At 34.1% G+C, this 144,179-nt stretch overlaps 2 protein-coding genes across 6 annotated transcripts; both read left to right on the top strand.

The window, feature by feature from the left end:
* Positions 1-18,077: 18,077 nt before the first annotated feature.
* On the top strand, positions 18,078-83,036 carry Prp40 (pre-mRNA processing factor 40). Of its 5 annotated transcripts, none has more exons than XM_076504503.1 (27): positions 18,090-18,239; positions 22,178-22,249; positions 23,042-23,082; positions 27,906-27,932; positions 30,912-31,065; positions 31,663-31,775; positions 39,895-40,005; positions 45,356-45,476; positions 45,801-45,831; positions 46,161-46,346; positions 47,399-47,507; positions 48,384-48,521; positions 50,617-50,708; positions 52,899-53,007; positions 53,297-53,447; positions 54,806-54,939; positions 55,398-55,512; positions 63,962-64,053; positions 67,809-67,925; positions 68,746-68,802; positions 69,505-69,585; positions 72,116-72,211; positions 74,477-74,566; positions 80,645-80,756; positions 81,823-81,884; positions 82,610-82,729; positions 82,854-83,036. In XM_076504503.1, exons 5-27 carry the CDS (start codon positions 30,912-30,914, stop codon positions 82,941-82,943), a joined length of 2,481 nt encoding a protein of 826 aa, XP_076360618.1. In that variant the 5' UTR covers positions 18,090-18,239; positions 22,178-22,249; positions 23,042-23,082; positions 27,906-27,932; the 3' UTR covers positions 82,944-83,036. The 5 variants fall into 5 exon arrangements, with proteins under 5 accessions (XP_076360616.1, XP_076360615.1, XP_076360617.1 ...); XM_076504504.1 differs by having other exon boundaries at positions 18,105-18,239; positions 27,903-27,932; XM_076504501.1 differs by lacking the exon at positions 23,042-23,082 and having other exon boundaries at positions 18,078-18,239.
* A 16,248-nt stretch (positions 83,037-99,284) lies between these two features.
* On the top strand, positions 99,285-118,527 carry LOC143252420 (invertebrate-type lysozyme 2-like). The gene is made up of 4 exons (XM_076504505.1): positions 99,285-99,439; positions 100,049-100,098; positions 110,259-110,394; positions 117,995-118,527. Exons 1-4 carry the CDS (start codon positions 99,376-99,378, stop codon positions 118,201-118,203), a joined length of 459 nt encoding a protein of 152 aa, XP_076360620.1. The 5' UTR covers positions 99,285-99,375; the 3' UTR covers positions 118,204-118,527.
* Positions 118,528-144,179: the final 25,652 nt, after the last annotated feature.

The following is a 144,179-nucleotide window of genomic DNA, read 5'->3' on the forward strand; positions in this document are numbered from 1 at the left end:
TAGTTGTTCCAATTATTACTTCTAGAATAAATCTATACTAAGAGAGGATCAACCATCCTATCTTTATGATTCACATAACAGCTTGTTTTACAGAATGTCTGCAATCCACATAACAATTTTAGTGTTACAGAATGTCTTTATAATTCACCTTATAGCTTTAGTTTAACAGAATGTATTTGATTCACACAAAAGGTTTAGTTTTACAAAATGGCTTTATTATTCAGAATCAAACGCAACAAAGCTAGACACTGCTATATGTTAAAAAGTAAACAAAGAAGGTTCTCACATTTAGCATTCCAGTATAAAGTGTCCATTAAGCCTAAAACAAATGAGAATACATCATCTCTGAAATGTTAAGTTTTCGTAAAATATTTAAAAAAGATTAATATCTCCCACATAATGTTTATAGCCAGGAAAATGTAAAAAAATTAGAACATCATGCAAATCAATATTTAGGCCTCACCTGGAATGCTGATTATACTTTCAGTTATGTTTGGTCCATGGAACAATAACTTGTTCAAAATAACTCAGAGGAAGGGTAATACTACAATTTCAAAGATGGAAGGGTTATTTTCTCTAGAAAGATTATGACCTATTAATTATTCAAGATTACAAGCTTATCTGGTCAATAGGACAAAGGTTTTCAATTTTTGTTTCTTTTATGTACTGAAAACAACAGAATGGGAAGATACAAGTTTATGATTTGAAAAAAAATATTACAGTTTTATTTTCTAAACAAGAATTTTTCTACATAATTAAGGGTTAGTGCAATGTTAGACTGGTTGGTTGGTTGTTTAGTGATTATTGACACAAAGCACCATGCCCATCTGTGTAAAACAACTAGTAAAAAGGGTCGTTCCAAGTCAAATCATCCAGGGGCATGCAGTGGACCCCACAGAATGCCTTGAAAAAATTCACGTGCTCATTTAACCCATATGATAAAAAATTGCCAAAGATTAGATTAATATCTCTAATAGTTTCTGATTTACAGCCCTGTAAAATTTCATTAATTGTTTTTTATATTTAGCAAATTCATTTTCGGGCAACTTTGGCTGCTAAAAGCTGCAAGATTAATTCAGTCAGTGTGGCAAATTTCAGCCTTCTACCACCATTACTCTTGAAGCTTTAAGCAGCCAAAGTTGCCCAAAAATTAATTTGCCAAATATAAAAGAAAATTAATGAAATTTTACAGGGCTGTAAATCAGAAACTATTAGAGATATTGATCTAATCTTTGACAGTTTTTCATTATATGGGTAGATAAGCATATGTGAATTTTTTCAAGGCATTCTGAGAGGGTCACCTGAAAACATTTCCAACATCTGGATGATTTGACATGGAATGACCCAAAAGTAATAATAAAACTATTAGAACATAAAAGGAAGTATGCTAAAACAAAACAAAGGCCAACTTATGAATTAACAACTTAAACAAAATTAAACAGGCCAATGACAATTAAAAATTTAAAAACACAACTAAGGTGGACAGTCTCACCATTGTCAATGACACTGTTTAATGTCAAGGTAAAAATATGTTTAAAATTGTACCATCACTCTTGATCATAAGGACAGCACAACAGTAACATGTGGGATATTGTGACTTGAGTGTCATATAGACCACACACTGATGCATCAGTCACAGATAAAAAAAAGCAATGACTTAAATACTGTGACCAATGCATAGCCTGGCCAGAACAACTTTCTTCTTCCAATCCTTATGGAAGCAAGATGGCCAAAGAGCAACAGAAGGTTTGATCTGGGAAAGTTTGTTATCATGTTGCTTACTCCAAGTCAGCTGCTAAATGGCATGGAGCCTAGTCTTGAATATAGGGCCAAAGTCCATGCATGGGACAGGCATGGCCATGATAGCACCAGAGCAGACAGGCTTAGTTGCAATGTCAGCGAGCTCAATCCCACAAAAAATGAATAAAAGTAGATAATAGAGAGAAATGGACCAATTGGTTTTGCATATCAACATGAAGAGGGTGAGAACTAGCATGAAGTGATTTCAGGACCAGTAGAGAACTAAGCAAGTCAGTATAAATAGTACAATTTTTGTACTGCACAGTTTCTATGTGGTCCAGAGCAAAAGAAATGGCGTACAGTTCAGCAGTGAACACAGAAGCTGTAGAGGGGATTCTGCGCGCAACCACCAAACCACAACAAACCATAGCAGAGCCCACAGAGTTACCTGATTTCAAATCAACAATCCATACAAATGTGAAAGGAAGGTTGGTTAGTTGGTTGATTTAATGTTTTATGGCACAAAACAGCTAGGCTATCTGTGCCAAATGTCCAGTAAAAAGGTAAAAGAAAATTAAGGTAAAACAAAACAAAGTTAAAAAATAAATAAATAGCATAAAACCAATGTTTACATCTAGTCTACAACGTCAAAAGAAAAACTACAGTAATTCAAGTTGTAAAGGACTTTCTGTAGTGTGACTGTAATATTTAATCATAACTCACCAGGAAGACTAACAGGTAAGTAAAAAACCACTCTCAGTCACCTGAAGTTGACCTTTCCAGTTCTGGTTCTGAGTTATTTGATGTTATGGCCATTTTCAGAAAGTAAAGCAATAAAAGTTTTAAAAGACTTGTAGCAAAATTGTAATAATAACTCACCAGGATACTAACGGGTAGTTCAAACAGCAGTGTTAGTCATCTGAAGTTGGTATTTCCAGTCTTGGTTTCAAGTTATTTGACATTACAGCCATTTTCTAATTTCAAATCGAACTAGATAAACTTTTGATTCTTAAAGGGAATCACATTAAAAAAGGTCTAATATATAAATATAAAAACTTAAATAGCATTAAAATTAGTCTTTAAAGACTAAAAACACTTGGACAGTGTCACCATCACCAATAACACTGTCTAACATTATGGATAAACCTTGTGACAGAACATGTTTACAATGATGCTGTCATTGAGGGTCATAACAATGGCAAGACAGTAAAATGTGGCTTATTGTATCCTGAGTGTTACACAGATGACACATTGGTGCATCAGTCCCAGATAAAAGAAAACAATGAGTTAAAAACTGTGATCAATGCATAGTCTAGTTAGAACAACTTCCTCTTTCTGATCCTTACAGATGCACGATGGCCAAAGTCCAATATAGGGTTTTATTTGGAAAAGCTTGTTTTCATGTTGCTCACTCAAAGTCAACTGCCAACTGACACAGAACCAAGGCTTAAATACAGTACCATAGCTCACGTATGGAACAGGCACAGCAGTGATAGGCCAAAGTAGATAGGTTTAGCTGCGGTGTCAGCAAGCTCGTTCCCACAAATACCAACGTGGCCAGGTATCCCTAAAAACTTAATAGAAATAGATGTTAAAGAGAAATGGGCCAGTCAGTTTTGAAAATCAGTGACAACAGAATGTGAACTAATATGAAGCAATTCCAGGGCCAACAAAGAACCGAGTCAGTATAAAAAGTGCAGTTTAAATACTGCTTAGCTTCTATTTGATCCAGGGCAAGTAAAGTGGCATATAGTTTAGCAGTGAACACAGAAGCTGTAGAAGGGTTTCTGTATCCAACCACCAAACCACAACAAACCATGGCTGAGCCCACACAGTCACCTAACTAACTAACTAACGTGGCAGGGGTTCAGTTTAGAGAGAGAGAAATCAGAAGAGTTCTCTCTCCAACTGGGGTGTTCAGGAACTTTGTAGTTCCTCTTCGTCCCCTTTCGTGGATTGTTATTAAGATTAAGTGGTGTTTTTTTTAATTATTATTTTAATAAATTAATTATCGTTATTATTCTTGACTTTTTGGGTGGAGAATGTCTCACTAAATGTTCTTTTGGGTGGAGGCAAAGGCAGCAGAGGAAAGAAAGGCCGGGACCTGTCCCGAAATGAAAAAGTAAATCAGTCACCTGATTTCAAACCATCTATATAAATAGAAAATGGAAAGATGGTTCGAAAGATGTTCAGCAAATAACAGACAGTATTTCCAATCAGCAGTGTTTGTTCTTCTTAAATGACTCAAAGATAGGTCACATTTGGGAACTGTAAGAAACCATGGTGGGATGGGCTGACCAGTAGATACATTAATGTTATACAAGGACAGAACCAATTGATCCAATTGCACCTGGATACGAAGACCAAAAGGAGCAATGGCAGATTGTTTGTTCTGAAAAGTATGGCCCACTGAAGAAGAAAAACACTACCCCAGGTGGGATGCTTTGGTAATGAAAGAAGTTTCGAAGCATATAGTAAAGACAGTTGCAAATGGCAGAGGTGCAAAGAAGGTTCATCAGACTATGTATAAGTTCTGAACTGGGGAAGAGCAGAAAGCCCCAGTGCAGAGCCAAAGTCCTTGATGATGAATGGGGTCTGGCATATTTAAGGCCAAAGTCCTGGCAGAGTCATAGACCACTGATCCATAGTTGAATTTCAAATGAATAAGACCACAATATATCTTCAGCATAGAATATCGATCTGCTCCCAAAGTGGTGGAAGAGAGGATATGGAGGATGTTCAGTGCTTTTGTACATTTGACCTGTAGCTGCTTGATGTGTGGTATAAAGGTCAGCCTACGGTTAAAGATAAACCCCAAGACCTTGTCTCAGTGACCACAGGCAGCACAACTTCACTGATACGGAGTTCAGGATCAGGGTGAATATCCGTTGGCAGCAAAATTGCATGCAAACAGTTTTAAAGAGAGAGAAGTTAAAGCCATTTGCTGTGGTCCACATACGGGCAGTCTGTAGCTGCTGCTCAATATACCTCATGTTCAATGACTGACATAAGATGTGAAAGTCATCGACATATAGCCCGTTTGCAAGAGTAAGAGGGAGTTATTCAATGATGACATTAATCTTTACACTGAAAAGTGTTACACTCAAAACACAGCCCTAAAGGGCTCCAGGTTCCTGTAAAAAAGAACGGGTAAGTGTTGAACCAATATGAACTTTGAATCTCCTGTCCATTAAAAAATGTTTAATGAAAATGGGCAAATGGCCATATAACCCATGTATATAGAGGTCTAACAAAATGCCATACCTCCATGTTGCATCATGAGCCTTCTCAATGTCAAAGAGTATTGATACAAGATGTTGTCATTTGAGGAGGACTTTTCTAATTGATGTTTCAAGTCAAATCAGGTGGTCGACGGTGGAGCGCTGTCATCAGAACCTACACTGGGTGGGTGAGAGGAAGTTGTATGTTTTGAGAAACTAAAGGAGACAAGCATTAACCATCCTCTCCAAGGTCTAACAGAGATAGCTTGTCAAAGCAATTGGACGGTATTTCGAAGGAATTCTGGGATCCTTCCCAGGCTTAGAGAAAGGTAGGAAAACAGCCTGGCACCAGGCATCAGGAAAAACATTTTCCTGCCAGATCTGGTTAAAACAATCAAAAGAATAGAAAGAGAAGCATGAGATAAATAAAGGAGCATTTCATAGTGTAAATCATCATGTCCAATCAATGTACTGCCAGACCAATCAAGGGCCAGTTTGAGTTCAACCAGCGTAAATGGATGATTATAGTCATAGAGACAATCAGCTCGAAAGGGAAGAGGTGGTCCCTCTTCCCGAGTTTTGATGGCTAAAAAGGTGAAGGAAGAAGCAGAAGTACTAGATACCTGGTAAAAGCTTTCACCTAAAGTATCAGCTACTTCCTGGCCATAAGAAAGCAAGATCAAGAGGGGGACAGAATTATATTGCCCACTGACCTTTCAAATCTTGTCCCATATGACTTTGGAATTGGTGGTAGAAAATTTGCTGGTTGTGAACTTAATCCAAGACTCCTTCTGTCTTTAGCATCTTACCCACCAAGCATGTGCATGGGCCTGCTGGAAAGAAATGCAGTGCGAGAATGTGGGATACCTATGAAAAGTATCCCAGGCCCATTTTTTCAGCTCTCTGTGCCATGTGAAAGGCAGGATTCCACCATGGATGAGGATATCATGGAAAACATGTTGAGGTTTTAGGAATACATTGAGCAGCTGCTTGTGTAGTACAGTCAGTTACTACTGCCACACAGTCTATTCATGGCTTACAGAAGATGGCGAAATAAGTGCAGCAGGGCCAGTTTGCTTGCTCCAGCTTCCACTGGGGCGCATGAGTCAGATGGCATCAACCACAGCAAATTTCTCTCAAAAGTGTAGGAAAATGATCACTACCTCGTTGATTATTGTCAACCCTCCATGAAAAATGGGAGAATGGTAAAGGGGAGCAAATTAATAGATCAATAACAGTAAAGAACTGACTAGGTGCATGAAAATAGGTAGAAGAACTAATACTGAAAAGAGAAAGATTCTGATGAGAGAGCATATGCTCTATGGAGCTACCACTGCTATTAATATCAGCACTTCCCCAGAGAGAATGATGTCCATTAAAGTTCCCCAGGATTAAATAGGTAGATGGCAACTGTTTAATGAGAGCATCAAGGTCTGATTAATCATAGACAACAGGTAGAGAGAACAAACAGTGATGGTATGACCCATGGAAACAAGGATAGCTATAGCCTCCAAGGGTGTGTTGAGTGGCAAAGAAAGGGTGGGCACATGCTGATCAACAAACAGTACCACCCCTCCATGCACTCGTCCCTCATGCAACGTGTCATTTCTGTACACAAAAACTGCCAAAAAGTGACAGTATAGGCAGGTTTGAAAAAGTTTCCTGTAAGGAAAGACATACAGGATGGTAGAAAGCAATCAGAGTTTTGAAGTCATCCAAATTAGAACGTAAACCTCAACAGTTCCATTATATCAAAGTAGCCATTTTTATTTATGTGTAGGTGAATTGGGTGAGAACCCTTATGTTTATGATCACATCTTTTTTCTTTACTGTCTTTATTCAAGGGAGGTCTATCAACCTCCATGGATTCTGCCCTGGGTCGACTGGGCAGGACTTTGCTGTTGAAAGAGAATTCCAGTGACTGAGGGTATGAACAAATGATCATTTTGCATCTTGGGGTGGGAGAAGAAGATGTATCTGAGGAAATGCCTGTACCTGGAACCAAAGGAAGTGGATCTTGAGATTTGTTGGAATGTATGTAAGGAACAGAGACAGGTGTTGAAGTTGATTCATCAATTTTTTAACCATGGAGGAAAAATACTTTACATTTGTTTTGAGAATGATTATTTTGAAGGCACAGAGAGATTCATCTGCACTCCCACTGTAGTAGTGGAATGAAGAGCAGGAGCATACATCTGAGATGAAGTGGTGGTCAACAACTTGTGAGCCTCAGGATAAGTATTGTTATGAATTGTTTTCAAATACTGTATCTCTTTTTCCTCCAACCTTTTAGGGCAAGAACAAAAGTAGGATGGGTGAGAGCCATTGCAATTGAAGCAATGAGGGTCAATTTCACAATCATAGGCATCATAGCCCTTGCCACCCCAATGAGCACACATCAAGGAACCACGACATGATATCTTTGAGTGACTAAACCACTGACACTAGAAACATCTGAGAGGGTTTGGAATGTATGGCCACACCCTGCAATTAAGATAACCTGCCTTGATGATGACAGGTGGACATGGTGATGTAAATGTCAGAATGAGGACCTTAGTCAGAGTCATAATTCCATCTTTGGAAGTGGAGAAACACCTCACTGCAGAAACTCCTTGGGTGGAGAAACCAGCAAGAATTTCTGACTCAGAGATGTTCTTTAAATCCCTCTGAACAATAACTCCTCATGATGAATTTAAAGTAGCATGAGGTGTAACCTCAATAGGTATACCCCAATTGCCTTTGAATGAAAAAGAGTTCACTGTGTTGAGATGTGGATGTTTCCACCAACATGTCACCAGATTGAAGCTTCTTTACTGACTTTGGAGAGCCAGCAAGTCCCTCTAGTCCCTTTTGAATGAAAAAGGGAGACACTTGCCCTTAAAATTTGTCTGAAAGAGAATGTAGTATAAGAAAATGAGGTACAACAGGTGTTACACATCGTGAGGATTGCTGCTCAGAATCTTCAAGACATGGTAATTTACCTATGGACTGTTATTCACTATTTTATTTAAGTTTTTATTTGGAGGATCCATAAAGAAAAATGGAAAAGTATGGTACCCATGTACCCCACCCACCATTAAGCCCTACAAGGGGATGCACTACAATGTCAAACAAGGACACTGCAGCAACGCCAGGGTTTCGTCAGTTCTAAACCAAAACACCAGCATCAGATACCATGTTCACAACAACTGTTGAAAACATCCAACACTGGTACTTGGTTGACCCAAGCCCAGGTTGATCAGCCAATTGACCCAAGGGGAGCCACCCCAAGGCTGCCTGTCTACAGGAATTCAAGGCCAAAGTGGTGTGTTAGGGTTGGACCCCTCAACCACCAGGATCCTCTCCTCCCCTTCACGGGTCACCACACACAGCAAACACACAAGTGGATGTTTAGATCCCAGCAGAGGTAAACTGTAAGAACAGAACCTTCCCTGGGAGGTCTCCTCACTACATACAGGAATCTACACCAAAGGGGTCCAAAAGGAAAGAGGTGATCACTCTGCTCATGTCACAATGGCTAAGAAAGTGGGGGATGTTGCAGAAGTGCTAGATGCATGAAAAAAGCTTTCACCAAGAGTATCAGAGATGCTCTTAGCATCAGCAACTTCCTGGCCATCAGAGATAAAGATTGAAAGGAGGCATAAGTATACTGTCTATGGACCTTTCGACTCTTGTCCCATGTGATTTTAAAATTGGTGGTAGAAAAGATGCTAGAGGTGTATTTATTCCAAGATTCTTTGTGGCTTTGCTGAACATGTGCACAGGCCTGCTGAGAAGGAATGCAGTTTCAAAGTGTGGGATACCTATGAAAGGTATCCCAAGGCCATTTTTGAGCCTTCTGTGCCACATGTCAGGCAAAATTCCACCAATGACAAGGATACTGTGAGAAATGTATTGAGGTTTTAGGAAAACACTGAGCAGCTGCCTGGACAATACAGTCAGTCACTGCTACCACGCAGTCATCTATCGATGGCTTACAGACAATAGCAGGATCAAGTGAGAGAGCAGGGAAAGAGAGCCAGTTGACCTGTTTCAACTTCCATCGAGACATGTGGGTTGGTTGGCAACAACCTCAGCTAGTCTTTCTCAAAATGACAGGAAAATGATCACTGCCCCATGTGTTTCTGTTTTTTTTTTCACATTTGATGGTGAAAAATGGTAAGACTAGGAAACACAAGTATAAATTATGGCAGGACAGGAGTCATCTTCAGCTAAAACAGTTTTAACTTTGTAACAGAGAGGTGAGAATGAATTGACTTCAAATATGGAAGATGCAGTAAATTTTAAGGAAAATTTGATAAATATTTGAAAGATAATTTAATCCTGCATTTTTATTGTCGAATAGTGGTTGGAATGAACCAACAAATCTTTTATTGTCCTTAAACTTTATGTTTATACTGAATATCAATTAAATGACATTAATCTAAAAATGTGAACATTACAGCCTAGGTTTACAAACACTAAACAAAATAAGGACAGCAACAGAGGGCATTACACGCTTGTTTACTTTTACTCAGAAGCTCTTATTAACAATGAAGCTTAAATGAAGAAAGGAAAACAGGTTTCAGGAACTTGCTTTAAAAACTAGCAAAAATGTGCAAGTTTATCAGAAATGTTCATTTTCAGCTGTTGAAAATAAAGTGTAGTATTTGTCTTACGGCAACGGCTTTGTACATAAAGATAAGAAGGTGTGAATAAACCCCAGCAGACACAGTGTATGTGGTTACATAAACACAGCTATATGAAAAAAATGTTCTTCAGGTAAAATAACCTAATAAACAGAATAAGCTATGGATCAATAGCCATGCACTTGATTCTGGAGTCTTCTTAAATAACCCTTTACACAAGGAACTTGGCAGTTTTATAACAATTTTCTATTTGCTGTATTCTATTGTTTATCACTCACAAATATATAGGTGCACCTATATAATATTGTTCACCTGGTTTTTCTAACCACAAGTTGGTTACCTGCTTTGAGACACCAAGCAAAACATGTAATTTGGTACAAAGCCAGTCATACTTAACAAAAAAATTTTTATCAGTCAGCATTAACATTCCTTCTCTCTCTCCAAGAACAAGTTCCTTGTCTTGCAATACTTGTTTGTCAGTTATTCCACTCATCATCAGACATATCCATCACAGTACAGACTAGATGATAACAAAACCACAATCATAGCAACCACTAAACTAGGTAATGTTCTGTATACCTGGACTAACAACACTGTCTTCACTGTAGTAGAGATCAAGTAGTGCGATAATTGATAAAACTTTAACTTAATTTACAAACACATTTAAATTTATGTCCATTCTACACTCTTTCTTTCAAATCAAAGCCCTATTAAAAGTATATTCTGTTTTATTTTGTAAGATGAAAGTTTCTTAATGACCACACATTAGATTTCAAAATAGGACTGCCATCACTGTTAAACATACAGAATAATGATATAATCTGAAAAACTATTTTCTTACAGACAACTCTCCGATATATCTCACCATCATATACCCCTTTAATTCATCCATCAGTCTGAATGGTGTATTTATATGACAATAACTTGGCTATTTCTGAACTCTAAAGAAGGAATTATATTTGTAGAGCAACAGGAATCATGATAAAAAAATTACACTTCTTAAATTCCTTCATTGATAAACTTTTTAAGATGTTTTCAGGTATATACAGTAGTTTCTCATTTGTTCTGTAGAGCAACAACAAAATTGACAGGTTGCTATGGTACAGTTGAAGTACCGTCCTCTACTCCCACCACTCTCATTACTAAATAAGAGAAATGATGTCAAAACACTGTAACCAGTACCAGATTCCTTTCAAAAATTAAACATCTCAGTAAGATAAGATACTGTTTAATTATCCTTTTATCAGAAGAAAATCATTTCAGAGACCTTAGCCTGTCCTTGTAGTTGTATAACAATCTTTTCATCCCAGGTATCACCCTTGCAGCCTTCCTCTGAACCCTTTCCAAAATTACAATGTATAACCTAAGAAAAAAAGCACAAGACTGAGCATTGTACTCCAAATATGACCAAACAGTGAAATTATAATCGCCTGTCTTTAGACTTCAATATTTCTACAGTTGCAAACCTACAATCCTATTTGTCCTACTAATAGCAACTGGATACATCTTGAATGCATTTACTATCAATAAACTAATCAATCAGAACAGCATGTTTTTTTTTTCTTCTATAACACTTAAATTCAACTTGTTCCCATCAAAATAATTTACACTGATAATTCAAATTATGATAATTAACCTATATGCATTAACTTGCATTTATTACAAATATAATTAAAAATTATCTGTTATTCATTTACCTAACTCATCAAATGCTCTAGAAATAGGACAAATTAGAAAACCACATGAACAAGTACCATTGTTACTCATACCTGTAAAACTAAGTGGTATTCTAAAGTCTTACCAAGCATTATATTTAAATACAAGGGATGAATTTTGTAGTTTTGGATCCTGGATGTTGTGTAATGAATGATAACGTACAGCTAGTTTATCATGGACCTATCTACTACTACAACTACTACTTTATTTGTAAATTTTTCAAACTTTTTAAAACAAAAAGTGTTATATTTGAGCTTAAATATTTCTCTAACGTTATAAGTTTAAATGGTTTATACTTTATTTTAATTTATTCTATGCTAAAAACTATTCAATTTATTGAAAACATTTACTACTACTAGTCGCGGTACTAGCAAAGGTTTGTTTGTTGTTTTTGAATTTCGCACTCGAGGGCTATCTGTGCTAGCCGTTCCTAATTTAGCAGTGTAAGACTAGAGGGAAGGCAGCTAGTCATCACCACCCACCGCCAACTCTTTGGCTACTCTTTTACCAACGAATAGTGGGATTGACCGTCACATTATACACCCCCACGGCTGGGAGGGCGAGCATGTTTAGCGCGACGCGGGCGAGAACCCGCGACCCTCGGATTACGAGTCGCACGCCTTACGCGCTTGGCCATGCCAGGCCTCAGTGGCAAAAGTAAGTAAGACCTTGATATTCTACTTTTAATTGTTTTAGCTATAAGTAAGTAGCAAATGGTTAACTAAAGAAATAAAATATACAGTCGAAATAACTACGATTATACGATATTGTTGTTATTGGTTCACATTATCTACACTTCATAGAAAAATCTCAGAACCACTATTGCTCTGTGGGAAACTATACTTTCTTGGATTTAAGTTGCCCCTAGTGACTCAGTAGTAAGTTTTCGGAATTTAATGCTAAATATCGGGGTTTAATATCTGTGACAGACACTGCACGGATAGCACAACAGGTAGCTTTCTGCTCAGCTGCAAACAGACAAATGTATACTCAATTAAGTAAACATATTAATGCGTATATATATATATATATATATATGTATACATCCACTGGTAATAACACTGCAACAGCAGAACAGGCAGAAATTCAAGGAGTTAGTCATACCAAGTTAATAGCTACAATTGTCAGCGTGTTGTGACGATAAGTGACTCTATTGACATTGAATCAATTTTACAATTTTCACAACTATCTGGTATTTATGATCTGCCCTTGAATGTACCAGAAAATCTGACATCGGATCATTCGAACTTCCTGGAATTGACTCAGTGTCATCATTATGGCTGGCAATTCCATGATGCTAAATTGCATCATTGAAAAAGAATATAGCCTATAACACCACGGATTCTTTGTTTGTAAGGCCCACAGTCTTAATACAAGAAATAATAATAATTTAAACTGTCCAACACCATCGAGTCTTTATTGGTGCTTTTTGTTTCTTTTTTCTAAACTCATGGTATACAGACAGGATGTTGTTTCATAATTTGTTGTCACTGAGAAAGCTCTACCTAAGTAGGTGATCAAGTGAATCCACGGACGGTTACATTCTTGATTCTTCTTGAGAAATGGTCTCAACTAAGAACTTGAAGCTCCTTAGCAGATTAAGTTTGTGGTGGCAAGTTCTTTTTCAGAGTTAACCATATGGCCAGTTTCTCATCAACATACATCCAAGGACAATCACGAATGATGTTATTTGGCTTAGATTAATTGCTCTTCTCTATGCTGTAAACCACCTCATTGATTCTTTTCAGTACAGAATAAGGCCCTTCCAAGCCCTCGCTAATTTTGGAGTTTGTCATTTCTTGTGATATGGAGTTTACAAATACACCATGCCACCGTGATAAAATCTAGTCTTATCAACATTTAACATCACAGAGACTTTTTGCTTTACCACTAACTAACTTAAGTCTTTTTCAAGCAAAGTAAACTATAACATTGATGGTATCCATGATCTTTCTATATATTTTGTGAAAATTACTTCTGCATGATTACTTTCTGGACGAGAGAACAGGAGTTCCGATTATAATTTAAATTTTCTTCTGAATATCAATTGTGATGGTGTGTTGCTAGTAGCTACGTGTACTACTACTGTATAATAACTTCTATATCTAGTTATATCCCTCCATAATGCCATCGGAATATGAATGAAACGTTATTGTCGTGGTTGTTTTCATCTTGAGAATCAGACAAATTTTCACAAGCAAGTCTAATTTGAAGTTTTATTTCTGACCTAAATGAAGAATTATGATGTATCTATTCTCTCTTTTACTCTGTGGAAGAGAACTAAGCACAAAGACAGCAAATCTCTCAAGAGGTACTCCGATATAATACTGCTGTAGCGCTCATTTTGTTTCTTTTGTGGACTTTTTATAGTCCACAGCAAAGCTCACATATTTTACAACAATTCTCACAGAGATCCAGTTCCTGAACCCATAGAACAACTCTTCAACTTGTTCCAGTGTTTTCTTAACACCCAAATGCCCAGCCATTGGAATGTTGTAGAAATGTTTCAGAATGTAGACACTTGGGAAGTACCAACTGTAGTCATTGTTTCTGTACACTGACATTTTCCTATTTCTCACATAACAAATATTCTTGTAAGCATAGGGAATCCTATAGTGCTTAATACGTCTTTGTTTTTGGGTTGTATGGAGTGACTGTTTGCCATGAGAGTCTTTATGTACTATTCATAAACCAGCGAACAATTAGTTTTGAACTCACATATTTTGCCAAAGCATTTTTCAGAAAAGTGTTGGACCACATCAATTTCTCATTCTCATTTTTAGATGGTATATCTTGGACCCAATTTTTCTGTACTTTAGACTGGTAGTCTTTTATGTCCTGTATTACCTTCTTCTTATTGGTGTCTTTGGGATAATGCATTAGTATTTCTGTGGTATTGTTTAAGGCTCAGCTATGATGTTAAAATTAAACTCCCAAAGTTTCTGGAGCCATCGTACTATTTGGCTTTCTGGATTGTAAAAATTCACAAGCCACTACAACGCTGCATGTTCTATCTGAAGCATAAACTTTTGCCCGTATAGATGATGATGGAAGTGGCTCAGAGCTCAAACAATACTTAGTAGTCATTTTAAAGTTGTACAGTACTTTTTCCTGCAACATTCACTACCTTGCTATAGAAAGTAATCATGTGTTCTCTTTCATATTATACCTGTTTCAAAACATCTACTACAAAATTACTGACAACTGTATCAAAAACGTAGACCTCCTAGAGTTGTATGTACCAATACAGGAGTAACATAATTACTTCTCTAGTTTGTTGACTGCTTGTTCATAATCAGCACTCCAGAAAAACATATGTAGCTTTTCAAGTAATAACTGTATCGAAGGGAGTCTTCAGAGAATTATTTTACTAAACTATTACAATATACAGGAAATCCTCTAACTTCATTAAAGTTTCTCGTTGTTGGTCAACGGTGAATGAACCTCTAGACACTTTCCTTTTATTGATTGCATCCTTGGAAACTCACTTGTTGGTGAAAAATTTACACTTCTTGGAATTTCTGTTAAGGTTCTTTTTCTTAAATTTATCCAGAACATTCTGTAGTCACGGTAAGCATGATTTGAGGTCTTCTCATGTGTGATTGTGTCATCCAAGTACAAAATATGATGTTCTTGGATTGTTCAGAGATACCACATTCCATTAGTCGTTGAAATATAGCAGGTGAATTGCAAAATTCAAATGATAACATAAAAAATCGCCATATCTATTTCCGGCAGTAAAATTTCTTCTCTCTACTTACTCTGCCAACTTGCATTTGCCAATATCCAGTCTTCAGACTCAATGTTGAAAACTATTTTGGTCCAGATAAAGTCTCAGATGTAATAGCGACTTTCCTCATACTTCTCGGCTGTGGGCAGTAATTATTTTATGTAATTTCATTAACCTCCTGGAAGCCCACATAGAGCTTTGTGAATATATCTTTCTCCTTCACAGGTCTGGTTGATGCTATCCAGGAACTAATACTCGATTTTGTTACTCCTTGTTTCTTCATGACTATTTGAAAATCCAACCTTTTTTTTTTTTTAAATAGAGGTTTTCTAGCTAACTGAAACGTTGAAGTTGCATTTTCATTGTCTGTCTTACGAGATATTTTATTTAACCAGTTCATGTCACGAAGACCACTGGTGAAAGTACATTTATATTCTTTGCGTAAGTGTGTAAATTATGGCATTGATTAACTGCAACACTCATAGTTCTGATCACACAGCTCTTTTAAGAGAGATGATAAGATGTTCGTATTTGGAGATTTGACACAATGTGCCCTATATTTTGCCTTAAAGATAACTACCTCTCATATTTTTTGATCTGCAAAGCTACCTGTACTGCTTATCATTTTACAATGTCCCGTTCAGACTTGACTCGAATTTTATGATTTATTGTATTCACATTCCTAATGATGGCATCTTTATTCTTCGTATGTACAGTAACTCTTCCAAGCAATGAACGTACAGGACATGCTGAAGTGATTGGTTTTACTATGGCCCATTCAATAGATGTATTGTTATTTTTAATTGGTCCTGGTATGAATTTTACTTCTTCATAGTACTATGACAGCTCTCCTTGTTATCAGTTGAAGTTCATCCACTGGTGTAGTAAGTGTTGTGTAGTGCACTGGGTTTTCCTAATCAAAAATTGCGAAGATATTCGAATCTGCCTAAATTAAACTAAACATTATAAAATTGTCAAATCAAATATGAAACTCTTCAAACAATTAATAGGACAACAGTCTATTACAAAATGGAAGAAGTAAACTAGAAGACAATTTGTTTCACATGCAACTTAAAAAGGGAAAATTACCAGGAATTGCAGATAAAAGCAGATAAATTTACTCCTAAAGAATAACAGAAAAAGAATATCGTTGTAAGTATGGAAAAGACGAAAATTACATCTAAAACTGTGATCAATGAATCATTGAGCATAAACTTAAGAGATAAGAACACTTCATATGCCATTTAATATGGGTGTGTATTACTTTAAAGAACTACTCAATGAGCCAATGGATACACTGATGAAAAGCCTTGTAACATTTTTAACAGCTGCCATTGTTCGATCTCATTTCATAATGAAAGTTTAGAAATAACTTTTAGGGTTGAAGTGATAAGAAGAAATGATACAAACAAGAAGTTATCATAAAATTACAGAAGAAGGAGAGTTAGATGTCACAATCACTGTGAGAAAGTTATCAAGATGACATGATATGTGGCTCATGGATGATAACGAAAATATGCATGTTGGGAAATTACTTATTATGGAAATATATATTTGAGTTTATAATTGCTTCGAATAGTTTCACAGTCTAGCACTAAGACGATACTGTACATTCAACAACAATTGCAGTGTATTAAATTCCGGTGAAGCTGATTTGATCAAAGGTAAGTAGGTATGCTGTATTAGTGCTTCCCAAAGTGCAAGCTGCAGGCCTCGTGGAGTGGTGAGGAATTTTCTGGGAGGCCGTCAAAAATGGCCCCAAATTATAGAAGCTGAATTAATTTTAATCTATAATAATAAAAAGGCATATATATATATATATATATATATATATGTGTGACTGCCATAACTCCAAGAAGAAAGAAACTAGAAACCTGAAAGCTTGCATCCATACTAAGTGGACCGTAAGGGTGCGTACTTGGGTATTATTACTTATTTTAACCAAGTGTTTGGGCATCTTTTTCCTGAGGCAAGCTCGCGAAACAAAACACACAAAAAACGTTGTTCCTTATTTAACAATGTATAATACATAGAAAAGCCAATTCATTTGGTAACAATGAGTTTCAATAATGGCTTCTATGTCATTTCGCTAAGCAAAAAAAAAAAAAAAAAATGTCTTAATATTGTTGCTAGTCTATGTACTAAAAGAATAAAATGAAATACATGAGCTATAAAATTAAAAATGTACTTATTGATTTCTTAATCTAGAGCTTCCACTGATAAAATTCAGAGAAAAAATTAAGTTTAAAATTCAATTAATATCTTTTCTTGCATTTTACATTTTATGTACTTGTTTCTGGGGTAGATCACCTCACACTATATCTTTACTTCAGGCTTATTTAATAATTTCTTCAAACACTTACAAGGTTTCACGGCCCCTATATGCAAGATCTTAATAACCAGACATTAAACGAACTATTCTATCTGGATAAATATATTTTGACTTTTATGACTCCTTTTATTTCAAAAAATTAAATGCGGCGTGACACAAAATGTACTGGGTTTTATATAGTTTTGTTAACGCAACGAATGGTGGCTTATAAAACTAACATTCGGGATTCGATTCTACACCCCGCTATACCCACTTTTGTAATCGGAAAGTCCTGTCATATCACAAAAGGAAAATTTGACAGCGAAGACTTCAAGCATTAGTGAAGGCTATGGAGAGCACAGAAATATAACTAATGAATAACTTTGGTTAATTAAATGTTGAAATGTATATATTTGGTTCTTGAATATTAGATCTGGTTGTTACGTTTCTCCTGCAGCTTCCAGCAGCGTGGTGGTAACAACAACAAAATTTTACTCCATTATCTATAAATATTTTTTATTTTATATTTAGATTTATTTCTTGTATAAGAAACAGAAAGGTTAAGATTTTATTTCTGATACGTTTATTTGGAACAACATAATATTTATATATACCAATATGAGGGTAAATAAAATTAATTTTGACATTTTATGCGTACAAGGCAACTTTTGTCACAAGATATATTAAAAATTCTGTCTATATTTTTTTATCAGTTAGATCAATAGAGGGTGTTCAGGGTGCTTAAACTAGCAATCATTTCATACGATAAAGGTAATGCTGTGCTGTTACCGTTAGCCTAACGAAGTGTAATTGGTAGTTTTAAAGAAGTCGATCTTAGATATATAAGAAAGTAAATGAGATAGTGTTTATCCGAAGTGATACAAGTACAAATGGTATGTAATTTTGTCATTTACTATTGTGCTTATTTTATAAAAAAATAAAACGAGTCGCCCTATATTGGTAGGGGTAATAGCGGTGTGTTGTCAGTGTCAGTTCCTTTCCCCATCCGATGGATGATTGAGTAAATTAGTAAATATAGTTTTCCCAAATCTTGCGGGAAAAATAAGAAAAACCCTGATTTTTAAATTTCAAAACTGCTTTCATTTTGCTTCCATTCAGAATGGCGATTTGCGCGGCCAAATTTATCTGTAGTAATAAAGTAATATAAAATCATTGTTGTATGAACTAGTGAAGCATTTGTGGAATGGTCAGGCCTTAGCTACTTCTAGAAGGACCTGGCAGTACGCTCCTAGGAAATTTTTGGAAATATAATTCTATGAGATTAAGATTTAATCTTGAGCCATTTAAACTAAATCACACTGCATACGTGCAGTGTAATATATTTAGGTAAAAAAGGAAATCTTGATATTAAGCTGGTGCTATCATGAAAAAGATGTCTGGTCATAGCGTAACTGGCCGTACTACTTCCTAATCTCTGAGACAGTGTCCAGTGGTTGAACCAAAAACCTATCTTTTTTTTTAATCTGAAAGTAATCTATGAAGGTTGAAATGTTGTTCTCTCCTTATTAATAAGTGTTAATACCCATACCAGCTGTTCTGACATACAAAAAGTTCAACTGTGAGTGTATTCATTAATTTAACATTAGTGTGATAACATGAATCTAATGATGTATAGGCTATTCAATGACTGAAAACACCCCAAATATTTTTTGTGCATTGAAATAGGTGGTTTTGTGAATTTTGAATAATGAAAATTACACAACATTAGATTCCACAGTAAAATAAGTAGATTTTACTGCAATTTGTTTATGTAATAACTATCAAAAAATATTAACAATCATGGTTATAGATTGACTTTTTGTACCAGTGCAAATAACTTTACTTCATTTGGTAATCAGAGGTTTTGTATGAAACTTGTAACAAGGAGAGAGAAAATGTGACCCTAATAAAATGCTTCAATATCTCTTCTCATGAATTTATATTGATAAATGAGATTAAAACTCACCAAGAAATGTTAAAAGTCAAGTGTGAACTTGCATATTTACAGATGCATGTCTGTTATGATGTAAAACAAACCATTATCAAGGTAATTTATCTGCTTGTATTTATGTTCTGTTAATTGGAATTATGTGTGTGTGTGTGTGTATGTATAAAATTATGAATTATCAAGTAAGGACCACCTAACTAATTATACAGGTTTTATTGGTTTGTTTTTTTTATACTAAAGGACCAGTAGGTATATACTAGTGAATTTGTAGTTTTATTTGTATTTTAAATAGAAAATGCTTCTAGATTAAAAAAACAACAACAACAAAAACCCATTAGCAGTGAAGGCCAACTTCAGGTGACTGACAGCGAGTTTGAACTTAATGCTTCAGTCTTCCTGGCAGGTCTTAATTTTACATATTTTTCCCTTGATTTCCATATACCATTATAGTGTACTACATCTTGTTTGGCATAGATAGCCTAGTAGTCTTGTGCCATTAAACATGAAATACCTACCTACCTACCTTAGCAGTGAAGAGCATGAAGAGAGTTATTGTTTGATATATCACTGACTCTTATCAGCCAATCACCCAATACCCTGTTTTGGTACTAGTATGTGTTTGTTGGTTATTATTAAATGGAAGAGGAATGTTTAGCAATCATGGCCATTATATTAGAGTTGATTTACAACTAGTGGGGATGTGGTTGCCTTGAATTGAAATAAACAATACAAACTCAGCATGTAATACTATTTTTATTTTTTTCATTGGTTGTTTGATGTACAGTAACTTAGCTTTTATTATGGGAGATTTATATATATTCTCAACTGTGACTTCACACTTGGAAACTTCAATAGCTGAGAACTGTAATTATAAGGGAATCCCCAGTTGAAGTTAGCTCTTACTAAAAGGTCTAACTAAGCTACCTCAAAATAAAACAGGCCAAAAAAAAAGGCTGAACTTCATGAAAGACATATTTCTATTTTCACAATTATGGCAACATGAAATGTTTTGTATCTCAGTTGGTATTGGAAGGCTCAAGGTTTTGTATATTTGGTGAAAATGGTTTTGGTAGCAGTACTTCTTGCATGCAAAAATATTTATGTATCATCGTGGCTATTAATTGTGAATCTATAAACATAGCTATGGCAGAATTAGTAAAGTGTATAAGGTATATATTCTTTAATATTGTTAGTAGGTGTAAGCTACAGAGAACATAGCAATAACAAAATATCTTTAGTACTTTATAGGACAATGTTATTAAATTTAAATATCTTAATTTGTTTCAAGAGTGGGATTGTTTTGGTGAAAAATAAAATAGTTGTATTCCTTTGTTCTCTTAAGTAACCTGGCTTAAAGTCAGTTCACATAATAAAAAATTAGTTTTCCTCTCTTAACATTTTTATAAACTTGAACATTTAGTTTGTAACTAGTCTAAGTTTAGTGCTTATGTAGATGAGGGTGAGAGTGTAGATTTGGTATATATAAATTTTCAGAAAACATTTAACAAAGTGCCACATAAAATATTTGTAAAAACATCTAGGTATGGAGGATAAGTTAACAAACTAGACAGAAGAGTTGCTAGATGGAAGAAAGAGGGTTGTTACAAATGTAGTTCAATCAAACTGGATTAATGTCACAAGTAGGGTACCTCAGGGCTTAGTCTTAGGACCATTGCTCTTTTTGATTAGATCAATGACTTAAATAAAGGAATGGTCAATAAATTACTTGCATTTGTAGATGATATCAAGGTATTGATTGGGAGCTGCTAGCTGTGAAGAGGATGCTGCTGCTTTACAAAAGGATTTAGATTATTTAGTGAGTTGGGCAAATAAATGGGAGTTGGGTTTTAATATATAATAAATGCAAAATAATGCATATAGGTTATTATAATTTGGATGGGAATAACATTAACAGTGTCATGAAAGAAAGGGATCTTGAAGTAGTTGATCAGTCTGTAAAGCCATCTAATCATAGACTTGTTGGTTAATTAACCCAACAAATATAACCATAAATAAACAGCAGGGAAATACTGCTTAGGAAATAAATATAGATTGTCACTTATAACAAGAGACTATATAACAGCCATTCTATGTAATAACTTCATGTACACTATCTTGTACACTAAACATTCTGTCTGTACATATTGGACCAATTAAATATCCCTTCCTTCCCTGTGATTCATCATAATGGTCTGTTCCAATACAGGGAAAGAACTATACAACATTTTGGTGGTATACATGCTTTATATTTGTTACATACATGTACAGTATTTTGGTGGTTTATATGTTGTCTTTCATGTATGATATTTTTGTTCATTGTTTACTTGTATAAGTAGTTTCATAAATTGTCTAATTTCACTAATGATACATTGATGCCAAGAATGACTGATAGTTTGCATGTCTAACTGGTTTGTGTTTAGAGCATAATCATATAAGATCATCTGCTACATCTACTGTGGAGAGTTGAACCCCCTCAGTGCTATTTCAATGGGGAGCGCATATTTAGAAATATCTTAGTTTAAGCTCTGAAATTGAAATTTTATTGTCTATTTTTAGTTTTTAAAATTGGTTGGGTATTATAATTTTAATTTGTGAAGTGCTTTCCTTGGTGTTAGTACATGTGGCTTGTAAGTTGAAGTTAGGAGTTTTTAATTTTTTTAATCATACATGGATGGTAAAGGTTACATGTAATTTACTTTTGATGATTCTGTTGGTGGTGGTGGAAGAGATGACCTTGATGGATCAATTGTCTCATTATTCCACTAATGCTTGTACAGTTATTACTCTTTGTAACAAAATTAAACACCTGTACATCTAATTAGATTTTGTGTTTCAGGGTTAAGTACAAATGAAAATTAATCCTATATTTTATTTTTGGTGTAGGCATCCAACAGTCCCAAACCTGGGCCAGGAGGAGGACCTCCAATGATGGTACCCACTGTTCCCCCATTTGGAGTGAGTGTATTAGTAATAGTATCTGGTTTGATTGTCTTTTAATAACCTTTAACCCTGAGATGAATAAGTCCCAAAATGTGCATGGTGCAATTGTTTAGAAATACACCTGTTTATATATACAGTTTACAACTGCTAAAATTTAAAAAAAAAACTTGGACTGTTGGTTTATATACCATATTAATTCTGCATTGTGGTTTCTTGTATGTTATTTTAATGATTTAGTTGGTAAACAACTCTAAAGAAATATACTGAATGATATTAGTGACTCTTGTTTTTCCACTAAAATATATATATGTGTATATGTGTGTCTTTATCATAGCTTAAATTATAAAAATACTTTTTGGAAACTTGCAGAAATATAACTTGTATGGCAGTATTGTTTCATAGTTGCTATGCTGGGTTTATGCATATGACATAGTTAACATTTTTGAGGTATTATGCATTATACTTTTCACTGTTTTGAAACATTTTATGAAATATTTTCATCTAATCTTAAGCCCTTTATACAGCCCAACAGTCAGCTGTAACACCCTGGTTGAGAAACACAAGTGTAAGCTATACTGTAGCTTTTATTAATGTGTATATGTGTGTCTTTATCATAGCTTAAATTATAAAAATACTTTTTGGAAACTTACAGAAATATAACTTGTATGGCAGTATTGTTTCATAGTTGCTATGCTGGGTTTATGCATATGACATAGTTAACATTTTTGAGGTATTATGCATTATACTTTTCACTGTTTTGAAACATTTTATGAAATATTTTCATCTAATCTTAAGCCCTTTATACAGCCCAACAGTCAGCTGTAACACCCTGGTTGAGAAACACAAGTGTAAGCTATACTGTAGCTTTTATTAATACTTTGTATTATAAACTGTATGTTAAAGTTTTTTTTTTTGTAAGGATAAATTAATTAGTGCTGAAAAGAATAAACCAGTTATTTTATTTATATTTATTAATTGTAGTATTTTTAATCTGTGGTCTTTCACTAGAGAGTTACAGGTAAGAATAAAGAATTTACACTTTAGGTGAAATTTGAAATGACAGTGTAGATATAAATAAACCCCTCATTAGTCAACAATGTCAAAAATATGAAACTAAAATTGAACACGTGCTACGGGGATGTTAAAACATATTTGAGATCTGAACAATATAACATGATAGAACTAACATCAAAAAACAAAACATGTACAAATTTATTTGTGAAAAGAATCTCGCAAAACATAAATAATCATTCAAAACCAAATGATAAGAAAAAGAGGTCAGAGAAACTTAGTGTGCCGTACTTTGAAATAATATTTTTTTGTTTACTTAACCCTCTCTCTGTTGGCTTGGTCACTTTGTCCTAACTTGTAACTCCAAAATAACTATCAGGGTTTCTATACTATAACTTTTAATATTCCTTGGTTATCTTCCCAAATTTTTGCAAGCTTTTAGTAAACATTATAAATCTTTTGTACACAAAAAATATTGGGCCTTTTAATTGTTTTTAGTAAAACTTTGTGAATATATCAAGTGAGTGTTTGCTGTTCTGAGTGATTTTCATGTTAAGGCTACAAGTTGTTAATCAGTTGACAAATGTGTATCACGTGTTACTGTATAAAGCTATGTGAGCATATCTTATGAAGAATTTTATCATTCTGAATTCATATAATTATCCAACTTTTACATTTTATTTGCTTTTATAATAATAAAGAATATATTTGAGAAACGGAAATATCACGTGACATTTTTCTCTCAGTAGCTGATGAAATTTAAGCCTACCTTTTCATACAAATGGTAATATAACATTAAATTTTATTTACTCAGATAATAGATCTAAGAACAGAGTAATGACAAAAAGTATGCTGTATACTGTAATTCATGTTTTTGGCTCTCTAACATACAACTCTTTAAGTCTTACTTGTTGATGTGAAAACTGTAAAGGAGAATTTCAAACTGAAAATGAAAGACAATTCTCTATTTCAAACAAAATGTAACAAATCTTTTGATATACTAAAACCATGGCTTTCTTGGGAATAAGTAACATTGTATAAAATATCAGAAGTAATGGTAATTTGTGAAAAAAAGGATGTGACAAGTAGGTATAGCAAATGTTTGATATTTTAGTTTATTGCTGTAAACAAATGAGATTTAGGATTAACAAGATTGTTTTCCCTTAGTAATATTTGATTATAATGAATAATTTAAGTTCATACTTTCCAGAGGTGTGGTAAGAGAAGACTAAGAGGACAAATGTTAGTTCTTATGGTTGAAGACTTAAAACTATAATGTTGATTATCTATGTTTGATGCCAAGGTTATTCATATACAATAGTAATAAAGTAACTTAAATACATTTTGAATGTCTTTATCTGATATACAAATTGGTCTGGCTGTAGTAAGAGGGTTAAGATTTTGTGGACCTCTCACCACACTTGTGTATGTTGATTCTATTACACTATGTAACACAAATTTTGTTCCTGGATAGTATGTGTTATTTCTTCATTGCTTATGTTATAAAAGTACAGAAAATGGCCATTATACCCTTCAAACTTTGCTTTTGTGACCTGGATAATGAAATTTAGAAACTAACTTATTTTCTATGTAAAAACAAGCAAATTTTCACTTACATAAGGTCTGAATAAAACAACATATGAATCAAGATTTACTTCAGAAGTGAGTAGTTTTTCGAGATTTGCGACTGTAATATAAATAACTTTCACGTATCAGCCTCCAAATATAGTCTTCCATCATGTTTTCATGATATGCTTCTTTGGTAGCAGTGTTCAAAGATCATTTTATCTTGGTGGAAATGCTCACCTTGCTCCTCTAAGTATGCTCCCAGGTTCTCATGAATTTATCAAGATGACAATCAAGGATATGGACTTTTTAGGACATCCTGCAGCCCATTTTGCTGTAATTCTTCACCAGAGCCTCAACCAGTTCCACATCATTTTCAGCCTTGTGATTGTCCAAGAAGCCCCAAACCACTGCAACAAAGCTGCCCAAAGCTTTCTATGCCTTCCTACTGAGCTTCTTTGGGAATTTTGTGCACTCCAGGATCAGACAGCTTAAGGACGAAGTCTTGAAGGTACTTGAAGGCTGCAGACTTCTCATCAAGTGCTGTGACAAATTGTTTCATAAGACCCCATTTTATATACAATGGTGGGAACAACACCTTTTTGATGTCCACTAGTGGCTCACACTTGACATTGTTCCTCTCCACAGAGAACTTGGTCTGTTGTGGCAAGTGTTTCCTGTTTTAGTGTGCTACATTGTCCCTGCTGTATAATATAAAATCTTGTTATTCAAGCAAGCAAAAATTGTCCGTCTTACCTTCTAGAGTTTTTTTTTTGCAGTGCTTGCACGTAAAATGAAGTGCCTAAGGCTTGTCTTGATCCCCGACAGACATGCCGAAATATGCCTTGTAGGCTTTACACATTTTAGCAGATGCGGTCACAGGTTACTTTTTTGCTCTTGTCTTGATAAATTAGCCACATACGTAGCAGAATGCATTAGTATTTGTCAGACCTCAGTCTTTAGAACTTTAGTTCTGTCTTCAGAAATGTTCCACTGTTCAGAAGTCTGATAAAGATTTCTTTTACCAGCCTTTTTGCTTGTATTTTTATCCGACAAAACTGGTGTCTCTTGCCATCTCTTCTCAGCAAGATGGTCTAGCACAGAGAAAGTGGAATGTAATCTTGTTGGTACATCTTGAATCAACTGGTGCTTTACCACATTCTGTTGCTGCTGTTTTACTTTAAAAGTATTAGTTGCTGGAACACTTCATACAGTTCCTGCAAGCCTTCTTGCAACAACATTTTAGGAGACAGGGTCTATCTGTATTGCCATATTGATACAAAAATGTAACATATGTCCTGCACATCTGACCCCATAGTCTCTTCCCATAACTCCTGTTTGTAATAGTTGAATGCTTAACATGATGTTGGCTTTATTTCTATGAATCACTGCTTGCCATTTTGTGGGAGGGATGCTATAAGTGTAGACCACTTTGTTTAACCTCATGCCAACATTCTTTTGTGTGATGGACACGCAATGCTTGAACTTCTGATCCTTTGTGATCAAGTGAGAGGCTGTTGTTGCATGTGCTTCCATTCTGAGCTATGTTCAGATATATGTTAATCTGTCTGCTATTCATTGCTTGATCAGTTCAAACATTTTGGTCTTTACTGATGTATACTTTAGTGAAATCTTGTCTAAAATGGTTTCTTCACCTTTAATTGTAGGATAACAATAGATAAACTTGCAGCATTATTGGATATTGGTTGTCCCTTCACAGTTAGCATCCAGCTTTTTGTGGGTCATCTCTGCATTTTTCAAAAAACACCCAAGCAACAGACATGTTTTCAATTTCTGCAATGAAATGGCAAACAAAAAATGTACTGCCATTGTATAATATGGAGTGGTGTACACATATGGGGAGTTGGGGAGCAATGCTAAAAATGTACTGCCATCATGTAACATGGAGGGATGTACACACATGGGGGTGGGAATAATGATAAAAATGTACTGCCATCTTGTAACATGGAGGGATGTACACACATGGGGGTGGGAATAATGATAAAAATGTACTGTCATCATGTAACATGGAGGGATGTACACACATGGGGGTGGGAATAATGATAAAAAATGTACTGCCATCTTGTAACATGGAGTGGTGTACACATATGGGGAGTTGGGGAGCAATGCTAAAAATGTACTGCCATCATGTAACATGGAGGGATGTACACACATGGGGGTGGGAATAATGATAAAAATGTACTGTCATCATGTAACATGGAGGGATGTACACATATGGGGAGTTGGGGAGCATTGCTAAAAATGTACTGCCATCTTGTAACATGGAGTGGTGTACACATATGGGGAGTTGGGGAGCAATGCTAAAAATGTACTGCCATCATGTAACATGGAGGGATGTACACACATGGGGGTGGGAATAATGATAAAAATGTACTGCCATCTTGTAACATGGAGTGGTGTACACACATGGGGGTTGGGGAGAAATGCTAAAATTGTACTGCCATCGTGTAGTGTGGAATGATGTACACAAGGTGGTTGGGGGTATTGCTATTTCTTATACCTGAAGTAGTGTTATGTGTAATTACTACTGTTAGCATATATTTTGAGTTGTATCTGTTCTACCATAATGCATCTCTTAGAATGTATTGTACTCTGCAGTTGTTATGATATTAATTTGCCCCCATGTTTACTGTAATGATCTGCCCCAATGCTTTCTTACAGTAACAAAGCATATGTTTCATTGAATAATTGTCATGTATAAGTAAAAGTTATTATAAAATTAAGTATAAAGGTACATTTATGTACCCCAAGACAAACCTTCAGAATTCTAACTGGGGATGAACTTTCAGGAACAACCCTGATGTATTCTAATAGCAGAGAAGAAAAAGTTAGAAAAATGGTACTTTTTTTGTAAAGGTATCTAAACATTGTTATACAATATACATGTAAAACAGTTTATGGGATTTTTTTTTGTATTTTGTGAATATATCTGTTATAATGTAGTTTGTAGGAAGTTTGTTTATGTAGTTTTCAATTTTTATACCTTATTTGTTGGTCACTCAGATCATTGTTACTGTGATTAAGTGCTGATAACATGCAAATGTTAGAGTAATTTCATTTCTTTGTTTAGCAGAGTACTCCTCCAAGAAGTGGAGAAAGGGTATGTTTATTATTCTGGATGTTACCTTCTTAAGTAACATCACTTATAATTAATTGCACTAAGGCTGTCATTGAAGTGGTGATTAATCCAATATTTGTTAAACTCATAGCTGCAACAGCTGGAGTAAAATCAGTACACAAAGATTTTTAAGAAACATTCAAGTAGCCATTATTTTATTTTTTAACAAAGGCAAATGCTTTAAATATAAATACTTTTTTTCGTAAGTGATGTTAGCATGCTTTGTATTTATGATATAAAACTGGAAGAATGTGTTAGTGTCAGATGTTGTATTATATGTGTATTTTAGTTAATGTTGTGTGTTAAATATATTTTTGTTCTTAAACTTCTTACTGTGTAAAAGTTTTGCAATGTTTTTCAGTACAAGACATTAGTATTTATGCTAATCTATTTAAGCAGGAAAAATGTTTTTTCTTTCTTTCATGTTATATGAGAAATGTTGAAGGTAGTTGTAAGTTACCAGAAGTGAAATTAAGGTTTTTCTTTGTATTAAAATTTAAAAAAAAATTGCATATTGTATAGATGTAAGTTGATATTATTTCATTATGATATACTGTGTATTTCAACATTTGTACACAGCCTAAAATTTAAGTGCAATGTTTAGGTTCAGTATAGGGCTTAAGTCACAGAACCTTCACAGCTTATAAACCAGATTGACGATTTTATCCAAAACTGTTAATGTGTTGAATCTGTTTATGATTTATGCTGTTGGGTTAAAACCAGTGACAAAGATTTTTAGTTATTTTCCACATGCTTTAAGTTGTATTTCAGTACATCTACATGTTTACCACATGTATAAAGCCACTGCACCTAGGGTTAATAAGTCAACCATTTCTTTAACCTTTAAAAAAGTTGGATGAATATTTGTGTGAATTCTGTTGATAAATACATAACTGTATACATGACAAAATGTAAACATTTTTCAGATGTTATCACTATATAAGATTATTTGAAGATAACCAGTAGCAAACAACCTAACTAATTACTCATCTACTCTCACTAGATATGAAAGATGTAGTTTTATTAATAATAATTTATATTAATCTTGGGAATATAAAAATGATGGCTTCTTTAATAGTGTAGACTTTTTGTTTAGAATCTTGTTGCAACCTATTAAACTAAAGCTAAGCTAATCTTTTATCACATGCCTGACCTCTGTAGCAGTTTGTCATCAATTTAATATTTTATCACATTATCTGATACATGTAGCAGTTTGTCATCAGTTTAATATTTTATCACATTATCTGACACATGTAGCAGTTTGTCACCAATATAATGTTTTATCACCAAGCTAGTTTTTCACCACCTTGTTTGTAAGTCTTCAGTAAAGTGTTAACTGTAACGGCTTATTCAGTTGAAAGGAATGGAGAAAGTTGTGTGTTAAAGTACTTACTGTGCAGCTTCTGAAAGCTGAGATATTGTACAATGACAACAGTGGATAAGAAACCATGTGCTGTGTTATTACAAGTAAAACTACTGTTCATGTTACTTAGAATCTGTATGTAGGAGGATTCATTGAAAGGTTGTGTCCAAGCTACAAACTTTCTTGCTGTCAATGGTGAGATTACAAAATCTTGAGGAGAAGACTAGTTATCTAATCAAGAAATTCCTTCAGTATTTTGTGAAATATGATGGAACAATTCATTTCATGTAACCATGTCACAGTCAGATTTGTAAATTTTCAGTGGGACTTGCAAGTTTTTGCCCTGTAAGTTACATGACTTCAATCCAGTACTACTGAGCTATGACTTCTAAAAGTATTTTAAGGTTGGACAGATAATGCAGAAAATATGAAGTCTTTTGCATGAAATATTCACAAAGAAAATCCACTTCCTCTCTAATTAAACGTAGGTAATTCTTATATTTTATCACTTGTGTAAGAGCAAAGAAATTAAATCTTAAAAACAAAATAATACCAGGGCCAATTTAGAAGCATGAATGACTCCTTATACATTATCTTTACATCAAATGTCAAAGCTTTATAAGAAGCATCTAGAATCAGTTGTCTAGAAAAGATGTTTCTGGTTGCTCTTCTAGAAAATCATACACTGATATTTATGATGATGATGTATTCTGTGTATAAAAGTCAACAATACTTGGAATACCACCATATCCTCATTTCATTAGAGTGTGGTTCTATCTGTCATTTCCCACTCCAAGTGGAGATTGTTTAGTCAGCTCATTCATTACTTTGTTTCTCAGTATTTCTGTAATTGTTGGCCATTTACAGTTTTCTACATGAAACAATATCTCTGTCCTTCTTTTTGGTTTTTAAACTAATTTTTCCAGCTTTATCTCTTTCCAAATTTTTTGCAACCATGTTGCCATTGATTTCACTGTAGTTTTCTTTTCTTTTTCAACTACGCTATATGGTGGTCTCTGTATGGAAGTGATAGATCTCATTAGGGTCAGTTTTTCTTAACCTTGGTTTTTCTTTCTTTAAATTGCATAAACTTGTTTGATATCATTGTTCTGGGAAAGACTAGAGCTAATATATTTACACATTTTCAGTCAGCAAGAAATAAGGTGCCATGTATTAATCTTGTTTCTGTATACTTTATTTCTACATTGTGTGTCTAAATACAGTAATTGTTTGCTTGAAAAACCATGTAAATGTTTGTGTTGATAATCTTTATTTTTTTCTAACTTAGATTTGATAATCTAATTATTTATTAGTTACAAGTATTTTTTACTATACACATAATAAGACAGGAATGTAGGGCAGAGAAATTGCACACTTTTTGTGACTATAGCAATTTTTTGTGTGCAGTTAATTATAACTAGAATGTATAACACAGCTGTACAGTTTTTGTTGTTGTCCAGTTTATTACCACAAGAATATATAATGCAGCTGCACAGTTTTTGTTGTTTGGTTTACTACCACTAGAATGTATAACATAGCTGCATCGTAAAAGAATTTTTATTTCATTTACCACATCTGACATTTCCTTGGATTTTTAGATGCCCCAGTCAGCAGTGGGTGCTGGATTTATGCCACCAAGAGCTCCACCACCAGCAGATACTACTAGACCACCTCCAATGATGGTACCTTCACATTTCTCACCAGGTGTCCCACCAACAACATATGCTATGGGAGCCTACCCAGGACAACCTAGTAAGATTCCTACTTGGAAATATTGATGCTTTTAGTGTCGATGTTTTTCTTATAGTAATTGAGTTTACTGATACATGTTCATTGTTTTGTTTTTAAAAACAATTTGATAATACACTTGCTGTACACAAATCATTCGCAAAGAAACTTATTATGACCTCACGTCTGTAGGGTTAGTTTTCTCAGTGTTTTATTTTTTTAAAATCACATTTTACTATTTCATTAATTAAAGATAAAAGACTCAAATTATTATTTTTATTATTGGCGTACTTACAGAATAACATATTTTAGTCAGTGAAGGCAAAAGACTGTTATATTTTTTAAAATAATAAATAAGGTTTGAATTTCATGAAGAGATTGTTTACAAATATAAATATTTTAAAAATTATTTAATTGTAGAAAACTATTTACTGAAATCAAATGTAGGTTTCACTGGGGTGATGGTAGTTGTTAGGGTAAATTATAACTTGTGTATACTATATTTATAAGCCAGCAAAGAATGATTTTTATCATTAGAGGTAATAGAAATATCTTAAAATAAATATAATTGTAAGTTATTACTTATTAGTGTTAAAATGGATAATTTTTTTTTAAATCCAGATCCACCAATACCCACTCCTCCAGTCATTTCTGCTCCTCCTACAGTATCGGGTCAACCTGTGCCAAATTCCTCAGCTAATACAAAGTCAGAGAGCTCAAGTCCAGTGAAACAGGTCAGTGTTTGGTGTTTTTCACCTAACTGGTGACTACATACATCTCTCTTTGGTGCCAGGTCAGTTTCTGTGTTTTTGTTAGACAGGTTCATTTGTAACTTATATTACACAGTTGTCAATTTCTTTTCTTAACCTATACATGAAATTTATGAAGAAAAGATTACAAAGAGACCTAATATAAGCTTTGATTAACTACTGCTACTGCAAGAGACTAGTTTCACTGAATTCCCAGCTCACTGCTACTACATGGAAGAACAAAGCAAATACCCCTCATTGTGGATTCCTGTATGTGGTGAGGGAACCTCCCAAGGAATGTTCTGTTCTTTCAGTTTACCTCTCTCCTTCGGTGTGGATGTCTGTACGTGGTGAGGGGATCTCCCAGGGAAGGTTCAGTTCTGTCTGGTTACCTTCTCTGGGATCTAAACATCCACCCACGTGTTTGCTGTGTGTGGCAACCTGTGAAGGGGAGGAGAGGATCCTGGTGGTTGAGTGGTCCAACCCTAACACACCACTTTGGCCTTGAATTCCTGCAGATGGGCAGCCTTTGGGTGGCCCCCCTTGGGTCAGTTGGCTGGTCCACTTGGGCTAGAGTCAACCAAATACCAGTGTTGGAAGTTCTCAATGGGTGTTGTAGACATTGTGCCTTATGCTGGTGTTTGGGTATAGTGCTCATGAAACCCTGGCGTTGCTAAATTGTCTTTGCATGACATTGTAGTGTGTCCCCTCGTAGGGCTCCATGGTTGTTGGGGTCAGTGGGTACCGAAATTTTTCTTTTTCCTATGGATCCTCCTTCAAAAAATTTAAATAAAATAGTGAAAAAACAGTCAATTGGTAAACGACCACGTCTTGAAAACTCTGAGCAGCAATTTTCAACATCTGTAAGACACGTACCTCATTTTCTTATATTACATTCTCTTTCAGAAAAACCTTTAGGGCAAATGTCCCCCTTTTTTATTCAGAAGGGAGTAGAGGGTCTTGCTGGCTCTCCAAAGTCAGTAAAGAAGCTTCGATATGGAGACATATTGGTTGAAACATCCATATCCCAACACAGTGAACTCCTCTTGAATTCAAAGACAATTGGGGATATACCTATTGAGGTTACCCCTCATTCTACCCTGAATTCATCACGAGGAGTTGTTGTTGAGAGGAATTTGAAGAACATTCCCAAGTCAGAGATTCTCACTGGATCGTCCACTCAAGGAATTTCTGCAGTGAGGCGTGTATCCACTCACAAAGATGGAATTATGATGCCGACCAATATCCTTATTCTGATATTGACATCACCACGTCCACCTGTCACCATCAAGGCAGGTTATCTTAATTGCAGGGTGTGGACGTACATTTTAAACCCTCTCCGATGTTTCTAGTGTCAGCGGTTCGGTTACTCAAAGATATCATGTCGTTGTTCCTTGATGCGTGCTCATTGTGGTGACAAGGATCATGATGCCTATGATTGTGAAACAGACCCTTATTGCATCAATTGCAATGGCTTTCACCTGTCCTACTTTCAATCTTGCCCTAACTGGTTGGAGGAAAAAGAGGTACAGCATTTGAAAACAATTTATAACATTACTTATCCTGAGGCTCACAAGTGGCTGACCACCATTTCATTTCGGATGTATGCTTCTGCACTTCGTTCCACTACTACAGTGAGAGTGCATAGAGATCTCTCTGTGCCTTCAAAAGAATCATTCTCAAAACAAATGAAAAGTCTTTTTATCTCCATGGTTAAAAAAGGTGATGAAACTACTTCAACACCCATCTCTGTCCCTTCCATACATTCCAACAAATCTCAAGATCCCCTTCCTTTTTTTGGGTTCTGGTATTTCCTTGGATATATCCTCTTCTCACAGCCCATGATGCAAAACGATCATTTGTTCACATCCTCAGTCCCTAGAATCCTCTTCCAACAGCAAAGACCTGTCCAATCAGCCTAGGGTAGGATCTGTGGAGGTGTAGACCTCCCTCAAATAAAGACAGTAAAGAAAAAAGAGGTGGTCATAAACAGGAGGGTTCTCCACCCAGTTCACCTACACATAAATAAAAATGGCCACCTTGATACAATGGAACTGTTGAGGTTTACATTCTAATCTGGATGACATCAAAACACATTGCTTTCCAGCAGGCCCGAGCACATGCTCAGTGGGTAAGACATCAAAGCCAGAAGGAGTCTTGGATTAAGTTCACAACCAGCATATCTTCTGCTAACAGTTCCAAAGTTATATGGGACTAGGTTTGAAAGATCAGTGGGCTGTATAATTCTGTCCCCCTTTCAATCTTGCTCTCTGATGGCCAAGAAGTAGCTGATACCCGGAGCATTGCTGATATTCTAGGTGAAAGCTTTTGCCGGGTATCTAGCACTTCTGCTTCTTCCTTCACCTCCTTAGCCATCAAGACTCGGGCAGAGCGATCCCCTCTTTCCTTTTGAGTTGATTATCTGTGATTATAATCATCCGTTTACACTGGTGGAACTCAAACTGTTCCTTCATCAGTCGGACCTGATGATGTACACTATGAAATGCTGTGCCATCTACCTCCTTCTTCTCTTCCTATTCTTCTGATTGTTTTTAACTGGATCTGGCAGGAGAATGTATTCCCTGATGCCTGGCACCAGGCTATAGTCCTGCCTTTCTCTATGCCTGAGAAGGATGCTAAAATTCCTTCAAACTACTGTCCAATTGCTCTGAGTTGTCTCTGTAAGACTTTAGAGAGGTTGTTTAATGCTCATCTTGTTTGATTCTTTGAATCAAACAACCTCCTCTCATCCACCCAGTGTGGGTTCTGACGACAGCGTTCCACCATGGACCACCTGAATCGACTTGAAACATCCATCAGAGAAGCCCTTCTTAAATGACAATATTTTGTTTCAGTATTCTTTGACATTGAGAAGGCTTATGATACAACATGGAGGTATGGCATTTTGCGAGATCTCCATATATATGGGTTATGTGACCTTTTGCTTATTTTTATTAATTTTTTAATGGACAGGATATTAATAATTTGTGTGGGTTCGACACTTTTCCGTTCTTTTCTACATGAACTTGGAGTCCCTCAGGGCTGTGTTTTGAGTGTCACACTTTTCAGTATAAAGATTAATACCATCACTGAACAATTCCTTATATCTGTTACAAACGGGCTTCATGTCGACAACTTTCACATCTGTCAGTTGTCAAACGTGAGGTATATTGAGCGGCAGCTACAGACTACCCTCAATCATTTATTGAAGTGGACTATGGCAAGTGGCTTTAACTTCTCTCTGTTTAAAACCGTTTGCATACACTTTTGCTGCCAACGAGATATTCACCCTGATCCTGAGCTCCATATTGGCAAAGTTGTGCTGCCTGGAATCCTTGAGACAAAGTTCTTGGGGCTTATCTTTGACTGTAAGTTCACCTTTATGCCACACATCAAGCAGCTACAGGTCAAATGTACAAGAGCACTGCACATCCTGTGTGTCCTCTTTTTCACCACCTGGGGAGCAGATTGATGTTCTGTGCTAAAGATATATCGTCCTTTTATTCCTTTGAAACTCAACTATGGATCACTGGTCTATGGCTCTGCCAGGACTTTGTCCTTAAATATACTTCGAAACTTGATTCCTTACCTAAGCATCCCACCTTGGTTTGTGTTTCCTTTCCTCGGTGGGCTGTACTTTTTCAGAATAGACAATCTGCCATTGCTCCTTTTGGCCTTCGTATCCAGGCACAGTTGGAAGAATTAGGTCTGTCCTTGGATAACTGCTGTATCCACTGGTCAGCCAATCCCACCATGGCTTCTTACAGTCCCCAAATGTGACCTATTTTTAAGTCATGTTAGAAAAGCAGACACTTGTGATTGGAAATACTGTCTGTTATTTGCTGAACATCTTTTGTACCATTCCTCCATTCCTATTTATACAGATGGTTTGAAATCAGGTGACTGTATTGGCTCTGCCATGGTTTGTTGTGGTTTGGTGGTTGCATGTAGAATCCCCTCTACATCTTCTGTGTTCACTGCTGAACTGTACACCGTTTCTCTTGCCCCGGATCATTTAGAAGTTAAGCAGTACTCAAACTGCACTATTTATACTGACTCACTTAGTTCTATACTGGCCCTGGAATCGCATCTCGCTAGTTCACATCCTTCTTCGGTCATCGTCAGGTTCACAAAGAAAGAGGTAACTGACCGGAAGCTGACCACATGTTTGAAAGGGGTTGTGTAACTGTGTGTCGAAATGTAGAGGGCGGTATTAGATGTTTGAAAATTTAATTTTATTTATTTTATTATATTAATATAGGTATAAAGGCATTCCTTTATATTGGTTTATACTGCCCTCTACATTTCGACACACAGTTACACAACCCCTTTCAAACATGTGGTCAGCTTCCGGTCAGTTACCTCTTTCTTTGTGAACCTGACGATGACAAAAGAAGGTCGAAACGTTGTTCGCTCTTCTATGTAAAATATTTTCTCAACCCAAACGAGCCGTTTTTGCATATAAATTTCTCAACAAGTGGGTTTTCTCGACATCACTGATTATTAGTTCACATCCTGTTTTCACTGATATTCAAAACCAACTGGCCCATTTCTCTTTAACATCTATATCTATCCAGTTTTTTCTGGACACTGGGCCATGTTGGTATTTGTGGGAATGAGCTTCCTGATGCTGCAGCTACATCTATCTGCTCTGGCACTATCACTGCTGTGTTTATTCCATACATGGACTATGGTTCTGTTTTTAAGGCTTGGCTCCATGCTAGCTGGCAGTCAATTTGGAGTGAGCAACGTGAAAACAAGCTTTTCCAAATAAAACCCTGTATTGGACTTTGGCCATCTTGTTCCCATAAGGATTGGAAAAAGGAAGTTGTTATAACTAGACTACACATTAGTCACAGTTAAACTCATCATTTTCTTTCATCTTGAACTGGTGCACCAATGTGTAGTCTGTGATACTGAGGTCACAGTAAACCACATTTTACTTTTTTGCCATCATTATGACTCTCAACGACGGCGCCATTTTAACATATTTTGTCTTAAGGTTTGTCCATAATGTTAGTGTTATTTGACACTGTTCACCTTGGATATGTTTTTAGATTTTTTAAAGGCCATCAATCTTTTTAATGCCATTTAAGTTTTTAATTTATACATTAGACCTTTTTTCATGAGATTCCCTTTTAAGAATCACAGTCCATCTAGTTTGATTTGAAATTAGAAAATGGCCGTAAAGTCAAATAACTCAAAATGAGGACTGGAAAGACCAACTTCAGGTAACTAATGCTGCTGTTCAAACTGCCTGTTAGTTATCCTGGGGAGTTGTTATTAAAATTTTGCTACAAGTCTTTTAAAGCTTTTTTTACTTTACTTTTTGAAAATGGCCATGATGTCAAATAACTCAGAACCAGGACTGGAAAGGCCAACTTCAGGTAACTGATAGTGGTTTTCTTAGTCTTCCTGGCAAGTTATGATAATTACAGTTATGCTACAGAAAGTCCTCTACAAGTCCTTTATAATTTCTCTTTCTGTAGTTTTTCTTTTAACGCTGTAGACTAAATGTAACATTGATTTTATCCTTTTAACTTTGTTTTATTCTACCTTAATGTCCTTTTATAAATTTCCTAATTTTACTTTAATTTTAACTTTTCACTGGATGTTTGGCACAGATAGCCTAGCTGCTTTGTGCCATAAAACACCAAATCAACCAACCAGTACATCAGTATCTTTAGAGACACCTTAGAATCTACTTAGTTCATCCAAATCTGTACATTCACCCTAGGATCTACTCAGTTTACCAGTATCTGCAGAGACACCTTAGAATCTACTTAGTTTACCAGTTTATCAGTAGAGACACCTTAGAATCTACTTAGTTCATCCAAATCTGTACATTCACCCTAGGATCTACTCAGTTAACAGTATCTGTAGAGAAACTGTGGGATCTACTCAGTTTACCAGTATTAGTAGAGACACCTTAGAATCTACTTGGTTCATCAGTATCTGTAGAGACACTTTAGAATCTACTTGGTTCATCAGTATCTGTAGAGACACCTTAGGATCTATTTAGTTCATCAGTATCTGTGTAGACACATTAGAATCTACTCAGTTTACCAGTATCTGTAGAGACACCTTAGAATCTACTCAGTTTACCAGTATCTGTAGAGACACCTTAGAATCTACTCAGTTTACCAGTATCTGTAGAGACACCTTAGAATCTACTCAGTTTACCAGTATCTGTAGAGACACCTTAGAATCTACTCAGTTTACCAGTATCTCTAGAGACACCTTAGAATCTACTCAGTTTACCAGTATCTCTAGAGACACCTTAGAATCTACTCAGTTTACCAGTATCTCTAGAGACACCTTAGAATCTACTCAGTTTACCAGTATCTGTAGAGACACCTTAGAATCTACTCAGTTTACCAGTATCTGTAGAGACACCTTAGAATCTACTCAGTTTACCAGTATCTGTAGAGACACCTTAGAATCTACTCAGTTTACCAGTATCTGTAGAGACACCTTAGGATCTATTTAGTTCATCAGTATCTGTAGAGACACCTTAGAATCTACTCAGTTTACCAGTATCTGTAGAGGCACCTTAGAATCTACTCAGTTTACCAGTATCTGTAGAGACACCTTAGAATCTACTCAGTTTACCAGTATCTGTAGAGACACCTTAGAATCTACTCAGTTTACCAGTATCTCTAGAGACACCTTAGAATCTACTCAGTTTACCAGTATCTCTAGAGACACCTTAGAATCTACTCAGTTTACCAGTATCTCTAGAGACACCTTAGAATCTACTCAGTTTACCAGTATCTGTAGAGACACCTTAGAATCTACTCAGTTTACCAGTATCTGTAGAGACACCTTAGAATCTACTCAGTTTACCAGTATCTGTAGAGACACCTTAGAATCTACTCAGTTTACCAGTATCTGTAGAGACACCTTAGGATCTATTTAGTTCATCAGTATCTGTAGAGACACCTTAGAATCTACTCAGTTTACCAGTATCTGTAGAGGCACCTTAGAATCTACTCAGTTTACCAGTATCTGTAGAGACACCTTAGAATCTACTCAGTTTACCAGTATCTGTAGAGACACCTTAGAATCTACTCAGTTTACCAGTATCAGTAGAGACACCTTAGAATCTACTCAGTTTACCAGTATCTGTAGAGACACCTTAGAATCTACTCAGTTTACCAGTATCTGTAGAGACACCTTAGAATCTACTCAGTTTACCAGTATCTGTAGAGACACCTTAGAATCTACTCAGTTTACCAGTATCTGTAGAGACACCTTAGAATCTACTCAGTTTACCAGTATCTGTAGAGACACCTTAGAATCTACTCAGTTTACCAGTATCTGTAGAGACACCTTAGAATCTACTCAGTTTACCAGTATCTGTAGAGACACCTTAGAATCTACTCAGTTTACCAGTATCTGTAGAGACATCTTAGAATCTACTCAGTTTACCAGTATCTGTAGAGACACCTTAGAATCTACTTAGTTTACCAGTATCTGTAGAGACACCTTAGAATCTACTCATATCAATTTATATCAGTTCATAGTTTCATACTTAGTTGATTAAAACATTGTTCCTTCAAATACTTTTAATTGTTCATCTTTTGTTTTCTAATGTTGTTTGTTATCAAAAAGTCTGTTATAAGTCTGTAGGTATTGTTGAATGTTCAACATTTATTTTATTAAGACAGGCATTACTGAGTAACCATGATGGTTGGCTGCATTTCAAAAGGCTCTGAGTTTGATATGCCACCAAACACACTTCCCATTTTGTGGACTTTATAAATATAACAATCATTTCCACTGTTAAGTTAAAACTGTTATAGGAGTGGTTATTCACCGGTTGTCTTCCATCTGGTCAGCAACTCTGAATTACGGATGCTAAGCCTGAATCTGAAGAGCTCCTGATTTGGATAGTTAGTTTCTATATCATGTTATTGTTTTATTATGAAAATGTGAACTGCTTCTTGTAAGAAACTTGCATGAGATGTGAAGTGTTACAAAATGTTGATGAAAGGTGTGACACTAAAAAAAAAGAAACTCTTGGTTTTAATTTGTATGTATTTGAACTTTACTATTTGTTTTGGATATTGAAGGAATATTTGGTATTCTTCATGAACTACAGAAAAGTAATTGGACTGAGCACAAAGCTCCAGATGGGAGAACTTACTACTATAACCATGTGACTAAGCAGTCCAGCTGGGAGAAACCAGATGAACTTAAGACTCACACAGAGGTAAGGAACTTAGAAGTATATACTGTTTGTATTAGTTATAGAATTTTATATTATGGTGACCCTAAGGACTCAGATGGAAATAAGTTTGTTCTTTCAATAAATTCACTAGATTCATGGATGAAATATGTAGAAAAAAGAAGTCAACTGCCAAATTTGTGTAAGGAACATTAAATCACACCCAAAAGTATATGTTAACAATCTGATTGGAAAGAGATGAAACATAAGTTGAGATGTATTAGTAACAGTTTCCACTTAAATCGACTCAGAAACTTGGAAAAGACCAAAACTTTAACACTGTAGTAAAGCTATTCCAAACAATGTGTTTGTTAAACTACCTAAGCTTGTGTGCATGGCTTGTGATATATATATAAAATCAAAGTTATCAACTGTTCATTGTACCATACATCTCTGATTGAGCAACGTTTTCTGATAGAGGGAAGTAAATACTAGTTACAAAACACTAATATTGAATAAAAATATGTAGGTATTTATTTTGTAGGTAGAAGACTTTTGAAATGTTGTCCTCTCTCCACAACAGGTAGTTGCTGTCCATTCTACAAAGTTTCATCATGAATACTCTCCCTAAACAATCTATCAAAGAATAATTAAGTGTATAGATTTTATACACATTTCAGTCAAGCAAAAGTGCACCAATCCTGAGCTCCAAGTTTTGTAGTCTCAGACATAGGGCTTGTGGCTCTTTACATTCCTTATTATAACTTAATTAATCAGGTGCTGAATACCATAGAAGTGTTAAGATTGAACTATAAACACTTAGTAATTCTGTTCCTGCTGCCTAGTAACTAAACTACTTAGGGTTGTTTTAGCTCAAACTGCTTTAAAATCCTCCAAGTTTTTTTTTCTTTGGGATAGGAATTCTAATATTAAAACTCAAAGGTGTTAACTTAATGGTTTTCGCTTTTGTACATACAAAGATAGACTTTTGTCTGGTCCTGAGTTTCCTAAATCTGTGTATTAAGTGACCTGATAATGTTTGAAAAGCAGTAAAGTCACAAAAATTATAAAACCTGTAATTATTTTTACCTAGAACTGCATCAGTTTGAGTGTACAATGCATGTTGTTGTTTACCATAACTAACAACTTAGGGTTTTTTGTATTCTAAATAGTTGCAGTTTCAGGATAGATGCCTGTTATTTCTATCTCAAACTGAGCTCTCAGTGCTTTAATTACCTTAGTTTTTATTATATTTTGGCCCTTAAAGTTTCATAGAACAGGTGTTTGTCAGCTTATGTGGGTGGTTTTTACTCTCATGACAGGTCAGAGGTTGTGTAATCGTATTTGTTGATTACCATTCAAAAGTTTATTGAATTACTATTTTATGTCCTTAACTTTGGTATCAAATTGTAGATTATAATCTACAAGAACAAACCTAAGTATTAGTTTTTATGTATCATGTGATATGTTGAATGCAGCACTGGTTCATACTAGATACTTATGATGTCAAAATACAAAGTCTAGTTTTGTATGAATTAGGAATTCAAATTACCAATACTGACAAGCTAGAATATAAAATAAAAACTTTTTATCTCCTGTTTGTTGAGAATTGTTGAGGTACTGAATCAAAAACAATGGCCCCCTGCTCACCTCTTTCCATTTTTTAGAAATGGGCTCTTGTATATAACTTGTTAATAATCTGTTGGAAGCTTAGAATATCTCCTTAGTAATTATCTTAGCCATTTTCAAATAAAATGGCATTCTCTCTTTCTCTCCAATCCTTTCTGCTGGTAAATTGAGTTTTATTGTCTTCAAGATTTTATTATTTTGGATACAAATGCAGCTTAGTTACTAAACTTGATATATTATAATGGAATTTTATGGTATTAATGAAGTAATTTACGATTTGTTTGGTTATTCAAATGTTTATATATAAAACCTAAAAATATTTCATTTCACATTCTACTTGTTTGAAATTTCTGAAGGCTTAGCAAGCTTCGGAAGGCAGCATTCGAATACAAAGGTTTTAACTGAAAGAGATAATTGTACACTTTATTTCTTTATTTACTGTTCTGTGTTTTAAGAAAATTAAATTTAAGAACTTGTTTGTGATTAGTACTAATATATTTGCATATACAACTTATTCTAAGTGAAATATGACTGTAGTTTACCAAACACTAGTTCACTATAATACGGTCAAGATGGATAACTTTGTAACAACTAAAGGTTAGTTGTATGTTACTCTATGTGGCAACATGAGTGCACATGAGCCTTGTCATTGTAGCTTCTGTATTGTTAGCCAGGCACAGCTGAAAGGTCATTAGAATACAAGTAATTTGTATAAATACATAATGTTATAAGATTTAAGCTGTTTAGTCTAAACATTCATGTTTTTGTTTTATAATCTGTAGTCATTCTAGATTGAAAAATGCATAATTTACTGAACCCATACAGGGATATGTTGGTGAAAATAAATATAGTTTTTTCCATAAGAAATGTGTGATAAAACTATCTGGACATTGTTTGGATTTCGAAGGTGTAATTCTTGTAATTATCTGCTGCATAAAAGCACATTTAATTTTAAATTGAAAAGTTACTTTTCATGTTTGATAGGCAGCATGCAAAAGTTAAGAAAGGCATGAGAAAAACATTGTTTTAGAAACTGTAATACTTAATAAAAAATAAATGATAATTTGCATATGAAAGCATCATGTTTACTGACAATGTGAAAAATTTTGTGAACATATACTTACTACTTTAAACATAATAGCATAAACTATAACAAGCATAATACAGTTATGAGATCTGTCCCAGGGACTGAGTCCAAGCTGAAAAAGTTAACATAGCTGACCTGTACTCCCAGCAATTCCCATGAGAAGTCACATCTGCTCGTCTGTCAACTTGAGTATATATAATAACAGAGACTGATAGACTCAAAACTTGCTCAAGAAGGTGAATGTCTGTTCAACAAATGATAAAGATGATCTTCACTTCATCAGAAAATGATTCTGATGCAAGAAGTGTTATTGAAGAGACAGCCCTGCATGTGAAAGTGCCATTGCAACCAAAACAGAAGCAGGAAAGTTGATGGTACAAGTAGTAGTCCTGGACGGTCCTCTATAGTGTCAGATGCTTTACCAGTGTCATCTCTGACTGCAGGGGTTAACAGCATTCCATATAGCACAGTACCAACCACACTAACTCCAGCTGCATCATGAGTGCAAGCTGGCATATAGGAGACTGAGAAGGATGGAACATCATGAATTCTAGAGATAAAATGAAAATATTTTGGCAAATTTAAAATTATACACAGTATACAAAATGCATCTGTAGAATCTGCACATAAATGAAAAGCACCAATGGTCAATGCATCTCTTAAATACATCATTGAAGAAGAGATGCACAGACTGCAAAGTGATGATTCCTAGAAAATATCTTTGGAGGAATTGCAAGTATTTATAACACTGGTATATGTTTGTGGGGACTCTTATACAAAAGCATTTAGTTGGAGAATTTTTCATCTGTGTAATGGAGGATTAGTTTTTCTCCACAGATAGCAACAAGGAATTGATTTTCAAAATTCTAGATAATTTTGCATTTTGACTTGAGCAATGAGACATGCCTAACTTCAAACAGATAAATTTTTCCTGACATCAGAAATATGGAATGGCTTTATTTAAATTAGTATTGTGTGCTCCAGCCATAGAAAGAGTGTTACTGTAGATGAGTAGCTGTTTCATACAAAAAGTAGGGGCACATGGCAAACAAACAAAATGAATTTGGAACACAGTTTTAGCTGACAGCAGATGTTGCCTCAAAATATCTTCTGAATGGTTTCTCCTATATGGGAAGATGAAATTTGCCCAACTGGATAGACACTGGCAGGCAGTGCAGAGCTAAGGCTAACAGCTCAATAGTCTGTAGTCATAAGTAGTTCTTTACTTTGCTCGAGTTGGCAAAAAAGTTGCAAGAACACTCACACTTGTTGAAGAAGAGAGCTGTACATCAGCAGTTGGTAGTAGCTGGTCCTTGTTGGTTGCTGTATTTTACAATGTCCTGGATTCGGCAGACATCATTTACATTTAACTCCTGTTTTGCACAAGAAACACACAGAGACAAATATAAGTAAGAGGTCTTCATCTTGAATCTAATCTCAGAGCTCCCACAAAAGTACATTAAAGAAAACATTGCCAAGCAGCTAAATGGAATAAGAACAGTGCTTCAGATATATAAATGTGTCGTGTGGTATATGCACAGATAAAATATAAAAACATCTGACCTGGGTGAAAGATGTGTTTGGTGAATACACAGCAGAAGTTAGTTATTCACCTGAATTGTGTCACACAGTTTATATTGTTTGCATTCACTTTATGTAGGGGACGTTACTTACCCTTCTTTACAATTTCTTTATGAACACGTGCTGTTTGGAATAATTTACCCACTACTTTCTATTTAAATTTTCATATGTGAATATAGCTGTTTATACCTGCTAACTAACTTTTATTTTGATATGTTTTACTTATTATAATATTTATATTACTGAACTGTTGTAGTTTTGTTTTTTATAGTTGTTCATTATAATTATGTCATTCAGTTATAATTACACTTGATGTTCCAAATAAAACTTCTGAGTTGTATCCATTAAATTTAATAATGATATTGTAAAGTGTAGCAGCCAAATTGATGGCAGTATTTTGGTTCTAGGTATGTGTGAGACCCCTGGTGGTTCTAGTGCTACCAGATTTAGCAGATATTGTGGTTGACATGTTTTTATATGTTCTTCTGTACTTTAACCCTTAAGTTTTTAGAATTATACATCTAGAAGCACATATCAATAAAGGTTTATTTCAGCACCAAACACATGTAATTCAAAAAGTTGAAATATGTAACTAAAATTGTTACACTTTCTAACTATATTTACCTCACATTTTATCATTATTGAAATGTCTCATATTTAGGACAAAAGGCATTTTTTATGTGAATAGAAGTGTATTAATTGAAAAGAAATAAGTCTTTGAAGAATTATATTTTACAATTGTTGAGTTGAAAACAGTTTAAGAAAGCCTTTATACTCCAAGTATGCAGATAACTGGAAAGTGGAAACTTTCAATGTTGATGAGCAAAGTAAAAGAAATAAAATTTGTTTTGTGGCTCTCTTCCCATCACTTAATGAAAGTTGCATGTTCTAGTTCTATTGTCTTCTTCTTCTAGTTGTAATGTTTAAGCTCATCCATCTGCTATTTTGATGTGTTTAAGAGAGTTTTAAAGTTAGGTTAACTATTAGGTTATGTAGAAATAAAAATTGTGTATATTTATTTTGTATTTCAACTATCAAATACTCCATATTATTTTAGAAATATTTCTTATTTATCCAGTACTGTCTCATATCTTGCAGCTACTACTTTCTCAGTGTCCATGGAAGGAGTACAAGTCGGATACTGGAAGAGTTTATTACCATAATGTCCAGACAAAAGAGTCCAGATGGACCATTCCTAAAGAACTGGAAGAACTAAAATGTATGTTAAAGGAAGCTGTCAAAGTTATCTTTTAATATAATTTTGCATATTTCTAAATTAAAAATCCTTCCAGGTTAGAAATTGTTATTGCATTTGAATGAAAAAATATTGTTACTGTGGGAAAAGTGTACTAATTGTGTTTTTATAATTCTTTCATGAATGCTATGGAAAGTGGAACATTTACTATTTTTGTATTTAAATAATGAACAAAATGTAAATTTTATGCAGTAGAAATTGAACATCATGTTAAAATTATTTTAGTTTTATAGTTTGTCATGTCATATTATTTCCTCTTGTGTGAACTTTGCTCCTTTTGTCTCACAGCTTTGATTGCTGCGAAAGAAGATGAGGACAAGTAAGTTGATGTTACAAATAGACAGTTTTAAGAAAATGTTGAAACCATTAAATGGAATCTTATGTATAAAAGAGAAGACATGTTTATATATGATAATAATTTATAAATGGTGGCATATTTCTATTTTAAAAAATTTCTCACAGAAAAATCTCAATTACATATTAGAAAAGTTATAAAAATGTTTCTACATCTAACATTTATGACTGCTACAATTTAGAAGAATTTTCAAATTTTACAAAGCTATTCTGGGGCTACAAAATATTATCTTTCACTCTGTGATAAATGAATCACCTAATAATAGAACTCTTCACTTCTACCTGTCTGTGTAGAGCCAAGCCTCAAACAGTAGAAGAGGAACCTTCAAGTCCAGGGGTTACAATAAGCACACCTAATTCTGTAAGAGATTCTCCAACCTTACCAGAGGTGAACTTGGCTAATATCCAGCTTCCTTCTCAAGCTGCTCCTCCTGCTCCTCCAACCAGTGATATTGTTGGAACCCCTGATATAGAGGAGAAGTAAGTAAGAACTGTTGTGTTTCGTTGTGATATTCTTGGAATCCCTGATATAGAGAAGTAAGTGAGAAATGTTGATGTGTTTTGTTGTGATACTTTTGGAACCTCCGATATAGAGGAGAAGTAAGAACTGTTAATGTGTTTGGTTGTGATATTGTTGGAACCCCCATTATAGAGAAGTAAACTGTTGATTTGTTAGTTGTAAACTAGTGTTTGTGATATTGTTGAAACCCTTGATATAGAGAAGTAAGCAAGAACTGTTGATGTGTTAGTTGTAAACATGTGTTTGGTTGTGATGATGTTGGAACATCTGATATAAAGAAGTAAGAACTGTTGATGTGTTAGTTGTAAACGTGTGTTTGGTTGTGATTATGTTGGAACATCTGATATAAAGAAGTAAGAACTGTTGATGTGTTAGTTGTTATACAGGATAATAAGTCAATATTAAAATGTATTGGGTAACAAACACTAATATATTGTTGTTCATATTGTTTGTATTGTTGACCTGAAGAGAGATGAATTTGGTCTTCCTTTGTTTTATTTTGTTTCATACTGATCAAAACTTTTACATAGTTTTGGTTATTGTTATCTTATGTTTTATACATAGATTTTCCCACTTTTCTCGTAATACCTTAGTTTTCTTTATTTCCTAGAATCATTTGTCTCTTTGCCATTAGCTTTAGGCCTAATGAGTGCAATTGAAAGAGGATCAGTGTTTTCACCTGGGAAAGTTAACAATGGAAATCTTGTTTGTCTTACTTATTGGTAAGAAGTTGACACAGTGAAGCTATTTTGTTGTAAGTATCTGTATGAGAAATTAATATCAAATATCCAGTAGACTGCAATGCTGTTCCAAAGTGCTAAAAGTCCATTTGTCAATAAAGGGGTTTATATTTGTCATCTAAGAAGGTTTTCAGTCACCTGAGATGACTGGATAACCAGTAAAATGATCCCTGTTTATTTGATAAACAGATCTGGTGAAATATCTTGTTTAACAGCACTATTTTTAAACAGATCTGTTGAAATATCTTATTTAATAACACATTTTGTAACAGGTCTGTTGACAGTACAGATGATGAAGTCAAGGAAATGATTGCAAAGCCTCTTATCTTCAAAGATAAAAAAGAAGCAATTGAAGCTTTTAAAGAGTTGCTTAGAGAAAAGGTAATTGAATCAAAGTGTATGTAAGCAGTTGTTTTATACCTTGCCCATGAGATTCTTTAAATTGTCAATACATGATGGGTTGTAATGCACTAATAACCTTGTAAATGAAATGTAATAAAATTAACATTTTCACCAGCTGGCATGAAGTATGTAATTTATGAGTCAAGGTACAGAAAATGCTGCAAACCTGTCCACAAATAATTTAAATTTTTTATTAAGAGTGTCGTGTGTAATTATCTTGTGAAATTAACCAACAATAAAAATCTATCTTACAATGTATCAAATATAATAGCACCATAATGTCTGTAACTAGATTTTGTGAAACCTGTCTTAGTGGTCTCTAATGATGTGTCCACAGTAACAAACACAGTGGGGCCACCAAGGTAGATTTCGCATGCCCACAGTAACAAACAGAGCAGAACTACCGACTTTAGAAACCTTCATTAGAATAGCTCTTGTTTTCTTGTAAAGCTGTTTTTGTATTTTTTAATATTTTCTCTGTTTTTTACATTAATTTCCTTTGTTGAAAACTAATGGAAAGAAAATATTTAAGTATGCTTTAATTATAGCCTGAATGTTTTGTTTATTCACTTACAAACAACATTTCAGACTTGTATGTTCCTGGAGGTAATATTTTTAATTATTTGTATATAGATCAACTGTTCTTTAAAGTAATGTAGTTAGCCAATGAGCAAGCAGTGCATGTTAAAATAATGGTAATTTTCTGGAATCTTGTCAAACAAATAGAGGTAGATTACTTCATAAAGCACTTTGATTTAAACATAAGTCTGATTTCATGCATTTAGTTCTATAAGGAGGAATTTAAACAATGCAACTTGGTTTTAAAACTTAAATGAAACTGATTTCTGTCTGTAGAAAGTTCCTAGCAACGCATCATGGGATCAAGCACTAAAGTTGATTGTGAATGATTCTCGATATGGAACTCTTAAAAAACTTAACGAGAAGAAGCAAGCTTTTAATGCCTACAAAACTCAGAAAGCAAAAGAAGAAAAGGTGATATCAGTTTCTTCTTTCTTGGGATAATTAGTTAATGTTTTATTATGATACAAGTTTTTTTATTTAGATATGAGTAACTGTCAAGATAATATTTTTTGTGGATAGAGATAAGGATGGTGTAGTGTGTCAGATATTTCTCTCTGGGTCATTGAATGGTGTAATGTGTAATATATTTGTCACTGGTTAATTTATTGGTGTAGTGTGTCATTCTCACTGGGTAATTTATTGGTGTATTGTGTCATTCTTGCTGGGTCATTAAATGGTGTGTGTGTCATTCTCGCTGGGTCATTAAATGGTGTGGCGTGTCATTCTCGCTGGGTCATTAAATGGTGTGGTGTGTCATTCTCGCTGGGTCATTAAATGGTGTGGTGTGTCATGTATCATTAAATGGTGTGGTGTGTCACGTATTTCTCTCTGTATCATTAAATGGTGTGGTGTGTCACGTATTTCTCTCTCTATCATTAAATGGTGCGGTGTGTCACGTATTTCTCTCTATCATTAAATGGTGCAGTGTGTCACGTATTTCTCTCTGTATCATTAAATGGTGCGGTGTGTCACGTATTTCTCTGTATCATTAAATGGTGCGGTGTGTCACGTATTTCTCTCTGTATCATTAAATGGTGCGGTGTGTCACGTATTTCTCTCTGTATCATTAAATGGTGCGTTTCTCTGTATCATTAAATGGTGCGATTATGTCATTTTTCTCTCTGTATCATTAAATGGTGCGTGTGTCACGTATTTCTCTCTGTATCATTAAATGGTGCGGTGTGTCACGATTTCTCTCTGTATCATTAAATGGTGCGATGTGTGTCATTAAATGGTGCGGTGTCATTTTTCTCTGTATCATTAAATGGTGCGGTGTGTCACATATTTCTCTCTGTATCATTAAATGGTGCGGTGTGTCACATATTTCTCTCTGTATCATTAAATGGTGCGGTGTGTCACATATTTCTCTCTGTATCATTAAATGGTGCGGTGTGTCACGTATTTCTCTCTGTATCATTAAATGGTGCGGTGTGTCACATATTTCTCTCTCTATCATTAAATGGTGCAGCATGCCACATATTTTTCTCTCTATCATTAAATGGTGCAGCATGCCACATATTTTTCTCTGTATCAGAAAATAGTGTATCAGATACATCAGACTGAATGGTGAGAAGCAGAGCTGGGAGATTATTTCAATTAATTGATATAATCAATTTGTCTTAGGTAAAATAACAGGTTTTTTGTAATTATAGTAACATTATTTGATGTTATTAAGTTAGTGTTTTGATTATTCAATCTTAACTAAAGTGAAATATTTCTTTATTCTTCATCTTTAATAAAGTTTGTGTTACGACTCATGAAAATAATCAGATAATCGAAATTAGTACACCCTATTATAATAGTTTTTGATTATTCCAAATACCTAATTCTTTATATAAAAAATATTTGATTAGTTTAGTGTAACTGACTGAAGAGATTTCAGCTCTTTTGTGGATATTAAATATTTTGTAACTGAATATGGAGTATCAAACACCTTCAGAATGAGTAATGGAAGAAATTGTATGTTATTTTTTTACATGAACAGGACCTTACAAATGGGATTCATTATTTGTCATTAAAATTGAAAATGACTGGGTATTTGACTATTAGTTGAGTTGAAACTGATTGAGTATATCATTATTAATTGACTTGAAACCAACTAGATATATTAAATAGTGCTTTCTGATCATCATTAAAGAAAGGAAATTGAAATTGTATATTTTTGAAGGTTGTATTTATTTTTTTCTATTAACATTTGGTCCAGTTTTAAAACTTGAACATTACAACTGAACTTCCGAGAATAGTACATAACAGTAGGATGTAGAACTTGTATTTATTCTTTACTGAGAGGTTTATTACAAGATTTGCAGTGAACAGTAGGAGGTACAACTTGTGAGTATTGTTAACTGAGAGTTTTTTTTAACATGATTTACAGTGAACATTGTGGTGTAGGCCTTGTGTTTAATAGGAGGTTTATTACATGATTTTCACTGATAATGCAGTGGTTGTTAGTGTCTATTAAACAAGAGTTGTTTAATGGTTTTTCTTCCTTTCTTATCAAATGTAGGAAGAACAACGTTTAAAAGCCAAAAAAGCCAAGGAAGATCTTGAACAGTTTCTTCAGACAACTGATAAAATGTTATCAACAGTGAGATACAGGTCTGTAGAATTAATTTAAGTACATTTGAAATTTAATAATGTAATCATATGAATACATCAAGTGTAGTCCTGACTGTTAATAAGGTGTGTTTGAAAATGCCATTCTGACTGTTAATGTTTGAATTCGTGTTACAAAATTTCACATGGAAACTATCTATCTGTATTTTTTAAGTAAATGACATTTGAAATATAAATATATTCAACATATTTTCTTTCTTCTGATTTTAATTTTTATTTGTCTGTATTAATCCTGTAACAAGATTATTTTTATCTAATTAAGTCTGTTATTCTTGTTCTAAAGTTCTCATTTGCACATCTATTGTTTTATTTGTACAATGATTTCACCTATTACTTTCAAAGTCTCTGAGAAAAGATAAACATTTATTCTGTTTTTATGGCCCACCTGCAGTATCATATTTTTGGAAATTTACTTAATCTTTTTATATAAGAAAAAAATAAAAATAAAAGACAAATTAACAATCGAGTGTTTTTGTGAATTTGTTTACTGTACATTGCAACCATTTTGTTAGTTTCAAAAATGGAAAGAGATGAACAGGGTCACTGTGCTTGATTCAGTACATTAACAATATATCAGTAAAATAAAAAGATACAAGTTTTCATTTTGTATTCTACCTTGTCAATATCTGTAATTTGTGTTTCTAATTCACATGAAACTATAGACCTAGTATTTTGACATTTCTGAAATTATTCATGTAAGCTATAATGGTTTTTAATGTATGTGCATTTTAGTGGTTCTGGTATCCCCTTTATTGGTTTAGATTACTTCATCTGCAGTAACTGGTGTTATCACTCATTCCATACAGGAGGTGCCTGTATTGGTCCAGTTTTAAAAACTTGAACATTACAACTGAACTTCCGAGAATAGTACATAACAGTAGGATGTTATATAAAATACGTATAAAATACATTAATACAGACTGAAATGACTACAATAAAGTTGTTTTAAGATTTTGTTAATATATCAAAAATGTCTTCTGGTGGTACAGCTGAAACTCTATAGCCTTGATGCTAGAATCCAGTTTTGTTACAGAAGACACAGTAGTCCAATATAGCTTTGTTTTTAAAACACACTTAATGAAAAGTCATTGTTCTGACATTTATTAACAGGCACATACATATGTACAAGCTGTAGATCCTTAAAATTTGAATAACATTACTAATGCTTAAGTAAAATAATAAATAATACATTTCTTTTTACTGACATAAACATTTTCAATATGTTTAACAATATTATCTGTTGTATTATAACTTACACTTGAATAAAACAAATGCAAGACAGTAAGGTGAAAATATTATACCATTTAGGTTACATAGAAACTCATTTTTATGGTGTGCATGGTGATAACCTCTGTTGGTCACTTGTTATAGTATAAAACATCAGTTACTTTTATTTTAGTACTTCAGTGATTTAAAAATAGCATTTGATATTCATTAGACTTTTATAAACTTTATTTTTATGCTGTGATTCAGATGTTAACGAAAGAGTAAAAGAAGTTAATTTCAAGTAAGTTTATGAGAGTAGACCTAGAATATTATAAATTGATAGCAATCTTAGTTACCTTGAAAAATATCTAGAACCAGGATTTTCTATAAATACAGGTGTGCCAGTTAATAATGTAAGTAAGCTTGTACAGTGAATCAGTTATAGATTTAATCATTCAGAGAGTGTTTTTGTCAGTGTCTTACTTGTTCAGGCATCCATGAAGTTGTAGAAGATTATATGGTATGTTAGTTTTGGTACTTGCATTTGAGTTTCATTTGTAAAATTACTTCAGCCTACAACTTAAATGTTACCAAAGTTAAGACATTTGTAAAGAAAAGTTAGGAAGAAATAGGTTAATCTGTTATTGTTGCATTGACTTGAGTTTGAATTAGATTCAGCAGATCTAGATTTAGTCATAACTGTAAGTGTTCTTTAACCATGTATTGGTAAACATTAGAAGTTTTTATTCATTTTATTGTAACATTTACAATAGTGCAGATCACTTACAATTAAATATATACCAGTTGACTGAAGTACATGTGAGATGATTCTGAAACAAACACAACTTGATATACATCAGTTGACTGACTCAAATCTTTTAGTTTCAAGTTTCCTTATTACATTGAATCATATATTACATTACTTTGATTTTTTCTGTATAGATAACTTACACCTTCTATTAATAGGAAAGCTGAACAACTTTTTGGAGAGCTTGATGTGTGGAAAGCAGTACCTGAGAGGGAAAGGAAAGAACTTTATGATGATGTGTTGTTCTTTTTAGCCAAGAGGGAAAAGGTTTGTTCATAATTGTATTTGAAATCATGAACATTTCACTAGAGAATGTCAAGAGGCTTACAGTAGCTCATAATTGTATTTGAAATCATGAACAAATGATACTGTACTGTACTTAAAATTTTAACAGAAGAAGGTGCTAATAACCAGTTTTGTAAAAACAGTGAAAAACTTAATCAGCTAAAGTTCATAAAAATGTTCACAGTAAACTAAATGTTTATCATATAAGGTAATGTTTGTATTTCAGTTTGTTTTTACTTTCTGCTTGTCTTAATTAGAAGTAATCTTTCAGGAAGAAGCAAAAGCCTTACGTAAGAGAAATATGAGAGTCCTCAGTGATGTTTTAGATTCTATGACCAGTATTACCTACCGTACCACGTGGCAGGAGGCACAACAATTACTGCTAGACAATCCAACCTTCTCTGAAGACGCAGAATTACTTGGTATTGTGTCCACTCTTACATTCAAGATTTATGCTTAGTTATGTATATATTAATTTATTGTTGTTCTTTGGCTCTTTACCTCATTCTCACAATTTACAGAATAAGTGAGACATCTTTTTCCATAATGCTAATAATATTACTTTTTTCCAAACTGTAAGGATAATGATGAAACCTGTATTTTCCACTCCTACAGGGACAGTATTTAACTAAATTGCATATAACTTGACACACACAAAACCTAATGTGAAGTTTCATTTAATGTTTGTATACACTCATGGACTGTGTGAGGGATGATGTTTAGTAAATTAGTATTAATTTGAACATTTAAAATTTGCCTCATTCTCTTTTTATTCATGTATTTTTCTAATGTTCTTCAAAGATTCCATATTATTAGTTTTACTATGTGTGATATGAATCAGTATATTGTTTTATATTCAAGTGGTTCCTTGCTACTGTAAGTTGAACAAACAAGGATATTTACAATATCTATCAAATATTGAAGTGGTTTATTGTTGTGAGGTGGACATAACTATATCACAACAAGGTTTACATTATATATTAGTCTGGTTGTACCATTATTTTTGTGAACAAGATTTTTTGCAAACAATAGTTTGACTCAAGGTGAGTTTCTGTTCAAAAAGTATAGTTTGTTTTATGTAAATAAAAAGTACTTTCAACAGAATATACACACTAACATATTTAACAAAGATTTGTCATCTGTATAGTGTATTGTACTCATTTAACTTTAGTAAGTTACATGATGTTTTCTCATAGAAGAGTATGCCTGAATCTTACAAGTAGAAAAATTAACAAAAGTAATACAAACAGTAAACAGACTAAAATATTTCATGTCCCTAATTAATCATGAAATATTTCAAAACTCCATCTTGGAATTACTTAATACCCTTCATCATGCAGACTCATCTTTGAATGTCTGATTTGTGGGACTTTCATCACATGTCTAAGCTTAATACATCTTGTTCTAAGGGTTATTGGTGTTAGCCTACTTCTGTGGTGGTTAGTGGTCTTAGCTTATTCTTATGTTAGTTATTGCTCTTAGGCTGTATTCCTTTGGTATTATTAGTTTTAGTTTACTTCTGGTGTAGTTATTGACTCTAAGCTCTGTTCCTCTGATGGCTGTTGGCTTTATGATGTACTCCTAATGAGTTGTTTTATTTCTGATAAAGGTGAAGAAAGATGCTCCTTGAAACAACTATATGTAGCATATCTGTGACCCATGTAGATTGTTATTAAATAAAATTATATTAATTTTTATTTACATAACATATAGAAGGTGAAATTCAATGCATCATATCTCTTGTATTGTTGGTAAATCAGTAAGTTTACTTTTACTTAAGGGATGGACAAAGAAGATGCTTTGATTGTATTTGAGGAACATATCCGACAGTTGGAACAAGAGGAGGAGGAAGAGAAAGAACGTGAAAGAAAGAGGACAAAGAGACAACAGCGAAAGAATAGAGAAGCCTTTATTGTATGTTAGCTTGAAAACATTTGTAGGATTTGAAATTTTTATGATTAAGCAGAAATTCTTGTAGCCTTAGTAGAATTATGAATAATTGTATACATCATTAAACATTAATCTTTACCAGATTGAACAAACAGTAGAAGTTCTTGATCATTACATATTTGAATGTAATTTAGGAGTTTTAATAAGTTAAGTTTTACTGGACTATGTAATAGTAAGATGTTGGATATCATCAGTTATCTTTAACTGTAGAATTATAATGAAGTAGTATAGTTTAAGTTTTACTCTACTGTACGTAATAGTGAGATGTTGGATGTCATCAGTTATCTGTAACTGTGGGAGTTATTGTGAAGTATAATGTAAGTTTTAGAGTTTAATATAATATTTTGGGGAAGATTAAGTTATAGAAAAGAAATGAACATTATGTATTGACAGTTCTCTTTTTACATGTGTACTCTTTGTAGGAACTTCTGACAGAGCTACATGAACAAGGAAAGCTCACCTCCATGTCTCTTTGGGTAGAACTGTATTCTGTGATAAGTGCCGATCCTCGTTTTGGATGTATGCTGGGACAACCTGGTAAATCCATTGTTTGGTTTCAACAAGTGTTTACAGAAAAGGTTAATTGGCCTATTTGTAACTCGGTGGTTCCCAACCAGGGGTGCGAGATAACATTTCAGTTGTTTTTTTGTTTATATTAAGGTTACTGTCCTATATATTCAAAAATATATTGCTATCAATAACAAAGTGCCATGCTTTGAGAAACTCCTAAGAAATAAACAGGAACAAAAGCTTTTAATCATTAAATTTAAATTGGCTTATGAACATTTCAAGTTCAAAGAAATTTCATTTCATGCATGGATGAAAATTTATTTTTTTTAGGCCATGTAGGGTTTGTGCAACTTTTAGTTTGTTGTAATATTTTTTTCTTTTCCAAATGTTTCATTTATATATAATTAAAAACTAATTACAAAAATTTGTTTTGGCCACCTTCACCTTTATTCTTAAATATATAATTACTATGAAGGGTGCAAGAACATATTAAATTTTTTTAGGGGCGTGGGGCATAAAAAGGTTGGGAACCACTATTGTAACTGTTCTAGAACCAGTTTACATCTAATTATAAATTCTTGATTATTTAAGTAAGTGCTTTTTGTCTGTGTGTGTATCATTTAGAACTATTATATTCTTAATGTAGTTGGAATGAATCATAGATGAAGGTGACAACAATGTCCATGTAACAAAAACAGAAAACATTGTTTTACAATTTTATTATTGTTACCTATTTCACTTTGTTCTTGTTGAGATATTGAGCTACCTTTGTCAATAGATTGTTTCCTTTATGACCTGCAAATACAGTCGTATGAAATTAAGCTTTAAGCTCTTTTTATGGAAAGGTGAAATGGTAAAATAGGTAGATTAAATACAGTTCCTGGTAAGTTAATCATATTTATTTAGTGTTAGCATATAGGGTGCTCAGAAATGGCTACTACTTTTATATTTATTTCTACGTTACAAAAATATGTATGTTTTTCTAATGTTGTTGGTAGATTCTTCTAAATTATATTATGAAAATGATTCAAAATGTAGTCCACATAGATGATAATGGGTTTGCATAGCTTGTCTTCACTTGTACACTTTTGTGACTTATTCTGTGCCTGCATTTTCAAATGATGTCAACTGCTAAACATTAACATGAAAATAAACATACTTTTTCATTTAAAGCTGAAACGTAAACACGCATGCACTTGCTTCATTTGTCACATATTTTTAACCTCTGAAATCTCCTAGAATTTTCCAGGTGTTCTGAACCTTTATCTTTGTCATCATTATGACCCACAGCTCCCTCTAACAAAGCAATTAATTAATAGTAAAATAGTATAACTAATAACAGAATGTTTTGTCAGGTAAAAGTATATTACTTTCAAAAATTTCAGAAAATTGTTTGTAAAAGTTTCTTACAATTTCAGAAAATTTTTAAAGAACATTTTTGTCTGTATGTAGTACATCATTTCATCATTTAATCCTTTATCTTTTTAATGTTATCAAGATGGTTTTTATTCTAATTTACATGTCTTGTTTATTGTATTTTTACAAATAGGCTGTACTTTATTTTCAAATTTTGTTCCATATAATTTCCGGTACAAGTGTTCCACTTTAATAGTACTTAGAGGATAAATTACTCCTAAACCTTTTACTTCTTTTACAATCTGTGATTTCTCTTAAAATGAGCCATTTTATGTCTTTACATGAAATGCTTACATTTGGTATTGTATTCTAGCATTAATATAATTTTAACATAAACCTTTGCCACCAGATATATAATTGTAAAGCTTATTAAAATAATATCTTAAATGAATATTGACAAGAAAGAATGTTTCAACTCTGGTTTACATATTATCACTGTTTCTTCAGTTCTAATTTCTAAATACCTATTTTCATGTCATATGTTTCAACAAACATGTATTTATGCATGTATGTAGTTCTTAATGGTTCATACACTTGATTGTCATTCTACTAACATAGTTTTCCAGAAGTACGTCTGATTACAGTGTAAGAATTGTTTTGAATGAAAACACTTGTAACACAAAAATTTAGAGTATGGAATTATTTTATGTATTTTTTAATATAGTTAAAGTAATCTTTGAGCAAGAAGATACATTTATTATTTCATAAGAGTGTTATATAAATTAAATTTAGTTAATAATTTCTTACCCCTCTGTGTGGATTCCTGTACGTGGTGAGGGGACCTCCAGGGAAGGTTCTGTTCTTTCAGTTTACCTCCTTTGGGATCTAAGCATCCACCCAAATGTTTGCCATGCATGGTGACCCGTGAAGGGGAGGAGAGGATCCTGGTGGTTGTGCAGTCCAACCCTAACACACCACTTTGGCCTTGAATTCCTGTAGACGGACAGCCTTTGGGTGGCCCCCCTTGGGTCAGTCGGCTGGTCCACTTGGGCTAGAGTCAACCAGCACCAGTGTTGGAAGTTCTCAACGGGTGTTGTGGACATTGTGTTTGATGCTGGTGTTTGATGCAGGGTGCTTACAAAACCCTGGCGTTGCTGCAATGTCCTTGCATGACATTGTAGTGCGTCCTCTCATAGGGCTCCATGGTGGGTGGGGTCAGTGGGTACCAAAATTTTCCTTTTTTTGTATGGATCCTTCAACAACAAATTTAAATAAAATAGTGAAAAAACAGTCAATAGGTAAATGACCACATCTTGAAGACTCTGAACAGCAATCTTCAACATCCGTAACACCTGTACCTCATTTTCTTATATTATGTTCTCTTTCAGAAAACCTTTAGGGCAAATGTCCCCCTTTTTTATACAGAAGGGACTAGAGGGGCTTGCTGGCTCTCCAAAGTCAGTAAAGAAGCTTCGATCTGGAGACATTGGTTGAAACATCTATATCCCAACACAGTGAACTGCTCTTGAATTCAAAGGCAATTGGGTATGTACCTATTGAGGTTACCTATCATGCTACCGTGAATTCGTCATGAGGTGTTATTATTGAGAGGGATTTTAAGAACGTCCCCGAATCGGAGATTCTCGCTGGTCTCTCCACTCAAGGAGTGCAGTGAGGCACATTTCCTCTCGCAAAGATGGAGTTACACTGCCAACAAATATCCTTGTTTTGACATTTACATCACCATGTGCACCTGCCACCATCAAGGCAGGTTATGTAATTTGCAGGGTACGGCCGTACATTCCAAACCCTCTCAGGTGTTTCCAATATCAGAGGTTCGGCCACTCAAAGACGTTATTTCGTGGTTCCCTGACATGTGCTCATTGTGGTGGCAAGGACCACGATGCCTATGAGTGTGACACGGACTCGCATTGTGTCAACTGCAATGTTTCCCACCCTTCCTATTTTCGTTCTTGCCCAAAAGAGGTGCAGCGTTTGAAAATAATCATAACATTAGTTATCCTGGGGCTCGGAAATTGCTCTCCACCACTCCATCTCAGACATATGCTGCTGCAATTCATTCCACACCTACAGTGTGAGTGCAGACAGATCTCTCTGTACCTCCAAGAGAATCATTTTCAAAACAAATGAAAAGCCTTTTGACCTCCATGGTTAAAAAGGTTGATGAATTGACTTCTACACCCATCTCTGTTCCTTCCATATATTCCAATAAACCTCAAGATCCACATCCTTCAGTTTCCAATACAGGCATTTCTTCTGATACATCTTTTTCTCCCACCCCACGATGCAAAACAATCATTCGTTTACGTCCCTCAGTCACTGGAATCCCAACAACAAAGACCTGCCCAATCGACCCAGAGTAGGATCCATGGAGGTTGATAGACATCCTCCGAATAAGGACAATAAGGAAAAAAGATGTGGTCATAAACAGAAGGGTTCTCCAGCCACTTCGCCTACCCGTCATTAAAAATGGCCACTATAATACAATGGAACTGTCGAGGTTTACATTCTAATCTGGATGACATCAAAACACTGATTGCTTCCTACCAAGTGTCTTCCCTTACAAGAAAATATTCTAAAACCTGCTGATACAGTCACCATTTGGCAGTTTTCTCTGAACAGAAATGGCAGGCTGTGTGATGGACGAGTACATGGAGGGGTGGCACTATTGGTTGATCAGCATGTGCCCACCCTGTCTTTGTCACTCAACACACCCTTGGAGACCGTAGCCATCCGTGTTTCCTTGGGTCGTACCATCACTATTTGTTCTCTCTACCTGTCCACTGGAGAGACATGATTAATCAGACCTTGATGCTCTTGTTGAACAGTTGCTGTCTCCTTTCTACTCCTGGGGGACTTTAATGGACATTATCCTCTCTGGGGATGTGCTGTTATTGATGGGAGGGGTGTATGTTCTTTGATCACAACCTTTTTCTTTTCAATACTGGTTCTTTCACTTATTTTCATGCACCTAGTCAGTCCTTTACTGCTATTGATCTCTCAGTTTGCTTCCCTTCATTATTCTCCCATTTTTCATGGAGGGTTGACAATAATCCACTAGGCAGTGATCATTTTCCTGTACTTTTGAGAGACTGGGCATGGTCGATGCCACCCTACCGACGTGCCCCAGTGGAAACTGGATCAGGCACACTGGTCTGCTTTCACTGCTCTCATAGAACTTGATCCTGCCATCATGAATCAGCTATCAATAGATGGCTGTGTGACAGCAGTAACTGACTGTATTATACAAGCAGCTGCTCAGTGTATTCCTAAAACCTCGACATGTTTTCCACGATATCCTCATCCGTGGTAGAATCCTGCTTGGCACGGAAGGCTCAAAAACGGGCTTGGGATACTTTCCGTTGATATCCCACACTTTTGAACCTCATCACTTTCCAACGGGCCTGTGCACATGCTAGGTGTGTAAGACGTCAAAGCTAGATGGAATCTTGGATTAAGTTCTCTGATGGTCAAGAGGAAGCTGATGTCCGGCGCATCGCCAATACTCTCGGTGAAAGCTTTTGCCAGGTATCTAGCACTTCTGCTTATTCCTCCATCTTATTGGTCATCAAGACTGGGGCAGTGCGTTCACCTCTTTCCTTTCGAACTGACTATCTCATTGACTATAATTTTCCTTTTACACTGGTGGAGCTGAAAATGGCCCTTCATTGGTCTTGAAGTACATCTGTTGGACCTGATGATGTACACTATGACATGCTGTGCTATCTCTCTCCTACTTCTCTTGGTATTCTTCTAATTGTTTTTAACCAGATCTGGCAGGAGAATGTTTTTCCTGATGCCTGGCACCAGGCTATTATCTTACCTTTCTCTAAACCTGGGAAAGATCCCAAGATTCCTTAAAACTACTGTCCAATGGTTTTGACGAGCTCTCTCTGTAAGACCTTAGAGAGGATGGTTAATGCTTGTTTTGTTTGGTTCCTCGCATCAAACAATGTTTTCTCGCCCACCCAGTGTGGGTTCTGATGACAGCACTCCACCACGGACCACCTAATTCGACTTGAAATATCAATCAGAGAAGCCTTTCTCAAACGCCAACATCTTGTATCAATATTCTTTGACATTGAGATGGGTTATGACACAACATGCAGGTATGGCATTTTGCAAGACCTATATATATATGGGTTACGCAGCCATTTATCCATGTTTATTAAAAATTTTTTAATGGACAGGAGATTCCAAGTTTGTGTGGGTTCGACACTTTCCCGTTCTTTTGTACTGGAACTTTGGGTCTCTCAGGGCTGTGTTTTAAGTGTCACACTTTTCAGTATAAAGATTAATACCATCACTGAACAATTCCTTATATCTGTTACAAATGGGCTTTATGTCGACGACTTTCACATCTCGTGTCAGTCGTCAAACATGAGATATATTGAGCGGCAACTACAAACTGCTCTCAGTCGTGTACTGAAGTGGACTACAGCGAACGGCTTTAATTTTTCTCTCTCTAAAACTGTTTGTTTGCACTTTTGTTGTCAATGGCGTATTCACCCTGATCCTGAACTTTGTATCGGTGAAGTTTTGCTGCCAGTGGTCTTTGAGACCAAGTTCTTAGGGCTTATCTTTGACTGTAAGCTGACCTTTATACCACACTTAAAGCAGCTACGGGTCAAATGCACAAGAGCCCTGAATATCCTCCGTGTCCTCTCTACTGCCAGTTGGGGACGAGATCGATGTTCTATGTTAAAGATTTTTCGTGCTCTTATTTGTTAAAAACTCGACCATAGATCAATGGTCTATGGCTCTGCCAGACCTTCAAATGCTGGACCCCATTCATCATCAAGGACTTCGACTTTGCACTGGGGCTTTCTGCACCTCTCCAGAGCTTATACGTAGAATCTCATGAACCTTCTCTGTACCTTTGCCATATGCAACTGTCTTTACTATATTCTTCGAAAATTCATTTCCTTACCAAGGCATCCCACCTGGGGATGTGTTTTCCTTCCTCAGTGGGCATTACTTTTTCAGAACAGACTATCTGCCATTGCTCCTTTTGGCCTTTGCATCCAGACGCAATTGGATGAATTGGGTCTGTCCTTGGATAACATTGCAAAATCCACTGGTCAGCCCATCCCCTCCATGGCTTATTACAGCTCCCAAATGTGACCTTTCTTTAAGTCATCTGAAAAAGGCAGATACTCCCAATTGGAAGTACCGTCTTTTATTTACTGAACATCTTTTGAACAATCATTCCATTCCAATTTATACGAATGGTTTCAAATCACGTAATTCTGTGGGCTCTGCCATGGTTTGTTGCAGTTTGGTGGTTGCGTGCAGAATTCCCTCTACAGCTTATTTGTTCACTGCTGAACTGTATGCCATATCTCTTGCCCTGGATCATATTGAAGCTGAGCAGTACTCTGACTGCACTATTTATACTGACTCGCTTAGTTCTCTACTGGCCTTGGAATGACTTCACATTGGCTCACACCCTGTTCTCGCTGATATTCAAAACCGTTTCTCATTAACATCTACTTCTATCCAGTTTTTCTGGATACCAGGCAACATTGGTATTCGTGGGAATGAGCTTGCAGACATGGCAGCTAAATCTATCTGCTCTGGCAATATCACCATTGTGCCTATTCCATACATGGACTATGGTCCTGTATTCATGGCTTGGCTCCATGCCAACTGGCAGTCCACTTGGAGTGAGCAGTGCGACAACAAACTTTTTCAAATACAACCCTATATTGGGCTTTGGCAATCTAGCTTTTGTAAGGTTTGGAAGGAGGAAGTTGTTCTAACTAGACTTCGCATTGGTTACAGTTTTCTTAACTCATCATTTTGTTTTATGTGGAACTGATGCACCGATGTGTATTATGTGTAACACTCAGATCACTATCAGCCACATTTTACTTTCTTGCTATCTTTACGATGGCATTATTTTAAACATGTTCTGTCCCAAGGTTTGTCCATAACATTGGACAGTGTTATTTGTAATGGTAACTGTCCACCTTGATAAAGTTTTTAGTTTATTAATGGCCATTAATCTTTTTAATGTCATTTAAGTGTTTTATATTTCTTCATTGAACCTTTTTTATTGTGGTTCCCTTTTAAGAGTCACAGTCTCTCTAGTTCGATTTGAAATTAGAAAATGGCCATAACATTAAATAACTCAACACCAGGACTGGAAAGGCCACCTTCAGGTGACTTACACTCCTATTTGAACTATCCATTTTAACTACCCGTTAGTCATCCTGGCGAGTTATTATTACTGTTTTGCTGCATGTCTTTTAACACTATTACTTTACCTTTTGGTACTGGCCATAATGATACATAACCCAGAACCAGGACTGGAAAGACCAACTTCAGGTGACTGATGGTGATTCTTGTACTTACCTGTTACTCTTCCTGGCGGGTTATGGTGATTACCATTCTGCTACAGGAACTCCTTTACAACTTTGTAGACTGGATGTCATCATTGGTTTTATGCCATTTTCTGTTTTTAATTGCTGTTTTGTTTTTACCTTTGTTTCCTTTTACGGATTTTACTACATTTACTTTACTTTTACCTTTTTACAGGACATTTGTCTAATTTTTATTACAATTTTAATATATGTCTTTTAACACTTTTATTATTTTACCTTTTGATAATGGCTGTTATGACAACATAACCCGGAACCAGGACTGGAAAGGCCAACTTCGGTGGTTCTTGTACTTACCTGTTAGTCTTCCTGGCGGGTTATGATCATCATCATTTTGCTAGAGAATGTCCTTTACAACTTCTCTTACTCTGCTTTCTCTCTTAACATTGTAGCCTAGGTGTCAACATTGGTTTTATGCTTTTTCTGTTTTTCAATGATGTTTTGTTTTACCTTCATTTCCTTTTATGTATTTTACTACATTTAATTTATTTTTTCCTTTTTACTGGATATTTGGTGCAGATTGCCTAGCTGCTTTGTGCCATAAAACACTAAATCAATCAATCAATAATTTCTTAATGCATCAATGAAACACAAGTTTGTGATAACAATCAACAAGTTTAAAAAAAATGTTTTCTTCCATTTTCCTTGTTTCTGAATTGTTCATCTTTTTTTGTTTTGATAGTTGTGTTATGTTTCAAATTATGTTTTAATTTCAGGTTCAACACCTCTCGATCTTTTCAAGTTTTTTGTAGAAGAATTAAAGGCAAGATTTCACGATGAAAAGAAAATAATTAAAGAAATACTGAAAGTAAGTTCAACATAACAGTATTAAAAGAAAAAAGAGTAAAACATAAAAATATTTACACATGTTTTGACTTATAGAATGTGTGTTCTATAGTATGTTAGTACGTAGTAGGTAAAGTTGAGGTACACGTGCTTGTACTTACTATTTCTGAAGGTGTTTTAAACACACTCAAATATCATTAACATTCTCAACATGGGCTTGGTCAATTTGACCAACCACATGACCTCTTTGTACTCTTTTATTCTTTATAGATTAGGTACTACTAACTTTTAGTATGTGTATCTTAACAAAATTTGGAAGTCTTTCAGTAAACATAAATTTGTTGTATGCAGTAAATATATTGTTTTAGTTCAGTATTTTAAATAAACTAAAAAAATATATCAAGTATTTATTTTTATCACTTCAGTTACGAAGTGGTTTTTATATTAAGATTTAAAATACTTTTCTTCATCTCAAAATGTCATTTGTGTAATCTCTAAAACATCCTCAATACAGCTCGTGTATATTGTCAGTAAAAGTATATATTTTTTGTTATATTCTCTGCCCTAACTGTCTTCAAGGCTGGTCAACTTGACTGACCTCACAACCACCAAAAAAATAAAATAAATAAATCTAAATTCCACTTTATCTTTTTACAATGCTTTCTGATTGTAACATGAATCTACATTTATTTATCCTAAGTAGCTTTAAATGTTTAGAAGTATACATCTGTTTATAATTAAATATTATTTCATTTCCTTTTGAACCAGGACTTGTTTGAAGTCAAACTACATAACCCATGAACTGCTCACATTCGTGCCTCATGAAACATTTTTATTTATTTTATTGAATCTAACCTTAACTAACTTAGAGATCCCAATCGTTACATGTTAGTAACTTTTGTAATAATAATAAAGAATAAACATGAAAAACAAGAAATAAAGGTCCTTAATGAGTTTCATCTTTGCTGTTGATGATATTTAACCATACTTTTTTATAGAAATGATGATAGTGCACTTAATTTGTTTATTTAATTAAATAGTGCATCAAAGAACAAAGAATAATAACATGCAAGAAGCAGACAATTTCCTGTAACTCACCTACTTTTTCTGGTTTTCTAACTATGTAACAAGAGCTGTTACAAATTCATCCAATATATATTCATCTTTATATTTCTTGTGGGAACAAAGCTTATGCTAAAAACGAAATGCACAATTATCAATTCAGAACACAGTGTTATATAATACATCATTTGATAGATAAAAACTTTAACTTTCTACTAATTACAAGTAATATGTGATTAAATATGAGAGAGAACCCTTAACAAATCCTGAAAAAGAAAGTGTGGAAGGTTGCCTGGAGACAATGTTACACTGTAGGTAATTCACGATTTTTTAAAATATTACATTAAAAAATTAATGCACTTGTGTACTATAAAGTATTGACCATCAGCTAAGGTTTTGTTATTATAATAATACACACAAAAAGTATTTTAATGAAAGTTTGAATGTAAGCCATTTAAATCTTGTAACATTCTCAGTAAATGATGCCCAGACAAATAGTTAATAATGTACTTGTATGAGAACTTTTAGAAGTCTACATTTACAAAGATTGCTAGTACTAATAAGACTGACACCTCCACAATTTTAATATCTACACAAGTATTACTATGACTAACACCTCCACAAGTATTTTTTTATAAAAGTTTGCTTCAAAGGTTTTTGAAGTAGAATCTTCAAAAAAAGAAAGGCAAAATTGGAGACAAATTGTTAACAAGTTTATTCCGGGTAGTTCTGTATGACATGTGTGAAACTTTGCACATTCACTGCTGAACATCCAAAGTCTGCAAAGACGAAGTCCACGCTCACTAGTTGAAGTTTAACGTCACTCAACGCCAATAACGAATATTCCCCCTGTGAGCATCAATAACTGCTTGGCATCTCCTGCCCATGGAAGCAATGAGATGACGAATCACATCCTGTGGAATGGCTGTCCACTCAGCCTGCAAAGCTGCTGCAAGCTGAGGTAGAGTCTGCGGTTGAGGTTGTCGTCGTCATAGAAGTCGGTCCAACTCGTCCCAAAGATGTTCGATGGGGTTTAAATCTGATGATCTGGAGGGCCAGGGAAGAGCGTTGATGTGGTGTCTCAAGAAGACAGTGGTGAGTCGGGCTGTGTGAGGACAGGCGTAGTCATGTTGAAAAACATCGTTGATGCTCACCATGATGGGTTGCACATGGGGCCTAAGAATGTCGTTGACGTATCGTTGAGCTGTAAGATTCCCTCGAATGTGCAAAAGGTCTGTTCTGGCATTGTAGGCGATGGCAGCCCACATCATGACGCTGCCACCTCCAAATCTGTCAACTTCCTGCACACAGTTTGCTGCAAAATGTTCACTTCGGCGACTGTAATCACGAGTCCTTCCATCCTGCCTACGAAGCATAAAACGTGATTCATCGCTGAACCAAACATTCCTCCATCATCGATGAAGCCATACCCGATGTGCCTAAGTCCACTGCAGCTGTGCTTGATGATGTTGCTGGGCGCGGATGACGCCTCTGACTGGACGTCGAGGTCGGATTCCTGCATCTTGTAGATGGTTGCATACAGTCTGATTGGAAATCCTACGCAGCCCTGGTATGGTTGAGGCAGTAGACGTCGCAGTGGTGGTCCTATCTCGAAGGTGACGTAACCGGATGTAGCGATCTTGTGCGGGCATGGTCACACGAGGTCTGCCAGATCGTGGACGGTCACGAGTTGATCCATGTTGTTGGTGGCGATTTCATAGCCTTGTGATGGTGCTTGGGTGGACATTCACAGCTCTGGCAACATCTGATCGAGATTCGCCTGCTTCCAAGCAACCAATGGTGTAACTGTATTGCGTGTCGGTGGCTTAACACTGAGCTATGGAAACCGAGAACTTGTCACTTTTATAGGGATTTTGCACATGTTGCACTTTCAGAACATGCAGACCTCTCAAACAAATTTATTGGACACGAATGCGTTTTGGTGAAAAATCCGATGTTTTCCTCCGTTTTCAAAGTGCACAACTTTTGTCATTTTGGTCTGACAATCAGTGCCTTAACACGTGTAACATCACATACTCTGAGATTGTAATATTATTACATATATTTCTCTTTAAAATAAAAATATTCCTTTTGCATTTCTTGTTTTGAAGAGTATATTTCATAATGCATCTCTTGGTGACTGGTCATGATGTGCTTTAAATCTTTTATTCTATTTAATCATAAAGATGATTTGTTGCTAGGATGATGGTAGGAATTTTATTGATGTTGTATTCCTGTAACAATAGATAGATAAACAGAAATAAGCTTTTAATGAGTGAAACATCTAAAGCTAAAAAAGTTGCTTAGGGAACAAACACTAGAAGAGATTCATATGGAGATTTTTAGTGAGATATATATGTCAAAAGTTGAAAAAATTTGATTTTTGGTCAATTATGAAAAGGTTCTTACAAGAATTTTGTGTGGTTTCTGTAAACTTCAGTAAAATCTAATCCCACCTGCTTGTATAAATAATTTTCTAACAATGCACATTTAATATTTTTATTTGTGGATTTAAGCCTTTTTTTTGCTCATTTTTTTAATTGCCATATACAAAGTTAATATTTCATTCTAAAAGGTATTGTTTATTTACGAGCTTCTTAATAGAGCAACAGACTTGTTCTTGGTAAAACTCTAGAGTACACTTATTTTATGATGTAAACTTGTTTGAAAAACAGAAGAAACATGGAGACTGACATGGTTTGATAAATATTCTAGGCCAAAAACTTTGTAGTAGAAATCTCTACCTCATTTGAAGATTTTGCAACGGTGATCAGTGAAGACAAACGTTCAGCCACTTTGGATGCTGGAAATGTAAAACTAACATATAACAGTGTAAGTAATTATCAACTGAACTATTACTGGCTCACAGAAAAATTTGAACACAACATTGAGACTTTAATAGAAAGTATGAAATTTACTTATTGTGTTCATTTATTTATATAAATATTACAACAAATTTCCAAGTTTAACGAACAACAATAGGCGTAGCATCACTTAATGAAATCATAATATTTTTAAAGAAGTTTCTGTACTTCCCTACAGATATTTTACTTTTCTGTTTGGAAGTTGATATTAAGAAGTCATAATATATTTGTGTAGTTTAATATCAAGGTCAACATGTGGAATGTGTGTTTATTTTTGAGTTAGTGTATTTATTAATAAACATTGTTTAGTAATACAGTTTAATAGTAAAGTTGTCAAGTGAAATGTTTATTTCTCTGAGTTAGTTTATTTATTAGTAATAATTAGTTAGTCATACAGTTTAATAGCAAAGTCAGCAGGTGAAATGTGCTTATTTCTCTGAGATAGTGTATTTATTAATTATTTAATTATACAGTATAATAGCAAAGTCATCAGGTGAAATGTGTTTTTCTCTGAGTTGTTGTATTTATTAATTTTTTGATTATAGAATTTAATATCAGTTATCTGATTAAGTTTCTTTATTAATAATTATGTGAGTATATGTAGCTATATGGTAGGCTACAAATGTATATAAATAATCTGTGATAGGAGGTGATGAGAAACAAACTGTGAAGTGACCTTAATAACAAGCGAGTTTACATTTGGATCTACTTGTTCCACAGTTGCTACATTAGCTTTATTTTACTGTCAAAGATATATTTCTAGATCTTCTCTCTCATTTTCTTTGTAGTTGCTAGAAAAGGCTGAGGCCAGGGAAAAGGAAAGACTAAGAGAGGAAGCAAGAAAGGTAAATCTTTTAGTTTCTTTCAAGCCTGCTACAAGTAGCTGAAAAATTATGTAAGTTGACAAGATTATAAACTAGTCTTAGTTGTGATGGTAGGTTACAGTAAACTTGTTTTGTCCTTTTATCAAGAGGTTTCTCCCTTCAGTCTACACATTTGTAAAATGGGTGCCAACTAATAATTGGGGGTGAACATTTGAATGTCAAGTGTGTAAATCGTACCATACATTTCTGCTACAGAAACTGTGTGACCTTAACATGAAGATATACAACTTGTTCTTATTGAATTTCATTTTTTATTTGAATCTCATCCTAAAACAGTTTTAACAATGCTATCTGAGGAATGGGAGGTCAGAAAATAATTCAAAACTTAAATACATTTACAGTGCTTTTAATCTTTTCTGCTTTTCTATACTAATTAGTCAGTTTCATTGTTCAATGTGTATACATTGTTGTCTTTACCATTTGTTATATTACTGCTAACCAATCAGTTTATTGTTTAATGCGTATTGCATTGTTGTCTTTATCTTGTCTGTTATGCTACTGCTAATCAAGTCAGTTTTATTTTTTAATGTGTGTACATTGTTGTATTTATCTTGTATGTTATATCACTCTTGTTGTTAAATGTTCTTCTCTTTAACTTGTATCTGTGTTAATAACTGTGGTAATCACCTTGTGTTGTATATAATCTTTCTTTTTTAATTATAGCAAAGACGTTTAGAGAGTGGATTCCGAAGCATGTTGAAGAATGCTGTTCCCCCAGTAGACAGCAGTTCAGAATGGGAAAAGGTGAAGTACTTTGAATATATTTATTAACACTCCTACGAAACGTGGGGCCTAATAGGCCCCAGAGCAACTTGAAAGGTTATTAATATTAGGCTAATAATTTTGTATTTAAATGAAATTGCCATTTAAATCCATTAATGAATGGATTAACGAGATTCCCACTGTCCCTATCTACTATCTAGCGAAACCACAGCCAGGGGAACGGGCTTGGAGAAATCAGGACTAGAAACGTCTTTTCGTAGGAGTGTTAAATGGGTAACTAGTTCATTATCTGATTAACCCTATAGACATAGATATAAAGTGTATGTAAGTATGGATGTTGTGTTGTTAACCTTCTCTAGTTTGTTGTATTGTTCTTTGTTTTCACCCAAGATAAGAAGGTCATGACCTTGGTGTGAGTGGGGTAATTTTGGTCACCTTGAACAATGGTACTCTACCACTTATCCTAATACTAGACAGATTGTACCATAGGTTCTAACTGAAACCGAGACTTCAGTCAATGAAAGTTCCATATAGCTGTTTCAAAAGCTTGTTCTCCAGTCTTTAGTCTGTCTTTCACGTCTTTTAATGTCATCGAATAACATAGCAATACAAGAATTATATTTCTCTGGCAGTCCTTTGATGCACGTGCTTGATAAATGAGAATTGTTTCATATCATCATATTTCTTACATGTGTCATTTTTAGTCATAAAACCATCTGGATCTCCTGAGGGTAACATGGTGTACAGAATCCTCGATACAGTCATAAAGAACACAAAGTCGATTGTTTTTGTCAAGAGCACTAAAACTTGATACCTTTCATCAAGGTCCTTCATGTGAAAAGTTTATCTCTGTGGATTTGATATCAAAGAATTGTCTGATTGAATATATACTTTTGGTGTATTACAACAACAACTTGCTTTTAAACTTGTTCTTGGATGATCTGTGCTGTTTCTTCCTCAGACCTATTTTTAGACATCACTCTTAAATGGATCAGCATAATCAGTCCTTTATTTTATTTCTTTCTTGGTGTCTTTAATTTGTTCTGCAGCTGTTTTCCACTTGCTCTTTGTGCAGTTTTGACCTCTGAGACTAGACTGTTGAATCCACATTGACATCAAGGTCATTTTCCACAAGTACCACACATGCACACTTTCAGTTACAAACTATTTTCTTCTGTATTGATGTCACTCTATCATTACAAGATCAGTAGACCTACTCATTGTCTGTCAATATCTGTTTTGTGACCAACTGTGGATCCAGTTTTTCACAAAGGATGTGGCAACCTCATGTTTTTGTCCAGTCAGGTTTTGGTAAAAGTGTTCATCAATAAACAAACCATCCTGAATGTCTTGAAAAATTAGGTTGTACATAAATCAGTATGGATGACTCATTAAAGCATTATTAAAAACAAAACAAAAAACAATTTAATATAAACTTGTGTGTGTCACGTTGTACGTCACCTTCATGGTTTGGTCATAGTGCATTTTATGACACCTACAATACAGCATTATAGTTTCTTACAAATTATAAACTCAAATTTCCAATATTGGCAAGTTGGAATATAAAATAGGAACCTATCCTATTTGCTGACATATTTCAATATTTAGAGGATCCAACATATTGGCTCTGCTCAACACTTTACCATATGAAAAGACTTTTATTAAAGTTTTAAAACCTACTGTTGTTATATGTATCTATCTTATGAATAATTTTATAGATATTGCAATTGTACATTTACTGACCATAAGATTACATTAAATTAGATTATTAACCTATAGAGAAGGCAATGCAATATCTCACATTCATATTTATTATATGTAACTTAAATCAGTACTGATAGTAAAAAATGTGATAGCCATTAAAATTGTCAAACTTACTGTGTCCATGGTGCCTAAACTCTCACCAATACAATACAATATAATACACCTCTTGTATTATATTATGTATAAACAGAACATTAAGAAAATTAAATATAACACACCTCTTACAATGTTATGTACGAACACAGCATTAAAGCAATGCAATATAACACACCTCTTACACTGTGTTATGTATGAACACAGCATTAGAACAATGCAATATAACACACCTCTTGTACTCTATTATGTATGAACATGACATTAGAGATTGACACATTAAATAAACTAACCTAATGAAAAAATCTGAATGTTATGTAACTATCATATTAAAAGGAATAACAATTTAGACTTGCTAACTGTAATCTTTTAATAACTGTATAGTTTTCTGTGCCAAAAACAAGTGTAGTTAAAGATGAATATCAAGCCTCTCTGTCCTGTTATTAGTTCATTTAGCTTTAACATATACGTTTGTTCATGAGAATATAAACACTACACATTTCCACTTTCATGTTGAATTATGAAACACTTTTATAGGTGATGTTGGATTAGCTTGGAAAACGTTAATTATCAGTTGTTATTCATTGTAAAAAAATATATTATTAACAGTTCATGGTAGTAGATGGTTAATGATTAGAACCTCAACAGGTTCTTATAGCAGTAACATTGTTTAGCATTTATTGTGTGTTCACAGGTTCGAAAACAGTTTGAGAAAGAACATGCTTTTGAAAACATAACCTTGGAATCTGAACGAGTAAGACTCTTCAAGGAATACCAACAAATCTTAGAGGTGGGTGTTCTTACTGACAAGCATATTGTAGAGGTGGGTGTTTTTCATACATATTTTATACTGCAAAATAAGATCAGAGAATATGCAGAAGAAAGTTTTACACTTTCCTCTGAAGGGAAAGAATAATGGTTGATAAATGGGTATCAGCTGTGCCATGTTTAGACTTGTACGTCTCATTTCTAGTTTAAAACCCCAATTACTGATTAAGAGGCTGGTATTTCTGTATAAATTTGTTTTAATGGTGTCATTGTCTTCTTTATAATAGCATATGTATGTTCAACCTTTTTATTTGTCTGAGAAGAACATTTCCAGTGTTCACAGTTTAAAGTATCCAGTAATATGTGTGTAAACACATGTTGTATATATAACCTACTATACTTCTGTTGAACCCTAGTAGACATTTTTAATTCGTATAATACACTTCAGTATATAGCCTAATTTTCGTTTTTTGTTATATTTTAAACAGCGAAACAGAATCTTTATAACATTATATACAAGTTTAATAACTGTAAAATATAGTTTTTAGTTAACATGAAGTATTTAGTTTTCTGAAGTTTGTAGTGTGATTTTGGTAAGCATTGAATGTGCAGTTTTCTAAAGTTTGTAGTGTAGTTTTATAAGCATTAAATGTGTAGTTTTCTAAAGTTTGTAGTTAGTTTTAGTAAATATTAAATGTACAGTTTTCTAACTTTGTAGTGTGGTTTTGGAAGCATTAAATGTGCAGTTTTCTAATGTTTGTAATGTAGTTTTAGTGAACCTCTAGCTAATATCTTTATAGGTCATTGAATAGTGGAATAGTATTAGAAGATTGGAAGTTAGCCAATGTTAGTCTAGTGTTTAAAGATGGTGACATTATCCAGATAATTATAGTCCAATTAGCCTCGCATCAGTTGTTGGAAAGGTTTTAAAGAGAGTGATTAAATATGTATTACAGAGTCACTTGAAGCAGTTTGATGTGTTGTCAAAGATCCAGCATGGTTTTGCTAAGGAAGAGTCATTCATTGAGGATGTTAGTCCAAGTGTTGATGAAGGAAATACTGTGCATTTGGTTTACCTTGATTTTCAGAAAGCATCTGATGAGATGTCTGACAAAAAATTCATTACAAAAACTAACTGTGGGTGTGGAGGAAATATTAAATTTGATATAAAATTGATTGAAGTGTAAAAAGGAGAGAGCAGTAGTAAATAGAATTAGATTTGACAAGATCACAGTTACAGCTGTGTTCCTCAGAGTTCTCTGCTGGGTCCTCTGTTTGTGACTTATTAGTTATTTTCTCTAGAAACATATTCATGTTTCAATTAAAGTTCACAGATGACATTAAGATTTTTGGGTGTCTAACTATATCAAAGATGCTGGAGATTTAGTTCATTTGATGCATTGGGTCAGTAAATGTTTTAACTATTCAGAATGTAAGATGACACATGTAGGTTTTCACAATTCAAATTTCTATTACAGTTTGAATGGAAACATTAAATACTGTAGCTGAATAAAACGATCTTGGTGTTGTGTTCAAAAAATCACTTGGGTCATCTTAACAGTGTATTGTGGTTGGTGATAAGGCTAATAGGTAACATCTATAAAAATATTGAATGCAAAATAAGGAATATTATTGTTTTACTGTATAAATCACTTGTAAGGCCTAATTTAGAATACTGTGTACAATTTTGGAATACGTTCCTCAAGGACATTGAATTGTTGGAGAAAGTTCAGAGACAAGCCACTAGGACAATACCTGGGATTGTCCTATGAGAAGAGATAATATCTCTAAATTTGTATTCTCTGGACAGGAAAAGGATCAGAGGGAATGTGATTGAGGTTTTCAAGATTATTAAGGATATTGATGATATAGATCCATCGTGTGTTTTTGTGTTTAGCAGTGAAAACAATAGGACAAGGGGCTGTAAGTTCACATTTTGGCAGTATAGGAGTTTCCTACAGTGTAGATAGTTACTTTTTAAACAGGGTGGTTGGCTTTTGGAATGGGTTACCTTCAGGGTTAGTAAAGTCAGGTAGCTTATCAGAGTCCAAGAAAAAAACAGATGAATACATATGAATGATTAGTAAGGAGTGGTTATAGTTGGGAACTGGAAGACATCCCTGATGGGCTAAGAAGCTTCTTTTTGCCCCTTTAAAATTTTATTAATTTTATTTGTTTCATCCTTGAGTATGTGCTTTTCTGATTAAACAAGAGATGGTAGTAATGTAACTTCACTGATCTTGAAGATATATGTGATGAAGATATTAAGGTTATGATAATTCTCTAGGAAGCTTGTGGTCATCGCCATGGCAAAAGCAAGAAACATTCTAAGAAAAATAAGAAACAGAAGAAGAGATCACATTCAAGATCAAAATCAGTAAGTTTTTAAACAGAGCTCTAAGTTAATAACAAGAGGTTTTTGTTTAATCAACAATGTAGTTTTACAAACATGTATAATATTGTTAGGTACACCATAATACAAAAGTGAAGATGTGATCTATCCTATCTTCATAAAAGCACATATTTTAAAAGATGTTTTTAATGTTGTGTTAAGATCACATGCTACATGAAGATTAATCTTGAACCATGTTTTCCCAAGTCTTTTCACTGCTTCATCATATAAGTTTTTTTGTATAAGAGACATTTGTGTATATAATTGTCCTTTGACTCTTCATTACTTAACAATCTTGACTTTGAATATCCTTCTTTATAGAGAACTGCCATGTTTCTTCTCTAGTCACAAATTTCCTAAGGTAACATTACACTGATAAATATTAGAGGATTTGCTTTGAACCAGATATGTCAGTGCAACAGTTCACATGTGCAATGACTCACCACAACATTTTAAGAAAACTTAAGACAACATGAACTCTTCATATAGGGTTTGGTTGATGTGACTGACCTTTTTATCCCAATATAACACTTGGGGTTTCCATACTGTAACATTTAAGGTTTTGTGTATCTTTGTGAAACCTAGCCAATTTTTAGTAAACATTACAAGTGTTTTACACAAATAAATCAGATTTTAAATTATTTGTGTTAAATATTTGTCCATGAATATAAGGAATCAGTCAGTGTTCACTGCTCCAAGTGCAAGGTGATTTTCATGTAAAGATTAAAAATAGTTTTTCATCTGAAAAGTTTCAAATTATATTTATATAACTTCAAAAACTTTCTAATTAAATGTAAAAAAAATTTATGTAAAATTATATCTGTTTTCTTGACCCTTACTCTATTATGACTATATGGACTTAGTCGATTAACCTTGTAAGCATTTTAAATACATGCAAAATAGATGTTAATTATTCTTATTCTGGAATGACAGTAAGTTGTAACAGGAACTACAACTGTTCTAAATGGTGTAAGGCTTAACATTCTACATCTGGTTATACCCAGTTTTGTTTTTTATTGTTCTATAAATTGTGTATAACTAATAATCCCACTACACACGTCATAAATAATTTGATGTTCATAAACAGCTCACATTAGTGTTTTCAACAACAAAATGGACAAGTTGCTAACATGTGTATCTTGTGAGGATATTTAATTCTTTTATTTCATCATTTTACCTTATTTAATTTAATAAGATTATAATACTTACATTGTAGTGTCTTTTGTGACAATACATGAAAAACAAGAAACATAATACTTAGCTTTTAACTTGTAAAAACATTGGTTTCTAATGCAAGTTAAGCCTACTTTTTTCTTAATGATTGTAATAGTACACAAAATAAAGTTTAATTTAAATAATTTACTTCAGAACAAAAAACCCTAATGCACACAAAGCAGGCAATATCCTATAACAGTTGGGGCTTAACTAACTTTTTAACTAAAATAAAAGCTTAAATTAATTCCATTAGTTGCTTGATCTACAAACTGCAAGATAAATTTTTAACCTGAAGACAATGTGATGTAATTATATACAGGAAACAAGAAAAAATTAAACATCATGTAAAAATAGTCAATTATTTTTCTTGATGACTAGAAACCCACTTGAAATAAAAAAATATTCTCAGAATGGCTGGTATGTGTATTAACACTGATAAGGAGAGAACTACATTTTGACCTTCCTAGGTCATCTTCAGGTCATGAAAGAGTTTGAATGTGACCATTGATGGAGGGGCGAGAGTATAAACGGGTACAAGATTGTAGGGGGCGTTACAGTTGGATGCTAGGTTGTTAATTAGTATATGTATAAAGGTGTTCCTTTATATTGGTTTAATTTTGGTTTTAGTTACTGTATAAGTAGGGCTTCTGTGATTTTGTGTTTGTTTATATTTGTTTCCCTACTTACACCTATGTGTTTTCTTTGGTTATGTTGTGTTTATTTAATTTACAGTGTTCAAAAACGTGTGAAGGTGTTTTGTGTTTTTGTTATTTGAATCTAGTTTCCATTTTTCTGCTTGTTTCTCCAACATAAAACTAGTGGCAGTTGTTGCATTGTGTTTTATAAATTACATTGGTGTTGTGTTTGTCAGTGTAGTTTCTACATAGTATGGACTGTAGTTTTGTACCTGGTTTTTGAATAAATTTGGTGTTTACTGGAATGTTGTTTTAAGTTTTTTCCCAATAATGGTGATTTTTTCACCATGCTATGGTATGCAGCAGTATAATGTTTTGTAGTTTGTTGTATCTTGGGATTTATTGTTGTTTGTTGGTGCAGGTGTGTGCATATAATTTTTTCAGAGTTTTTTTGAGAAATTTGTTGATGTTGATGAAGTGTTGTTTTATTTTGTTGATTTCATCATTAATTTTAGCAGGTGAGCAGAGTTTTGTGGGTGTGTTTATTTGGTTTCTTAATATGTTGAATTTTTGTTTTGTTTCATGTTATTGAGTCTCGGAGAATATATAATCCAGTATGGGTGATTTTTCTGTGGATTTCTGTTTTGAATTGTGTATCAGTTGTACTGATTTTCGAGATTAAGAAATACTATAGTTTTTTTTCCTGTTCACATGTGAACTTAATGTTGAGGTGTATCGAGTTAACATAATTGAAAAAACTGTGTGTTCTGTAGATGTGAATCTAGCAATTGTATCATCAGCACTCCTGTACCAGTAAAGTGATGGGTGTAAGGCTGAATTGATCACTTGAGATTCAATATCTATCATAAAAATGTTGGTTAGAACTGGTGACATGGGATTTGTTGGATATTTGTTTGTATCTGATAAGATGTTCATTTTTTCAATGTGTTCATGTTCATTATAACTATAGCATTGCCTTTATCTGCTTTTAGAATTTTGATGTTGTCTTGTTTATAGAATTAATATCTTTTTGTGTGAGGCTGTTTTTTAGATTTCTGTGAAATTGTGTTGATATTTTGTGTGAAAATTCTTTGAAAAAGTTGTTTAAGATACTGTTTTGAGGTTTTTCAGTTCTTTCTGGAAAGATAGGTTGTTCGTTGTCGTTGAAGTTAATGTCGAAGTTGTCTTCTTTCTGGTGGTGGTTTTGTTGGTGTTTTCAATTTGTGTTGGGTGGATCACCAATCTTCTAGCTAGGACTTCCAGGCAGGCTTTCATTTCGATAGGTGGAATATTTTTAGGTGTTGCTGTGAAGTTAAGTTCTTTGTTGAGTAGATGTATTTCTTCATTACTTAATTTTTGGTTGGATCTGTTAATTACGAGGTTTGTTGTGTTGACATCTCTTTTGTTGTTTTGCACCTTAGTTTATCTAGTTTATTGTTGTGGTGGACCTTCTTTTCCTTGTTGTTCTTACTGTTGAGTTAATTGATGTTGCATTCTATGAGTCCATAAATGTCTGGTTGAATGCAGTAGGCCATTTTTTTTATCACGTTAACTCAATACACCCCAGAATTACATTCACTGGTGAACAAGAAAAAACTAACCAAATAGCATTTCTTAACCTCAAAATCATTATAACTGATACAATTCAAAACAGAAATCTACAGAAAAATCATCGATCCTGGATTGTACATTCCCTGGACTCAGCACATGAAACAAAACAAAAATTCAACATATTAAGAAACCAAATAAACACAACCACAAAACTATGCTTACCTGCTAAAATTAATGATGAAATCAACAAAATAAAACCACTTCATCAACATCAACAAATTTCTTCAAAGAAACTGTGAAAAAAATTATATGCCAAGGACAACAACAAATCCCATGATACAACAAACTACAAAACCTTATACTGCTGCATACTTTGGCATAGTATAGCAAAAAAAATAACCAACATTTGGAAAAAGACTTGTATAAAAAACACAACATTCCAGTAAACACCAAATTTTTCCAAAAAACAGGTATAAAACTAAAGTCCATACTAAGAAAAATTACACTGACAAACACAACACCAACATTATTTATAAAACACAATGCAACAACTGCCACAAATTCTATATTGGAGAAACAAGCAGAAAAATGGAAACTAGATTCAAATAACACAAAAAAATACCTTCACACACTTTTGAACATTGTGAATCAAATAAACATGGCATAACCATAGAAAACACCCAAATATTAAGTAGGGAAACAAATACAAACAAACACAAAATCAAAGAAGCCCTACTTATACAACAACTAAAACCAAAATTAAACCAATATAAAGGAACATCTTTATACTAATTAATTATCTAACATCCACCTGCAACGTCCCCTATAATCCTGTACCCATTTATACTCTTGCTTCTAAGGCATGTCCATCAATGGTCACATTCAAACTCTCTCTTTCTTAACCTGAAGATGACCTAGGAAAGTCGAAATGTAGTTCTCTCCTTATCAATAAAAATGTTAATACCCATACCAACTATTCTGAGAATGTTTTTTTCTGATATACAAATTGATAAACAAAATTAGTCAAATTCCAAGAATAGTTAAAAATAAAACTGATTTAATGGAAAATTTGATATATATAAAATAGCTTACATGGGACAAAATAGAAAAAAATTAAAATTTAGGATTAATGAATACAAAATACATGTTAAAAACAATAATATTTCACCTTCAACAGAACACGTTAGTGAAATTAAACAAATAATTCAATAAAACAACTTATCTTAGCACAACCTGGAAATTTAATTAGTATGAATCTATTAAAATAATTAAATGTAAAAACAGTTAATTTGAATTATTGAATAAGGATGATGAAAATGTTGTTAGTTGATGACATGAAATTCTTTAATATGTAAATCAGTTTTCTGATGATTGCATAAATAAGAGTTATCTTACAAAACATTAAAGTTCTGAAGGTAACACATTGGTAAATAGTGTCGTGTTTTGACATGTATCAGTCTCATCAGGTTTATAACTGATTTTAATATTGTGTAGCAAGTTACTGGTATCTTATTGTACTTTTGAGACTGAAAACTGTCATATTTTTAAACTTTTTATTAAATAACTCTTTTTTAAACATTGAACAAGTGTGAAGGAATTTAAAAAATTGACTGTTTCCTTAAAACACATACGTACACTCTTTAATACACATCATAAATGGTGGTCAAACAGGCCAGTTCATAAAGCTGCTTTAATATTGTGTTGATCCACCTTAGAAATAGTTCTGGTGTTCTAATTCAGTATTTCTGTAAGATGAAGATGAGTAGACATCCATTTTATCAGTTTAACCTGCAGTTCTTTCAGGCTTGGTAATAGTAGTAGGCAATAGTTACACTTTGAACATTCTAAACATTCCATAAATTAACAGAGATCCAGTGACTGTGGCAGCCAGGGAAGTTGAAATTTGGTGGCTGTGGCAGCTGGGAAAATTAGGATCTGGGAACTAACCATTCAAGCACACTTCAAGCATGATGGGTGGTAATATTTTCATCCTAGAAGTAGCCATAAACATGGGATAAAATGAAGCATTGGTAACAGAAGATGCAATAAATTCCAATTGAACATTCTCAATTGAAATGGAGTTATTGGGCCACATGCCCTTCTTCCACCCTCCAGTCCTGGTTCACCATGAGAAGCAGGTTCTTCTGGTTTTGGTGGTTTCCAGAGATGAGCATATTTGGCACGTTGTGGTTCCTTGCACAAGATTTGGATGAAAAGGCTTTTCTTGTATTGTTGTCCAGATCTCATAAAGTAACATTGATTTCTAAAATATAGAAGTGACTGTCATAGTTTCTCCTCCTCTGGGATATATCTTATCACATTCACTTACTATGTATAATGGTCACCATGGAAAATCTTGTGATGACCATTGTCTTTGCAGGGGTTACGACATCCTGCCATGTACTACTAATCAAGGATCTCCTGTAGGTACTTTGTACATCTGTATATCATTCCATTTGTATTTAACTGTTTTTGTGGAATGCATGGTTATGTGGTTAAATATTTACACACATGGAAAGACCTATTAAATGACAGGTTTTTTATTATTTGGCCAGTGTGTTTAAAATAACATTTTTATCTAATACTTAACTAAGTTTTTTGTAGTTCTTAGTGCTGCTACTCTAATTTTGTTTTGTACATATATTCAATACTTTTCATCCAGGTTTCTGAATCAGAAGAAGAAACCTATAGACATAGAAGTAAAAAGAAGAAAAGAACCAAGTCAAGGTCAAGGTCAAAGTCTCGTTCAGTAGAATCAGAGAAGTCAGATGAAGGTAAATATCACAAGTAATTTTTACTGTAGCTTAAAATAACTTCCATATTTATTGCTGATTAAATGTTCATATATAGTGATGGGTAGCAGGAAATTTATTGAAATATTTATCCATCTGTTAATTATCATTGAAACATTTGTTTATCCATTAGTCTTCAGTAAGAGGTCAACAACTCTCATCTGTAATGATGGTTAACTGTATTCTGTAATATCTATTCATTATTAATCCTTCAATTTCTATTAAAAATGTTTATGGTAATTAAAGAACTTCACAAACCAAAAAATATAATCTGGATAAAACTTAATCTAGAATTCATTTCCATTAAATCAGTCCAAACTAAACTTTCATTATTTGTTCTGTTTATCTTTGAGAGAACATTGGTTGTCATTTTCTACTGTAATATTATACAATGTTCTGCTATAAAAGTTAAGAAGACAGAAGGTAGATTAAATATTGGATATTGTTGTATAATAAGTGTGATATTATACATTGTTGTGATACAAAAGTTGGGAAGACAGAAGATAGACTAGATATTGGATATTGTTGTGTAATAAAAGTGATAATATACATTGTTGTGATACAAAAACTAGGAAAACAGAAGATAAAATAAATATTGGATATTGTTGTATAATAAGTGATAATATACATTGTTGTGATAAGAAAGTTGGGAATGCAGAAGATAGATTGAATATTGGATAACTTCCATCTTTATTTCATAGAAGAAAGAAAGGAACTTGTCCATTCATCTTCCCTTTCATAACTTTTAACTGTTTAGTTCCTTTTATTTTGGAGTAGTGTACCTTGAGGAATAAAAACAGTGTTGGTACGAAATAACTTTTATATCTGAAAACTGCATGTTGTAGGGTAGATTTTTTTGATTTTTTTCAAAAACACATGGCTAAAGTAAAACTTATAATAATTCAAAAGATAAATCAGTGTTAAAAAAAATGAAAATATAAAGAGAGAGCTGTGTAATAAGGTTCTCACATCTTAAAAATTCAGAATATAACTTCAGTTTTAAAACATTGTTGAAAATACTACAGAGAATCATTTTTGTATTTTTCAGATGACTATTACTCCAAAAAACACAAGAAAAAGGCAAAAAAAAAGAAACACGTGTATCATTCAGTAAGTTAACGTTTGTAATAGTTTTTCTTATTAGTAGGATAAATTAGGATTTTTAATTGTTTTTCATGTCATCTCTCATGTTGATAGTTTCTAAATGATTGGTTTTTATGTAGATGTTAAAAGTAATCCCTATATCTTTAGAAAGCTGTTACCTACAATACACATTACTATATATATAGTTTTCCAATTACAGTTGTCTTCAGTACATTGTATGTAGGTTAGTCACCATGGCTGTCTTCAGTACACTGTATGTAGGTTAGTCACCATGGCTGTCTTCAGTACACTGTATGTAGGTTAGTCACCATGGCTGTCTTCAGTACGCTGTATGTAGGTTAGTCACCATGGCTGTCTTCAGTACGCTGTATGTAGGTTAGTCACCATGGCTGTCTTCAGTACGCTGTATGTAGGTTAGTCACCATGGCTGTCTTCAGTACGCTGTATGTAGGTTAGTCACCATGGCTGTCTTCAGTACACTATGTAGGTTAGTCACCATGGCTGTCTTCAGTACATTGTATGTAGGTTAGTCACCATGGCTGTCTTCAGTACACTGTATGTAGGTTAGTCACCATGGCTGTCTTCTGTGCACTGTATGCAGCATGGCTGTCTTCTGTACACTGTATGTAGTTTAGTCATCTTGGCCATCTTCAGTAAAGCTATAGGCTGTATGTTAGTGTATATTTTCTGTATGTGTCTTGGTGTTACAGGATCTAATATTTTTATTCTAGCCCTCTTCTGGCTCTCAAACAGAATCTGATCATAAATCCAGTCGAAGAAGAAAGAAAAGTTACAGTCGCAGCAGAAGCCATAGTCCAACCAGAGAAGAAGGGGAAGTTGATGATAAAAAAGTGTGTTAACTTGTCACTTGGTTAGAATTACTAAGTTTCCTGTTTCACATTCTTTAAGAATAAATCTAGAATTAACATCTATTCCCTTATTTCGTTTGAGATTAATTTCAAATTGTTGTTTCAGGGTTGGGATAGTTCAGAAAGTGATCTGAGCGAAGGTGAACTGGAGAAGAAGAGAAGAAAGTTGTTACAAGAATTAGCAGCACATTCATGATGTATAAACTAAGAAAAGTCAGTAGGCTTAGTGAAAAGTGAAGTCTGGTTTTCATGTCCTTTTCATTTCACAATAAAAACCATTTTGTTTTCATTATGACCAGAAATGTTTTTCTCTTTGTAGTATATCATGATGCAGGAAGCCAGCTGTGAGCTGAAGGGGATGTTACAGTTAGTTGGAAAAGTTTTAAATCTTTGCTCCTCGTTACGAAGATTAATTACTGATGTGTGAATGTAAATGTTAAAAAAGAACACGTATATAGAGGTTTCACACAGATATAAACTAATTTTTCTCAGACATTGAACTTCAAGGTTGCGTGAAGGTGAATAGTTCTGTATGTTTTGATAGTGAGGGAGAATTCCTGGACTAGCAGACAGTATATGATGACATGCAAGAGCAATAGAAAAACGTATGATTCATTTACCATTAAACCCAGTTTATGAAGTACTTCTAAATCAGAATCCTATTTCATGAATATAGATACAAATACCATTAAAAGTTCTGTTAGAACAACTTACTTATCAGACATACATTACTTCAAGTAGAGGGAAGTTCATGTCTTTAAGAAACTATGATAATAACTTTCAATGTTAAATCTCAACTTTAACAGCTGGTAGATATATTTACATCAATAGTCAAATACAAAGTTAAGTAATAACTTTTTAATTTAATTTCTTATGTAAACCATGATAAATGGACAGAAGTTCTGGTTAGTATAATCTGGCAAAACGTGACATCGTGGTGTAGTTACCATTGTTAAATTTGGTTACTATAACATGATAAATTATGACATAGTGGTATAGTTATGTTAAATTTGGTTATGATAACATAATAAAGCACAACATAGTGGTATAGCTACCATGTTATACTTGGTTATGATAATATGATAAAACATGACATACTGGTGTAGTTACCATATTAAACTTAGTTATAATAACATGACATAGAGGTATAGTTATTATGTTAAACTTGGTTACAATAACATAACATGACATGGTGTAGTTACCATTGGAAAACTTGGTTACGATAACATGATAAAACACAACATAGTGGTGTAGTTATCATGTTAAACTTGGTTGCGATAACATGATAAAATGTGATATTGTTGGCGCTGATTTGGATTTCACGTTAATGTCTAGAGAAGAACGTTAAGTTTTTAAAACAGTCTCATATTATTTGTTTATTTTTTATCTGGTCATAAAGCATCTATTGTTTTGACCTGGAAGACATCCATCCACCTTGATTTAGTAACACTGCTATGGTTCTATGTATAGGACATTTTAATAATCTGGAGGTATGGTAGTGACTTTAGATGAGTTATAAGTTACATTAATACTGCTATGATTCAGAACTGAACCTTTAGCCAAATCTAGAGTATTTCCAGAGATATGTTGTATGGGTTAACACATCTACTTTAAATTAGCTTATTGAAAAGTAATAATTTTATTGTACTTGTCTGTGTTGAGATAACTTGTATACCACTGACAATAATCAATGTGGAACAAGGTGTGCTCACGGATGATACCCTTTAACAGCCTTTGTTTAACAGTTTTTATTTGTAACAGCAGCAGCTAGGTTTCAGAGAGAACATTAGCCTATGGGTAGAGGAAATCCAAGGGAACAACGTAATGTATGTATGGTGACAGCTTTTTAGAATTGAGGTTCGAATCTTAGCTTTTAATATACATTGTAAAATATGTTATATCCAGATAAGAAATAAGTTTGCACTGAATGGTGAAAATTAATATTCTTTTTGTTTTTTTCTTTCTGGTATTAAAGTTGGAATACTTAAACAATTTCGTATTGCAGTCACGATAGAATATGAATTTTCCTTAAATGTTTGTAGTGAATAAGCACGTGTAATTAAAAACATGCCCATTTTTAAACTTAAAAATATTATTGTACTCATAAATCGAGAAAAAGTATTGGTTTCCATCTACAAAAACTACTGTATGGACCATTGTTTTGAAGTTAACCGGACTGAACCACATGCCTTTATTTGTCCACGTGGCAATGACGTCAGTCTGCGAGGTTTGAAGCAGAGAGATCCTGAGTGAGAATGAATGTTTTAGTTGATTTCTGAGAGATTGAACGATTTAAATAAAACTTTCTTGTAAGATATTATGATTAAAGTGAGTCTGATGGATTTGCTACATTAGCAGCCAAGGGAATGGGATAAAATAATCTTATATACTGATGAAACTTTATGCAGAAGGAAATGGATGACCTATATCTCATTTTCTTATATTACATTCTATTCCAGACAAACCTTAGGGCAAATCTTTTTTATTCAGAAGGGAGTAGAGAGGCTTGCTGGTTCTCCAAAGGTCTGGTGATATATTGGTGGAAATATCCACATCTCAACACAGGCGATCGGGGATATACCCATTGAGGTCACTCCCCATGCTACTTTGAATTCATCACAAGGAGTTATTGTTCAGAGGGGTTTGAAGAACATCCTAAAGTTTGAGATTTTCGCCGGTTTATTCACCCATGGAGTTTCTGCAGTGAGGAATATTTTCACTTGCAAAGATGGAATTATGATGCCAACCAGTATTTTCATTTTAACATTTATATCACTGCATCCACCTGCTACTATCAAACAGGTTATCATAATTGTAAGGTATATACTTCAAACCCTTGCCACCAAAATGAGTACACGTTAAGGAACCACATGATGTCTTTGAGTGTAAACACCCTCATTGCGTTAATTGCAACAGTTCTCGCCCATCATACTTTCGTTCTTTCCCTAGGTGGTTGGAAGAAAAAGAAGTGCAGCGTTTGAAAACGATTCAAAACATTACTTACCCTGAGGCTCAAAAATTACTGTCCACTACTTCCCCTCGAACGTATGCTGCTGCACTTTATTTCACTACTGCAGTGGGATTGCAGACGGGATTTCTCCATGCCTCCAAAAGAATCATTCTAAAAACGTGAAAAGTCTTGACCTCCAGGGTTAAGAAAGTTGTTGAATCAACATCAACACCTATCTATGTGCCTAACATTCATTCCAGCAAACCCAAAGATCCACTTTATTTGGTTCAGGGTACTGGCAATTTCTGTAAGTCATCAGTAGATGACTGCATGGCAGCAGTGACTGACTGTATTATACAGGCAGCTGCTCAGTGTATCTCTAAAACCTTGACACGTTTTCCACAATATCCTTGTCCGTGGTGGAATCCCTCCTGCCACATGCCATGGAAGGCTCAAAACGGGCCTGGGATACTTTTCGTACATGTCCCACACTATCGAAGTGCATCACTTTCCAACAGGCCCGTCCACATGTTCAGGAGGTAAGGCGTCAAAACCAGAAGAAATATTGGATTAAGTTCATAACTAGTACCTCTTCTACCACCAGTTCCAAAGTCATATGGGGCATGATTCAAAAGGTCAGTGGGCAGTATAATTCTGTTCTCATTCCGATCTTACTCTCTGATGGCAAGGAAGTAGCTGATACCCAGAGCATGCTGATACTCTTGGTGAAAGCTTTTACAGGGTATCTAGCTCTTCTGCTTCATTCACCATCTTCTTAGCCATCAAGACTTGAGCTGAGAAATCATGTGGTAATTTTACCATTTTTATTAAATATTGTTTAATGGAGAGGCAATTCCAAGTTCGTGTAGGTTCGACACTTCCCAATCTTTTCTACAGCCCTCAAGGCTCTGTTTTTAGTGTCACACTTTTCAGTATAAAAATTACTGACATGCGATGTGAGAGTTGTCAAACATGAGATATATTAAGCGGTAGCTAAAGACTGCCCTAAGTAGTTTACTGAAGTGGGCCACAGCAAATGGTTTTCACTTCTCTCTCTCTCTCTTTCTCTAAATTCATTTGCATACACTTTAGCCACCAACAGGGTGGCTAAAATCCTGAACTCTGTGTCGAAAAAGTTGTGCTACCCGTGGTTCCCGAAACAAAGTTCTTGGGGTTTTGACTGAAAGCTGATCTTTATACCACACATCAGGCAGTTACGAGTCAAATGTACAAGAGCACTGAACATCCTCTGTGTCTTCTTCCACCACTTGGGGAGCAGATCAATGTTCTATGCTAAAAATATAATCTTGCTTTTATTTGGTAGAAACTAGACTATGGATCACTGGTCTGCCAGGACCTCGACCTTAAAGATGCTGGACCCTATTCATCATCAGGGACTTCAGCTCTACCCCAGGCTTTCCACACTTTTTTCAGTGCAGAGCTTGTACATAGTCTCATGAACCTCCTATACACTTTTGCTATTTGCAACTGTCTTTACTTATGCTTCGAAACTTCGATTCTTACCATAGCATCCCACCTGGGGTTGTGTTTCCTTTCTAGGTGGGCCACACTCTTTCAGAACAGATGATCTGTTATTGTTCCTTTTGGCCTTGGTATCCAGGTGCAGTTGGATGAATTCGGTGTGTCCTTGGATAACATTGCTATATCCACTGGTCAGCCCATTCCACCATTGCTTATTACAGTCCCTAAATGTGACATTTCTTTAAGTCGTCTGAGAAGTACCGACTTTTATTTGCTGAACATCTTTCAAACCATCCTTCCATTCCCATTTATACAGATGGTTTGAAATCAGGTGACTGTGTGGGCTCTGCCATGGTTTCTTGTGCTTTGGTGGTTGCGTGCAGAATCACCTCTACAGCTCCTGTGTTCATTGTTGAACTATGCACCATTTCACTTGCCACACTGACTAGCTTAGTTCTCTACTGACCCTGGAATCGCTTCACGTTAGTTCTCACTCTGTTCTCACCAATATTCCAAACCGGCTGGCCCATTTCTCTTTAACATTTACTTCTATCCAGTTTTTCTGGATATCAGGCCACGTTGGTATTCGCGGGAACGAGCTCGCTGATACCGCAGCTAAATCTATCTGCTCTAGCAGTATCACTGCTGTGCCTGTTCCATTCATGGATTATGGTCTTGTATTCAAGGCTCGGCTCCATGCCAGTTGGCAGTCAACTTGGAATGAGCAACGTGAAAACAAGATTTTTCAAATAAAACTCGTTATTGGACTTTGGTCTAACAGCTTCCGCAATGACCGGAAAGAGGAAGTTGTTCTCACTAGACCATGCATTGGTTAGTTTTTTAACTCATTTTCTTTTATCTGGGATTGATGCACTAATGTGCTGTCTGTATGACACTCAAATCACAATGAGCCACATTTAACTGTGTTTCCGTCGTTACGATTCAACGACAGTACCATTTTAGACATGTTTTGTCTCAAGGTTTATCCATAACGTTGGACATTGTTATTGGTGACGGTGACATCTTACAAATGTTTTTAGTTTTTAAAGGCTATTGACCTTTTTAACTCTTGAGTTTTTAATTCAATAAATTACTCTTTTTTAATGATTCCTTTTTGCGAATTAAAGTACAACTAGCTTGATATTAAATTAGAAAATGACTAACATCAAATAAGTCGAAACCAGGACTGGAAAGGTAAACTTCGGGTAACTAACACTGATGTTTGAACTTACCTGTTAAGTCATCCTGGCAAGTTTTAATAATTAAACATGTTTTGACCCAAGGTTTATCTGTAACGTCAGTTTTATTGGTGATGGTGACACTTTTGACCTTACAAATGTGTTTAGTTTTTTTAAAGGCCATTAATCTTTTCAATGCTATTTAAGTTTTTAATTTATAAATTACGTCTTTTCTTAATGTGATTTCCTTTTAAGAATTAAAGTACATGTAGTTTGATTTGAAATTAGTAAATGGCCATAACGTCAATTTACTCGAAACCAGGACTGGAAAGGCCAACTTCAGGTGACTAACTTTGATTTTTGATCTTGTTAATCATCCTGGCAAGTTGTGATAATTACAATTATGCTACAGAAACTCCTTTCCAGCTTGTATTACTGTAGTTTTTCTCTTACTGCTGTAGACTAGATGTAAAAATTGGATTTAATGCTATTTATGTTTTTAATTCAAAAATTAAACTTTGTTTTGTTTTACATTAATTTTGTTTTATGAATTTTATTTTAACTTTTAGATATTTCATTGATGTCATTGGTAACATAGGCCTACCACGGTTTGCGGCAGTGTACAAGTGTTCAAATTATAGAAACGTTAAAGGAGGGAATGAATTAATTTACTGTAATAGCCTTGGCCATGTCATTAAATTATTTTCATCATGTAATAGAACACGCCAACGACAAACAACACAACATATTCACATTTTAAGACATACATGATGATAACTTCACCTCTATGTTTATTATTGATCAATAGACTTCTCGAAGAAGGACTTGTTCTTTTCCCGGTTTTCAATCGTGTACAAGAGACGTATCGCCCATTCTCAAGTGACTTACCGAGACACCAAAGATAAACGAAACAGGTCTGTCGAAGAACCTTTCGATGGTAATACAAAAGTATGTGATTTCTAAAATGGCTACCCTAGTTGTTTTTGATAATATCCAAGTGGGATATAAATAACTTTGAAGTCACCTCCATGTCAAATGACCAACCATTTCATACTAGGTCATGGTTATAATAGCTAATTCGCCGTGTTATAACTGAAATATTAAAAATTCTAATTGTCCCGTTTTTCAGCGCATTGTTTATGTTGCTTTACATAAAACCCACAAAAAATTTCAATGAGTCACAGCATAAAAATAAATTACAATATAAATCGTTATCCTTACTACGATACTTAACATTAGACTAGAAGAAACGAAAAGTTCAGGATAAATATGTGATGAAAACTGAAAGGCTTACAAGTGATTTGACATAAACTTTGTTTATGTATAAGTAAAGCACAACTACCGTGTTTCTCCGAAAATAAGACAGGGCTTATATTAATTTTCACTCCAAAATATGACACTAGGGCTTGTTTTCGGGGGATGTCTTATTTTGATATATTAAAAAACTGAAGTTACAAATTAAAACTATTAAACTAACCATTTAAAATAAACTATTATTAAACTATTAAACTAACTGATTAATACTTAAACAAACTAATTAACTAACTATTAAACTAATTAATAAATTATTATTTTTTATTTCTTTCCTCTTCCTGCCACTCTTAACTAGGGCTTATTTTAAGGGTAGAGCTTATATTAAAACTATCCCCAAAAATCACACTAGGTCTTATTTTATGGGTAGGTCTTATTATCGGAGAAACACGGTATATACTTTACGGCTTATGTTACAACCCACAGTCACAGGAATTTTCCGAAGAGTTGAGAAAAAGTTTTATTTTTAGCCTTGCTTCTTTCTAACTTTAATCTGTGAAACGACTGTTATTTGATATCCCCCCATGTTCATTCAGTAGTTTAGAATCACACCTAACAAATATTTTGTTTCATGTGTGTTTGTTCCCTTTTTTTGTTGATTCCGCCCTCATTTTGAGATTCCCACTCAGAAATAGTTTTAGTTAAATTTCGTTTGTTTGCACAAAACCTGCCAGATTATCTGTTTTGTTTCAAGTTTTCAGAGAAAGGCAAGTTTGTATTCTATAAAGATAGATAAATCTTTTGATTGGATGTTTGTAAATGTCAGAAGTGATGCACGTTCGTGACCCAAATAGCTTGTGACCTTAATATGGTATTAGGAAATAGTGCTTTTGTAACTTATCCACCTAACACTTGTTAGACTTTCAGAAAAGGAACTTATTACATTCAAGAAATTATTTATTAAAATTATGCTGCAAACTGTTTTTATGACAAACTTGAATGTGTAATAAATTGTATGATAAACATCAGACAGAATAATTAGTGTAGAAGAAAATTCATGGTAACTACAATAAAGTTTCCACCCAAACGTGATCTTAGGAGTTTAAACCACAAGAATTTTAAAATTTCTGGAATTATTGCATCACCAAATTATTCTGGGAAAAAGACATGTTCAACTTTCGAAAAATTATTTTTCCCTTTCAGAATGCATGTATGTTTTGAACACTCATGACTAGTTAACTGCTGAGTTTACATTTGTTATTTAGTCATCAAAGGGGTAGGGGGGTGGAACAGGTGATGTCGATTAAATAAAAACATTAATTTCACTAGAAAGAAATTCAAAGTACTTCTTACAATAGCATGAAAAACCTTTCATTTTGGGGTAATTTTTCTTGCGTTTATAAATTGGAATTAGGACAAGGTTACTATTATATGTAACTGAATCAAACAACATTGTTTTGAATTTTGCAGAAAGCTACATGAGGGCTAGCTGTGCTATAAAACATGGTAGGAATAACTAATAATAATTAACATAAAACTGTTTTGTTATAACCTAACGTACTATGTCAACCTTTGTTTGCTATAGAATAAAATCTGATATTGTTGTTAACGTTCTTTTCGGATTATTCGATCAAAAAAGGAATTCCAAGTCCTAATGATAAAAAACAATTTAGTTCTTTAACTTTAAGAACTAATGTTTGGTGACAACTAACTACACATGCTCGTTAAACAATAATTCACTGGCATATTTTATTGTGAGAACTTTGTTCAACTCTGGTATCATAGTACCCAAATCACTGTCTTACAAATTGGTAACTAACCATTACCGTAATCAATCAACTAACAACTCGTTCCGTCTAAATTGATATAGTTCAAATCGTTTCCCAAACATTCTAGAATATTCCACTTCTTAATTTAAAAAAACAACCTCCCTCTAGTCAAAACCAATACAAACATGTAAATTAAAACAAAAACACAGCCTTCAACGTTATGTTATTAAAAACAGTCTCCCAACTTGTAATAAGAAAAGTAATTATTACTCAGCACAATAAACACCTTACAGATATCACGTGCTATACTGACAGGACGGTGGAAGAACCAGTCTGAGGGGGAAAGTCGGTAAAAAAAATTGACTGGAGTTTTGTACTGTTTTTCTACACTGGAATCTTGGTTAACAGTTTAGGTTGATAAAAATACTTTTTGAATGTGTGTCTCTAGGTAGACATAATGACACTCTCCTCACAATTTGAATGTATAGGTTAATATGTCTCTAGGTAGACGTAATGACACTCTCCTCACAATTTGAATGTATAGGTTAATATGTCTAGGTAGACATAATGACACTCTCCTCACAATTTGAATGTATAGGTTAATATGTCTAGGTAGACATAATGACACTCTCCTCACAATTTGAATGTATGGGTTAATATGTCTAGGTAGACATAATGACACTCTCCTCACAATATGAATGTATAGGTTAATATGTCTCTAGGTAGACATAATGACACTCTCCTCACAATTTGAATGTATAGGTTAATATGTCTCTAGGTAGACATAATGACACTCTCCTCACAATTTGAATGTATAGGTTAATATGTCTCTAGGTAGACATAATGACACTCTTCTCACAATTTGAATGTATAGGTTAATATGTCTCTAGGTAGACATAATGACACTCTCACAATTTGAATGTATAGGTTAATATGTCTCTAGGTAGACATAATGACACTCTCCTCACAATTTGAATGTATAGGTTAATATGTCTAGGTAGACATAATGACACTCTTCTCACAATTTGAATGTATAGGTTAATATGTCTAGGTAGACGTAATGACACTCTCCTCACAATTTGAATGTATAGGTTAATATGTCTCTAGGTAGACATAATGACACTCTCCTCACAATTTGAATGTATAGGTTAATATGTCTCTAGGTAGACATAATGACACTCTTCTCACAATTTGAATGTATAGGTTAATATGTCTCTAGGTAGACATAATGACACTCTCCTCACAATTTGAATGTATAGGTTAATATGTCTCTAGGTAGACATAATGACACTCTTCTCACAATTTGAATGTATAGGTTAATATGTCTAGGTAGACATAATGACACTCTTCTCACAATTTGAATGTATAGGTTAATATGTCTCTAGGTAGACATAATGACACTCTCCTCACAATTTGAATGTTATCTATAGTAAAATCTATCGAACTGAGAAAACCTTGTTTTAGAATACCTGCTTCCAGATGTGAAAATGTTTTTAACCATTCTTTTGATTGGGAATAGACCCCAACAGAAAAAAAATACTGACTTTATGTGACATTATAAGCACGATAACCATATATATATATATATATATGCAATACTGTGCAAAAGTATTAGGACAAAAGAATATTTTGTCATTCTTTCCATTTTATGGGTTAATTTTTTCATGTTATTAGAATATGTAAATTTCAACACCACATTAATGACTCACTGATCACTTTTAACAATTAAATTAGCCAGGGTGAGAACACTTATTTTTTAGAATTCCCTATACTTATACCATGGGCCTGTCATAAGGATTCTGTTTGAATGAGCATAGTGATCAAGTTTAGGGTTTGAAATAAATGCTATGGTACTACATGCAAGGCACTCGACTCGTAATCTGAGGGTCGCGGGTTCGAATACCCGTCACATCAAGCATGCTTACCCTTTCATCAATGGGGGCGTTATAATGTGACGGTCAACCCCACTTCGTTGGTAAAAGAGTTTGCGGTGGGTGGTGATGTCTAGCTGTCTTCCCTCTCGTTTTACACTGCTAAATTAGGGACAGCTAACGCAAATAGCCCTCGAGTAGCTTTGGGCGAAATTTAAAACAAGCCAAACCAAACTACATGCGATGTCTTAACCATGTAGAAAGAAGCTAGAACATAGTATTGATATATGCTAGAAGAAATCAATATGATAACAGAAAAATATTGAATAAAATGATGTTTAACACTATATAAAACGTTTGTTGTCATGCCATGGCCAAGAAAGTAGAGAGAATTGTCAGTGGACCAGAAAGTTCGCGTAAAAGCTTCTCGTGACGCTGACTGGACTCTCTTGACAAATTGCTGTAGACTTGAAATGTTTCACAAACACTGTTACGTGCACCATAGATGTTTTACAAACACTCTTATGTACACCATAGATCGTGGAACCGAAACAAGTAAATTTGAAAATAGGAAAGGAAGAGACAGAACACCTAAACTCAATGATACTGATGTTAAATATCTTTGTCTATGACAGAAAAAAGACTACCACTGATTTCAAGAACCAAATACACGACTATGTATCGAATGACAGAAAATATTTTAAGTCTGCAGTATCAAGAAGACTCAGCAAGAATGGAGTATTTGGTCATGAAGCAATTTAAAAACCTTCACTTGGATCTCCAGATATGGTTAAGAGAATGAAGTAAGTTGAAAATTACAAAACTCTACAGTTGATGATTAGAAAAAAAGATGTTATGGACAGGGTGTGTGTGTCTTTTTCTTATAGCAAAGCCACATCGGGCTATCTGCCCGAAACCCTTATTTTAGCGTTGTATATCTGTAGACATGCCGCTGTACTAGTGGGGGTGTGTGTTATGGACGGACGAGTCTAAGTTTGAAATATTTGACTAAAACTGTAAGTTGTATGTTCAAAGGAAGAAAGGTAAAAGATACCTCAATGCATATCATCTACCACGAAATATGAGGGTGTTTTTCTGCTGAGGCAGGAGATATTTATTAAAATAGATGAAATAATGGACAAGCGCAAGTAACGTTAAATACTGATCCATCATGTTATATCCAGTGATTTGCGTACTGTTGGTAAAGGATCCTATTACCAAGAAGATAATGACCCCAAACACTCATCTAACCTATGTACAAGTTATTTAGCTGAGAAAGAAGCTGCTGGAATTACTCAAATGATACAATGCCCCCCACATAGCTCCTATGGACAGATCTGGGAATTAATAGATTAAAAACTTGACAAATCAAAAGTTACTTCCAAAGGAGCTTTATGGGAGTGCATTAGAGACATTTGGAGCAAAAGTTACATATATTGCAACAATGCCAGAAATATTGCCTGCAATTATTAAATAAAAAGGCGGAGACACAAAATATTAACTGTCGAAATATGATTATTTTTAATTACGAGAGTATAATCCATCCAAAATATACCACCACACACACACCATAATGTACCCTAACTTTACATTTCATAGCTGACCGAAATAAATGAATTTTGAGAAATCAATTTGACCAACAAAGAGGAAAAAATATGTATAGTCACACATTCATAAGTTCCTTTCTGAGCCAATTAAATACAGTCACACGTCGGTAAGTTCTTTTGCAAGCCAATTAAAGTTAAGATCATTCATGAAATGAATTTGTAGCGTATTCGTAAAGTAACACTGCACAACAACGTTTTTGCTTCTTGAACACTGTTGGGTGTTCTTTATAGATTTTTGGCTGCTGATCACGAAAATCACATTCAAATTTGCCCATCGCGTACCGTTTCATCGAAATCTTCAGTTTCACCAGAAACTGGAATCCGTTAATGCTTGCTAACTACTGTTGGACACTGCAATGTGATGCACCGGATATTGAATACAAACGAAAATCAAGAGCAAAACACTTTTATGTTGAACGTGATAGCGTATTAGAAACATAAACGCAATTAAATACTTTATTGCCAGTAAACAGTTAACTGTCTATTTCTCAGAGTTCTTACGTGATGAAGCAAAACCAAAACTATATTTGTGCATACCCACCAGGTACCTGTCACAATCAGCAAAAACTTTTCAGGAAGCAAAACTTTTCAAAAAAATTTTTGTGTAGTGTAATTATTGGTAAAAATTAGGTTAACAACTTTAGTACATAAGAAAACCAATGATTTAGTGACACTACCTTCCAAAAATAGCTTTTACATCATGTCGTTTAGAAAAAAAAGTATAACCTGATTGTTAGTTTATGTACTGAAAGTAAAAATTTAAATATATAGGACACAAAACCGAAAATATTTTTCTTGATTTCTCAAAGTAGAGACTCTGTTGTTTTAAAAAAAGATTTTTTTTTGTTAGAAACGTTGTTTACTAACACTATCCCTAAAGTAAGTGTAAATGTAGTTTCAAAACATTTTATATAAGGTCAGGGGTGAGACAGGGTTGTCCTTTATCTCTAGTTTGTATCTTCTCATCTTAGAATGTTTATTAACGAGTGCAAGATGACCTTAAGGGTTTCCTAACACCAGGAAACTATAATGTCCAGCAGAATTGTATGGCACGTGCTGATGGCGTAACCGTAATTCTCACTAGTGAAGAATCTGTCAAATACAGTATGAAAATATTAGAAGAATTTTGTAAATCCAGTGCAGAAAAAAAATTATAAAAAATAAGTCAACTGCCTTTTTCTTTAAGCAAACAAATAACTATAAAGTGCATAATAAATCCTGTAAACATTCCAGCTGTTTAGATTGATCTGTATGATTTAACCAGACATAATGAAAAAGTAAAACATTAATAGTCACAGAAACAAAAATAAATGGGTAGAAATGGAGTTATCGTTATTGACTAAAGTACAAATAACAAAAGTTATTTAGCTAAAATTAAATTGTATCGGATGAGTATCACTCCCAGAAAGAGACGAAATTAAACAAATATAAAATCCTGTATTTCACGCAACAGAGTGATATTACTTCTGAGTTTTTTATTCTCGCCTTCCTACATACTATGTCACTGTCTGAGCCCGTTTAAGACCGTCTACTGTCAATCACGTCACACTATACGTTCACAAAATCGCTGCTTATTTCTTCTCTCGCCAATAATGCAAGTCAGTAAACTTTTCTATCCTTGTCGATTAGTTTTTTCGTTTTTGAACTTCGCGCAAAGGTACACGAGAGCTGTCTGCGATAGCCATCCCTAATTTGGCAGTGAAAGACTAGTGAGAACGCAACTAGTTATTACATGCCAATTCTTGGGCTACTCATAGGGACGGTGAACGTCTCTTATGAATACTAGACAAAGGTTACATAGATTCAAGGTAACTGAGACCAGTGAGTGACCATATTGTCCGAACATTGGGACAGTGAATATCTGTTATTAAGTACTAGAGAAAGGTTACATAGATTCAAGGTAAGTGAGATCAGTGTGTGTCCATATTGTCTGAACATAGAAACAGTAAAATATCTCTTATTTGACTGTCCTGATGTAAAAGGTTATTGGAGAAAAGTTTCAGTTGCCGTTAAGGTTAGCCATTTCAGTTACACATCAGTTTCGTTCCATTAATCTCTGCCTATTACTAAAACATATAAATTTTTATTTATCTTACTTGTGACTGAATAAAAATGTCACATGTATAACAGTGTATGACAATTTCCTAAACAATCAACAACTAGTAATGAGAAGAGTGAAATTAAAGATAAGAATACGAGAAGTTCGATAAAAGAGAAGCCATCTTCATTCAAAGATGGACACGAGGAGAATCATACTTGTTTACCGAAGGAGGTTTCTTGCCGGATTTCAAGTTCTGACCTGTTTATCTGTTAGGATGTCATGTTTGTGTACTTCTTTCTACTGGTATTAATCTGTAAGGATGAGGTAGTTGTATACTTGTTTCAACATATACTCTTCAAAAAAAGAAACGCAAAAGGGATATTTTTTGTTATTTTAAAGAGAAATATATGTAATAACGTTACAAGCTCAGAGCATGTGATGTTACACGTGTTAAGGCACTGATTGTCAGACCAAAATGACAATAAAAGTTGTGCACTTTGCAAACGGAGGAAAACATCGGATTTTTCGCCAAAACGCATGCGTGTCCAATAAATTTGTTTGAGAGATCTGCATGTTCTGCAAGTGCAACATGTGCAAAATCCCTATAAAAGTGACGGGTTCTCGGTTTCCATAGCTCAGTGTTAAGCCACCGACACGCAATACAGTTACGCCAAGACTGACTGAAGCACAACGCAACAACGCCATTGGTCGTTTGGAAGCAGGCGAATCTCGATCAGATGTTGCCAGAGCTGTGAATGTCCACCCAAGAACCATCACAAGGCTATGAAATCGTCACCAACAACATGGATCAACTCGTGACCGTCCACGATCTGGCAGACCTCGTGTGACCACTCCCGCACAAGATCGCAACATCCGGTTACGTCACCTTCGGGATAGGACCACCACTGCGACGTCTACTGCCTCAACTATACCAGGGCTGCGTAGGATTTCCGATCAGACCGTACGCAACTATCTACGAGATTCTTAGGCCCCATGTGCAACCCATCATGGTGAACATCAACGATGCTTTTCAACATGACAACGCCCGTTCTCACACAGCCCAACTCACCACTGTCTTCTTGAGACACCACAACATTAATGTTCTTCCCTGACCCTCCAGATCATCAGATTTAAACCCCATCGAACATCTTTGGGACGAGTTGGACCGACGTCTGCGACGGCGACAACCTCAACCGCAGACTCTACCTCAGCTTGCAGCAGCTTTGCAGGCTGAGTGGACAGCCATTCCACAGGATGTGATTTGTCATCTCATCGCTTCCATGGGCAGGAGATGCCAAGCAGTTATTGATGCTCACGGGGGGCATACTCGTTATTGACGTTGAGTGACGTTAAACTTCACCTAGTGAGCGTGGACTTCGCCTTTGCAGACTTTGGATGTTCAGCAGTGAATGTGCAAAGTTTCACACATGTTATACAGAACTACCCGGAATAAACTTGTTAACAATATGTCTCAAATTTTACCTTTTGCGTTTCTTTTTTTGAAGAGTATATATTAATCTGTTAAGATGTGATGGTTGCGTACTTATTTCTATATACTTTTACCTCTTAGGATGTGATGATTGTATACTTTTTTCTTTCTATAAATATTAATATCTTAGAATTTGATGGTTGTTTTCTTGTTTCTACGTATGTCAATCTGTTAGAATGTGATGGTTGTATACTTGTTTCTGTTGGTGTTAACCTGTTAAGATGTGATGATTGTATACTTGTTTCTATAAATGTTAACCTATTAGGAAGTGTTGGTTGTATTCTTGTTTCTACGCACATTAACGTGTTAGAATGTGGTGGTTGTATTCTTGTTTCTACGCACATTAAACTGTTAGAATTGATGGTTCTATACTTGTTTCTATAAATGCAACTGAACCTGACGATGACCGAAGAAGGTCGAAACGTTGTTCACTCCTCTACGTAAAATTTTTCTCAATCCAAACGAGCCGTTTTTACATTTGTATTTTTCTCTACAAGTGGGTTTTCTCAACATCGCTGATACACTTGTTTCTGTTGGTGTTAACCTGTTAGAATGTCTAGTTATATACTTGCTTCTACATATATTAACCTGTTAGAAATCGGTGGTTGTATTATTGTTTTTACGCACATTAACCTATTAAAATGTGGTGGTTGTATTTTTGTTTCTGTGCACATTATCCTTTTAGAATGTGATGGTTTTATACTTGTTTCTACCTATATTAATCTGTCATTCGACCTGAACTGGCTTGTCGGCTGTTACGTCAACCTGACTGGGAAAGGCCCACCAGCTTGATATTGGCGTTCGAGGGAGCTTGTCTTTGCATCACCTATTTAAGTTTGCTAAAGAGCGAAGGTCATGAAGTGCAAACTCATGCGTATTCCCAGAATTCCCCAGGACTAAATACTTTATATTAGTTTGGAACAGGATGAAAGCATCACTTTTCTATTTAATCAGTGCTGTAATTGTAGCACGCGTAGAAATCTACTCAAGATGGTCAAAATGCAAAAGTTTTTTGTATGCGAAATCCTTGCTGTAGTAGCGGTATTTGTTCAGGGTAAGGCTTAAACACGCATTCATTTATATTATTTCCAAATATTTTGCTAGAACACTACCTCTACTCAGTGAATAATTTATGTTTTAGTTTCATTCAGGTACAATTTAGAAGGTAAAATAATATCAATAAATAAAGCGTATACAGGCTTGTTTGGCAATTTTTGTTTAGATATTCAACGTACTGAAATAGTATTTGTCAGAGTGCTGATTTTATAGTGTCTTAAATTAGATACGTTTTGTTAAAATATTTAATTTATATACTATAAATTTGGTATATACAAGCGACTATTTACTAATAAAAGAATAACGAAATTTACCAGCAAACACCAAAAGATCAGTTTAAGTAAATTAATGGGAGGAAATATTTAATTAGTAAAAACATATCGGTTTGAAATGTTTGCTTAACATACTGTTATGACCAACATTAACAATCCAGATGAAACTTATTAACCACGCTATCAAATCCCAGACGACGTTTGTCAAACCTCACAGTGGTGATTCTTTAACACATTTTGGCTGAATTCTCTTTTTCTTATTCTAAAAAATAATATGGTTTTATTTGTCTAGTTAACCCCAACCTTTTTTTATTTTTATTTGAATTTGTACTTAGCTCAACAAAACCAGCTCGTGAGCAACGACTGTCTTTATTGTTTGTGTCAAGTAAGTTTTTTTGTAGAAAAGCTCCTTTGTTAAAATGTTGTTTTTCGTGGTAAAATAAAAGTAATTCGTACCAGTGACTCAAAATATGTATTACAGATAAGTTTTGTTAGTTTTAAAGGTAAGCAGAAAAAGTTAGTTTTTTGGAGTAAAGCCATTTTGTTGTTGTTTGAGGAACAAGTTAAAAAATTTTAGGCTGTAAGATCTAATATATATGCAACCGTTATGGGAAAATTCAGGCCTAGTTAATTATTGATATCAGTTCCAATGTTTGGTTTTGATGTAGTTAATCTATTAGCTATCTTTATTTTACGTATTGTGAGTGTGATATTCTAAGTTTGTGTTTAGGTTAGGCTTTAGACTGGATTGTGAGTTATGTTTAAATCAGTTCTGTTCTACATTTGTGATTAGCTTACGTGGATACGGACTTGAACACGAAGTTACGTAAATGATATAATTTATTTTAAATTCCATCAGTTTCAACCGATAATATTTATATCTTCCGACAAAATTCTCTGTTGCCATGATCAAAAGAAATCGCATGTTAACAGTAATAGAGAGATTTATGTATCTCGATACACATGTGCACACGAGATGCAAGTTCATACAACAGCGAACAAATTATGTAACTAAACTTTTATTACCTCTAGCACCACCAACAGTATGGGATCGATACTATATATATAGGTATATACAAGATGTTACGTTATTTAAAACAATTTCTGATAATTAATTGAAGTTAATTCATTTAACAGATTTGACATTTTCCCAACAAGTAACCTAAGTTTGCTACATGCCCAACATGCAGTTTTACTCGTTTTTCTATTCCATATAAATTATGCTACAATCAGATGTAATTCTAATAACATCATTTTTACTAAGTTTGTTTTACTCTACTCGTACTACTATATAACTTAAAATAAAGGTAATAATTTAGGCTTTATTTTGTTGATTAGAAAAAAAGTGAAACTTTTTATTCATATTGATTATAAGAAGTAAATACATATCAGTAAACATGTTAAAAATTAGGCCATGTATTATATAAATCGATCTTGTAAACTTGGTGGCGCAAGAGTCAAGGTATTGTAAGATAAATTATGCTGTGTCGTGTTTACAAATGTGTGTATTTTTCTGTTCAATGATATTTTATCTTCGTTTAGCGTTGCTCAATAGTGTTACAGCGGCATGTTTGCGGACTCAAATCGTTAAAAACTGGGTTTCGATACCAGTGGTGAGCAGAGCACAGATAGCCCATTGTGTAGCTTTGTACTTAATTCCAAACAAGATAAAAACCTTAAGCGTTAATTCGTATTTTTTGTGTATTTGTTTTAGTAATAACGAGTTGATACGTTGTTACAAGTTACATCTTTTATTAGATGTTTGTTACAGGAAACTAGTTGTAATAATGATGCAGCCATAATAATTATAACGCCCCCACGGCTGAAAGGGCGATCATGTTTGGCACGACGGGGATGCGAACCCGTGACCTTCAGATTACGAGTCGCATGCCTTAACACGCCTGACCATGTCGGGCCGCAACTTTGAGTAACAACAACAAATAAAACCGTTGAAATTACATACATTTAGTTCAGTTTGGTTGACTGAACTAAACTACAAGTTAAAAACTGCTGTATAAAAGAACAAGGATAACACTGAAAAAATAAAACATCACGTTTTAGACCGTCACGTTTTTCTTCTAGTTTTTATCAGTAGTATTTTATGATACTGTACTCCTTGGTTTTATTGAAGAATGGATTTAATCATATAAACAATGATTCGTATTAGACGTTTGTTTTTTGATGGGCGATTTGATAAACGCTTGAATTAACTAGTTCTGTGAACGGGTGTTGAAACACCTATACACCCGTGTTTAAATAGGCGTGTCGTCACCAGTTTCCTGTGAGGAGTGGTGGTTTTAACAATGACGTAATTAAAGTCATAGTTTTAAAACCTAACGTAATGGGTTACGTATTTAGATCAATAGATGTTAATTATGGTAATATTGTTATTTCAGTTGTACATAACTTGTTTACATCGTGAGAACTATGCTTGGCTTATGTTGTTTTTGTACAACTTTGTTTTGGACGTAGAGATTGCAGTCAGCATAAAGAGAACATAGTTGTGATTTGAATGAATCAACTTTACTCATTTCTTAGAATATTTCTTGTTAAAGTCAGGATATGATTAACCCAAACACGATAGTAGACAGACCATGTTAAAACATGTAGTATGTTCCCATAAACAAGAGGTAATATTGGTAGTACCTGAAGAAGACAGACCATGTTAAAACATGTAGCATGTTCCCATAAACAAAAGGGAATATTGGTAGTGCTTGAAGAAGATAGACTACGTTAAAACATGTAGTGTGCCCCCGTTAAACAACCTTGGTAGTTTCTGAAGATACACATCAATGTTCTATCAGAATACGTAGTATGACCTTCAAACAAGAAGAAATCCTCAATAGCCGCAGCTGTGATTAGATCTCAATTCGGTTAAGAGATGAAGCTATGAGATAAAAGTCGTTGTGTGAGCTGCAATTGAGAAATCACTTCGTTATGTTTATAAATCGTTGGTTACCAAATTATTACTATGTGTCACACTAATATTCATTTATTAAGGCAACCTGCACTTTACAGTGAGCATGTAGATTGGAAACTTCTCGGTGCGTTTATTGGGAACACACTGTTCTTAACGTTTTGCAGTTCAACATGACGACTCTTAGTTGGTGGCCTTGACTCTTAAAGGCGGATGTTATATTAAGATTTTGTTTTTCATCAGTTTCACTGTTTCTTTTTGAAGGCCACCCACTTTAAAGAATAGGGTGTACAAGGACCAGCCACTTGGAAGGGTTTAACATAACTATTTTTTCTTATTTAATAAGACCCCGTCCCATCTGACTTTACCTACGTTTCTGAAAAACGCATAGTTGGTCATAGTTGTGTCAAGGTAAACTCGAATTCTGTAAGCCGACTAGTACACTTAGAGATAACTCTCGAAATCGTTTAAAGTTTCAATTTCAGAATAGTTGTATGATTTCCATATGTTTTTTTACTTTATCGTCAGGTTTAGAACTGTATTCACATATAACATCCAAGATCTTAAATAGTTTACTCGTTTCTGATATACATGCAAAGTTATATGAGCGCCACCTGCACCAGCAGGACCTAGTTTTGGACTGAGAGACTAGAGGGATTGAAACTAGTAAACAGAGCCCACTACCAAGTCTTAGTCTAGTTTAAATAAGATATTATTTGACTGTCACTGTTATAACTCATCCCAAACTGTATGACTAACACTTTTGTGTTGACCTGTATATTAACTATTACATCTCATCCAACCCAAGAACTTAGACAGAACTTTTGCTATTAAGTGACTCTTTTGGTAATTAGTAATTTTTTTACTAATTTACAAACTGTCCTGTCATGGGTAATACATTAATAAACTTAAAGGCTTATCCTTAACAGTATTTGGATGCCCTCGGTGGGCAATCCATTGTGTAGATTTACTCTCTCACAACAGTAAAAACTGTCCTTAAATCAGTGCACGTGTATTAGAATGTTTCTTTTCTTTCCAACTGTACAATCAAACAAGAAATAGTCTGTAAAGCTGTTGGAAAATGTTCAGAGAAGTGCTACTAGAATGGTGCGTGGAATGGATGGGTTTTCACATGAGGAAAACTTGAAATCTTTCATATTGTTTCCTTTTGAAAGAAGTAAGAGTTAGAAAGGATCTAATTGTGGTGTTCAAGATTAGTAGTGTTGATGTATCATCTTGTTTTAACACTTAATAGTGAAAATAGTACGACTAGGAGACACAGATACACATTTTGGCAGTTTAAGAGTCATCTTTACCTAAAACAGTTTTATTTTTTTAACAGAATGGTTGGCCTTTGGAATGTAATATATTCATACCTATGTAAATTTAAGTGAGTTTGAGAACAAGATTGATAAGTATATGAATGATAAGTGTTGGATTTAAGATTTTAGTTTAGAAGGTGGAACAGCCGAGATGGACTAGTAGGTCTTGTGTTGTTCCAAAACGTTATGTGTGTGTTTGTGTTATAACTAGCTAATCATATAAGTACGTTTAAAGAATATGTGTGTGTTTGTGTTATAACTAGCTAATCATATAAGTACTTTTAAAGAATATGTGTGTGTTTGTGTTATAACTAGCTAATCATATAAGTACTTTTAAAGAATATGTGTGTGTTTGTGTTATAACTAGCTAATCATATAAGTACTGTTAAAGAATGTGTGTGTTTGTGTTATAACTAGCTAATCATATAAGTACTGTTAAAGAATGTGTGTGTTTGTGTTATAATTAGCTAATCATATAAGTACTGTTAAAGAATATCGTTATATTTTACAATAAATTATTATTATTATTACAAGGATCTACATAATTCATCGCTACAAGCTAAAACTAGAGTCACGTGACTTGATTTTCCTACTTTTTAAAATTTCCTTCTGGGTTAGTTTTGATATAGTAGAACACGTTTAACCCTCCTGTGTCTAATACATCCGCCAGAACTAGGTCTAATGACAATTATCACTGAACAAACTGACCAGACAACGTATCTATGACCCGGGACAAAGGTCAGTGACACAGGTTATTGTTTCAAATAAAATTATATACTGATAAATAAACTATTTCTTCTAGAAGAACACTGCATTCTTTGCATAGGTTTTACCCAAGTTATATAGTTGTACATCACTATATATATTTATACATATATATACCAGCATGGGTGTTACACAAGTTGTATAATTGTATGTCAGTGTACATATATATATATATATGGGTAACATGGGTGTTACACAAGTTATGTAATTGTATGTCAGTATATATATATACACATACACACATATACCAGCATTCTGTATTATATTTTTCGGACATTACTTATGGGATGATCTGATATATTATAACTATTATAAACTTTTCGAGCTATAAACCAAAACACATTAACATGAGATTAAAATAAAAATTTAAACGCTGCACATTTTTTTTAAAAAAAGGATCCTTCGGTACAAGCTACAAGCTATAAAATGAATCCTAGGTTTTGGAGGTGACTGTGGAAGTAGGACCCACATTATGATGGGGATATACTGTCTATCAGTCTTAACCTCCAATTCGCTAGTCTCACATAAGAAAATTAGAAATTAGGAGAGCGAGATGTGGGTGCTCGAGCCCACAACGTCACACATCTACATCACCCATCACTGCCTGCAAACAGTTGTGGGAAGGTGATTACTCTCCCAAGCTAGAATAAGAAAAAGATATACATAAAAAGTGAAAAATAATAAATTAATTAAAAAATGAAAATAATTTTTATTTAATTTTATACACTGCGAGTATCGAAATCTGAGTTGTAGAGTTGTAAATCTACACATTTATCGCTGAGCCAGCGAGGCAGCGATTTGTGTTGAAGGTTGTTTTTAAGATGGCGGTATTGTCTATACTCGACTCTTGTCCAGGTTGTTTTTAAGATGGCGGTATTGTCTATATTCGACTCTTGTTCAGGTTATTTTTAAGATGGTGGTATTGCCTATACTTGACTCCTATCTAGGTTGTTTTTGGGTTGACGGTATTGTACTCGACTTTTGTCCAGATTAATTTAGTAGTTTTGGTGAAACTAGGTAAGTAACACAATTGAAACTAAATACTTTAATTAAACAAACTTTGGCTAACAGTTACAACAAGTTCTTTGTTTCTAAATATTTTTCGGTTCCCAGAATGTTTCTGGTTTTTATTTTTGTTTCATTTTTTCTGCACGTGATCTGATGTAAACCCAACCAATATCAAATAGTAATAGTCACTAATCGTTTAGTGATGGCATTTAACAAAGAAAGTAACTCGATCCATTAAATTTGATTGTTTGTTAAGCACAAAGCTGCATGGTCTCTCTCTGCCTGGCCCGCAGTCAATATCGAAATCTGCTGTTTTAGTTTTAAGCCCTTAGACCTGCTACTGAACCACAGGGTGGCGAAACATAAGGAAATACTAACTCAGGACGTGCGCAACGTTTGAATACCTCAGGACATGCCGAACGTTTGAATACATCAGGACATATCGAACGTTTGAATACATCAGGACATACCGAACGTTTGAATATATCAGGACATACCCAACTTTTGACTACATCAGAACATACCCAATGTTCTGATTAAATTACCATCCATGACTTACATTGTTTCACAATTTCTTCATTGTAAATCATGTCATATTCTCGGTTAGATATCATTGTTTTGGTTACTATTAAAAAAAGGCCTAGATTAATTTGGAAATTACACATTTACTAAAGAAGCTTACTTTACATTTTTACTAAGAAAAAATTAAACTTTGAAATGAAAAATATTGCACCTTAATTTAATTTGTAACGGCAAAGCACTTGAAAAGTAACGTTAAGCTTATAAATAACAACATAAAATGGTAATATATTTACACTATTAAACAAGAACTGTTTGTTAGGATTGTGTAGTTCGACAGTGCATTTCTTCTTCCTTCACTATTTTTTTTTAACTGTGTGTATGTGTATTTTCTTATAGCAAAGTCCTATCAAGCTACCTGCTGAGTCCACCGAGAGGAATCTAACCCCTGATTTTAGCGTTGTAAATCCGTAGACCTACCCATTGTACCAGCGGGTGTTTTAAAAAAACTGTATAGTGTAACTATTATGTGTTTTCCTGTGGGGGTGTTGTGATTGTCGTGTGTTGTATGACATTATCGTTTGTTAGCTATATTTTTGTTTGTTTATTACAGAGACACCATATCATTAGGTGATGACGATGCAAGATATAGAAATTCAATTACTTTTAAGGCTTTAGTAGAATCTGATAGAATGTTACATTACATAAAAATCTAGATTGTATATAAATAGAATTGGTGAGTGAGTTAAGTTACAGTTGAACGTCAGTTATTTAGTAGGTGGTGATTAAGTTAAGTTATACAGTGAGTCAGTTATTGAATTAGATGATGAATCAGTTAAGTTATACAGAGTCAGTAAGTGTATTTGTTGTAGGTTAGTTAGCAAGAAAACTTTGCAAGAATATTTATTTGTGAGTTAGGCATGTATTAATTTCGGAGTATCTACTGAAACGTTGTTTGTGAGGTTAGGCCTATTGGATAACATCTTTACAGCAACTGTTATTGAAGAACTAACTTTGCATTATTTTACAAAATAAAACAAGGAAATTGAAATACTTTGCTGAAAACATACGAGTATTGCGTATTACCGAAAACTTTGAAATACCTTAATCCTGTTATAAGGGAATGTATACATCCAAAACTCTAATCCTGGAAACTACCGCACCGATCATCATTGGGTAATATTTTTATAAATAGGTAGTATTATTTCAGCTGAGAAATAAGTAAAACAATTAAATTCTCCATAAAAATGACATAACCAATAAAAATTATAAAAAAGGAGTAACTTTCAATTCAAGAACAATATTAAAAATTGTTCCATAAGTGTTGCAGCAGAAAAGCAACAAGACACTTTTGTTGATAACTACGTCTACAAAAGTAGATCAGTGAAATTTGTTGTGTGATGTGATGATAGCTCCTTTTAAAATTGCAATTTCAACAAAATAATTTTTTTCTTGGATGAATGTGAAGCGTAAGTGAATTGTTGTATAACAGTCAGACAATTCCAGGTTCAATAGCCTTCCGCAGGAACTATCAGTCACATTTGTTCGAATTTGTTTGTTCGTTTGTTTTTGAATTTCGCACAAAGCTACTCGAGGGCTATCTATGCTAGCCGTCCCTAATTTTGTAGTGTAAGACAAGAGGGAAGGCCGCTAGTCATCACCATCCACTGCCAACTCTTAGGCTACTCTTTTACCAGCGAATAGTGGGATTGACCGTCACATTGTAACGCCCCCACGGCTGGAAGAGCGAGCATGTTTGGCGCGACCGGGATGCGAACCCGCGACCCTCAGATTACGAGTCGCACGCCTTAACACGCTTGGCCATACCGGGCCCCATTTGTTCGAAGCGCGGGTATTTCTGCTTATATTGGTTTCGTTTGTTTTGAATTTCGCGCAAAGCTACTCAAGGGCTATCTGCGCTAACCGTCCCTAATTTAGCAGTATAAGACTCGAGGGAAGGCAGCTAGTCATCACCACCCACCGCCAACTCTTAGGCTACTCTTTTACCCACGAATAGTGGGATTGACTATAACATTATAACGCCCCCACGGCTGAAAGGGCGAGCATGTTTGGTGTGACGAGGATTCGAACCCGCGACTCTTGGATTACGAGTCGAACGCCTTAACCAATCTGGCCATGTCGGGCCGTTCTGCTCGTACACTAGAACCAAATATAAGATGTACAATCACACGGAATTTATTTAGTATTTTAAACTTAGATAAGTACATTAGAAGAATTTGTCGTTCCGATCGCTGCAGGCCCTCTTTCCACTTTATAAATGTATAACTCGATGTATTTGCACACTTATTCTCATTTTGTATGCATGATTTATTCACGTTTCTCACAGAAACCAATTTCTAGCCAAGAAGCAACATTAAGATCTGATATCTAAGAGTACCACTTTTGTTTTATTTGTCTTGGCACAGATAAGTCACGAGCAGCACGACAGTTGTGCAACTCACGACCAAAACGACGTAGCGTCGTGACGACTTTTTGTTTTTGTAGTTGTGTAGACAACATACGATACACATCACATGACAAACACTGGTATAAAGTTTGTGTCCTAGAGAGAGTTACGTATTAACATATTAACCATACTAACAAGAACCGCTTTGTATTGCCAGGAAAGAAGGTGGATCTTATTTCTGTTTAAATCGGTTATTCTGTAAAACGTATCTCTTTTTTTTTTTTTTTTACATAAACATTCATATCTATATAATCAAGAGAAACGTGCAAGGTAATCTTATCAAATTATGTGATTACGAGGAAACCATTTGTGGGAAAATAAAGTATTGGGCAAAACTTGAAAAGAAACCTTTATTAATGTCAAATGTGCAACGTTAAGATTGGATTATGTTATCATCACGTCATGTGACCTCTTTGTTCTATTTTGTGTGTATTATTCCTTTTTTTTTTATAAAATACTTGTACCTCAGTGTGACAACATTTACATCAAACAGACTACATGTGTGTTTGGGTGTCCATCAATTCAGAAACAGGTTACAGGTGGGTGTTGGTGTCCATCAGTTTAAAAACAGGGTACAGGTGAGTGTGCGTGTATGTCCATTAGTTCAGAAACAGGCTACAGGTGGGTGTTGGTGTCCATCAGTTCAGAAAGAGGCTACAGGTGTTTGTGTGTGTGTGTGTCCATTAGTTCAGAAACAAGCTACAGGTGCGTATGTGGGTGTCCAACAGTTCAGAAACAGGGTACAGCTGTGTGTGTCGGTGTCCATTAGTGTAGGAACCGGCTACTGGTGTGTGTGTGTCCACCAGTTCAAAAACAGGCTATAAGTGTGTGTGGATGGCCATCAGGTCAGAAACAGGGTACGGCTGTGTGTGTGGGTGTCCATCATTTCAGAAACAGGCTACAGGTATGTGTGGGTGTTCATTAGTCCAGAAACAGATTACAGGTGTGTGTGTGTGGGTGTCCATCAATTCAGAAACAGGTTACATTTGGGTGTGGGCGTCCATCAGTCCAGAAACATGTTACAGATATGTGTGGGTGTCCGTCAGTTCAGAAGCAAGCTACAGTGATATGTGGGTGTCCTGGTTTATGATATTTAGTTTATAAAGTGCTAGATAGCAATGGTACTTTTAAAATAACTACACGTATTTTATCATCTACAAAATATCTGTATGATCGTTTTACTTTTTACATTTTATTGTAAAAACTTGTGTAGTGTAGTAACAAACTATGCAAAATATGTATTTTATTCAAGTCAGTTTTATAGGGAGTATTGCCAAAAGAATAAACTGTAGAAATAATTATATATTTATCGTACTTCGAACCTTGTTGGACATAGTGCAGGTAATTCGTATTGCAACTTTGCACTAGGGAAAAAAAGCATAAAAAACAACCAAAAACTGACCGCAGTATAGCATATTCAAGGAAAAGCCAGTCTGGAAGAAACGATTTAATATATGATTTTAAGTCTATATTAATTATTCAATAGTAAAGATATGTGCTGTCCTCTATAATCAAGGCTGTTAACTATATAATTTTGATTTTTACAGGCCAGCTCTGGATGTAACTTTAACAAAGAATGTCACAACGATGGAGGCACCAACTATTTCTGTGGTGGATACGTTATTTCCTACGGTTACTGGAAAGATGGCGGAAGTCCTGGATTTAACCCCAGTAATCCTCACGGTGAGTATCGAACATTGAGCACAGTTACCTATAAAACACTCGCTGTGAGTGGCCAAGGTTCGATAAAACTGGTTTCGCAAGAGGCGTGAATAAACTTATAAATTGTATTTAATTCTCACCTGTTTTGAAGCTAAACTTTAGGTAAAAAAATCTAATTTATCTTGAATTTTAAATCACCCAGTTCTCCGGTCATTGTTTGAGGAAGAAGATTAGATACATCTCATTTCGTTGTATAGTTTTCAACACAAGTATTGTTGTAGCGTGTTCTTTCGTTGTTGGGTTCTTTGTGGTTAAAATAAATCAAAGTTCAGTTCGCTCAGTTTATATCAAGCTTTAAAACTGTTGCAACTTCTAGATCTAAGTTTTGAACAGAAATTATCTTGTTATAGGACGTAGCGTGGTGATGACAATAAATTCTTAACCAGGAATGACTTTCATTTTCTACCCTCGTAGGTTCACTAATCAGTTTGTGTAACCAAACCTTGACAAGTTTGTACTTTAAGTCAGCAGCTCCCCCTGACAATAAAATTACATTACAAAATATAGCTTGCAACAATATTATTTATAAAATTACCAAAGACAACAAAGGGACTCATAATAAAGGTAAGAGGATATTTATCGTGTAGTTTCAAAGGATATTTTCTGTAACAAATTATTAAAATACTTGTTTTCAGAATGTGCAAATAATTCTTATGCAAACAACAAATACATTCGTTGATCATAGTACAATCTTTTTTAGATGTGATCTGTACGAAGCAGTAGAGCATTTGTATATAGTTACAGAAACGTGACAAGATGCAGGTGAAAGTCAAGTATGGTCATGAGCGTCCATCAGACTTTGCTAAGCACGGCTGACGTTGCTGGGGGTGTTATCGTGGTTTAATTTGCCTTTTTTCAGTTTCTATACATTGAATCCCAATGACATATAATAAATCAGAATGAACATTCATAAAACCTTAACAGACAGGAAGCCAGTAGCAAAATGTACATAGCAATACCTCACACATACGGTTGTACTATATCTGTAAGTAAATCACATTAAGAGCAGATTTCAACACATTGTTAAATGATGGATATTAACATCGCACTCAAAGTGCTCTCAAACATTAAACAAGATGAAATCTTCAGTAGTTGCGGCTGATGAAATTCCTTTAGGCAGGACTGAAGTAAATTGTTCCATGAGACCTTTCTTTCCCTTTTTATTCGCTATATTTTTGTGAGCCAGTAATGCCAAGTGTTGGATGCATGTCTAGCCGATATGATTTTATTACTCATCAGGATCTTTACCAACCTACCCTCAAGTTGAAATTCTTTAAGGTAGGATTAAAGTTAATTTATGCGATGACTGGGCGTGACCAAATACAACAATCGAAAGGGTTTGTGACCTCTGGAAACCAAAACTGTAATTAGATTTTAAATCGGTCAAGAGATGACAAAGTTATGAGCTAAAAGTTTGTTCATGAAAAAACACCAACTCACAGCTGTTCTATGAGCCGTTATGCCGCGGCTAAAAACTAATTAAAAGTTCCCTATCCTTACGGCTAAAGAAAATTTACCCTTGTTCTCACATGTTATTATTCCATCCCCTATTTTTACACCTTTCCAAAAATACTCCATACCTTACAGATCTATACCACCTAGTATATGCTGATCGTTATAGAAAGCCTAATTAAATCCTTATATGAGATATTAAACCTTCCACTTCAAAACAACTGGTATTTTATTATAAACTCTCTAGACTTTATCAATAGAACCAAACACTTCAAACTAAGCCAATAAAGTGTGTAAGTGTCCTTCAACATAAAAACTTTCTTTACTTGAGTATCTGTTGGACAAGTTTTATACTGTCTAGAAGACAGTGCTATAACAGAGCACTTTACCAGTCTCGTAGAACACTTTTACCACCTCACAAAACACTTTACCGGCCTCACAGAGCACTTTATCAGTAGTGGTAGAAACGCCCATAAAAGCAGAAAAAACTCAAAATTTGTATGAACCTCCATACCAGTTAGGTAGAAGATCAGTTCACACCGTGCTAAGTAGTTACATGGACATAAAACAGTCAGTACTATTATATTTATATAAATAAGTAGTTACATGGACATAAAACAGTCAGTACTATTATATTTATATAAATAAGTAGATACATGGACATAAAACAGTCAGTACTATTATATTTATATAGATAAGTAGTTACATTCACATAAAACAGTCAGTACTATTATATTTATATAGATAAGTAGTTACATGGACACAAAACAGTCAGTACTATTATATTTATATATATAAGTAGTTGCATAGACATACAACAGTACTGTTACTTTTATATAGATAAGTAGTTGCATGGACATAAAACATTCAGTACTATTATATTTATATAAATAAGTAGCTACATGGACATAAAACAGTCAGTACTATTATATTTATATAGATAAGTAGTTACATAGACATACAACAGTCAGTACTATTATATTTATATAGATAAGTAGTTGCATAGACATACAACAGTACTGTTACTTTTATATAGATAAGTAGTTACATGGACATAAAACAGTCAGTACTATTATATTTATATAAATAAGTAGATACATGGACATAAAACAGTCAGTACTATTATATTTATATAGATAAGTAGTTACATAGACATAAAACAGTCAGTACTATTATATTTATATATATAAGTAGTTGCATAGACATACAACAGTACTGTTATCTTTATATAGATAAGTAGTTACATGGACATAAAACAGTCAGTACTATTATATTTATATAGATAAGTAGTTACATGGACATAAAACAGTCAGTACTATTATATTTATATAAATAAGTAGTTACATGGACATAAAACAGTCAGTACTATTATATATATATAGATAAGTAGTTACATGGACATAAAACAGTCAGTACTATTATATTTATATAAATAAGTAGTTACATGGACATAAAACAGTCAGTACTATTATATATATATAGATAAGTAGTTACATTCACATAAAACAGTCAGTACTATTATATTTATATAGATAAGTAGTTACATGGACACAAAACAGTCAGTAATATTATATTTATATATATAATTAGTTGCATAGACATACAACAGTACTGTTATTTTTATATAGATAAGTAGTTACATCGACATAAAACAGTCAGTACTATTATATTTATATAGATAAGTAGTTACATGGACATAAAACAGTCAGTACTATTATATTTATACAGATAAGTAGTTACATGGACATACAACAGTCAGTACTATTATATTTATATAGACAAGTAGTTACATGGACATAAAACAGTCAGTACTATTATATTTATATAGATAAGTTGGTACATAGACGTACAACAGTATTATTATACTTATACAGATAAGTAGTTACATGGACATACAACAGACAGTGCTATTATATTTATGTATATAAATACTTCCTTAGACATACAACAGACAATACTATTATATTTATATAGATATGTAGTTACATGGACATACAACAGTACTATTATACTTATATATAATAAGTATATATTACATATCATTACTTACTTATCATTGTAAGTAGTTGCATAGACATACAACAGTACTGTTATCTTTATATAGATAAGTAGTTACATGGACATTAAACAGTCAGTACTATTATATTTATATAGATAAGTAGTTACATGGACATAAAATAGTCAGTACTATTATATTTATATAGATAAGTAGTTACATGGACATAAAACAGTCAGTACCATTATATTTATATAGGTAAGTAGTAACATGGACATAAAACAGTCAGTACTATTATACTTATATAGATAAGTAGTTACATGGACATTAAACAGTCAGTACTATTATACTTATATAGATAAGTAGTTGCATAGACATACAACAGTCAGTACTATTATATTTATATAGATAAGTAGTTACATGGACATAAAACAGTCAGTACTATTATATTTATATAGATAAGTAGTTACATGGACATAAAACAGTCAGTACTATTATATTTATATAAATAAGTAGTTACATGGACATAAAACAGTCAGTACTATTATATTTATATAGATAAGTAGTTACATAGACATACAACAGTCAGTACTATTATATTTATATAGATAAGTAGTTGCATAGACATACAACAGTACTGTTACTTTTATATAGATAAGTAGTTACATGGACATAAAACAGTCAGTACTATTATATTTATATAGGTAAGTAGTTACATGGACATAAAACAGTCAGTACTATTATATTTATATAGATAAGTAGTTGCATAGACATACAACAGTCAGTACTATTATATTTATATAGATAAGTAGTTGCATAGACATACAACAGTACTGTTATTTTTATATAGATAAGTAGTTACATGGACATGAAACAGTCAGTACTATTATATTTATATAGATAAGTAGTTACATGGACATAAAACAGTCAGTACTATTATATATATATAGATAAGTAGTTACATTCACATAAAACAGTCAGTACTATTATATTTATATAGATAAGTAGTTACATGGACACAAAACAGTCAGTAATATTATATTTATATATATAATTAGTTGCATAGACATACAACAGTACTGTTATTTTTATATAGATAAGTAGTTACATCGACATAAAACAGTCAGTACTATTATATTTATATAGATAAGTAGTTACATGGACATAAAACAGTCAGTACTATTATATTTATACAGATAAGTAGTTACATGGACATACAACAGTCAGTACTATTATATTTATATAGATAAGTAGTTACATGGACATAAAACAGTCAGTACTATTATATTTATATAGATAAGTTGGTACATAGACGTACAACAGTATTATTATACTTATACAGATAAGTAGTTACATGGACATACAACAGACAGTGCTATTATATTTATATATATAAATACTTCCTTAGACATACAACAGACAATACTATTATATTTATATAGATATGTAGTTACATGGACATACAACAGTACTATTATACTTATATATAATAAGTATATATTACATATCATTACTTACTTATCATTGTAAGTAGTTGCATAGACATACAACAGTACTGTTATCTTTATATAGATAAGTAGTTACATGGACATACAACAATACTATTATATTTATATAAATAAGTAGTTACATGGACATTAAACAGTCAGCACTATTATATTTATATAGATAAGTAGTTACATGGACATAAAATAGTCAGTACTATTATATTTATATAGATAAGTAGTTACATGGACATAAAACAGTCAGTACCATTATATTTATATAGGTAAGTAGTAACATGGACATAAAACAGTCAGTACTATTATACTTATATAGATAAGTAGTTGCATAGAGATACAACAGTCAGTACTATTATATTTATATAGATAAGTAGTTGCATAGACATACAACAGTACTGTTACTTTTATATAGATAAGTAGTTACATGGACCTAAAACAGTCAGTATTATTATATTTATATATATAAGTAGTTGCATAGACATACAACAGTACTGTTATTTTTATATAGATAAGTAGTTACATGGACATGAAACAGTCAGTACTATTATATTTATATAGATAAGTAGTTACATGGACATAAAACAGTCAGTACTATTATATTTATATAGATAAGTAGTTACATGGACATAAAACAGTCAGTACTATTATATTTATATAAATAAGTAGTTACATGGACATAAAACAGTCAGTACTATTATATTTATATAGATAAGTAGTTACATGGACATAAAACAGTCAGTACTATTATATTTATATAAATAAGTAGTTACATGGACATAAAACAGTCAGTACTATTATATTTATATAGATAAGTATTTACATGGACTTACAACAGTACTATTGTATTTATATAGATAAGTTGGTACATAGACGTACAACAGTACTATTATACTGATACAGATAAGTAGTTACGTGGACATACAACAGACAGTGCTGTTATATTTACATATATAAATAATTCCATAGACATACAACAGACAGTGCTGTTATATTTACATATATAAATAATTCCATAGACATACAACAGACAGTGCTATTATATTTACATATATAAATAATTCCTTAGACATACAACAGACAATACTATTATATTTATATAGATAAGTAGTTGCATGTACGTACAACAGTACTGTTATATTTATATAGATGAGTAGTTACATAGACATACAACAGTATTATTATATTTATTTAGATAAGTAGTTACATGGATACACAACAAACAGTATTATTAAATAGTAAACGTACTCTTTAAGTCTTGTTAACTTATTGCTATCTAAAGGACCATAAGTCCAATATCGATGGTTGTTACATTATAAAGTATGTTTAGAAAACAAACCATCCAAAGAGAAACTACATGAAGCTTTACAACCATCAACTGACTTCAAAATGTTCTTCCCACCACTAACTAGAGGGGGATGAAAGGGAAGCAGCAGGTTCCGCGCACACTCGGATGCCTTCTGAGGTTTTCTTAAGAAAACTTCAAAATGAAATTTCCGCCAGTAGTCGCAGTTAGTACCTGAAGAAGACAGACCAAGAGGTAATGTGTTCCATCATCAATAAAACTTCGTTATGCTTTTAAATTACGTACCTGTTATCATTGTAATAGCATAATGAGGTCTCCCAGTGGCACAGTGACATGTCTGCCGACTTATAATATTTGAATCCTGGTTTCGATACCCATGGCCGGTAGGACACAGATAGCCCATTTTGAAGCTTTGTGCTTAACTTCAAAACAGTATAGTATGTTTCTTTACTCAAGTTGCGCATAAACAGTATTTTGTTTTGATTTTGTAGTTTTTCATACACTGGCGAATCGAAAATAAGTTGTTTTAGTCGTTCACCGAAGAAATTAGTGTTGTGAGATATCTATTCAGCATTTCATTTGAGTTCTTTGCTTGGTTACTAACATGATGATGATATCAGATTTAGAAAGTTTATGAAAAATAGCCCCAGAAGACCTAGAATGTTTGTGAATGTTAATGGCAGAGAATTAGCTAAGTGTCTAGAAATAAGAATACGTTATAAATATGAGAATCAGTGACGCCCTGAGTCACTTTATTATTTCGTTCAGTGATTGAAAAGTTAGTCAAGTGTTCATATCAGGTTTAGTTATTGCGTATATTCAGTTTCTCCATTGATTGGCAGTGAAATTGTACAAGTTTATCTGTACGTTGTTCATTGTATCATCAACGAGTAACTTCTATTGAAAGTGAAAACGTTATCTGTGAACTGAAGCCTCTAGTTGTGTATGAGCGCCTGTAGCAAACGTTAAAGAATAAATAAGTAACCTGGACTATAAACTATGTTCTCCAAATGATTAAAAAAAGCACCATAATAAAAGAACGCAATACAGTAATACTAACGTTCTGGTAATGTATCTAAATACTGCTGCACAAATAGTTTACCTGAATCCAGGATAATGCAGGCCTTAACTAGGCTGATGAGTGTAGCCGAGTTTGAAGTGAAGACAGTTTTTACAGCTAATACACGGTCGTCCTGTGTTTCTGTTGTTAGTAACGTTGCTTAAAGTATCCATCTAAAGAGCTGTCGTGTGTATTTCACATGTAAGCTCTAGTTAAAGTTTCACCCTAATGTTCTGTCTTTCCGCCAGATTTCGAAGTGTGCCTTAAGGATAAACAGTGTGCCGAAGCAGCTGTGGAGGGCTACATGAGAAAGTGGAAAAGAGACTGTGATCGTGATGGACAGATCACCTGCAACGATTTCGCCCGCATCCATAAAGCTGGACCCTATGGGTGCAACGGTACGTGGGTGTTGGGAACTCAATACTGGACCAGGTTCAAGGAGTGCTATCGGTACTAACCTACCAATGGAAAAAGAAACAACTTTAATTTTTTAATTTTCTCTTATCAACTTCCTAGGATAGTGCCTAAGGTCAGATTAAAACCTGAAGACCACTGACTAACATTGGCCTGGAGAATGTTAAATCACAACTGTTGTTTTAACTGGTTTCATCTGCAGATTCAATAAAGACATTTTACCCAATAGAATAAATAAATTGTACTCCAATTTAAATATTACTCATTACCTTATTTTAATATCGACATTTTCTGCTAACGTCCATTTATTTTTTACAACAATGTTTATTTAGCTTTTGAAACAATAAACAAATACGTGAAAACTGAATTGTTGTTAAAGTACCGCAAACAGTATCACGTCCCAAGTGTTCTGTGTATCAATTAATCCTTGGTACCTATCAAGCCGCCACATATTTTGTTTACCAACGGGTCTTTAGTACCGATCAAGGCCACATATATTCCATTTATCGACATATTTGGGTATAGTTTATTCACAAATGCTGAACCGAATAGAAGATGGAGACATTGTTTCAGTTTGACTTGGAAACACTACAGGTTGATCCTGGGTGGGAACATACATTATTAATATCATTGTCGCAGATGTAATAGTAAACAACCCTGTAATGTTACCCTTCACATAAAGAATGTTCTAAGCTAAACTATAAATTGAGTTATCTGACACATGCTGTCTCACTCTTCACAAAAAGAATATTCCAGTCTAAACTACAAATTGAGTTACCTGGCATTTGGTGTTTTAACCTTTACATAAAAAATGTTCCAGTCTAAACTATAGATTGAGTTATCTGACACTTGCTTTCTTACCCTTCACATAAAGAATGTTCGAGTCTAATCTATAGACTGATTTACATTACACTTGTTATCTCACCCTTCACATAAAGAATGTTCTAGGCTAAACTATAGATTGACTTACATTACACTTGTTATCTCACCTTTCACGTAAAAAATGTTCCAGTCTAAACTATAAATTGAGTAACATGACTCTCGCTGTCTCACCCTTCACATAAAGAATGTTACAGTCTAGTCTATAGATTCAGTTACTTTACAGTTGCTGTCTCACCCTTCACATAAAGAATGTTACAGTCTAGTCTATAGATTCAGTTACTTTACAGTTGCTGTCTCACCCTTCACACAAAAAATATTCCAGCCTGAACTATAGATTGAGTTACCTGACACTTGCACTTTCATCCTTTGCATGAAAAGTGTTCCAGCCTAAATTATGGATTGACTTCCATTACACTTGTTATCTCACCCTTCACACAAAATATATTCCGGTCTAAATTATATATTGAGTTACCTGACACTTGCACTTTCACCCTTCACATAAAGAGTGTTCCAGCCTAAATTATGGATTGACTTCCATTACACTTCTTATCTTATCTTTCATGTAAAGAATGTTTCAGTCTAAACTATAGATTCCGTTACTTTACAGATGCAGTCTCACCCTTCACATAAAGAGTGTTCCAGTATAAATTATAGATTGGCTTACATTATATTTGTTATCTCATCCTTTACATCAAAATGACGCAATCTAAACTATAGATTGTATTACCGGACATTTGCTCTCACGTCCTTCACATAAAGAATGTTTCAGTCTTAGCTACAGATTGAGTTACCTGCACTTGATGTCTCACCCTTCACCTAAAGAATGTTCCAGTCTAAACTGTAGACCGATTTACCTGACACTTGTTGTCTTCCCCTTCACATAAAGTATGTTCCAGTTTAAAATATAGGTTGATTTACCTGACACTTTTAACTTCATCCTTCACTTAAAGAATGTTCCAGTCTAAATTATAGATTGAGTTATCTAACTCTTCCTGTCACATTCTTCACATAAAGAATGTTTTAGAGTAAAGTATAGACTGACTTACATTACACTTTTTATCTCACTCTTCACATAAAGAATGTTTCAGTCTAAACAACACATTGAGTTATTTAACACTTGCTGTCTTCCCCTTCACATAAAGAATGTTCCAGTCTAAACTATAGACTGACGTACATTACACTTGTTATCTCACTCTCGACTTGAATAATGTTTCATTCTAATCTATAGGTTGAGTTACCTGACAATTCCTGTCACATTCTTCACATAAAGAATGTTTCAGAGTAAACTATAGACTGACTTACGTTACACTTTTTACCTCACTCTTCGCATAAAGAATGTTTCAGTCTAGACTATACATTGAGTTATTTAAAACTTGCTGTCTTCCCCTTCACGTAAAGAATGTTCCAGTCTAAACTGTAGACCGATTTACCTGACACTTGTTGTCTTCCCCTTCACATAAAGTATGTTCCAGTTTAAAATATAGGTTGATTTACCTGACACTTTTAACTTCATCCTTCACTTAAAGAATGTTCCAGTCTAAATTATAGATTGAGTTATCTAACTCTTCCTGTCACATTCTTCACATAAAGAATGTTTTAGAGTAAAGTATAGACTGACTTACATTACACTTTTTATCTCACTCTTCACATAAATAATGTTTCAGTCTGAACAACACATTGAGTTATTTAACACTTGCTGTCTTCCCCTTCACATAAAGAATGTTCCAGTCTAAACTATAGACTGACGTACATTACACTTGTTATCTCACTCTCGACTTGAATAATGTTTCATTCTAATCTATAGGTTGAGTTACCTGACAATTCCTGTCACATTCTTCACATAAAGAATGTTTCAGAGTAAACTATAGACTGACTTACGTTACACTTTTTATCTCACTCTTCGCATAAAGAATGTTTCAGTCTAGACTATACATTGAGTTATTTAAAACTTGCTGTCTTCCCCTTCACGTAAAGAATGTTCCAGTCTAAACTATAGACTGAGTTACCTGGCATTTACTGTCTCACCCTTCACATAAAGAACGTTGCAGTCTAAACTATAGATGGACTTGTATTACACTTGTTATCTTATTTTTCACATAAAGAACGTTGCAGTCTAAACTATAGATGGACTTGTATTACACTTGTTATCTTATTTTTCACATAAAGAATGTTCCTGTCTAAACTATAGATTAAGCTATCTGGCATATGTTATCTCATAAGTCCCATAAAGGATGTTCCAGTCTAAACTATAAATTGAGTTACGTGACACCTATTACATCACTCTTTACATAAATAATATTCCAGAGTAAACTATAAACTGACTTACATTACACTTGTTATCTCACCCTTGACTTGAAGAATGTTTCATTCTGATCTATAGTTTGAGTTACAGTACACTTGTTGTCTCATCCTTCACATAAAGAATGTTCCAGTCTAAATTATACATTAAGTTATCTGACACTTGTTGTCTCATCCTTCACATAAAGAATGTTGTAGTCTAAACTATAGATTGAGTTATCTGACGCTTGCTCTTTCACCGTTCACTTATAGAATGTTCCAGTCTTTGCTAGAGATTGAATTATCTGGTACTTACTGTCTGACCATTCATTTCTAGAATTGACACATGTAACGTAAGATCAAAGCTACCAAAACCAACATTTTCAGTTCGTTTACTATTTGTGTATAAACTATTGGTGGATAGTGATTAGAGTACAATGATATTCTAGTTTTCTAAGGATGAATAAAACGTATATTTGTGTTTACAAGGGAATAAATTGCTTGAGCAGGTAATTGTAACAAGACAACAACTGCCGTCTGTAGACGGTTAACGTGTCTTAGATAATACGTTATATCAAGTAATATTTTGCAACAATTTAAGGTAAATAATGTGGTAAAGAACTTCTTATTAGAATCAGTTTTAACGTAACGTAAAAGTCAGAAACTAACATGGTCATTGAAGCTACTTATATAACCAGGAAGACAGTGGAGGTCAGAAACTAACAGGGTCATTGAAGCTACTTATATAACCAGGAAGACAGTGGAGGTCAGAAACTAACATGGTCATTGAAGTTACTTATATAACTAGGGAGACAGTGGAGGTCAGAAACTAACATGGTCAGTGAAGCTACTTATATAACCAGGAAGACAGTGGAGGTCAGAAACTAACATGGTCAGTGAAGATACTGATATAACCAGGAAGTTAGTAGAAGGCAGGAACTAACATGGTCAGTGAAGATACTGATATAACCAGGAAGTTAGTAGAAGGCAGGAACTAACATGGTCAGTGAAACTACTGAAATGTTAAAATGTTACGTGTACTCCTGCTTCATGTCCATCGACTCTTCTACAGTATACAAAACTTACAAGGTTAACAGTTGTTCAGTTACGGTGTTTTAAATAGTTTGAGAAGTTTACCATTGTGGCAACGTTAATTCTTAAGATTTACAACACTAAAATCAGAATTTCGATTCTCCTCGTTAGACTAATAGATAGCGACTTTCATGTAAGAACACGCACACATTTTTAGAAACTGTTCGGGGTTTTCTGAGTATAAAAAATAAATGCATGAATAAATGAAACACAAAGTAATTAGAAAAACATGTTTTCCAACTGCAAATACTCAGCTTCTGGAATATCAAGGTTTTACCTAAAATGTTCAGCTTCTGGTATGTCAAGGTTTTACCTAGAATGTTCAACTACTGGTATATCAAGGTTTTATATAGAATGTTCAACTACTGCCTTTTTCACCTCCACTATGTTTATTTTGTTGGTGGGCTTCTCAGTTTCTCCAGAGTAGATGGCGCTATAGTGTAAGTATTTTAGTTGCTATGGTATTATTTGTTAATTATGTCGCTCTCATATCTAATGAACTGGCAAAGATTTATCATTATTATTTTCTGCAGGGTATTGGACATTAATACACATCTATAGTTACACACTATTTCTGTGAACTTCTGAGATCCCTCCTAAGTCGGAGTGCGTCACAAGAATAAGGAATGATTACAAATATTTCAAATACTTTTTATGAAAAAATATCTTAAACCTAAAATATATTTTTAAACTTTGATAGTAAAATATTGCATAACCATTCATTTAATAAAAGAACGAAAAACGGCGTAGATGGCTTTTTTTAATTGTTTAATATACTATTAAAATCAGTCAATTAATTTTTTCTTTGACCTTTAGATAATGTTTAATACACTAAGTGCCACTTTACTTGATATTTGTTATTTAAAGAACTAAAGAAGCACAAATTATTAAGTTTTCAAAGTCAATTTCAATTTCAATTTTCATTAATTTGTTTTTGAATAATTGATCACTTGACTAGCGTGTTGTAAACGTATGAATCAGTTTTATCTACAGCATGTTTCTTATTTCATCTGTTAGTTAAATATCTGCATTATTTCAGTGGATGTTTTTTTGTTTCATACTGTAATTAAACTTTTAAAAGAATGTTCTTTCTTCTGTGTAATCTTATATTCCATGGTACAGCTGACCTAGTTTCTCCAGTGTACTATAGACTTATTGATGAACAAACACATTTTGCAAGCAGCCAGATCTCAATCACATGACTTCTAACTGATTTTCCCAATAAAACACAATACGTAATGAAGATTTCTGATAGATTTATTTTCCTTTACAAAGGGTGTAATTTTAAACTCTCCAAGTTTCATCACAAGCAAGATAGAATAAACTGTTTGGAACATATTCTAAACGTATTAATTTAACTTTATTACAATTACAGTGAATAATATTATCTGTTTAATGATGTTAACTAAAGGTTAGTGTATGAATATTGAATGTTGAAAAATGTTTCACAAAGTTTCAATGGTCAATAATTAAGAACAGGGAAGGGAATGTACACTTAAGTTCACGAAAGACATCAGAGGTCAGTAAGATAGCAATTTATTGTGGTAAGTATATGGTACTGCTACACATCTTTACGATAGTACGTATATGGTACTGTTACACATCTTTACGATAGTACGTATATGGTACTGTTACACATCTTTACGATAGTAAGTATATGGTACTGTTACACATCTTTATGATAGTAAGTACAGCCATGTGAAAAAGTTAGGACACCCTGTGAAAGCCTGTGTATTTTTGTAAAATTTTTGGGTACATAGATATTTAATCTCAATTTTAACAATACTGAGAGATTATAAGAATATAACTAAACAATTAAAACTGAAGAAAAGACTTTTCAAGATCTTCTGTAAATGTAATTCTACAAAAATGCATATTCTAATTGAAGAAAAAGTTAGGACACCCCAACATTTATTCCCACGTATAATGGCTCAACTCACACACAGGTGTATCACACCAGGTGCACATGATTAGTAGATCGTTACTCAGCATTGTGAATGAGTCTTGCCCTATTTAAACCTCAGACATTTAGTTTGGTGCGCCCTTGACTGTTGAAGTGAGAGTGAGCACCATGGTGAGAGCAAAAGAGCTGTCTGAGGCCTTCAGAAAGAAAATTGTAGCAGCTGGTAAGGGATTTAAAAAGATTCCAAAAGATTTTGAAATCAGCCATTCCACTGTCCGGAAAATAATCAACAAGTGGAGGGCTTTCAAAACAACTGCCAACATGCCCAGGTATGGTCGTCCAAGCAAGTTCACCCCGAGAGCAGACCATAAGATGCTAAAAGAGATCTCCAAACACCCTAACATGTCATCACGGGACCTACAGCAGGCTCTGGCTACTGTTGATGTAAAAGTGCATGCCTCTACAATCAGAAAGTGGCTGCACAAGTTTAACTTGCATGGGAGATGTGCAAGGAGGAAACCTTTGCCCTCTATGAGGAACATCAAGGCCGGATTGAAGTTTTCCAGAGAAAATGTAGACAATGACCAGGTCTTCTGGAATAATGTTCTTTGGACAGATGAGTCCAAAATTGAATTATTTGGACACCAGAATAGAGGACATGTTTGGCGTAAACCAAATACAGCATTCCAGGAAAAGAACCCCATACCAACTGTGAAGCATGGAGGTGGAAGTGTCATGGTTTGGGGCTGCTTTGCTGCAGCAGGACCTGGACAGCTCACAATAACAGAATCCACTATGAATTCTACTGTGTATCAGAGGGTGGTTGAAGTTCATGTGAGACCTTCTGTACGAAAATTAAAGTTGAAGCGGAACTGGACCCTGCAACACGACAATGACCCAAAACATACCAGTAAATCCACCAAGGACTGGCTGAAAACTAAGAAATAGAGAGTCCTGGAATGGCCGAATCAAAGCCCAGATCTTAATCCCATTGATATGCTGCGGGGTGACTTGAAACGGGCTGTACATGCAAGAAACCCCTCAAACATCTCACAGCTGACAGAATTCTGCATTGAGGAGTGGGGCAAACTTTCTTCAGACCTATGTCAGACACTGGTAGATGGCTACAAGAAGCGTCTCACTACAGTTATTTCAGCCAAAGGGGGTAACACTAGCTATTAGGAGGTAGGGTGTCCTAACTTTTTCCTCAGTTAGAATATGCATTTTTGCAGAATTACATTTACAGAAGATCTTGAAAAGTCTTTTCTTCAGTTTTAATTGTTTAGTTATATTCCTATAATCTCTCAGTATTGTTAAAATTGAGATTGAATATCTATATATTCAAAAATGTTACAAAAATACACAGGCTTTCATAGGGTGTCCTAACTTTTTCACATGACTGTATATGTTACTGTTACACATGTTTTTGACGCCATGTGGCTAGTATTAGTTTTATGAACTTGACTATCTTAACGTCGTGCACGCTCTAGCTAACATTTGAAGTTTAAATACAAGTTGTATTGTATTTTAATTTAATGTGTACCATGTATGTACTTATATGTGTGTTTTTAGTAAAGCTGGTTTAAATATATATATCAACGGTATTAATTAATTGTTTAAAGATAAACTTATAATTTGCAGGGTTTGATATAAAGATTTTTAATTATTTATAACTTATCGTTTTCTATAATTTTTACTAAATTACAAACTTAAATGAGGAAAGGATTTGGTTTGTTGTGAATTTAGCGAAAAGCTACGCGAGAGCTAGTTGTCCCGCATTTAACAGTGAAAGACTGGAGAGTAGGATGCTAGTCATTATCACCCATCGCCAACTCTTGTGCTACTCTTTTACTAACGAAAAGTGGGATTGACCGTTACATTATAACACCCCATGGCAGAAAGGGAGAGCATCTTTGGTGTGACAGAGCTTTGAGCCCGTGACCCTCATAATGCGAGTCGATCATCCTAACCATCTAGCCATGCCAGGCTCGAGAAGCACGTGTGGTCGTCTTCACCAGGACCTCGCCTCATAATGTCAAATTTCATTTAAGTAACAAAACCTCTTCACGGACAATAAATGTCTAATATATACAAAGAGTTACAAAATATTTGTTCTATAAGATGTATCATCTCGGTTCTTTTTACTGAATGGTGTATGATTTAGGTTCTCTGTTGTGTGAGACGTATTATCTAGGTTCCTGTCCCCCAGTGGCTCAGCGGTATGTCTGCGGACTTACAACCCTGAAAACCGGGTTTCGATATCCGTGGTGGGCAGAGCACAGATAGTCCATTGAGTAGCTTTGTGCTTAATTCAAAAACAACAGTCTAGGTTCCATGTTCTGTAAGATGTATTATCTAGGTTCCCTGTTCTGTAAGATGTATCACCTAGGTTTTCTGTACTGTGCAATGTATTATCTTGGTTTTCTGTTCTGTAAGATGCTTTATCTATGTTCTTTAAAATTATTTGTTCTGTAAGATGTATCATCTCGATCTTCTGTATTGTAAAATGTATCCCATCGTCCTTTCTTCTGTTAAATGTATCTTCTAGGTTCTCTGTACTGTGAGATGTATTCCATGGTTCTCTGTTCTGTAAGATGTATCCCATACCAAGAAGTAAAACTTTTACAGCAGCTTTGAAAGTATCATAACCTGAAAGCTATTGGTTTTGTTTTTTTCACTCAGTAGTTCTTTCGATTGTTTGTTACATTCACTTCACTTGTTTAGTTTAGATAGTATTACCTTCATTTGTTTAACGTAGAGAGTATCACTTTCACTTGTTTAGTATAGACAGTATTACCTTCGGTTTTTTATTATAGAGAGTATTACCTTCACTTGTTTGACGTAGACAATATCACTTTAACATGTTTAGTATAGCCAGTATTACCTTCAGTTTTTTAGTATAGAGAGTATTACCTTCACTTGTTTGACGTAGACAATATTACTTTCACATGTTTAGTATAGCCAGTATTACCTTCGGTTTTTTAGTATAGAGAGTATTACCTTCACTTGTTTGACGTAGGCAATATCACTTTCACATGTTTAATATAGCCAGTATTACCTTCATTTTTTTAGTATAGACAGTATTACCTTTATTTGTTTAGCATAGACAGTATTACCTTCAGTTGTTTAGTATAGACAGTATTACCTTCACCTTTTTAGTTTAGACAGAATTATCATCGTTTGTTTAGTACAGGCACTATTATTCAGTTGTTCAGTTGAGACGGGTATCCTACTTTGTTGTTTGCTTTATTCGTTGCTACAGCGCGTGATGATAGATTTAATATTTTCTTATACAAGCATATGATTTTCTTCCTACCTGTTACTTATTTTCGTCTTACCTGTAACTTCAGATCGCAACGAAAAACATTAGCTAAAGTTGTAAAAAGAATAAAACCCAAATTTTCACATATTCATAAAAATCGATTTCAACAGTACTCGTTCAAGATGAAAGCGCGCGCACACGAATTAGAAACTCGTGGAAGTTAAATCAGAGCTCAGAGAAAAGTGTTCAAAAGAATGACAGTCAACGTACGATATGGTTGAGTATCCACTGTAACCGTTCGCTTGATGGTTAATTTATAGACGACAGAAAGACAAACGAAGGTTAGTCCGTTAGCCTACTTCTGGTATTCCTGACCTAATAAGTACTTACTGAGTTTTTAGTTATTCTTTGTTTATATAAATACATGTACTTTTGTTAAGATATGTAGCTTTCTTTATATATCTAATTTATCTTTTTATATATTTGTTTAAATATATTTATAAATATAAGTTAAAGGATGATCTTTGATATGATATTCAAGCAAGAATCAATTTTTGTGATCTGACTAAGAGAAAAGTAATATGATTTTTATCGTTTGTATTCCATCATTTTACATTCACAATTTTTTACTTGTTATTACCTGAGGAACAAATACAGGTGACACGAATTTGTTTCTTCTGGTGCTACGTTCTTCCGCTAGAGGTCGATAAACATTTAACATAATTTACGGGCGAAAGTAAGAGTCCTATTAATTAAAAGTTTCCACGGTGATTATAGAAGCTCGAATCAAAGTTGTCAATCGTGCGATTTCATTCAAAAGCAAAACGTTAAATCTAACAATGTTTTCTTAGCTATGTTAAAGTGAAATATAAAAACACATACGTGTATTTATATCATGTAGTATTGTAGCGACTGGAAACAGAACAAATGATAAACGGAAACACTGACGTAATGTTGTTTGTAGTGAATGAAATAGAAAAAATATCCCAGTTCTTTACAGAAACACCAATATCGTCTTATCACGTAAAAAACCTAAGTAATATAAACAATTTTATTAATACCACATTATGTAATTGTGAACTGGTAGCCCACATTTTTCGGTTATCGTTGTACTGTTCAGATAATTTAGATGGAATCATAATTGGAATATGTCTGGTTTTATTGTTTAGTTAATTTGGAATAAATCATTACTCGAATGTGTTTTATTTTGTTATTTAGTTAATCTAGATTGAACACTACATCAAAATATGCATATATGAATGACACTAACTAGCTTCCATTAAAGACAAAGATAGAACACTACATCAAAATATGTACATATGAATGACACTAACTAGCTTACATTAAAGACAGGGAGAGAACACTACATCAAAATATGTACATATGAATGACACTAACTAGCTTCTATTAAAGACAGGGAGAGAATACTACATAAAAATATGTACATATGAATGACACTAACTAGCTTATATTAAAGAGAGTGAGAGAAAACTACATCAAAACATGTACATATGAATGACACTAACTAGCTTACATTAAAGAGAGGGAGAGAAAACTACATCAAAATATGTATATACGAATGACACTAACTAGCTTCTATTAAAGACAGGGAGAGAACACTACATCAAAATATACAGATATTAATGGTCGAATATTAGGTTATTTTATCACGTGACAGAAGTCGTCTGTCTTTGTGCTGTATTTTTACATGATTCTAATTTCACACTTTTGTCTATTGTTTGTGGACTAGATCACGTACCCAGTAAACAGTTGACCCTGTTAAGATAACTACCATAACTGAAGAGCATAGTTTTTTAAGTCACATTACTGACGATGTCGAAGAGGTAGCAAACATCAGTACAAAGGCCCATTTCTTCAGATAACGTCTCCTCGTACATTACTGCCAAGAATCAACGATACCTGAACATAGTATATTTTATGGTGTTGGTGTAGGAAGGAAGTCTGCGACTCATGCAGATATGCGCTGAAAATGGTCGGATTAAGTAAAGATTACACTGCTTGTCTGAAACAATAAAAATTCATTTGTTTAATATTCAGATATTAATATAATTAATGTTAATATAGCGTGTTGCTTATGATATTTTATTAGAAAGACAATAGAGTAGCATCAAAATGTGTAATACTGGTCTGGTGTTGTGTTATGTTAAAGTGTATTGCTGGTCGGGTGTTGAGTTGCGTTGAAGTGTATTACCAGTCTGGTGTTGAGTTGTATCACTGATCGGGTGTTGCGTGCTGTTGATGTGTATTACTGATCGAGTGTTGAGTTGTATTGAAATATCATAACGAGAGTTTAGAGCCACAAGAAAATAGATTCGTATGACCATTAAGAACAGATGTGACGTACTTTTAGTGGTCTGTATACAAATAAAACATAAAACAAATTTATGGCTGAGTTGTTCAGGATTTTACTAGCTGATGAACGGGCGAGAAAAGCACTGGTGGAGAAATAATTAACTGAAGAAAACCACAATGAAGAAAGGATTAATTAAAAATAAACACTGATGGAGAAAAAATTACTTGAAGAAAACGCTGGTGGACAAAGGATTAATTAAAGAAAAACACTAGCGGAAAAATGATTAATTAAAGAAAACCCTGGTGGAGAAAGTATTAATTAAATAACACTAGTGGAGAAGGATTAATTAAAGAAAATCCTGATGGAGAAAGAATTGATTAAAGGAAAACAGTGGTGGAGAAAGGATTACTTAAAGAAAAACATTGGTGAAGAAAAATATTAATTAAAGAAAAGCACTAGCGGAAAAAGGATTAATTAAAGAAAACCCTGGTGGAGAAAGAATTAATTTAAAGAGAGCAGTAAATGTTAAAAAAATTAATTTAAGAAAAAAATACTAGTGAAGAAAGAATTCACAAAATGAAAACACAAGTGGAGAAATCATTAATTGAAGAAAAACCTGGTGGAAAAATAATTACTTAAAGATAAACACTGGTTAAGAAAAATTAATTAAAGAAAACCCTGGAGGACGAAGAATTAATTAAAGAAAAACACTACTGGAGAAGGGATTAATTAAATAAAAACTCTAGTGGACAAAGAATTAATTTAAGAACACTAATTGTTAAAGAATTAATTTAAGAAATAGACACTAATGAAGAAAGCATTCACAAAAGAAAACACAAGTGGAGAAATTATGAATTAAAGAAAAATGTGGTGGAGAAAGAATTTATTAAAGAAAAAACATTGATGGAGAAAGGATTAATTAAAGAAAAACACTCATGAAGAGAGAATTAATTAAAGAAAGACACTGGTAAAAATGATTAATTAATGAAAAAGTCTGGTGGAGAAAGAATTAATTAAAGAAAAGCACGACTGTGGAAATAATTAATTAAAGAAAAACACTAGTGGAGAAATAATTAATTAAATAAAATCCTGGTGGAGAAATAATTAATTAACTAATGAATCTTATAATTGTGATCAACCCATCAATGGTGACTAACCCATAAATACCATGATAAACTTGAGAGGCAGTAACGGTGACTAACCCATCAATACCATAATAAACTAGGGGCAGTAATGGTGATTAACCCATCAATACTATAATAAACTAGAGGGGCACTAGTGGTGACTAACCCATCAATAACATGATAAACTATATAGGCACTCAGTGACTCCGACATGCAGCCTTCATCGTTTTTGAAAAATAATAAAGAGATTTGTCTATATGTGTCGTTATGAACGGACCATTTTTGGCGGGGAAATAAGTAATAATTTCCTACATACGTCTACGAAGTTTCATAAAATCCAACAATTTTTTACTGAGTTATAAAGCAAAAATAGTTTGAAGATTTCCCCCCCACGTTAACAGATAGGGAATATTTGGATTCTCATAAACCTGACCTTTTGGTATTTTCCAGAAAACATGCTGACAAACAAACACACACACACACCGTATTTCTATCCAAAGTGAAGCCATCTGGAGATTTAATAATATTACCATCTTCCTCTCTGGGGTCGAGAGTTTACACAATGATGGCGAAAACAACAGAACTATTGTTAACGAAATAGTTTACTCATATTAGTAAATTTACCATGTTTATAATGTTTGCAAATATTGTAATCGGTAGATTTCGTGATAACTTTATCCAACAATGAATATATTCTTCGTTTCCAAAATCTGTGCCGTTTACAAAAATCTCATCCGAATAGAATAAAGTAACGTTTTCACATGGTTCACTCCGTAACAGAATCAACCATTCCTCGTTCGATAATAGTAATAATTATGACAAGCCGGAAGGGTTTAATGACTTAATGCATGCTGCTATGATTTGTTACATACTCTTGTGTGATTTCGCGATTTTAAACGAATTTTTTTTCACTTTCTTAATGAACTTTTTCTACGAAAGCTGGTTAAAGAGACAATTAGTAAAGAGATAAAGGAAATCGATTTCCGCAGAACTAATTATTAGCTCTGTGAAATTAATTCTAAGTTATTATTTTGCTTGATTTCTAACGTACCAATATTATTTATGACCCAGGTTTACTAATAAACATCGTTGTTGTTAGGATTTTATTGTTGTTCATCCAATAATAATAATGATGCAAACTACCAAATATTAAATTCACGAGGATGCTAAACAGAAAATTTGTTAGGCTAACAATCGTATACGCAAAGTTTAGGAGGTATTTTAATATTTTTTCATGAAATATCACAGATGATTTCTTTTAAAATTGATTAGCATAACGTATTTTTCAATCACTCTACAGGTGTTACCTTTACATCATTTTACTAAAATCTCTAAGCATGTACACTGCTGGCCAAAATCTTAAGGCCAATGAACATAAAGAAAAAATATGCATTTTGCGTTGTTAGACTCAACCACTTATTTGAGTAGAGCTTCGAAAGATAAAAATAATAAAAGGGAAAATAAAAATAAAAATATTTTTTAGCATTTAATAGGGAAAATGTGAACACTATAAAATTAGCCTAAATACTAGCTGGTCAAAAGTTTAAGACCATACTCAAACGAAGCGTTAATCGGTACACACGTCACGAAATTTTGTTATTTGTGTTCAAGCATTAGCGTTGTCAACAACTTCTATGTTACATTGAGTAAAAACGTGGCAAAGACTAAAAAGTTGACAGATTTGAACGTGCTAGAATTGTCGAGCTGCAAAAGCAAGGTCTCTCTTAACGTGCTATTGCTGGTGACATTGGGCGTAGTAAAACTGCTATTGCAAAATTCTTAAAAGACCCTGAGGGATACGGAACGACAATTTCAAGTGGTCAACCAAAGAAAATTTGAGGCGTTGAGTAGGAGGATTCGACGGGTTGTCCGGCAAGACACCAGCCGATCGTCGAATCAGATTATGGCCCTTATAGACGCAGAATGCAGCTCAAGAACAATAAGACGGCATCTACGAGAGAAAGGCTTTAAAATCCGTAAACGTCTTGAAAGGCCACGCCTCCTTCCACACCACGAAACAGCTCGGTTAAACTTTGATGAGAAGCACCAAACATGGGACGTAGAAAAGTGGACGAAGGTTTTCTTCTCTGATGAGAAAATATTTAACTTGGATGTTACAGATGACTTCCAACGTTTCTGACACGATAAGGATATCCCACCGGAGACATTGTCTGCATGAGACAGTGGAGGAGGTTCCATTATGACCTGGGGTGCTATCTTCTTCCATGGAACAATGTAGCTTCAGGTTATACAGGGGCGTCAAACAGCAGCTGGCTACATTGGCATGCTGGAGAGAGCATCCTTATTGACTGAAGGCCCTCGCTTGTGTGGAAATGACTGGATATTTCAGGAGGACAAAGCTGCAATCCACAATGCCGGCAGGATATAGGACTTTTTCATGGCGAATAACGTGATTCTTTTGGACTATCCAGCGTGTTTGCCTGAACTGAACCCCATTAAAAATTTTTGAGGGTGGTGGATGGCAAGGGAAGTCTATAGAAATGGACGTAAATTCCAAACAGTGCATGATCTTCGTGAAGCCATCTTTACCACTTGGAATAACATTCCAGCCAGCCTTCTGCAAACGCTTATATTGACCATGCCACAGCAAATGTTTCAAGTTATTTACAATGACGGCCGTGCAACTCACTAGAGACCTCTTGTTAGGCATTTCCTACCCTGTTTAGGACTTATTTTGGGTATGGTCTTAAACTTTTGACCAGCTAGTATTTAGGCTAATGTCATAGTGTTCACATTTTCCCCATTAAATGCTAAAAAAGTTTTTAATTTTTATTTTCCTTTTTCTTATTTTCATCTTTTGAAGCTCTACTCAAATAAGTGGTTGAGTCTAACAACGCAAAATGCATATTTTTTCTTTATGGTCAATGGCCTTAAGATTTTGGCCAGCAGTGTATTTTTAACAATATACATATATTCAGCCATTCCACAATTAAAATATAACTAACACCTTTCAACACAAACTCTCGTCATCGGCTACATTGCATCGGAAATTAGAAGCTCGCAACAGTACACAAAGAAATAAACACTTCCCAGGAAAACAGATGACCCCTATGATGTCATTGAACACCTTCTGTGCATATCACTCTTTAAATCAAACTACCTCTCCCAGTTTGCTCCTGAAGAGAAAAACATCTACCTTTCGAAAGCGCTGGACTTATAGGGTTTCTATTTCATTTCTATCAAGACTTCTTGAATCTACGTGTTTTTAGAACATTATAAATATTAATAAGGATGTAGGTTTCACAATCTAAGAATACTATCAGTAAGGAAATAGGTTTAACACTCTAAGAATACTACCAATAAGCAGTAGGTTTAACAGACTCAATATACTATCAATATGACAGTAGGTTTAATAGTTTAAGAATACTATCAATAAGGAAGTAGGTTTAACAGTATAAGATCACTATCAATAAAGAAGTATGTTTAACAGTTTAAGAATACTCTCAAGAAAGAAGAAGGTTTAACAGTCTAAGAATACTATCAATAAGAAAGTAGGTTTAACAGTTTAAGAATACTATAAATAAGGAAGTAGGTTTAACAGTATAAGATCACTATCAATAAGGAAGTAGGTTTAGCAGTTTAAAAATACTATCAATAAGGATGTAGGTTTAACAGTATAAGATCACTATTAATAAGGAAGTAGGTTTAACAGTATCAGATTATTAAAATTTCAGAACCAAATGAAGAAGCCTAAAAACGCTACAATGACACCTGGATAACGAAGTTTAAAGTAGACTAACGCCACGAATAAAGTTTAAAATAATATTTATTGGTCTAATAACACAATAAATACAATTTTAGAATAATATTCATTACTCTGATAACAGCACAAATGCAATATTAGAACAATGTGTTAGTCTAATAACACAATGAATAAAGTTTCAGAACAGCATTTACTCGTCTAATAAAACCACTAAAACAATATCAAAACAATATGCGTTAGTCTAATTAGACAATGAATAAAGATTTATAACAATGTTTGTTAGTCTAATAACACCATGAAAAATTATCTAAACACTATGTGTTAGTTTGATAACACCAGAAATAAAGTTTCAAAACAGTATTTATTAGTCTTATAACACCATAAAAACGATATCAAAACGATATGTGTTAGTCTAATAACACAATGAATAAAGATTTATAACAATGTTTATTAGTCTAATAACACCATAAATACAATATCAAAACAATGAATAAAGATTTATAACAATGTTGATTAGCCTAATAATACCAGAAAAAACAATATAAAAACAAAATGTGTTAGTCTAATAACATCATAAATAAAGTTTCAGAACAGTATTTATTAGTCTAACAACACCAGTAAAACAATATGTGTTAGTCTAATGACACAATGAATAAAGTGTGAGAAAAACAAGTAACCAAATAACTTCCTTCGTTTCTCTTTGTGCAACCTTCTCACCATTTAGTAATGGTTTATAGGTTTGTAGTGGAATGTTCGAGATAGATTTATCTATATTGTAGTAGCAATGTTGATTAGCCTAATAATACCAGAAAAAACAATATAAAAACAAAATGTGTTAGTCTAATAACATCATAAATAAAGTTTCAGAACAGTATTTATTAGTCTAACAACACCAGTAAAACAATATGTGTTAGTCTAATGACACAATGAATAAAGTGTGAGAAAAACAAGTAACCAAATAACTTCCTTCGTTTCTCTTTGTGCAACCTTCTCACCATTTAGTAATGGTTTATAGGTTTGTAGTGGAATGTTCGAGATAGATTTATCTATATTGTAGTAGCAAGTCGTCATTGTTGGTAGAAAAAGGCATTCACAACATAAAAATGTTTGTTGTTAAAATTGTTTATGTAAATAGTATTGTGACCACGAATTTTTATTGTATCCCAACCGGTCCGAAGAGTTCTTGATTGAGAAAAATAAATTATCATCAGCTTGTTTGTTTGTACTTTCGCGTAGAGCTGACGAGGACTATCTACTGTAGCCTTCCTTAATTTAGGAGTAACGGAATAGAAAGTATTTGAGCAGGTTTGATGTGAAGGAGATTCGAACCAGTAGTCCCCAGATTACAAGAATAGCACTTTGTCTGTCTGGCCTTCCCAGCCGATTTTAAAATAATGAATAAGATAAATACAATTTGATTGTAAATGGTCATTAAACAATATTCTGTTTCTCGAATATCCTTAAAGGACTGTAGGGTTAACAAATATAGTAAACCAAATTCTTATGTTTAATGCCAAATAAGTTAGTTTTCGTGACGATTTTAGATATTACCTGATGAAAGACTTTGGCCCAAGATGTTATTATTATGTAAAAATAAATGTACATTTGAAAATTAATATTTCTTTGATTATACTGTGCTATATATGGGAGTTTTTTAGTTTGTTTTCGTTGACGAAGAAACTATTAGTTAACCTTCAAATGGCTATCGCTACGTACTGCCGCTGATACTCTGTTTCTCGTATAACTTTCTCTTGGCCCGGCATGGCCAAGCGTGTTAAGGCGTGCGTGCGAATCGCAATCTGAGGGTCGCGGGTTCGCATCCGCGTCGCGCCAAACATGCTCGCCCTCCCAGCCGTGGGGGCGTTATAATGTGACGGTCAATCCCACTATTCGTTGGTAAAAGAGTAGCCCAAGAGTTGGTGGTGGGTGGTGATGATTAGCTGCCTTCCCCCTAGTCTTACACTGCTAAATTAGGGACGGCTAGTACATATAGCCCTCGAGTAGCTTTGTGCGAAATTCCAAAACAAACAAACAAACAAGACTTTCTCTTATACGTATCTGCATGCAGATTTTCCAAAAAATCAATAGTTTACTAAAACCATTAGTTACTTCTGAACTTAATAGCTTCAACTGCATATATTTTACAAATAATATAAAAATGTTTCTCAGAAGTTATACCTATTTATGACCTATAACATAAAATAGGAAATCACTTTTCTAGTTTATGAAATGCCTACGGAGAGTTAAGCCTACTTTATTTTATCTCTTCCCTATTATTCTAAGCTAGAGCTCGATTATTGTTTTAGCGAAGTGTAATACAATAAGATTTTAAATACAGCATATATAAATCCAGCAAGAACTAAAATATTTTATTGTTTTAATGGATTTCATTGTTAGACAGATTGTTTAGGATTATTCGAATGAACCAAACGCAAAATCCACTCCACTCAGTAATAAAGAAATCATTTTATTTCTTTGTTTACAATTGTTATAATTTGTCTTCACTTTCTTCACAGCTTTATAAAAGATATTAACACAACGATTTCACTCACTTCAAAATTCTTTTTTGCATTTCGGAAAATTCTCTTATTTTTATCTCCAGTGCTTTCATCGTACCCAAACTCAATATTCCTATGACTGAAATCAAAACTAACAATCTCGCTATATATCACAAACTCACTTTTTACTAATCTCTCTAGTCGACTTGTTATTCATACCTCACGTGCCTTAATTCGTTTCTTACATTTTCAAGAAATTTATAGTCATGAAATTATTTCTAGATAAATAAGATACAAATGTCTAAGTTAAATATAGACTATACTAGTGTCTCTTCTTATATTCTGATGTTTCTAAAATAGTAATATCACAAATAACAACAAAACAATTTGTTTGTTTTGGAATTTCGCACAAAGCTACACGAGGGCTATCTGTGCTAGCCGTCCCTAATTTAGCAGTTTAAGACTGGTGGGAAGGCAGCTAGTCATCACCACCCACCACCAACTCTTGGGCTACTCTTTTACCAACGAATAGTGGGATTGACCGTCACATTATACACCCCCACGGCTGGGAGGGTGAGCATGTTTAGCGCGACGCGGGCGCGAACCCGCGACCCTCGGATTACAAGTCGCACGCCTTACGCGCTTGGCGATGCCAGGCCTCACTGGCAAAAGTAAGTAAGACCTTGATATTCTACTTTTAAAACCTCAGTACTTGAAACAATTTATGCCAGAAGAGTTGCTATACGTTTCACAGCAGCAATTACAATTAATAATAAATTGTTTTAGCTATAAGTAAGTAGCAAATGGTTAACTAAAGAAATAAAATATACAGTCGAAATAACTACGATTATACGATATTGTTGTTATTGGTTCACATTGTCTACACTTCATAGAAAAAATCTCAGAACCACTATTGCTCTGTGGGAAACTATACTTTCTTGGATTTAAGTTGCCCCTAGTGACTCAGTAGTAAGTTTTCGGAATTTAATGCTAAATATCGGGGTTTAATATCTGTGACAGACACTGCACGGATAGCACAACAGGTAGCTTTCTGCTCAGCTGCAAAAAGACAAATGTATACTCAATTAAGTAAACATATTAATGCGTATATATATATATATATATATGTATACATCCACTGGTAATAACACTGCAACAGCAGAACAGGCAGAAATTCAAGGAGTTAGTCATACCAAGTTAATAGCTACAATTGTCAGCGTGTTGTGACGATAAGTGACAAAAGCACATTAAATTTTAATTTGCATAATTTACAATAATTTTAATGATATTAATATTCATAAATTTGTTTGTTTTCGCGCAAAGATACACGATGCCTCTCTGCTTTATCCATTCCTAATTTTAAAATAAGATATTACATAGAAAGCAGCGCCATCCACTTTCAACTATTTGCTACACTATACTAATAAATTGTGGGATTGATTATCACATGGTAACACGTCAACAGATAAACAGGGCGAGCATGTTCGGCGACAGGTTATGATTATGAATCCCGTAGATTGGGAGTCGAGTACCCTAGTCACCAGCCCATATCAAATCATATTCATAAATCATACATTAATGTGTTAGACAAAGTAGATTCAAAGTTTTGATTAACAAAAGAAATATTTCTTTACTCATTTTGTATATCTAAGGTGTACAACTTCTCAAACCTGCTGACTGGTTTATTTTCCTTGGCTTATGGTACGACATCTTATCCTTTATGGAAACTTATTACCTTTTAAATGGGAAAACCCACTTCATATAGAAGGAATCCAGTGGTGATTTCACTCTTGGCGCGGTAGGCCTACTCTCTAAGTGGTCTAGACAGAGGCTTCGGGGTTCTCAGTAGGTCAGCCTTCCTCTGGTGAAGTCTTCTTTGAAGTTAACCATTTGACTATTGCCCAATCGAAGATAATTACAGTTAATTTGCAGATGTTATTTGGCCTGGACCATTTTAGGCTCTGCTCTCTTCTACTTTAAACTACTTATTTTACGTTTCTGTCGTTGTTATTATTGAAAGTTAATCCTTGATAATGTTTGCGTAGCTTACTGTAAACTGTGAAGGAGCCAAATCTGTAATTCATGTCAGTTCTCAACATGAACTCTTTCTCGATGTCAACCATGTGGTGTAGAGAAGGTTCCTTGTTGAGAATGGCGTCTAACTTTCTCCTCGCTAGAACTTCGGTCATCGTCAGATTCACAAAGTGCTTTCTCTACCCATACCAGCCGTTTTTAAATATATAATTTGTGACTACTTGCTCTTCCTATTAATCTATTTTCCTTGTTTCACCTCTGGAAGCAGCTTCTAAGCTTTTATTAGCAAATCTGTGAAATAACAGTAACTGCTAAATCAGTGGTAATTAATCAGTTTCAGAGCTTCCTATTAACTCATTAATCTGGGCTAGTTTAAATAAGATTCGTATTATTTCAGTTGGAGTAGATGGAGTGTTCTCTTTAATTACTATTAACAGTTGATTCGTGCAATGTCGGATCTTATGTCCATCTTTTTCATAAATATAACAGTTTCTACCCTTTTTTTTGTAATACTTTGAGGATGGTTTTTGCTTCCTATAGGCTGTAGTTCACGGCAATATACCTGATGTTGTAGTTGGAACATCTACTGTCTGATGATTTATTTCTTTGATGTTGAGTAACCAGTTGTATAATTAACCGTTTGAAGTCTTCTAGACTTCCACCCACTGATTCAGGTTCCAACAGAACCTTGTTTTTTTTTTAATTTCGCACAAAACTACTTAAGGGCTATCTGTGCTAGCCGCCCCTAATTTAGCAGTGAAAGACTAGAGGGAAGGCAGCTAGTCATCACCACCCACCGCCAACTCTTGGGCTACTCTTTTACCAACGAATAGTGGTATTGACTGTCACATTATAACGCCCCCACGGATGAAAGGGCGAGCATGTTTGGTGTGACCGGGATTCGAACTCGCGACCCTCGGATTAAGAGTCGAACGTCTTAACACACTTGGCCATGCCGGGCCCCAACAGAACCTAAACATAAACATTGAACCTGACCAGTTCTCAGGTCCACAAATTAGTTGCACGACAATAAATCCATCATCTCATGTGGAGTGAAGATTAGATAATTAGATAAATTTTTCCGCATTTTCAGGCAAGTTCTCCTCCTTCTTCATCTGCTCTTAAACTTTGATGTAGAGACTTTCTTCAGATGTCATCCTGTTTCATAAGGCAATCACTAACTGCTGGTAGTTGTTACAGTGATTTATTTAAGGTTGTTAAAGCTGGTTCCTTTAAAGGTTGTTGTTCACTATTCCATCCAATGACTTTAAAAAAATATTTCAAACTGTCCTTGAAAAACTCTTCATGGTAATATTCTGTCATTGTCTACTGGTTTTTCTGTTAGTGAATGTTATTAAACAGGGCTACTATATTATGAAACTTGATGAGATAATGGTTTAGTTGGAGTAGTCCTTCAGTCATAGATGGCACATTTGTAATGGTAATTACAGGTGTAAAACAAAATATTTTTCGTATTCCATACGTCATAATTAACGATGTTTAATGTTGCGAATGTTGAGAAAACGTAAAGAGAGAGAGAGGTGTTACTGTATTGATTCTAGTTTAATACACATGTCGACATCTTGAAGTTCAATATGGATTTTAATTTTATTTTACCTAAATAATCCTTGTCCTGACACCAGTGCAGTGACAATTTCTATTATTCACTGGGATAATTCTATGGAAAATTCATGTGTAATTAGCCACAATGAAAGAGTTTTATTTCTTCGACTATAAGTTTTACATGTTAACATAAATGATATTTGCAGATAGGCCTAATTTCAGAGTGCTCAGTGCATAATGAAAATCCAGATTCACTTGTTAAATCTACTTCGTACATATCACTCATTTTCTTATGTTTTATTACTTCATCGAAATACAAACTGAATATTTATAAAACCGAAGTAACGAACATTTATCAAACAAACTCATAACTTAATAGTCTCTCTACCTATCGTAACGTGCTTCACATATAAAGCTAAAACTGTTTCTCCAACTCTGTAGAAAACTCTTGTCATTGAGCCACATCTATAACATAACGTGATAAACCCCGCTAGAAAAAATAATACAAACATCTAAAGTGCAACGGTCAGTTTATGCATTTCAATAAAATTTAAAGCAATGCTGGGAAATATAAATAAAGTAAATTGGTGTTGATCATGTGATCTATAACAAAACTGTGAGAAATCTGGTAAAAAACTAGCTGTACTGTTGCACCTAACGATCCAACATAGAAACACTTGTTTGTGGGTCTCAAATGTAGAATCCTGGTTAAAGCTACATATGTGTATATGTATGTGAAGTGTAGGTTTATTTCATTTTCATGCACTTTTTACTCTGTAGTTCTTTAACCAGATCTGAAGATTATGTCACGGAATTTGCTGTTTGATGTTTTAACTTTAATTTTGTTCTAAACTTCAAGAAACTAAGTAAGATCCAGAGACACTCTTAAGCCTAGTATCTCATTAAGAACGAACCTGAAAGCATTTATTTAACAGTAAATAAGTTTAACGCAGTTTAACTGATAAAATAGTCTTCTATTAAATTAACCTTGCGAAGAAATGTTCTGTTTCCAAACATCTTATTCATTTAACACTTATTTCTCCACCCCATGTTTATCACGCGATTCACCATTCAGTAAACGTAACAAGTGTTTAGGCCTTATATAAATTTAGTCATGTATGCGTAGAGTAACAATGAAGTTTCTACTTCCAGGTTAATGCTTAATTTTGTGTATTTTTTCATCACGAGCTGACTGTTTATATAGCAGTTTTACCATTGACTTTTTATACTTTAGAAGTATCAGAAATTGGCTGATCTAATAAAAATCTTGGTGAAGGAACATACAAGTTTTTATTGTTATAACATAAGTGTTCTGCTAAATGTCAACAACGTTGCAGATTAGACAAGTTATGAATATAATTGATGGTCATTTTTTAAAATGAAAACTTCATGTGCAACATTCTCGGTATCTTTTTCTAGCCTCAAAGGTTTCTCTTCCCCTTTTCATTTGTAACTTTATATATATATATACATTGTAGGCCAAAATCTTAAGGCCAATGAACATAAAGAAAAAATATGCATTTTGCGTTGTTAGACTGAACCACGGACGTAGATTTTTTATACCCGATGGGGGGGATGATTTTTGCAACCACTTATGTGGACTGTTCAATTTGCAAATTGGTAATCTCTGATTACGTGAACCTGAAAGCTGTAAACATGCAGTCACAGAGTAATCTTGTTGCCATGATACTTCAAGGTTTCCACGTAGGTTTGTATAAGTGAGGTTTTGTGAACAGTTTTCAAAATGTTAATAGAATAATTACAAATGTGTCACAAATTAACTGCCACATGAATTTATTCCTGCACACTGCACAGTATAAAAGATGGCCATTATACTCAACAAGGTTACAAATAACTTTCATTGCATGAATTACGTTTTCAAATATTAATAAAATTAGTAATTACCCTTGATAAGTTTATATCTACTGAAAAACTGTTCATGTTGTTTGATAAAAATAATTAAAATGGCTTTGCGAACTCTTGAAAATTACAGATTAATACAAAGTAGCACATAATTATTCATACTTTTCATTCAAGTAAGATTCATTTAGTCCTCTAGTCTACATGTTCCCAACGTCGACCCCCCTTTGTGATGATCTGTTTATGAATTTTTTCATAAGCTCTTCTATATTTATCTTGTCGACCTCATCTTTGTGAGTGTGACAAACTGCCACATGGTTGAGGCGGCACTGAGACATAATTGACCTTAACCACGTCTTCAACCATCTTAATGCAGAAAAGCTGCGTTCACATTCGCACTTGGATACTGGACATACAAGCAAATTTTTCATGAGAAGAAATACTTCACTAAACATCTTCTGGCTTGTTTCATGCATTTTACAGTAAGCATCCTTCGCACCTTTCAGAGATACTGCTTTTTTTGTTCCTTTGAACATGGACAACTGAAACTCGAGCCGTTGTGCAGAGATTTCTGGATAGAAGTTTATAACCGAGTTGTCAATCTTGCCAGATGTGATCATGTTCTCAAATGCCAGATATTGCCTCAAGTCATTGTTGTCTGCATTGAATATAGTGGTCAGATGTTCTATGACTGTGTCCACAAATTCAAAATATTGGCTTCTGTAATAATCTCTAGCTGTTGCAGAATGATGTGTTGAGCCATCAACTGTGATCCTTCTGGGAGTCTGCGAATGCGTGATAGTTCACTAGGCACTAGATCTAGGGAAGTTACCTTTTTCTCAGCTTCATCAAATATCTTGTTGTAATTTTCCTCTGTTCGAAATACCCGCAATTGCTCAACTGTCATTGCAGATGCTTCAATCATGTCAGATACTGTCACTGATTTTGCTTGGAATGCACGGTTTAGTTCCTCTAATGCAGCTAATGGATGCTGAGCCATCAACAATCCTAAAACTGTCTTTCCTTTGTCGAATCTGTTCAGCAGACCTCATGCTTTCACTGTTACATCTGATTTTTCATTTGCTAATTCAGACAAAGAATTAACAATGTCACTGTAATGATTATTAGCACATGTAATTGCAAATAGGCGGCACAACCAGCGTGTTGGACACAGTGGACGGATGTATTTAAGTGGACCATTGTGGCTGTCTGACGATACAATATTTTCAAAGATTGTTTTGTATTTGCCTGACCTCTGAAGCAAGACACCAAGTTCATGTACCCACTGGAACATTTCCATTATTTCATTCTGAGCCTCGGGTGATGTGAATATGGTTTTCTTTGACAAGTAAGTCGTTAACTTAGGATCTTCCTTTTCCACGAGCTTCATTAACTGCAGGAAGTTCCCCTTCGTATTAGTATGTCCACATAATGCTAAACCTTGACGCAGTAAGAAACGTAAACTTCTGAATATTTTGGCTAGACT

This window comes from Tachypleus tridentatus, chromosome 6 (genome assembly GCF_004210375.1).
Source record: "Tachypleus tridentatus isolate NWPU-2018 chromosome 6, ASM421037v1, whole genome shotgun sequence".
Lineage (NCBI taxonomy): Eukaryota > Metazoa > Arthropoda > Merostomata > Xiphosura > Limulidae > Tachypleus > Tachypleus tridentatus.

Coding starts and splice junctions, on each gene's coding strand:
- Prp40 (XM_076504500.1), top strand. Junction 47,508..48,383: donor AAGAGTTGCTTAGAGAAAAG/GTAATTGAATCA, acceptor TTCTGTCTGTAG/AAAGTTCCTAGCAACGCATC. Junction 54,940..55,397: donor AGAATAGAGAAGCCTTTATT/GTATGTTAGCTT, acceptor TACTCTTTGTAG/GAACTTCTGACAGAGCTACA.
- LOC143252420 (XM_076504505.1), top strand. CDS start 99,376: ATGGTCAAAATGCAAAAGTTTTTTGTATGCGAAATCCTTGCTGTAGTA. Junction 99,440..100,048: donor AGTAGCGGTATTTGTTCAGG/GTAAGGCTTAAA, acceptor ATTTGTACTTAG/CTCAACAAAACCAGCTCGTG. Junction 100,099..110,258: donor GTCTTTATTGTTTGTGTCAA/GTAAGTTTTTTT, acceptor TGATTTTTACAG/GCCAGCTCTGGATGTAACTT.